This window comes from Cyphomyrmex costatus, unplaced genomic scaffold, assembly GCF_001594065.2.
Source record: "Cyphomyrmex costatus isolate MS0001 unplaced genomic scaffold, Ccosl1.0 scaffold43, whole genome shotgun sequence".
Taxonomy (NCBI): domain Eukaryota; kingdom Metazoa; phylum Arthropoda; class Insecta; order Hymenoptera; family Formicidae; genus Cyphomyrmex; species Cyphomyrmex costatus.
In genome coordinates this window covers 1,807,689-1,937,319 of record NW_017278534.1, presented here as the reverse complement: position 1 = coordinate 1,937,319, position 129,631 = coordinate 1,807,689, and the positions used below count along the sequence as shown (strand labels likewise).

At 37.3% G+C, this 129,631-nt stretch overlaps 11 protein-coding genes across 29 annotated transcripts in view; 5 read left to right on the top strand and 6 right to left on the bottom strand.

Moving 5' to 3' along the window:
* Actbeta (inhibin subunit beta) overlaps positions 1-14,171 on the top strand; it is a 28,663-nt gene extending 14,492 nt beyond the window's left edge. The window contains exons 3-6 of the mRNA XM_018544142.1: positions 10,633-10,853; positions 11,613-11,841; positions 12,579-12,756; positions 13,253-14,171. Coding sequence (XP_018399644.1) covers positions 10,633-10,853; positions 11,613-11,841; positions 12,579-12,756; positions 13,253-13,493 — 869 coding nt within the window. The 3' untranslated portion in view covers positions 13,494-14,171. The remainder of the gene's footprint in view (positions 1-10,632; positions 10,854-11,612; positions 11,842-12,578; positions 12,757-13,252) is intronic.
* An 8,084-nt stretch (positions 14,172-22,255) lies between these two features.
* Positions 22,256-25,499, bottom strand: LOC108777406 (cyclin-dependent kinase-like 4). Its single transcript, XM_018544281.1, has 5 exons — positions 25,332-25,499; positions 24,933-25,127; positions 23,686-23,971; positions 22,970-23,312; positions 22,256-22,664 (listed from the first exon to the last, which is right to left on the bottom strand). Exons 1-5 carry the CDS (start codon positions 25,497-25,499, stop codon positions 22,358-22,360), a joined length of 1,299 nt encoding a protein of 432 aa, XP_018399783.1. The 3' UTR covers positions 22,256-22,357.
* A 4,546-nt stretch (positions 25,500-30,045) lies between these two features.
* On the top strand, positions 30,046-36,941 carry LOC108777367 (zinc finger CCHC domain-containing protein 24). The gene is made up of 4 exons (XM_018544234.1): positions 30,046-30,473; positions 30,821-31,072; positions 35,242-35,406; positions 36,062-36,941. The coding sequence occupies exons 1-4, from the start codon at positions 30,282-30,284 to the stop codon at positions 36,182-36,184; spliced, it is 732 nt and encodes a 243-aa protein (XP_018399736.1). The 5' UTR covers positions 30,046-30,281; the 3' UTR covers positions 36,185-36,941.
* Positions 36,942-37,024: 83 nt separating this feature from the next.
* garz (Sec7 domain-containing protein garz) lies at positions 37,025-45,087 on the bottom strand. The gene is made up of 15 exons (XM_018544141.1): positions 44,965-45,087; positions 44,490-44,688; positions 44,192-44,419; positions 44,016-44,122; positions 43,396-43,936; positions 42,957-43,327; positions 42,696-42,873; positions 42,509-42,624; positions 42,223-42,414; positions 41,815-42,150; positions 41,528-41,736; positions 41,206-41,451; positions 40,634-41,132; positions 38,451-40,562; positions 37,025-38,110 (listed from the first exon to the last, which is right to left on the bottom strand). The coding sequence occupies exons 1-15, from the start codon at positions 45,085-45,087 to the stop codon at positions 38,012-38,014; spliced, it is 5,556 nt and encodes a 1,851-aa protein (XP_018399643.1). The 3' UTR covers positions 37,025-38,011.
* Positions 45,088-46,345: 1,258 nt separating this feature from the next.
* On the top strand, positions 46,346-51,803 carry LOC108777348 (glutaredoxin-C4). Of its 4 annotated transcripts, none has more exons than XM_018544206.1 (3): positions 46,346-46,419; positions 47,901-48,022; positions 51,468-51,803. In XM_018544206.1, the coding sequence occupies exons 2-3, from the start codon at positions 47,924-47,926 to the stop codon at positions 51,663-51,665; spliced, it is 297 nt and encodes a 98-aa protein (XP_018399708.1). In that variant the 5' UTR covers positions 46,346-46,419; positions 47,901-47,923; the 3' UTR covers positions 51,666-51,803. The 4 variants fall into 4 exon arrangements, with proteins under 4 accessions (XP_018399708.1, XP_018399706.1, XP_018399705.1 ...); XM_018544204.1 differs by having other exon boundaries at positions 46,350-46,524; positions 47,882-48,022; XM_018544203.1 differs by having other exon boundaries at positions 46,350-46,524; positions 47,689-48,022.
* A 608-nt stretch (positions 51,804-52,411) lies between these two features.
* On the top strand, positions 52,412-55,219 carry GXIVsPLA2 (phospholipase A2 group XII). Its single transcript, XM_018544258.1, has 3 exons — positions 52,412-52,903; positions 53,967-54,034; positions 54,845-55,219. Exons 1-3 carry the CDS (start codon positions 52,669-52,671, stop codon positions 55,166-55,168), a joined length of 627 nt encoding a protein of 208 aa, XP_018399760.1. The 5' UTR covers positions 52,412-52,668; the 3' UTR covers positions 55,169-55,219.
* Positions 55,220-55,561: 342 nt separating this feature from the next.
* Positions 55,562-56,791, top strand: LOC108777433 (high mobility group protein homolog TDP-1). The gene is made up of 3 exons (XM_018544331.1): positions 55,562-55,760; positions 56,106-56,411; positions 56,711-56,791. The coding sequence occupies exons 1-3, from the start codon at positions 55,702-55,704 to the stop codon at positions 56,718-56,720; spliced, it is 375 nt and encodes a 124-aa protein (XP_018399833.1). The 5' UTR covers positions 55,562-55,701; the 3' UTR covers positions 56,721-56,791.
* A 1,980-nt stretch (positions 56,792-58,771) lies between these two features.
* On the bottom strand, positions 58,772-81,449 carry enok (histone acetyltransferase enoki mushroom). Of its 2 annotated transcripts, none has more exons than XM_018544329.1 (6): positions 81,310-81,449; positions 72,145-72,924; positions 67,278-67,744; positions 65,622-67,114; positions 63,302-63,681; positions 58,772-63,228 (listed from the first exon to the last, which is right to left on the bottom strand). In XM_018544329.1, the coding sequence occupies exons 2-6, from the start codon at positions 72,685-72,687 to the stop codon at positions 58,786-58,788; spliced, it is 7,326 nt and encodes a 2,441-aa protein (XP_018399831.1). In that variant the 5' UTR covers positions 72,688-72,924; positions 81,310-81,449; the 3' UTR covers positions 58,772-58,785. The 2 variants fall into 2 exon arrangements, with proteins under 2 accessions (XP_018399831.1, XP_018399832.1); XM_018544330.1 differs by having other exon boundaries at positions 67,026-67,114.
* Positions 81,450-86,824: 5,375 nt separating this feature from the next.
* Adk2 (Adenosine kinase 2) lies at positions 86,825-90,395 on the bottom strand. 2 transcript variants are annotated; one of them, XM_018544221.1, is made up of 5 exons: positions 90,108-90,395; positions 88,935-89,142; positions 88,169-88,444; positions 87,682-88,090; positions 86,825-87,163 (listed from the first exon to the last, which is right to left on the bottom strand). In XM_018544221.1, exons 1-5 carry the CDS (start codon positions 90,122-90,124, stop codon positions 87,036-87,038), a joined length of 1,038 nt encoding a protein of 345 aa, XP_018399723.1. In that variant the 5' UTR covers positions 90,125-90,395; the 3' UTR covers positions 86,825-87,035. The 2 variants fall into 2 exon arrangements, with proteins under 2 accessions (XP_018399723.1, XP_018399724.1); XM_018544222.1 differs by lacking the exon at positions 90,108-90,395 and adding an exon at positions 89,683-89,851.
* A 2,603-nt stretch (positions 90,396-92,998) lies between these two features.
* Positions 92,999-111,185, bottom strand: lark (RNA-binding protein lark). Of its 14 annotated transcripts, XM_018544328.1 has the most exons (7): positions 106,218-106,417; positions 104,935-105,098; positions 104,277-104,822; positions 104,100-104,169; positions 103,886-103,985; positions 101,142-101,189; positions 100,278-100,399 (listed from the first exon to the last, which is right to left on the bottom strand). In XM_018544328.1, exons 2-7 carry the CDS (start codon positions 105,076-105,078, stop codon positions 100,351-100,353), a joined length of 957 nt encoding a protein of 318 aa, XP_018399830.1. In that variant the 5' UTR covers positions 105,079-105,098; positions 106,218-106,417; the 3' UTR covers positions 100,278-100,350. The 14 variants fall into 14 exon arrangements, 10 of the variants coding, with proteins under 10 accessions (XP_018399828.1, XP_018399827.1, XP_018399822.1 ...); XR_001940823.1 differs by lacking the exons at positions 100,278-100,399; positions 101,142-101,189 and adding exons at positions 92,999-93,373; positions 103,196-103,279 and having other exon boundaries at positions 103,886-104,169; XM_018544326.1 differs by lacking the exon at positions 100,278-100,399 and adding an exon at positions 92,999-93,373 and having other exon boundaries at positions 103,886-104,169.
* Positions 111,186-113,559: 2,374 nt separating this feature from the next.
* Positions 113,560-115,459, bottom strand: tkv (serine/threonine receptor kinase thickveins). Its single transcript, XM_018544210.1, has 3 exons — positions 114,435-115,459; positions 114,030-114,345; positions 113,560-113,935 (listed from the first exon to the last, which is right to left on the bottom strand). Exons 1-3 carry the CDS (start codon positions 115,457-115,459, stop codon positions 113,804-113,806), a joined length of 1,473 nt encoding a protein of 490 aa, XP_018399712.1. The 3' UTR covers positions 113,560-113,803.
* Positions 115,460-129,631: the final 14,172 nt, after the last annotated feature.

Genomic DNA, 129,631 nt, shown 5'->3' with positions numbered 1-129,631 from the left:
TCTCTCTCTCTCTCTCTCTCTCTCTCTCTCTCTCTCTCTCTCTCTCTCTCTCTCTCTCTCGCGATCTATCGCCTCGCATTTCTATCTCTTCTGTCACTTTTTTCTCCTCTCTTTCATCCCTTTTCTTCTCTTTCTTTTTTTCTCTCGTTCTTCGCCTTATCTCTTTCTATCTCTTAGCTTTTCTCATTGTCAATCTCTCTTTCACTTTCTTTTTCTTTCTGCTTCTTCTTCCCCGGTCCCTCCCCCCTTTTCTCTCCTCTCTCTCTCTCTCTCTCTCTCTCTCTCTTTATGGGGAGTATTAGAACCGGGAGTTTGACGGTTCAGGATGGGATGAAACGGTTCGGGATGAGTTGGAGTGGGGCAGGGTCGAACTCATGGACGAACGAGCCGACGGATAGGACGGCTGGCGCCTGTAGTCAGATCGATGCACGTGGCTCCAGCTGGGCGCCGCTCTTCGTATATCTCCTACACCCCCTTTATTCCCTCTTGACTCTCCTCATCCTAGTACACTCTCCGCTTCAGGCTAGAAAAGGGTAGGTTACTTCCTCTTGCTTCCTCTCTCCACCCCCCCCCCTCCACTCCCGCCCTCTCCCCCCTCTCACTCTTTCTTTATCTTTTCCCTTCGTCTGTTTCCCCGATCGCCTCGCGCGTTTTCGCTCTCATGTTTCTTCTTTCTTCCCTTTTCTTCCCCTTTCTTTACTGCTGTCCTCCTCCGTGTACTTCCCTTCCGTCTACACTCTTATTCCTCTCCCGTTTTCTTCTTCCGCCCTCTGCTGCTTTTTCTCTCTACGCGACCTCTCTATTTATCTACCAATTCATCTCTCTCTCCCCCGCTCTATTTCTCTTTCTCTTTCTCTTTTTCTCAGTCCACTCCCACCGCACTCAACCCTCCCCTCCCCCACCCCGCATCCTATCCACCGTCGTATCTTTTTCTTGGCATTGTCTTTAATTTCTTCGATACACGTTCGTCTAATATAGTATCGGGATCTTACGTGTACAATCGCGCAACCCTGTTCGCGTAAAACGCGCAGCGTAATTCATGTTCCATTCCAACTCCTCCACTCTCTCGCATACAGATTCTCTGTGTAGGGTTCCTGACTCTCAAAACTAAATTGCAAATAAATCGGTCGATTTATATCGCTCGTATAAGGTGTCGCTATTAATACCTTACGAGCGCGATAACAATATATATGATACTGCATGATGTAAAAAAAAAAGGACCTTCGCTGTATGTAGTTCCCTTTGACAGCTGCTCCGTTTAAGTCTACAATGCAACTCCGAGAAAATTGAGACGATCGCGTAATTTCAAAACTATAGAGAATGTCTGACCTTGTTCGATCGTTTCCACTCGCTCCTTCTCTACGCGCAGATCAGACAACTCGGTCGCATAGGTCGCAATTCCAGCGTGAACCGCACCGCAGCCACACCCAAAACGACGACGGACATCGTCGATTTTTCTTTTAACGAGGAATGGCGCGCGGTGGAATTGTCGCTCGATCGACGACGGCTTGATCGAGGTGGCGAGACGTCGAATCGCGAGATGATTCGGGGATACGCATTATCGCGTATACGATCGCGCGAATACGTGTCACACGTGCTTTAAACAGCGGGTACACCGCGTAGCTGCGAGCGACCACGTGGCGATAGATCTGGATCAGGGTTACTAACTGGCTATATCTGACCCTCTTATTTGACTGGTCGTATTACGGTCAATCGCCTCAGCCCTATACACGATACGAGTCGAGTATCGCGCTTGTATACGTGGTACTATGTCTGGAACACGTCAGTGACATGTCGCGCTGTAATTAGATTCGCACTGGGCTTAGTCAGGTTGGTCTTCTTATCTGGTTAACAATACCGAACGGTCTTTGCGTGTAGGATGCATGCATTTTAACCGTCCGCGTGCGTGCGTGCGTGCGTGCGTGCGTGTGTACGGGGAGAGGGAGAAAGCACGGTATTATTTTAAAACGTTTTATCGATGGACGTCGTCGTGTGCACCACGCGTTTTCTTCGTCATTGTCCGCGGCAACGCGCAGACATCACAAATTCGATCGAATCCCCTCTTGCTATATATTTCGCTTTCAACAATAATTACCAGACTCGGTAATCACGCAACCGTTTTCGTATTCGGTTACGCAACGTCGGTTAATGCAACATTTTACCGTGCCAGGATAACTTATCTCGTACTACGAGGGTTTAACTTTAACGTGTCCCGGAGAACCGCCCTGAGTATAGGAGAACTCACCGTGAAACCTCACGAACTTCCGGCTTTCCGCCCTAATAATCACTCTCTTACGTGGCACCCTAACTGCGAGAATTTCCTTCCGTTTCCGCATGACTTCACACACTCCCCGCGGAGACCCGCGGAATTATATATCCCGCCTTTAAGGGCGCCCCCGATTTTAAGCGATGCTTAAAAATCGCATTCTCCTCGTCTCTTCATCAATCTCAAGCCGCAATCTCCTCGCTTCCTGTTACAACCCCGTCCCCCTTGTCTTGTTCGTTCTCGTTCTCGGTAACAGTTGTAATCCCCCTTCCGCTCTCCTTCCGCGTATCGCTCTTACCTCGAGCCAAACTTCCACTTCCTACCGCACTGATCTAGTCTAATGCACTTTGCTGGTCCACGCGAATTCGTTTCCTCTGTTCCAACGATCGATCCGATGTTCGTTCCATCGAGCGATCATTTTCAAAGCCTACGGAGTCTGTCCGAAATAATTACCCGATTCGCTCTTCAACTAATCGCAATTAAACTCAATTTAATAATATATTTATCGAACAACGTTCGACTTTAATTATCCATTGTAATTATCAAATTTTTTCTGAATTAAATACCTCATAAGTAAAAATAACAAGATTTTTTTTTAAACTTTTATTCTTTTATAATCCAAACGTTATTGAATTCAATTTGACGGCGTCATTCTCTGAACAACATTCAACTTTAACTATCATTTAATTAATAAATTTTCTTTCAGAGCTAAACATGTCGTATTAAAAATAACAATTCCTTCTAAACTTTCATTCTTTTATAATCCAGAGAGTTGTCGAGGTTGCGAAATTTAAGCCAAGAATCGATTCGAGATCGGCTCACGAGTTTGCAGATAAAACAAAGTACGGGGGACACATTGTGTATTAGAAGTTTTGGAAGCGCTATCTCGGGGGACCATTGTTACATCATTTGTCCTTGCGAAGATTCTCGGTACCAGGATGATGAAAGTACGCGAAAGAAAATTCTTCTCGAAGCCTCGCCGTTATCTCCGACCACCGCGCCGTCGTCTCCGTTTCGCTGTCTGGCTTCAAGTCGCCTCAGCAGTTTTTGCGGGACCGACTCATTTGGGAAACGACGAAGTAGGGTTTGCTCGGCGGTGCTTCTTCATTTATTCATCTAGCCGCGATCCTCGCAACGATGCCGATTCGTACGACAGGATGTGCGATCTCTCCTCTCGTCTCCATGTCTCGATACATCGAGACGGCCGCGAATTGTCTTAGAAATCGCTGCTTTCTCTCGCTATTTTCCCGGCCTTCGAAGCGGGGAATTTCGTGTTTATCCCTCGAGGCTCATCCTATCTCCGACGATCTCTCCGTCCCGACTCCAAGGACGGACCAAAATCTCGTTCGTCGGCGAGTTGTCAGTGACAAACTATGTAAGCTGCCGCTTACATTCGACCGGATCCTCGGATAGTCTTCGTTGCCGCCCTTTCCTCCCAATTTCTCTCCCGCGAAAGAATTATAGTCTCCGACGCTTCGTCGGGGATCTACTCGCGTGTCGACGGCGGAAACAAACCGCCCTTGATATCGCCGCGCGTATCGTCAAAATAGAACCTGAGTAATCGTCTTCGAAAGTCATTGGCTGCTTTCGGCGGTGAAAGCAACTTTGCCATATTATCCTATAATTTTCTGTTGAACGTTTCCTAACGATCCACTAATTTTCTAAGTGCATGTCGTTTTCTTCAACGTATTAAAAATTGTCAAACATATAAATAAACTAAAGGTGAAATTCTTTTAGTGAAATTTTTAACAAGATTAATATAATAAATAATTTTCGTTAAGCGTGACTATTAACGATATCACGCACTTATTATTCTAAAACAGCATAATTTTTTGCATGGAAGGAATAGTTTTGTTAAAGTATTTGAAAAATTATAGCTAGACACACAGAACTAACAATAATTATGGAAGATGTTCAACATGATGGTTAAAATGTCAAAACTTTTTAGCAATATTACTCATCACGTTTGAATTTTTTACGTAATTATTTTGATGATGGTTTAACAAAATTATTTTCAGATCTGTATAGCTAAATTAAATACTTTAGTAAAATCGTTTTTTCCATAAACACTTTGATTCAGTTTTTTTAATTTTGACGTCAAAATCTAGATTTATCTTATTCCTAGTCTAATCCAAGCTAATCTTATCTATAATATCAGCGAAAACCGATCCCCCAATTTAACTGCGGTAATTCATCCTTTCGTAGCCGTACTTGACGAAATGATTCTACCAACTCGGTAGGTACTGTCAGGTCAACGTCGTCGGCAACGTCGCTTTCTTTTCCCAAACGTTTTCCTCATCCTCCGACTTCTCGATCCTCGTTTCCACCATCCCCCCGACTCTCGATCCTTCGCGACGTTTTCTCGATTTCCTTCGGTGCCGTCGCGCCTTTTCCTCGATATCCTATATCGTAGCGCGTTTCAAATGGACAACTTGGCGACGGAGAAACCTTACTTTGCCTTACTGACATACGCGTATGCGAAATTTATTCTTCGCTACCGGGAGAGATCGCGCTAACCCCGATCATACGCGGTCGTGGCCAATGCGAGATGTAAGGAATACGAAGTAGGCAGGGACATGTGTAAAATTTTTTTCCCATTTTGGGTCTAATCATATTATTTAAAGCAGAAGACAATTTAGAATACACGGATTTGCGCGTATAACAAATATATTATATTTAAGCTATAAATTTTTTTTCTCTCTCGCTAACTTATATTTATAGTTAAAGCACAGAGAATTATAATTCCAATGAAAAATTAGACCGATGAAAATAAAGGCAATTAAGAGAAATTTTATAATCGGAAAATATAATATTAGAAATAATAATAATAATATAAACGATGCCCCTACATATATTTGCTGAAGATAAATCGTTTTTGGAAATCAATCGTTTATAAAATCAACAATTATATTATTAATAATAAAGGAAAAGTTTCTTTTTAATGATTTCTTTCTCTTTCTGTGTACATCTCAAACTTTATATTTCTCCCCCCCCCCCACCCCACTTTCCTTATAATCAATCCTGTTTAATTTCCATAAAAAGCATATTTATCACATAGCAGGGGTGGTTTTGGATTGTCTCTTTGTGTGTGCTTGTAAGAGTAGGGAGTGCAGAAAGATGTCGGGACGATATATCAGCGTCTTCAGGACGAATCTAGGACCTACGAATCTAGAACTGTATATCTATGGTATCTAAACTCGGAAAAGCCCTGACCTTTTTTCCCACGTTGCCCGTACCTTCAATGAAAAAGCTTTCTATTAAATTAGAGAACGCGCGGAACCAGGGATTTTTAAGCGACAATTTCGATAGAAAGCGCCGGGAAAATTTCAAAAGTAGGACGCCACGAGTTATCTCGCGGCAGATATTTGACGCAAGGTCACGAGGAGCTTGCCAATCATTGTCGAAGCCAAGTGAGACGCTTAAGGCATTTGCGATTCTAATATGTCAGCTAGATCTGAGAGTCCTTCTTTTTCGAGATATACAATAACGACTCGCTAAAGATCGCGTTATCTCGAAAGTATCATTGCTTCCAAGTGTAATGTCTAATGTAATATCCTTTCAAATGCAACATCTACAATTTACTACATACAACAAAGCTGCGTTGTTTTCGCACACTGTACGCTGTAGATTCACACGTTTACAACACACCCCATTAACCGTCTTGGATCCTCGAAAATTATGGACTTATTTTGTTGCCGGAATGATCGATTAAATCTACATATATATATACAATTATGCAGTTTATTATTATGATCTAAAATTTCCTTTCATATTTTAAATCATTTTGTAATCTCGCAAAGTTTCTTCCGCATTTTCAAATTCCAGTCTTTTTCTTACGCATTTCTTTTTATCGTGAAATTATTCTTAGAGTGTTTCTTGGAAAATTTTGCTCATCGAGGTCGCAATAGGTGTGATATAAGGCTATAACACTCGAACCTTGGCCATGCTAATAGATTGATTCGCTCGATAGCTCACCATTCTGAAGCCACGCACTATACTTGAGCGATATCTTTTATATTGGCTGCGCTCAGCAAAAAAAGCAGCTTTGCGATTGTTGTAAAATCCTTTTATGTGATTGGTCTTGCTCTTATATTATAGTTCGTCATTGGATCTAAATACATAATGAACTAATCATATTAAAAAATTTCATAATAGTTACAAAGTTACTTTTTCTGCTAAAAGCAGTCATTTATTATATTATTAATTTAATTTATTATATCATTAATATATTTTGATAGCAATACAAATTGCAATTCATGCAAATAATTTCCGAAATCACCTGATTTGTAATGATTACACCGAAAATTAATTGATTAGAATCTAAATCGAAAAGCAATCGTTTACAAAAATATTACTAGAAATTGCGAGATAAATGTATATAAATAAATATTTTAATCTCGGTTTCAATCTATCCGAGAAAACGTCGGTTATTGAAGCTGCGGTACTTTTCTGCTGTTCTGGCATTACGCGCGTACAAAAAAGTGCCAGGCGATTGTCGATTTCTCTCGTGTGAATTTTATTCGGAATGATATTCGTCGTAGGGGAAAAAAAGTCTGGTCGTTCCTGTGAGAGAAGAGAGAACCGGGCGCACAGATTCCCGTGGTGGTGTCGCATTGCGGCGCACGGGGGGCAAAAGTACCACCCGATGTACCGACCTCGAAATGTGCGACAGACGACGCACTCGAAACTCGAGCGAGGCCGTTAGAAAATCGAACTACGAAAATGTAGAACACGCGACCCAGGGTAAGAGAGGGAAAGAGAAAAATATAGAGAGAGAAAGAGAGAGAGAAGGCCCAAAGAGAGAGCCCAGTAGGAGATCGTGCGGAAGATCAAAGATACGAGATTCTTTATGCAGAGCTAAAAGTCCAGACACAGTAAATCACATCGAGATGTCGAATCTCAAAGAATAAGTGACTATAAGCGATCTGTTTAATTCAAAATTTCGATGTTTCGTTTAAACCAACAAATATGGCGATTTTGATAAGAATGCATCTGCCCAGAGTAATGCAGATATTCAATTTTTGCGACTTAAACATACACAACACTTGGCTGTCGTAAACGAGAGGAAGATGTAGAGAGACAGAATTGTGGAGAACGAGAAATGAAACCCCACGGCCACACGATTGCTGTAATTTTGTGGAAGCGCGATATAGAGATGATAAATAAACAGTCCTTATGAAACTCACGAAGCTAATTTCTCTCGACCCTAATTCTCATGTAAAGCGTTATGTCTCTCAATCCGGATACAATCGAAGAAAAATGAATGACTTTCGGGATACTCTGTGCGCTAAGAAGGGAAGCCAACGCGTAATTTCGGCGTCTTGCGAGCGATTGTGTGTTACAAGTATTTCACCACTAAAAATCCTTATTACTCTTGTTGTCGATCATGTGCCAAGGACGTAGAGCATTCTGGAGCCGCGTTTTATATCACGCTTTTTCCTCCATATCCGCATATCCGCCTCAATCTCCTCTCGCTAAATCACGAGACAAAAACGTTATCCTGTTCCTCTGTTAAACGCGTTTAATTCATAATGTGAAACATTAACAAATATTAAATCGTGTATCAATGTATTTCTACACTGAAAAAATGTACTATATCTTATTAAATTTTTTTTTAAATATTTGTAAACATTTACTAAATGTTTAATATGTAAACATTTACTAAATGTTAACATATTTGATACAAAAACCATTAATTTGATCTAACCATTATTTTTTTTATTAAGTAAATGTTTATTTACTGTATTTACTTAAAAATATTAAAAAATATATTTAACATTTATAATAAATTTAAAAATATAAAAATATTATGTGAAGAAAAATAATTTTGTTAGATTATCAAAATTATTACACGGGACGCTCAAGAATAATAAGCAATACTGCAAACGGTCTAACAATTTTAAGTGTCCTACATAATTATTTTCACGATCTAAAAAAATTTTCAAATCTGTAAATTTTTACAGCAAAAATCGTTTTTTGTCATAAAATAAGGGGAAATAGACACTCGTATCTCACAATAAGATATTACATTCATATTTTTCATAGAACTAGAACGTGCGTCTATAAAATATTTAATGTTCAGTAAATAAAAAACAAAACAAAACAATTAATTTGATTATCTTATTTTTAAAATAATTAAATTGACAAGATTAAATTGTCCAATTCAAAAAACTTGTATAAATAGATAGAATTTAATTTAACTTAATTTAGAGAAAATATCTTTCTGAATATTCTTGAAATTCAATTATATCGTGCATAGTCATTCGTAGCAATTTTATGATAAAAAAATTACATCGCTCCCGATTCCATCTTCTATAGGAAGATCGGAGTCGAGTATATTCGGGCGTGGTGCTTTCGCGAAGGACGAGAACGTTACGAAATTGTTCCATTGTGTTCTCCCTGAATTTCGCAAAATCGATTGAAACCTTCCTTATCTTCTTTTCTAGAATTATCTGAGATATTATTAGCTTTTATTCACAAATTTTGCCTTTTTAAATATCTGTCATTCCTAAAATAATCCAATCATTAAACGAAAAATTAGATTATTAAACCGAATTAATTTCTCTTACGTCTATGTGTATGTCATTTTTGCATTATTTCGTTTTCCTTCAATTTAATTTAATTCTTAAATCTGTCCTCGCAATGTTATATGCTATTCATGCAATATCTCGTAGTTTATCGTAAAACATTCCAAGATATTCAGATGCATATAATACTGTACATGCATCTAATTGAATCATATTCCAAAGTTAGAAGATTGAAGAATATTCGTCAAAGTCTACAATAGAAAGAAAAATATTACATATGCAATGCATATAATGTTACATATATCGCAAGCAAGGAAAAATTCTCTGCGAGATGTTCGAAATGTTATATGAATAGCAGAGTATCTTCCTGAAGCTTTATCGTAAACGATTATCTCGTGACAAATCATCATGAATTATCCCACGAGACGTCGCAAATTTTCGCGTGACGTTACTGCGGTCATTACAAGTCATTACAATCGCAAAGACAACGAGCGACGATATAATCGCGTGTATATCGGCCGTCGTAGCGCGCGCAGCGACGCGGCTAGTTGACTGCGGAGACGAGGGTGCGGGTGGGTGGTGGCGGCGGTGGAGGTGGTGGCGATAGAGGGTTACGACGAAGGGGTGCGCGGTGAAAGGCAGAAGGCAGACGGGCGGCAGACACCCTGTGCTTATCCCTACCCCGAACCACCCCGGTCCGTGACTCACCAAACCGTTAAAGGATGAAGCCGCCCTGCTTTCACTCTACGCGCGCCACACAGACAGGCGCAAGCAGGTGTATGTGTACATACACCCCCACGACGAAGAGGGAGAAAGAGAGACGAGGAGCGATGCTTTCGAGTGAACGAGCGTTGAACGCAGCACGTGTACGTGTGTGCCGCGCGTTTCTGTGTGTATATGTGTATGCACGTATGTACATACATAAAGGGTGGCCGCGGGAAATGCGAAGCTTAATTACTATGATTAGATTCTTCTAAGCTCAATTTAGGGGTGGACTCTTACTCTTAATTAAAACATGCTAGTTTTTGATTTTGACACAAGGAATTAAGAAGTCGTTCTTTGGTCTCGTCTCGTTCCAAGAGAGGCAGCTTTTGAATCGACGAGGATCGAACAATAGAATATTATAACTATTTGATAGAATAATAATACATAATTGAACAGTAGAATATTAAAGTCGATTTATTAACATTTTAATTCAAAGTTTTGATTACTAGGATACTTGAACAAAATGTACTGATCTGTTAATTTTTTTTTTCGAAAAGATTTCAACAGGGAATCTATCGTTAAATTTAAGGTTGAAGGTTATAAGACACCCTGTATATGAATGAAGTCCGGCGCGTAATTTCTAGTACATCGTAAAGGGAAGAGAGAAAAAAAAAACAAAGTCTGGAAAAATCTATTCATGCGGACGAGACATTTTTATTATGAACACGCCGGAAATTAGCAATTGCACACATTATGTTGCACATGGTGCATATAATTAACGCTTTATTTTCAAGATTTTGTTTTCTCATAAATACTAATTACCTTCTCTGTCTTTACGATTCATACTGTTAAAATTTATTTAAATGAGAATATTCGAGATTTATCAACTTATTGAAAATAATATATAAATAGCAGTATTTTTAATATTTTCCTATCAAACGTTTAGTCTTGTGCTTCTGATTACGCGCGCAACATGGACAACATTTAAAAAATAATCTATTTCTTGAATTAGAAAATTGAATTAGAACATCAAAATAAAGTTATGCAAGTTACGATCATTTAAAGCGAGCGTTTAATTTTACTCAATTTTGTATTTAATCTTCTTAAAAATTAAAATATTTTTTTCTATCACAGGGCACACGTTGAACGGCCAGCCATTGCTGGAATTTCCAATGTCGAGCGGCGAACCGGCATTGGAACCTCTGAGAATCAAAAGGGCCACCTTATGGGCGAGAGTTGAGCTCAAGCATGCCCATCATTATCAGCATCATCGTCACAGTCAGATAAACCAAAGAAATATTACTCTCTGGGTATTCAGAGTGCACTGCGGTAACACAACTCATCTCCGAGGCAAGGTAATTCATTCTCTAATCGATAATTTTTAAATGAGAATATTATTTCATAAAAATGTTTTAAATAATATAAATAAGAAATGAGCACTATAATTGTGTGTGTTGCTGTTTCATCTCATATTAAATACGCGTGTATAGATCTATTTTTTATTCTTCTTTTCTCTCCTTACATGGAAAGACGATTTTGTTTATGTATTTAACAATTTAAATATATGATACACACATTAATCTAAAAATAAACTTGTTGGACCATTAAAATAATTATGTAAGACGTGCAAGCTGACTGCTTGAATGTCAAAATTTTTTATAGCTTTATTCATTATGCTTGAGAGTTTACATATACATCTTGGGGAGGGGGATCCAATAAAATTTTCAGATTTGTATCTATTTAAATTTTCAGATTTTTGCAAAATTATTTTTCTAATACATGTAAATAAAATATTTGCAATATATTGAGCTCAGGTTCGCTCGAAATGACTATCATCCTTACTAAAATCAGTTATCCTTAAATTGTATAAATCTTTAATACACTCTCTTTATCCTTCAACTTTTTTAATCAATCGTAGCCAATAACTAGAAAAAATTTTATATATTTAATAATCAAAACATTTCTTGCAATTCTATTAATTATTTTGAAAAAATAATTAATATAACTTCTTGTTTTTTAAGACACATAAAAGAATCATGTTGCATCTTTACAAAATTATTATACTATATTAGAACAAAGTTCTTTTTTTCTTAAATGAGTGGTTTAATCTACAGGAACTCGGGCAACACCTAGAGATGGTGACATCTCTTGTTGTGAACGTCGGCCAGCTCGGCTGGCAAAAATTCGACGTGACGAAGGTCGTCAGCAGATGGTACACGACGAACTACTCGAAAGATAAACTGACGTTGCTCGTCGACTGCAGCGGGTGCGGCTCGCACGTCCACGTATCGACCTTCGATGGGCATTCGCCGCACGTGATCGAGTCGTCCTTAAATCCGAAAGGTAATTCCCGACAAAAGTCTCAAAAAATTTGACAAATATTCGTAATCGATTCATTTGTCCAACTTAGGAATCAGTAAATTATAATCTATTTTTGTATGATCGGCGTAATTTTTTATATTTTGAATTTTGTTTATAATAAAAAATTTGTGGAAATTTGTTTTTTTAATATAATATTTTATAATATATATATAAGTTTATGTAATATTTTAAGCCGTACAATTTTAAATATTTACTATCTAGCTATTTACAGAAAAACATTACCGATCTCTGATATAATCGATCTATCTATATACATTGAAATACTATTGTGAATATCATCTTGAAAACTAACACGAAAACTTTTATTAATCATTATTATTATATTATTACTACATTAATTTTGTACAGTAATTGATTTCCGTTATATTACAATATACAGGATACTTTCTTCTTTAATAATTTCCAAATTTTGCAAGATGATGAGCAGCTATAAGATTTCAAGTATTTTTTTAATTTGTAAAAAGATAAAAATTTAGTCTTTAATTGATTTTGGACTTTAATTAATTTTATCAGAGATTTGAATTAATTGTTTTTCTTTTCGAAAAGATTAAAGTAGTATATAAGATCGGTTGCGTTGAAAAATATTACTGGTCCAACGTGATCGATCAAATAAAGTTTTACGATAATTACTTATACATAACGTTGTATTTCAATTCTCCTATATGGAAGCATGTTGCAATTAGAGTATTTTCTTTCAGGCGATCACGATCCGGACAGACCGTTTCTAGTCGTGCGTACAGATCCAGCGGCCGCGAAGCGCGTTAGGAGACGAGCGATCGAGTGTAGCGGCGCAATAAAGGGTCAGTGCTGTAAGCAGAGGTTTTACGTCAGCTTTTCTCAGCTTGGGTGGGACGATTGGATTATCGCTCCTCAGGGGTAAGTAAGCCGAACAACATAAAATGATTTCTGTAGTATGATTACTCGCTTATTTAAATTACAACAACGACTAAGCATTCAAATTATTCAGATTTAACAAATATCTGCACTGAAAAAATTACTAAATCGTAATACATATTTCTTTCAGTAGTACTAACTAAACAATTGTTTAGACTTAATACATACAGCCCTAAATAAATGTTTATTCAGTAAAAAAGATAGTTAAATCAAATTAATGCTTTTTGAATCAAATATATATATGTTTACATTTAGTAAATATTTAGTTAAACAAATATTTATTAAAATTTAGTAGATACATTTTCAATGTATAATTATTCGTGTAATGCAAGTAATATATCAGTCCTAATACCAGTATAATAACATATAAATGTTCGATATCGACCGATGTATTTCTCTCTCAAAGAAGACATTCTAGATTGAGAGCTAACGCATGCGAGTATCATTACTGGTACGCTAATACGGATTTCCCTGACAGATACTACGCCAATTACTGCAGAGGAGACTGCGCGGCTGGTCACAGGACGCCGGACACGTTTCTCAATTATTACACCCACGTGATTGAGGAGTACCGGAAGATGGATCGGCTGGCCGGCATGCAACCGTGCTGCGCGCCTCTCAAATTCTCACCCATGTCGCTTATCTACTACGGTCCGGACTCGAACATTATCAAGAGAGACTTGCCGAAGATGGTGGTGGACGAGTGCGGTTGTCCTTAAAAATGCGACAGAGACGAAAGAGCACGGTCGAAAAGGATCGTCGTGCTATGCCTTGTAAAAAAAAAAAGACAAAGAAACGATCGCGGAATCGTAAACGCGAGCTCGGACTCGGTCCGACAAATCGGTTCAGAAACCGTCCGAATTCCGCGAGAATTATCTCGCATTAGAAACGGGAAACCGGTGAACCGAAAGTCGATCGAGCGCTGTGCGAATATTCGAGCGCGCGGCGCTCGAACGGTGGTCCGCGCGAGGGTGGTTTCCTGAAAACACCCGAGGGTAGACCGGTATGCAAAGATAGTCAAAAGAACTAGGTAATTTTGCTAGATTATACGCCACGTCGACGCAATTGCGTTCCGAGCGCGATTCGCGTGGGGTGATAAGGTAAAAAAAAAATTGGCCTTTCTATATATATACAAAATATAGAACGGTCGAGTACGTAGAGTAAACCTTACCGGTTGGTAATTTGTAAAAAAAGAGAGAGAAGAAAAGAGACACGGCGTCTCGATTTCAAAGCGTCGTTTACGCATATAATATATTTATCTATATCTCTCCGGTTTATTTGTACGTGATTATAAAAGGCAGAGAGGAGATACGCGAGAAAGTATTCAGAGAAGGTATTCTTACCCAAGAGCTTAGTCTTTCTTTATTAGCTGCGCGATGAGAATCAGAGAATGAGAGAGAAAGGGAATGAGTGAGTGAGAGAGAATGAGAAAATAATTTAAACAATTGAAAGTAAAAGACGTGACTTTTACAATTATACATATATATATAAGATGTATATATTATATAAATATATATATATATTATGTATACACATTCTCGGACACATACATACACATGACGTGATTCAACCGAAGTATAGAAATATCGCGTACGGGCGCGCGCGCGCATTAAATATAAAGACGAGAAAGACACTCAATCTCTCTAATTGCCTTGTTTTTTATGCAAAACTTATGAAAGTAACGGTTTAAAAAGTAATAAAAATGCTATTTAAAAGTCTAAAAATATACATATATATATATATTATAAATATATAATACACACGTACGCACGCACGCATACGCAGGCATATACACCGACACACCCAACGCATAAGTACACATAAATCCAGTGTGCCGGGGTCGGGGATTGGAAACGAGAGATGGGCGAGATGAAAAGTACTCAAAGTTCAAAAGAAACTAAAGAAACAAATATTATTATTAATTATATTAGTAAGAGAGAGCGCAAGGTTGGCCCTAGGACTATAATTGGTTACCAAGTGTTGCGAGCGTGCGTATATTTCGACGATTTTTACAAGCACCGACAATTCGATAAATTCGCAAAACGCAAAAATATATGACAATATTCGGTGCACGCGATCGAAAAGGGGGGCCGCATACTCGCGCGTCCGATCTCGTGCCGTAATGTTAAGAACATTTTGCAATTCTCTTTAATCTGAATAAAAAAATTAATTGTATTGTTGCTGCTGGGAACCAACTCGCGAAAGTCCACTGGAATGCGTACGCCGAATATTTATTTAATTGAGAGCTCTTTAAATTCTTTGGAGTGGAATCTCACTCTATAGACTAAAAATTAAGCCAGTCGTAGAAATGAGTGGCTCAATTTTCAATCTTTAAGAACCGGGTTGTTCCATTTTCGGATATAAACTATATGGTAATTTATCTACTGGATAATCAAAAGAGTAAAAATGTAAGAGCATAAGAGAATAACAGAGTAAGATATAGTGAGCTGAAAATTTAACGAAAGGTGAAACAATCCAGCCTAAGAGTGAGATTTCACTCTAATTATAACCATTTCTTGTGAAAAAACTAAAAGTTTTAGAGAGTACGCTTCTAATGGCAAAATTGTCGAGAATTAGGAAATGATTTAGAAACTGAAAAAATTACGGGAAGAAAAAGCGAGATTATGCATGATGACCATAATTGTGGGAAAACAATAACGCGACAATAAATGAGGGAAAGATGCCTTGAACATGGAACAACAATATTTGGACGTGGTACACATTTTTTTCCAAAGCAGTTCATTGAATGTATCTCAAGACAAGATGTATCTATGGGATTTATTGTTCCAAAGCGACGCGCGCGATTAAAGAAAAAGAAAAACTTAAAGGTGTAAATGAAATTTTTTTCGTGGGATGTTCGACCCACGCAGCCTTACTGGGCCTTATTAAGGTATCGTCGTACTATTACTAAATTACTATCAAAGTAAAGCTTAAGTAATGAAACAACAACGGCGAATGTGGTGTGAAAAAGCAACGGGTATGAACAGTGCGATAACATAATAGTGTTTATTCGATCGGCGATGTAAAGTAAATTGTGATGGATGAAGAACGGTGTGATTAATGGGTCATAGAAAAATTCGTGATGAGGAAGCGAAAGATGCGAAGGTGCAATCCGCCTGCGAAAGAGTTCGGAAGTAAAAAAATTAGAATCAAGTTGCCGAATTGTCTATTTCCTCGGTACGATTTTGACTGATCCTTTTTTTTTCTTTCAAATTGTCAGAGCGTGGGTATGCAATGGAGTATGCACGTGCGAAAAAGAATTACTTAAAAATTGTGTATGTGTGTTGAGAGAAAAAATTATACACAAAAAGAACGATTTTGCTGAAGTATCTAAAAGTTTAACTAAATACAGATCTGAAAGTAATTTTATTGGAGTATCAAAATAATTCGATATAGCACAGAAGAGTTTGCAGCAACATTACTTTAATGTTGTTAGAATGATCTGTACTATATGGAATTACATAAATATATAAAACCATCGAGCTAGTTGCTAGAATGTCCAAGTGTTACAACATTGTTCATCACGCTTGAGTTTTCTACTTAATTATTTTGATCGATAAAATTGTTTTCATATCTGTATCTAACTAAATTTTTAGATACTTGAGTAAAATCGTTCTTTCGATGGATAAATATGACTAGAGACATTCCGCCGTTCAGCTAGAAAAAATAAGAACTATACTTGCGTCCACGGTACAGTTTACGAATGACTTTAAGCAAGCGTATTTCTAGCACAGTTTAAGGAACATTTCTTCGAATTCCTCTACTTCTTCATCTTCTACTATTATACTACTATTACTTCTTTTTTCTACTTAATTCCTTTTGAAGGAAAAAGCTATAAGTGCGTACAAGTCTCGATAAAGAAAAAAAAAAGCCTTTAACAAGCTCAAGGAGTGCGTTTACGACCATTGTACTGATCGTAATGTATAAAAAGTGAAAAAAAAATAATGACGGTGGTGATAAAAATGATGATAAAAATAATAATGACAACAATAATATTAGTAATAACAGTAATAATAATATTAATGATAATGATGGTGGTAATATTAATAATAATAACGGCAACAACAATGATAATAATAATAATAACAATAATATTAATATTATTAATGATTATAATGGTAATATATAATATTACTACAAATATTACCAATAATAACAAAATAACAACAGCAACAACAATAACAGTACTAATAATACTTATTAATAATTAACAGTTAATGCATAACAAAAATAATAATAAGAAGAACAATAATATATTAATAATGCTAATAATAATAATCATAATAGAGTACCGATAATATAATACTGAAGATATTGATAATATTCATATTAATACTTTAATGACACAAAAGGTAATATTAATAATGATACGCTATAAGGAAAACGGAGCGCAGGCATCAAGGCTGAGGATCGACGAAAGTCTACCCTCCTTAATTTAAGAACAAATTCCAAAGGAAGTGAGAGGTATTCGACGCTTTGAGTCACTGACTACGTTTACACGGGGACCCCCTTAATCGGGGATTTAATAACATCCGTAGTTAGAAACTGACCACAGTCATTCTATTCTTCAGAGGAATAGCTATAATTATTGGTCACAGTTTCATAACTATGAACTTTATTAAACCCCCGATTAAGGGGGTCCGTGTAAACGTATATAGTCATTTTGTGATTGTTGGAGACGCTGATCTCGTCGACCGATCCGATGGGCGACGATACGTCACCTTCTCGACCCAGTGAGCATAAATTTAAACATGAAAAAGAAAATATGAAAAGAAGAAGAAAAAGGAGAAAATCAAATTCATAATTCCTCTCGTATTATCGTTCCTGACTTTATATAGATTGCTTACGTGTTACTTGCGCGAGAATAATAAACGAAAAGTCACTATCTCAGTATTCGAGTAGATTAACTCACTAACTAATTAATTAATTAACTTAAAGAAAAAGGAAAAACGGAAAAAAACGTCTTTTTTATCTCTCTCTTCCAGTAATTATCCGCTAACTTGGAAGGTGCGATGGTCGCCGCTCTGGATGCGTGCGACGCCGCGGAAAATACACACGACGCGATTGACACTCTATTGCACTGACTTCCGCGAGAAGGGAAGGATTTTTGAGGAGTTTCGAGCTTCGAGAAGATGCGACCTGTGCGATTGCGTCCGCTTGGCGGCGGGCGCGGCGGAACGAGACTTCCCGCCACGAGGAATGCCGCGCAAATATCAAGCAGGTATCGCGCGTGTGCTATCACACACTATCGGCTTTGGAAATCCCGATTCTAGACTGACGGAAACGCGTTTTTCGGATGAGCTTTCCCCTCGCAAATCCAATCGACGCTCAAACGACGTAGGGAAAAAAAAAAAATGTTTTACAAGTGTTTGCGAGGAAAGATAATAAACGCGCAATTAGCGAATAAATTCAAGCAAGTGCCCTTGCACTTAAATGCCTTTTAGCGAATTCTCGTCACGGAGCCTGTGTATCGAGTCGCGCACTTTTGCGTTTAGCGAGTAGTAATAGTGAGTTTCGGGAAGTACTGATATTTATTAGCGCGCAGGTGTTCTTAGCGTACACGCGTCATGTTCATCTAACGATACAATTTCGTAGTGCAGGTAAAAGTGCCTTATAACGGTCCTCCACAAATACGAAGCGAATTCGTTACGCGAATTTTCTCCGGCCGCTGACCAACGGAGCGGATTACTTTTGCGAGAGGATCGTCCGGAATTTGCGCAAAATTTGTCTGCGGTTAACAATGGAATAACAAGTCTAAATCGGTTTCCGAAGTCGATCGGAAAGAAGATTTCGCGTGATAGTTAGAAGCGATTTTCAGTACTGGACGAGATGCAAAAGTCGATGGAAAAACGATTGCGCGTGCGTATGTGTATGCGTGTTTGTGTGCGTGTGCGTGATAAAAAAAAAATAGAGAGAGATAGATAGTGAAGGAAAAGGAAAGAGAGAATGCGAGAGAAGTTTATTGTGTGTCCTGCAATATAAATCTAAAAAACGCAGTCGGAAGTTCTACACACACTGTAATATATTATATACTCCGATAAATTACACCAGTATAATAATTTAAAATAATCCTTGCAATTATATGTAATAAGTTTCGAAAATAAGCACTTTATCTTGAAATTTGAAAAATCCAGTAAATTGGGTGAAAATCATTATCTGATCCAAATTGTAGACTCCAAGAAAGTATGAAGGTATAAAAAATTTTTTTTTAATTGCTTCAAACATTCAACAATTCAAGTATGGTTTTGGTTTGGAAAATCTAATCGCAACATATATATATATATATATTATTTAATAAATATACAGCTAGAGACTTGTGATTCTTTAAGATTCGGGTACGCGAAATACTTAATTGTATATAACTTTAGTTTATGAAAAAAGAAGGGAGATAATGGGAGAGGAAAGAGAGAGCGAGCGAGAGAAACGGAGCGAAAGAAGATGCGAAATGTAGTGACGATTATCCCACTAGGATAAATAATGTCGTAAGTGAGTGATACCAAAAGAAAAATCATGTTCTCTCATCTTCTCGAGTTCTCAGTTTCGGCACGGCGTCATTCCGGGAAGAAAAAAAAAAAACAAAAAGAGAGAAACAAAAAAATGTGTGTCGGTGATTTTTTCGCGTTCGGCGAAGATTCCTTCTTTCTTCCCGTCGCATTTGCTGCAGGGTCAACGCGTCCGTTGCGAGATATTAATTATATATTTCAAAGATGGATGCAATTCCGAAATAAAAACCCCTTAAATATGTCAGATGGTTGTAAGTTATTATTTTTTTTTAAGACATTGATTCCTGATTCCTTTCAAATATCCTTCCTTTTTCAATAATAAGTTTTCACTATCCATTTCTTATTTTACGGCGACACACATCTTGTCACACACATGTTTTTTATAACATTTTACGCACTTTCATCGAGTTACGTGCAAAAAATACACGCGCTGGAGATTTTTTAAACGCAGTAAACTGACGAAAAATCGACGTAGAAAGTACCTGCGTTTCGCAGATATACAAATGTATGAGTTAATTTTAAAATTAAAATATATAAAGAAACGTTTTAAGACTCACACAAACTGATGAATAACAGTAGTATTTCCTAAGTCCCCTCTTGCTCTTCCTCTTCTTTCTATTGCTGCTTCCTTTTCATCTTTGATTATTTTTGAATGTTTCACACAATATTACTCCGTGAAATCGGCATCACTAAAGCGCGACTTTTTTATAGCATGTTACTTAAGCATGACGCGTAAGTTATTAATTATCACATCACGAAAAGAGAAAAATGGCAAAACGAAAGGACCGTAAATGCTTACAAGTTTCGTAATTAGCGCAGCAGTTCAAACAATCAAATTCGGAAAGAAAAAGAGTTCCAAAGAACAAAAAATGCCAAATTTGCGCGTTTGATGATATAACGTTTGTTCGTGTTGTTTAAAATTTCCAAAAATTCTTGTGCACTTAATAAGATAAGTATATATTTTGACATTAAAAAGAGAGAAAGCGCGAAGATTCTGAGTATACTAAAAGTGCAAGCAACGCGACGAACAGAGTTTTCACTCGCCAACCACGCCGAAATATCAACTTACGATGAAAAGCTATCGCTAATGTAATATTGCAGGAAGTAATCAATCGCGCAATGCCCGACAGCTAATTATCCGCTGATGTAATTACTGAAAATAGCGTATCAGCTCTATCTCTCAATGCCTATTACGTTCGCGTCTCAATGAGTAATACGACGACACAGCCGCTCCAGACGCCGTTACGCCATTCCGCGCAAACAAAAGTCGGCAACAAAAGTCGGATCTTTGACTATATATCTTTGACTACCAAACGTCCGGAATGGACTACCAAACACCACCAAACGACCACCAAACGAATGGTCATGGTCATTTTTAGATTTGCAATAGTGGGGGGGGCCAACTTCACATAGCCCGAGATCGATGGCGCATAGAAATGTAATAAAGCAAGTCGACCGATAAACTAAGATTTTGAAATAATATAACTTTGCGATTGACCGATTCGCTTACTCCTCGAATCTTGCATATTTTTTTTCAATAAATGCACGCCATTTGAGATATTCCGTTTCTCGAATTATTTGACAGTATTTAAACGCGATGTACCTCACTTTATGCTTCTCGATGCAAACATAAAAATGAATTATAACGAAAATTATGAGGTGCAATAATTATGCAAGATATTGATAAATTGGAATAAAGTAATATTTAATAGAAAAATAATTATCATACCTGGAAGCACAATAATAAAACGGTAATTACTTGTAAGCCATTTTTCCCCCGTTTTGATACTTTCGATCCTCTAATTCGAGCGAAACACTTATTCTTCAATGAAAATAACGTTGTTGATTGCTAAGTTGAATATATAATCCTTAATTAATAAAAGAATCACGTTTCTAGTACTTGTCGAGGAATAATATGAAGCTACGCGCGGAGCGCTTCGTCGCGTTGCTTACCAACTCGAGATTCGCGCACGAATGACAACAAATGATGACGCGTCAACATGGCACGCTGTATGGCGGGAAAACAAGCGCCAACCCTAACCGAATTTCGTTTATTCTTCCTGTCTCCTTCTCCGTCGCTCCAAAATATTCAATCATTTGTGAAAATATCCCGCATATTTTGTTTTAAGAATTATAAATGTATTCGAGAAATAATTGTTAAAATATATGTAAGAATAACCACTTAATAATTTTTATCCGTGTTAAAGTTGGCCCCCCAAAACATAATTTTCTATATCTTTTGAACTAAGGGTGAGCAAACGAAAATTCCAACTGAGCATTCGTGAGCAAACGATGAGCAAACGAATGCATGAAGAAAAAAATCGATTTTTTAATATTGGGGGTCCAGCTTCACACGGGTATAATTTTTATATATTTGTAAAATTAATGAAGTTTAAAGCCTAATCGAGTCTTGAAAACAAGATGTTAATGTTTATTATATTGTGTGAAATTTATATACTGCGTATGTAGTCCCCCCGCGACGCTGATGGATTTTCAGCATTGACGCATACATATTCACTACCGCAGTAATATAAATTTCACACAATATAATAAACATTAACATCTTGTTTTCAAGACTCGATTAGGCTTTACACTTTCCTCGATTTTTAAATCATACGAGTCAATTATTATTATCTTTCATTATATTAATGAAGTTTAACTCAGATATGAATCATTTATCGTATGTGGTAAAATAAATTATGTTAAGGATTAAAATATATACGTATGTGAAATATGTAAATTGTACACGATACCAAAGCATTTTTCCCTGCTCGAAAAAATCTAAACATGAAGATATATGCAGTGCATTCACATGTTTCAGTATATTTGGTTTGAAATAAAAGAAGACCTTCCTATTTTATTATCTTTCTCACAGCGATTAAATCGCATCTTACAAACATACTGTCGACACTTAACATTTACATTTATCCATTTACAGAGATGTAAGATATAAGATAATATGTACACACACGCTCCACGTCTCGCGCATAATGAGATTCTCTGTACAACTTTCTCTCTCATTCCTTTCTCGATATTAATATTGCATTGCAAAAAAGAAACATGCTTTTTATTGAATACGATCATCGATTTTTCACTCCAAGCAGATCAAGCTTTTTCCTCTTGGCGTTCGTTTTCGATGTCAGAGCTGGCAATACACAACCCTTCGATTCAGGAATCAGAAGCCCTTTGTGCTCCAACCGTCGAATATATGTAGTGTTTGGTATTACCGAGACGGGTCCGAAGTAACGCAATTCGCGCGGCCGGTTTATCTGCAGCTTACTCGCGGCATTCGCATTAACACGACGATCTTCTGGCGAATTTTCGCTTTCCGTGGCTTCACATTCCATATTGTTATTTCGCTTCTCTTTGATCAACGTCATCTGCCACCTAAAAAGCGAAAATTGTATTGTATTATTTAAGTTATATTATTATAAAAATATTTAAATTATATTATTAAAATAAACGCAAATTATTTATAACAAAAAAATAAATAGCACAATTTAAATATGAAAAGAATGTATCAAAAAAATTAGACCTTTACAGTTTTATGTACTCTGAAGTTCTTTAGATAGAATTTTTTTAATGAAATTGATAATTCATTTTTCATTATTCATATAAATAAAAGTTACTATTTGTTATATAGTAATAACTATATAAGCTAACCAACGTGTTAAATTAACTGATAAGTCAACCTTCCGATGCTGCTTTGGCAGATCCTGGAAGACGATTCCGTCCTTTTGGTTCCAAGCAAATTTATCGCGGATTCTTTCGCGACAAGTCGTTGTAGCTCGGCAAGAAACCTGTCGATGAAATTATTTTGCGAGAAAAATGAATGCTGCAGCAACGTGAGGCACTTCGGTCTGACAGCAGGATCCGTACGAAGACACTGCGTCAAAAAGTCAACGGCCATCGAGCTCCACGTTGGAAAGAGATTTCGAAGACCCACGGGTCGCGTTAAACCAAGAGTCTCGTCAGCTTTTGCATGCCGGAGTACATGTTTCCCACTACCGTTCGTCGATTGTTTGTAAAGAGGACCTGTTTTTGGTAATGAATTGCTAGATACAATTCACGAAGAGAATTGTTTGGTATTTGTATTATAATTGCATAAGAAAATAATTATGAAAAATTTAAAGATTAACTAAGTCACAGTTTTGCCCAAAAAAACTTGTGCATGAATAATATATTTAAAAATTGTCTATTATTGAAACTGTAAGTCCAACAACAAGATAAAAAATATAAAGATCCGTATCATTTACAAAAATCTCAAAAATAGAAAACGGCTTATTTTATATGTTCTCCAATATTTATATTATTGTAATAATATCTGAGTTATAGGATTTAAAATTAATGAACTATTTTATCAATGGTATTCTAAGAAGATTCACCATCCTTTTCATCTCCAACTCACCGAGGACCTTCGTGATGCGGTGCAATTGGTCGATGTCACTGTCGCCGGGAAAGAGAGGCTGGCCGGAGACCATCTCGGCGTAGATGCACCCAGCCGCCCAGACATCGATCTCTCTACCATATTTGGAATCGCCGACGAGGAGTTCGGGCGCGCGATACCATCTCGTCGCCACGTAATCGGTGCAGGACTCGTTGGTGATATACCGTGCGAAACCGAAGTCGCAAAGCTTAATCACGCCGTTCGGTGATACTAGCACATTCTCAGGCTTTACATCGCGGTGCATGATCTGTCGAAAGAGAAACCTTCTACCTCGTTAAAATTAGACAAAAATTAAAAGAAAACGTTATAATTAAACCTTTGGATAGAGGATATATTAATGAACGCGAAACTTGTTGCAAAAGTATATATAGCTGAAAGTAATCTTTAAATTTCTAAAAGCGGAAGAGTCAAAATAGGATGAACTTTTCGTGGAAAAAGGTCAAGCTAATTATATGATAAGATACAGATTGTACTCTGTTTGTAGAATCCTTATTTAAATTCTAATTACAAACAGGGAAATGCGTAATGTTTTCTGTTAACGCTAGAACTTTCCGAGTCGAGCTCGACTAAATGCGGCAACCATTGCCCTCGTTTGTTACAATGCTATCATTCATTAAGTATCCGACCCCGTCGCGTGTTACTATACATATGCACGGTTTACTGCAACTCGGAATTTAAGCGTCACGGCCGTGAACTTTACGTGAACGGAGGTGGTACTTATTGCCAAAGGTTGCTGATAAACGGAAATACATTGTTATGCGCACAAATACATATTTTGTATCTTTCAAATGCATAAATTAATCAAAACTCAAAGTGAAATACAATCTAAATATTTAGTTACTATACAAGCATTTTTTTCATGTAAACCTTTAAAAAATTAAATTATATGAAGAAATTATAATATAAGTACGTAATATATATATGTCAAAATTTACGAAAAACATTTTATTGTACAGATTGGTTTTTTTAATGCTATAAAAAGTTATAATAAATTGCGATTTTTTGTAAAAGGTATAATTGTACTTCTATTATATTTAAATAGTAATATATATTCTTTTTATAAGATTTATTTATGTAATTTTAAAAATATCTTAAAATAGTGATATGAGACATCAAGGTAGACATAATTAAAGTAATTACAATCATTACAGTGAAAAGATTTTTCTGCAATATAACAATAAGAATATAAATTTATTAACTTTGCTCACTTTATGATTGTGACAGAAGTCCAATCCACGAAGTATTTGGAAAATATATCGTCTTGATTTCTCCCAGTCGAGACCATTTTCACTTTTCTCCAATTCATCGAGTACAGTGTGATCAAGATATTCGAACACAAGATAAAGCCGTTTTCTTCGGCGAAACACCTCGATCATGTTCACCAGATTCTCATGACGTAATTTCTAAACAAATCATGCTGTTTAATACTAAACAATATATTATCTTAAGTAATAAATATAAACGATTCTTAATAAAATATCAAGGAATATAGAGCGTTATATTTATGGGGTAAAAATAATTGAGTAAAGCTTAACGAGCGTAATTCGTTGCATTACACATTAGACTTTAATAATATTATAATAAAAATCTTATTAGTTAATACCGACCTTTAACATCCTTATTTCGCGGAATGCCATTTTTCGAATCTGCACATCTTCTTCCGTCGCTAAGAACTTTTTTATCGCCACTACTTGCCCGGTTTCGCGATGCTTGCATTTCATCACGAGTCCGTAACTTCCCTCGCCCACTATCTCAATATTTTCATATTTCTCCATTTTACTCGCACGATTGACAACGAGAAATTTCACAATTTTTTTTGTTATCAAAAAATCATCAATTTTTTTATATTCACCAAGATTTATACTGAAAGTATATTGATCACTTAATAATAATATTGTATATGAATAATTATTAATTAATCATTTTCGTTGCACAATTATAATTACTTTTAAATAATTTTAAGCTGAATTTATTTTTTATAATTTCTGTTACGTTTTGAAAACGGTTAATTAAATTTTTGGAATCCCCTATCACACATTTGAATCGATTTCTGATTATAATCTATCACTGTAATATCTTTTTACAAGAAATATTCAAAAAATGCTACGAATTCAAGATATACGAACAAACAGATACAATAACGTCACAATCTTGTGTATATTTGATACGATCGAAGGAACCACAATTCTTAATGTTGCTTCGCTCGCCGACGAGCTTGGACTGCTCCGAAAAGCCTCGTGCACGGCCCTCATCGATGATTATCGATCTGCCGGTAATTAGTAAGGGGTAGTCCTCGTTCGATGAAGACACAGGTGAACCGGTTTAAAGGAATAGAGGGTAGACTGTAAAAAAAAGGACACTTCTGCGATGTTAACAATCTTTGTGACACAAAATAAATATCGTCAATTTTAATTAGAATCTTATATGCCTAATACAAATTTTGTAAATTTTACAAATTTCATCTTTATATTTAAATCATAATTGATTGCTGTTCAATGTTAAATTGCAATTTTCTAACAAAGCTGAAAATATATTATTATTACCCAGTGAGAAATGAAAATGGAATCGACATCGATTCCATTATCATTTCTTATTGGATATAGTATTATTAAATTGTGATAATTTAATATTATCAATGTGCTAATTAATATTTATTTATTAATAATATTTATTTATATGTGTCGTACATATAACAATCGTAAATAGCTATATTTGTTTATAAACGAATCATTTTTTAATTTTAATATAATTCTTTGAGAGAAATATAAGAATTATCAGTTATATCAATATTCTAAATGAGAGATAAAAATAGATATAAATGGATTTAAAGACATGAAACAAATTTTAAGATAATATCATAATCAATTATTACGTGTATTCCAAATTGTTTTCAAGAAACATATACCATATAATCTAACTTCGATAACAAAACAGAAACCTCAAACTCCTAGATTTTTTAATAAAGTAGTATAATAATCGAAGCTAAAAATAAAATAAATTAATATAAAACAAAATTAAAATTATAATTATAATTTGTAAATTTTTTAACCGAAATTTTTTAAATAATTAGAAAAATTCTCGAATGTTATTTTAACTGTTGTAACGAGAGTTCACTACAGATTTAGTTATTAAAAACATGCTTAATACTTTGAGATTTTATTATCTAGGCAGTCAAAATACTTTTATTAAGAATAATTGTATTCCACGAGCGAATACAATTATTGCAAATTTAAGAAATCATAATACCTTCAATCCACTTTACCAGCAATAAAAATAGAGTATCACAAGTGTATTCAGACCTCAAAAGTCGGTACTAGGCGCTGTAAGTCTAATGTTGTCAGCACTTTTATTATCTTCACAAATGTTACGCCAGAAAACTAGACGAAAGTTCAACTCAGTAAATAGTAAAACCTTTTTACAACAAATTTGTTATGAGACAGATATTCACATGTATATACATCTCCTGAGATTATGAATTTTAATTATAAAGATAAAAACAAACCCTGATTGTCTATTTCTATATATTTTGAGTGACACAACAGAACGTATTGCCCTGGAATAAAGATTCAATCAACTTTATGTGAAATGTAATATTGGAAAGAATAAAATCATTGAAATGTGAAAGCAAGAATTTCGGACGGTCTCCCTCGGTACGATCGTATCGATAGCAACTCGGGTGATCGTTCAGACGAATGCAACTTCTCTGTTATCGTGTCAAAAAAGATTCGCGTCATAGGGATTTGTTGTCGCAACTCGGTGTAATCGATACACGCGAATAGCAATTGCAGTTTATTTATAGATGAGTTCGGTGACTTTCCTTGGTATCGTGACCAAAGGCATAGTCAACGGTCCTTCAATCGACAAACAAGCAATTCTAACATTAAATAGTAAAAATACCGATGCAATATATATAACGCGTGTTCGTGCATTGTGTAACATATTTATTCTTCCTATATCATAAAACTTTCCTAGACGAGCAATAAAGCATGATTCTGATTGTGCGCATATTATGTAATTATTTACAGTTTATAATATAGTAAAATACATCACTGTCAATTATGTAATTCATAGAACATATTATTACAATGGCTTAAAAATCTTTTTAAATTTGAAATATGTTCGTAATAAAATGATGAAAATGTTGTATAATTGAGATGACACGTAACGTAATAACACGTAACACAATTTTCTTATAATAACTATATAATTAAAGATAATATATTTCTAATACATGTAACTCATAATTACAATTATTAAAAGTATTGTTTATTCATGACTATTATTTCAAATTGTAATGTCAAAAGTGAGAAAATCTAAAAAAAAGATGCACAATAAAAATTGTTGCAAAATACATCGAAAATTCTCCTCTAAGGGAGGGAGGAGTTCATTAATTAATAAATAAAAACCATCTGAAAATGAAATAGTTATTAATAATAATAATAAATAATAATTATGCTCACAGTTAGCATTAATAACATATATATAAGAAATATAAATATAATTTATTAATTTCTTCCTAAAACAAGAAGATAGAATTTTCCGTATATTTTACACAAGTCTATTCTATTAATGCTAAATATTTATTAAAAAATTTTTATTGCGTTTTCTCGCTCCAGACGACAATTTGAGACAATAGTGGTGAGTGAACAGAAGCCTTTAATAATAATCATCCTCTCTTTCTAATATTCTAAAAAGATGCATTGTGTAAATATTTTCTGACAATCGGCACGAAACAATAGGGAACATTGGGGAATATCCCGGAAGTCTGGATATTTAAAGATAACGAGGCATCTAAAAGTAAATGATTCGATGGACGCATCGCGCGTGGACGGGCGCGCCTGTCTATAGCCACGTGGGCCACGACCATGAGAAGTTACGCGGCGCGGATCAATCAAGAGCAGCAAGAAGGAACCCGCTTGAGTCGGAGATCCATTCGAAGGCGCCGTGTCGGTCGAGAGCAAGCACGGAAATAGACGCACCACATGGCGGGGCTCGAGCTCCTCGGCTCTCTCTCCACTCCCTATGTACGTGCATGTCCGTCTTGCCTTTACGCGTTCGCTGCGTACGCATTCGTTTAGTCGCGCGTCTCTTCGCCCAACGCCGGATCCGTCGTCCTCAGTTAATATGACGCGCAGCGAACGCGTCGTACTTGAACAGTGGATGCACTCGTCACGATTGAGGCCAGTCTCAAACCTCATGGCCTCAGCCGATCGCGTGGAAATCGTGTAAAAAAAAAAGAGCTAGTTTTAATTATAAAACAGTGATCTCGAAAAGTATATAATACGTACGAAGACTCCTCTATTATGAAGAAGTTTGTAGAAAGTTGGAGAAGTCTGTGAGGAAGACTGATGCATACAAAAATAGTCATTTTATTTGTTACGCTGATCTTAAAATATATGAGTTGAAAATACTAGATACTTTGAGTAAGTGGTGATTTTGACGCGCGTAATTAAACAGAAAGTAGATATGAGTCATGTAAGTTACACTAACATATGCAATTTCACTATCGTGGCTGATAACATACAAACATATATTTTGGATTTTAAAGATTTAGAACCATTTATGAGCTAAAACTGAGGAAGATCGTTCGCCGCGTTCTCTTATATTGTAGCACCACTAGACGTGATCTCGCGAGAAGATGATTCATTAATAAATTAGAACGTAACTTAATGACTGAGGCTTTACTTTACCGTGTGGACTAATATCAAGATTAGTACAAAAAAATTGGATAAATATATTTAGTGATAAATGCGACGATGTGGAATAATTTATGAATGAACTTCCGTAGCTGCTCGGAGCAAAAAATATCGAATCGAAGATATCGAAGAATTCGAGGACAATGTTCCTATGTGTATGCGTACAAGAATACACATCTCGGTAACATATGCAGAGATAAGACTCATTCAATACGTGCGTAAAAGCGCGTAGAAGCACAATATCCCCGTAAAAGTTAAGCACTCGTTTTGAAGAACCCATTCGGAAGAAGATGGCACTTTTCCGAGAATTGTTACACCGAGAAACCGACTGACGGTGAAGTGACCTAATAAAATTTCATTATGAAATTTTAGAAAGAATAAAGGAGAAATTTGGAGTATTTTCAAAGTTGGCAATGCAATGCAGATTATAGTATTTTCACTTCTTAGATGCCTTCCTCATCGAACATCCGGTTTCATGATGCTATCCTCGAAACATCAATGATTCTGCGTCTCGTAAACAATAATGATATTTTAAGTGAATAATATTTTAGAAAGATTCGTAATGCTAGTTCTAAAGTTAGACGTCATTCGTCCTAATCGTTAGAATTGATTATCCCATAGAATTGATTATAAATTATTAAAAAATATTAAAAACATTGGCATCGAGAATTTTAATATTTTGTTCCTTAATTGTGGAAAATTAATAAGGAGACAGTTCTCGACGAATTAAATGGAAAGAACACCGCTCGGATTCAAGGACAAGGAAATGATAAATGATTACCGAAGAAAATTGTCGTCGAGGGCACGAGACAACGACAACATCCGGAACTGATAAACTTACTGAGCCGATTAGATAAAAATATGGCCGCCTGTCATTCAACACCTGCGGTGCAACGCCTGCAGTTGCAGGACTCAACTCGGATCAGTTACGGTGCGCTCAATGGCATAAGTGCTTCAAGTCAAAAGACTCTTCAGCAATCGACCTACCCGCCTTTACTCAATTGGTTCTACCTGGCTATTACCGAACAAAATCCATCGCAACCATCTGATCAGGTAGCCCACGACCCCTACGACGATTGGGACATTTAAAGATCAGGATTTATCATTGAGTCAATTTCTAACTTATCAAACAAAATCTAGCAAACGAAGAATTTATTTCTAGATTATTTCAAATTTTTAACTTTAAGAAATTGTTGCCTATTAATAAAATCGAGCTTCTTATAGTTTGAAAGATTAATAATAAAAATATTATAGAGAGAGAGAGAGAGAGAGAGAGAGAGAGAGAGAGAGAGAGAGAGAGAGAGAGAGATTCATCAGAAGAAACTAAGCAATTTATTATTTGAGCTTTTTCAAAATAACGAGCTATTTCAAATAAATTGCCGATTGACATTACATTTTAGAGCAAGTTACTTCCTGCGATCTGGAGCAATTTTCCTGGCACAACGTCGCAGACTTATTCACATCAAAACGCGTTGAATCCGTCCGGACCCGTCAGACCCATGAGAGATAGCGGAACGGAAAGTATCGCGGATTTAGCGGTACACTTTAACGAGTTAGCAGTAGGCGACCGGAAACCGGTGAAGAAACCGCCGTCAACGTACCTGTGTCATTTGTGTTTCAAGAAAGGACACTACATCAAGGATTGCCCGCAGGTCAGTAATTTGAATTATTTTTCTAATAACATGTAATATATATATCGGTGACTTTGTAAACTTAATTTTCAATACATATTTATGCATTGGAATTACACAATAATTACATATTTAATTCAGATAAAAATTATCTGAATTAAATATGCGTATCGTATATAGGATAATACGCATCATATATAGGATTAATTCCTTGAATAATTTTGAAATACAATCTCTAGAGATGTTAGATAAAAATATAAACAGATTGCAATCGTGAAATGAAGTTTAAAGTCAAATGCATATAGTAATGATATAGTACTGAAATTAAATGTAATCTTCGTTATATCATATGATACGATTCCAAGATTTCAAGAGGCAATTAATCAATCTATTATCTGATTCATAGAAACCTTCGATCGGTTATTGTAAGTTTCATCAACATCATCCAGCATGACTTAAGTATTTATCTTATCAGATCTTTGTTACAAAAAATATATAAATGAATTATCGAAGGTTTCCATGAATCTTACGTTACCATAGAACATCGATAAAAAATTGGATAGTTGAGTCTCTTCCTTCTGTATCTCAGAAAAATCAAGTAATTAAATTAAATAATAAATATAAAAACAAAGCAAAGATCTCCTCTCTTGTGTTTCTAACTTAATATGACTCGGAAATAAATCTCTATTAAACACAAGACGATTTAAAAGGGGCCATTCTTAAATTTAGTAATATACGTAAACGATACGCATCGATGCAACAATAGCGAGATTCGCGTGGCTCAATTGAGCATTAATTGACACATAACAAACAGTATCTCTGGGAGACATGACGTCATATGGTCAATCATCGCGATATGAGGGTGAGCCAATTAAGTCGCTTCTCCTGATTGTGATGACGTTTTTTAACTTCATTTTTATTTATTTATAATGCAGATAAAAAATAAAAATCATAACGATATTATTAAATGATTTTATATATATGTATAACATGTCTGTTAAAAAAGTTACTGATAGAAAATGATCTAGAAATGAAAAAAGAAATCATAGGCTTCAAATAAGATTATATATATATATATATGTATAATATTGAAATTATTTCGTCAGTTTTAAAAGGTAATACGAAAATTTACTATAGCAAACAACAATATCTCTCTTTGCAGTGCCGTGTTTATAATTACATTATTCAATCACAAGCTCAACCTTTAAATTTAATTACTAATCAACATATTCTGTTTAGAAATTGTAAATATTATCACGAGAAATGGACGAAAAAGCCCCGCTCTACATTGTGTGTGTGTGTGTGTGTGTATGTGTATAAAAAACTTAACTACCGCTAGATAAATTTAATTTGAATCATTTCCTACTATTTCCATAATTATTTACTCTAGATACCGGCATGATATAGAGGCTACGAATACAGTACATAAAATGCGATAGATTTTTATTAACATTTTTCATTTTTGAGAGATTTTAGTAAAAATATACATAATTTTTATTGATGTTAATTATACACCTTTTATTCAAATCATACAGATCGTACAAAAATAGAGAGGACCATATAAACTGAGCAGAAAGAAAAAGACATAGATAGAATCGCAAATAAGGCTGCGTTCGGAAACATCATCCGGGTTCCCCTGTATATCATCTTATCCTTTAGAATAATAGCGTTTTCTCTTGGCTGCACCAGTGTAGGGTGATTGTACCATGCAATTCATCTTTTTTCCTTTTCCCTTCTCCTGGAGAGAAAAGGAAGAAAGATGAACTAGTGCAAAAGTTCAGCTGAGTGTTGCACTGGTGCAGCCAAGAGAAAACGCTATAAGGTAATACACGGGAGCACTCAGGCTACCGAATGTAACTAAAGGCTTGGCACATAGAAAGACATAAGACTTAAGCAGTAAGCGAATTGATAAATCACAGTAGAGTCCGTAAGATCATAACGTAAGCGAATTCAATACTTGTGTTGGATATATTCCTTACTGCTTAAGTTCCAAGTTTTAAGTCTTTTTATGTGCCAATGCTTAGTAAGAAGAGCCCCTCCTCCCTAAAAAAGGACTATATGAGAACATAAACATTTAAGTGCTATACTCTGATTAGCTATTTGTTATTGAACCAATCGCAAGGCTCTAGTAACTTTGGGTCTACGCACAATAAAAAAATATTAGAACAGGAATAAATATTAAGATTTCAACTTATTAGAAACCGTATATTCCGGTGTATCTGATGTGATGAAATGTTAATATTTATTTATTTAATTAATATTTATTTCTATTCCTAATATTTCCTCCATTGTGCGCAGGACTTTTGTCAACTACGAACAAGAATGCAAAACTCTTATCAGTCAGTCTTAGTCAATATAGATGGCATCGTTATCCACACATATATAATTTTTATATTATTATGCCACGTAATAAAAAGAAGAAGGTAAGCTTTAGAACTCGTTTTATTATAAAGTAATTTCTTTTTTTATTTCTTACAATGTTCATATTAATACGAGGTATGTGTTAGATTAGACTAGATTAAGTTATGATAAAAAACTACATTTGTTATATGAATTAAAACTCTTTCCTTTGAATATTTCGTTCTAAAAACTTTAACCTTTTGTAGATTAGCGTTCGGGATTATTTTTTTTTTATTCTGTTAACTTTTTATCTGTTCGCTCAATTTTCATTTTTTTAAATAATCTGATTATCATTGGGAGTCGATCATGTAACTTTTTCCCTAGGTCGGAAACGTGAAAAATGAAGTTTCACGTGAACTCTAGGATTACCTACGATTTTGCGGAATCATGTAATTTTCCCAACCGTAGAAATATGAAATTGTTCACGTGAACCTTTCGGCATGAACAGTAGTGAAAAGGCGCGCGGAAACTTAAGGAATTAATAAATATATTTTGATATTTAAAAAAAGTGTAGTCTGACCATGTTATTCGCCAATAGATTATTATTTCGGGAGATAAATTATTATGTTTTGATATAAAAACTGATTACAAATACCGGCTAGAGCTATAGCGCACTCTATGTATGATATATATATATATATATATATAATCGCTGAAAAGTGGAAGATGAAGTATGAAAATTTTCAAGTGTAATTATGTAATCATGTGATTGACTCCTAACACACACACGCACGTACGCACGCACGCACGCACACACAAAACTCGATAAAATTTTTAATTGTGAAGTACATCATGTATTTATAACATCATGTTTTCAATTTTAATTTACAAGTTAAAGCTTATAAGTGCTATGCAAATAGTTAGAACCACAGAAGTTGGTTAGAACTGACTTTTAAATAACTTATTTTAACTGTTTATGAAATCTTTTATGACGTGCGAGTTTCCTTTATTAGAGATTACTATATAGAGATTACAAATTTTGAAATTTGACATTTTCTATTTACATTCAAACTCAGCCAAAAAATCTCCCGGAGTATAAGAGATAATATCTTTTCGGAAACGCACACTGAGAAAAAAAAGTAGTTGACTCAACTAAATGCGGTGGTCACGGGCTGTCAAGCAAATATTTGTTAATTCAAAGATATGTCCTGTCGAAATAAATAAGTCATGTATTCAATGTACTATTGCGTATTTGACTCAAATACATTAATATTTTGACTAAACAAAATATTTGCTTGACAGCCCGTGACCGTTAATTTAGTTGAATCAACTATTTTTTTTCTCAGTGCATTATTATATACGAGTACCGTAAATGTTTTGCGAATCAGCTTCCTATCTCGGCGTCTTAAACATTTTCTTATTGCTTTGATTTATTGATATTTATTATGTGATAAAATTTATTAAAACAATATTGTCAAACGCGCATTTTCAATCTTGATATTAGCTATAGGTCTGTTTTTATTGTTTGAAATCTCCAAAAATTTTTTATTTGAAATATATTCGAGCATTGAAGAGAAGAAAAACGAAGATGTTACGAGTGCAAAAAAAAGTACAAGCAATGCGGACAGACCTATTAATAACAACCACCGACATGTATAAAGATTTACCGTCCATCCACCGACTTAATTGGAGCTAATATATATACTTATATACCAATATACGCAGTTTTCGACATTGATTCAATCGTCCAGTTGTTACCATATATCGCATATATTCTATATATGTGGAACAGCGAATTAATAATGCAAATAAAAGAATGAATTTCCCAATTAGGAATATGATTTTTACAGGCACGACCAAAGGGCGAGGGCCTAACGCCATATCAGGGCAAGAAGCGGTGCTTTGGCGAGTACAAGTGTCCCAAGTGCAAGCGTAAATGGATGTCGGGCAACAGTTGGGCCAATATGGGCCAGGAATGCATTAAGTGTCACATAAACGTGTATCCTCACAAACAGGTGAGCGAGGAGGAGTCCGCCTCCTTCGTGTCTGCCTTCACCGCCCGCGCATTACAGGTTCTTCCCGTATTCAATCGTTAAATATAAAATTAGTCATGATTCTCCTCGACGAAGTCCCCGGTCAGACTCGCTAAAAGACTTTTGGAACCGTTTCGCTCTCTCGAAATATTGCGCGGCCGAGAGAACGAAATCTCGTGTAAACCAACGCGAAAGCTAATTATAGTCGCATAATCACGCTCGCTGTTTTGCCTCTGCCCGGTGAGCAGAAATACCCGAAGTCACCGGTAATCGTTACGTTACGCGGATCCCGAAAAACGTTCGCGAAACTCTTATTATAATTGAGTATTAGCTATGCCGTGCCGCGAGCGAATGCTTTAAACTTTAAACGATCCCAGATTCACTGTACAATCGCCAAGTCTTGAAAATCGAAATGACAACGGGGTATATCAACAATATTAATGTGGTAAATAAAAAACCAATAATATATTAATATAAGTTAGTTAATAACGTTAATTAAATTAATGATAAAAATGATAAATTATACTGAACTAACAAAACATTTTATGTGAGAAATTGTATTCTAGCAAGATTTCTATTCTTATCTCTCGCGAGAAACGTAGAGCGTGGGTAATAAAATCATTTCTATTATTTTCAGAGGCCGTTGGAAAAACCCGATGGTCTAGACGTGTCCGATCAGAGCAAGGTACATCCTCAACATCTCTGCGAGAAGTGTAAGACATTGGGCTATTATTGCAGACGTAGCACGATGACAACTTAATGAATTCCGTCCAATTTATCTTGCTGATCCAATTAATTGCAAGAAAGGGAGGGTTTAATGATGAACTGACAAAAGAGAGTATTCGATACATTTGAACGCATCGATACGCATCGATGTGAATCTTATATAGATAGAGCGTCCATTTCTGTTTGCGAGATTAAATAGAGGGAGTAAAAGAGAAAATAAAATGATATATTTTTATGTATTTTTACAATTAGAATTTTTTTATCGCATGATTTTTGACGACCAAAGACGTGGCGTTCAATCGCAGCTTTTTATTTATAATATATATTGAACAAATATATTATCTACACAGACATAAAATACATACTTAATAGAATTTTTGATTTTTTAAAAATATTATTTTGATAATCAAGTATTCACGCGAAAAAAACGCGTGTGTTATTCGAGTAAAAAAATGAGGGCATTGTTCTCAGGGATATAATAAAATGTTCTCACCCTAAGAGCTAAGAATAAACAGGCAGGGCAGATCTTCAAGAAAGGGAACTCTAAAGAAAAATAAGGGGAAAAAATGACGGAAGAAAGAAATATTTCAAATAAATGTTCGTAGTATTTAGAGTAATGTCGAGTTACATTAAAATGCAACATTGACACGCAATCCCTGCGCAATCAATATTTCACAATATTGCGCAATAATATATTAATATTTATATTGAAATATCAATGTTACATCTCTATGTCAGTATTATATACAATATTATTGCACACTTTCTTCATATTGTATAATAATAATATATTAAGCACTTAATATCCATATGTATATTAATATTATGTTAGTATTTATATTATATATTAGTACATAACATATCATATCAATAATATTGATCGTGTAGGGACTGCTTTATTTATTGGACATTCTTTGGCTCTGGGGACATGAACATGATGCATATATAAATCTCTTCTTATTCAATACATTATTATTTGCATATGTACAGATTGGTTTACGATACTGAACGAATGAAGAAACATTCGAATTGCGTTAAAAGTATAAGTTATAACGTTATAAATAGCTATGAAACCGATGTAATTTCATAAAGAGTTCAATTTTCGACATTATATAAACGCACATACTTAGCGATTTTTTTTACCTGTCTGTTCGTGAAACACGACTGGCAAGATCTTCCAATTTTATTTACATTTGAAATTGAGCTCACCGAAATCTCAACGGTTTCTTGATTATTGTGTAACGAAATCACTGTCAATTAATTCGACATTCTCTATGAATCGCATTGAACATGTAACGTGTCTAACACATGTATTCATGCAGACATGAGAGAAAAGTTCTCTTACCTGTTGTAGTAGTAGAATTTGTAAATGCTTAAGGAGGATTTGTATGAATCGATATTACGGTCCGCACCGTTCTATGTAAAATTTATGCAATACGCCGATAAAACATCAATGGCAAAGAACTAATCGGTCGTTTTCCGAACTGATTTGGCCTACGCATTTTTGGCTTATTCGCGAAGAAATCCTTTCATCCATAATGAATAAGATTCCAAAATGGAACGAGTGCTACGAGTGGTGCCGAGAACTGTATTGTATTGTTACTAATATTGTTAAGATTATACGATGTACGATAATCTTAGCAATAACGTGTACACATGCGTAATAGTAAATATATTATTTGTATATAATGAGTGCTTTTCAAATATACAAACCAAAGATACAACGATTCCGTGCCTATGTTTATCCTCCTTTGTCTATAATCAATTACTCTTGATACTGTTCTATACGATCAACATGATATATCACGCATTGTAGAAATGTTTCATATATTACAATTTATACATAGGAAATATACAGTGGTCAAGGATTAGTGACGACGAAGAGGAGATCCGCCGCCGGATCTTCGCTAAAATACGCCGCGGAGTTAAACGTCGTCGTTCCCGTGGAATCTACTGTCGTCTGCAAATAAAACATTCGGTTACGTTCCCTCTATCATAACTTTTATCACTTTAGAAGAAGTAGACTATTTGACTTTCTTTTCAACGAGATTCTATCATGGACGTTCATATTGAATTTTTACAATTGCAAGTGCGCTCGCGTAAAGACATTACCAAATATCTTTATATATGTTTCGTTAATAAATCTTTACATATTGATCATTGTGTTATCTTAATGTTATTTGTAAAAGAATCAGATCATTTAATCGAGACAAAGCAAACGCGTTTTTAATTTTAAGAGTCAATCGATTCCGAACGATTGACTCCTCAAGATCCTGCTAAGATACAAGACATCGATTCACCTCAGATGGATCCACGCGGTACGGAGAATTTTCCGTCGTTGGATGCTGATACTGCGCCGACTGCACATGCTGTGTACATTGTTGCTGCATCAGCATTTGTTGCTGTTCATGTTGCTGTTTCCATTCCTCATATTTTCTCATCGCGAGTATCAAATCATGATTCTCGTTTGCCAAACCAACGTTTTGCGTCATATTTTTCGTCAACTTGCTGTGTTCTTCCTCGTTTGACACCACTGATTGTTGCTGTTGCTGCTCCTGTCGTTCGTCCATCTTTTCGATCAAAGAGTTTGCCGGGTAGCAAATGTCAAAGAAACTCTGAGCTGTTGGTTGCACCGCGACTGGACTAGATACGCTGGGTGCTGGTTGACTAACTAGAGTGATTACTTGCTGCGTTTCCTTGCCCTCGGTATTGTACATCAATGTCGATAAGGGCACTGGAACCGGAACGCCGGCAGATTGCACAGAATTTAGAACGTCCAAGGGCTGCGTCACGGTTTTTGCGTCTATGTTATTCTCGTTAGAACACTCGATATCAGGCGAAGAGGGAATATTTTCTGGTTGTGGCGCTATAGATCCCAGAAAAGACAAAGGTTGTTGTTGGCCAACTAAGCTAATAACTTGCGGCTGTGACGATTGCTGCTGTGGCAATTGCGGAGGCGACAGAACCGCAACAGGCGGTTCGGGGAAGAGTGCTGCTTTCAGGTTCGGCAGAAACGCGTCAATTGCTCTCCACGTGGGTGCCCAGAGATTGGAACTCTGAGCCAGAACATTGGCCGATGACATCACCAGCAGCATGTTCTTCAGCGATTCGGGAATCGCTTCAAACAGAAGCTCGCTGTTATCAGCATGCATGTACGCGCGCAAAAGCTCCAACACTGTTAACCAAAGCGGCAGGAAACCAGGTAGAGTTAGTAATGGAGTCAGATGAAGAAGAAATACCTTGGAGAGTAACATTGCGGCTCTGAGTCTTGTTTCATTGACGGAGGGATCGTTGGACGCAATCGGACCCAATAATTGCGCCAACAACGGAAACAATACTTCCTCCAAACATTGCGACCATTCTATTGCGGACAACTGTGTCAAATCCTCCGCCAGCAAGGTTCTTTGAAGACACGAAATTGCTGCCGTACGTACTGGTTGACGAGCGTCGCAACAGAGTCGTGCGATACCTTGCAGTAGCGGTCGCCAGGCTTGCGGCCACAGAGATATACCATCGTCAATACTACCTTCTTCTGCCCACCATCGGAATACCTGTGCGATTTTCGTGTGTAGCGTGACCATCAGATCTAAAAGTTGCACCGGGCTCTGTTGATAACTAGCAGATTCCTCTGCGGAGTTCCACACCCTGTTTCGTTTGCCTGTGCATTGCAGCACCGCCTCAGCAAACGTTCTAACGCAGTTGACGCACAGATCGAAATTGAAAGGCGTTACATGCGCCATGTCACGCACTAGAAAGTTCAGACTTTCGCAGCATTTGACGAACGCCGCCGAATCGTGCGACTGTAGATCGCGTGCTAGAACTATCGTATCAGCAGCTACTGGAAGCGGTGCCTCGGTACCAGTTGGTGATACTAATACCCATTCCGGTACGGGACTGATAGGTCTGGGATCCAAGACAGATGCCCGGGCGTTCGCTGTTTCATCTAGAACCGTGTTGGACCGCTTAGGCGCCAATGCGCCGGCACCCGCGCACTCCAACAAGCTAAATACTACCTTCCAATCTTCTGCACTATGGATGTTTGCGGCGCCCGTTTTCAATAATTCGAACAGACCATAGGCGATTTGTCGAGCCAATGGCGCGGTCGTTGCAGACGGTAAATGGGTCAAAGGTAATAGAGGTGATAGACACGCAAACTCTTCTCCGCGTAAAAGCCTGATAGCTAATCTTAACATGCCCACAGCTACTCGTTCGAGCAAATAAGGATGATTCTCACGCGCCGCCATCGTTAACAAACGATCCAAATGACTCTGGACAACAGACCGGATGCGCGTTACTCTGTCACGATTCTGTATAGTTACTTCTAGCAACAGCTCCAATAAAAATATAGATATATCTTCGTCGTTTGGATTAGCCGACACCAAAGCACCAACAAGAGAATTGAGCGATTCATTCTGCAAATGACGAAGATTGTTAAAAAATATATTAAGGCCGTAGCCCAATAATCCACATATCATCGATTTACCTGAAAGAATTTACTTTCTTCTATAATTTCTTTGAGATAACAATTGGCAATGAACTCCATAGCCTTTTTTCGAGCGGTTGCCTCAGCGGGATGAGGCAAACGTGATGTGTCCATAGCGATGTAGGAATAAAAGGTGGAAAGTATTCCTTGATCACCTGGAGAAGTTTTGGGCGTAGTCGGTTCCCGGAGTAGAGATATTTTGCCAGACGGATCAATGAAGTCTTCAGCCTCTGTAAGATTCTTCGGTAATAATCTTGCCTCGTAAAGCGATTGTAAACAATCGATGATGTTCTTCCAAGATGCTCTCAAAGCATCCCCATGTAAATGTGTGATCTTGAAAAGAGTACGAGCTGCCATTTGGGACTTCATACTTCCACCGAGATGTAAAACTACTTGCTCAGATTTCCCGCCGATTATCAAACCCGTGAACTTGCAGAGACTGACTATAAGCGTATCCAAGTCATTGCACATGCTATGGTAAGCACTAATTGCCGCACAACTGAGAAAAGAGAGAATAAGTTATAGTTAATTAAAGAATAAATTTATAATAGGTAGCAAAAAAATAAACAAACCCAAGAAATGTTTGAGCGACTTTGCGTTGCAACGATCTGTCCGGTGCTTTATCGTAAGCTCGACAAAGAGCACTCACAATGGGAGCCCACGCGTGTTCGGCTAGATCTTTATCGATGAATTCGCCAGAATTGCCTACTTTCAAGTACATACTTTCAGGTCCAGAGCCTCTTCTTAATAAGACCTTCCATAAATAATTTTCTTTCACTAGTCCAGTTTGTTCGGCTGGCATCACGATCTCTTCCCCTCTGCACAAATAACAGATAAACAATATTTAGGATTAGAATAATCGCTAGGTCTAATTTAAATATTTATAGCACTTACTTAATAGAAGTATATATTTCATCGAGCATGTCTTGATCAAAATCATTATCGCCGTTAACCTTCTTCAAATTTCTTTTAAATTGATCAGTAGTCATAGGATTATTTTGTCTTTTTACGTTATAATTATGTTGATCAACATTTAGCATAATAACCGCGTAAGCTAACGTAAAGGCGGCATCAGCCGAAGCAAAAGGTCTACCATTGCTATCCTAAACACAGAAACAATTTGTTATACTATCTACGCGCCTGCGTTATTTTTAAAACGCTACTTGAATATATATACGCACATGCCAATGTTCGGCAAATTTCTCAAGTAGAAGAGATATAAGAGGAGCTTCCCCAGGTAACCTGAACGATTCCAGATAAAGTCGTAAAGCCTGATCAATTCGAGTATTTCTTAAATCAAAATTATGCACAAAATAATTGAGAATGTTCTTGTTTTCTTTCTTGCTGATGTATTCACCGATCGCTTTCTTATCTAAACCAGGATTCTCTCTTAGAAGTTTAGCAATTTTTTCTGGATCCGAGTGACCTGGAGTACCGCCTAGCAAACCGTGCTCCGTAAGTTTCGCGATACCCTCCCGTGGATTCTCGTTAAACTTTTCTGTGCCAACAACCAACCACTGGAAATGACAAAAATAGATTTGATTCATTGTAGTAACTACATTAGAAATAAGTGGATAATAAATACCTACTCGCTTATTCGCTTTTATAGCAAGTAAATCTTCACGCGTGGGCAGATTTGACGACGCCTCATGACGTGATGGTTTGCACAATTCCTTACAGCCTTTACAACGAATCTCCATGCCGATGATCAGCATCATTATGGCGTCCAAGGAAATCAATTGCATGGTATGCATACCAGTGGTCATTGGTAGAGAAACATTCTAAAAGAAAATTTCAAAAGATATAAAAATTCTATATCTAAATCATTTTTTAGGTATTAATTTATGATAATATATATAGGAGGAAAAAATATACTTTAGAAAACATTTTCATAAGTTCCTCGTACAAGTTTGAAGAATAAAGTCCGCAATCGTAATTTAAATATAATTCAGCAGGTAAACCAGGTATTCTCCACAATCTTACTATAGCCTCTGTAAATTATAGTAATAAAATTTATGTTGCCACATATATATTATACAATTGCTATGAAATTAAAACGTACCAAGCGATAATTCTCGTTGCTCGTATGATATTCTATTAGATTCAGAAACAACTATTTCCATTAATTTAATCAAATAATGTTCCAGTTGAAATTTTAGATGTTCTCTTTGTGACTCAAACAGCAAGAATGATACTTGGAGATTTATAGCGAGGATCGACAATCTGTCTGTTCCAATTAGCTAATACATAAATACAATATTCATCGACTATTTCTTTATTAATGAACAACGTTAAGTATAGTTAATTAACTGCTTTCGCTCACCAAGATTAGATTCCTACATAAGTCGTCCTTCGCGAGCGCAAGCAAGGATGAAAAATTAGATAGAGCGTCGGCGGCGATTTCCAACGCTACTTGCAATAAGCTAAGACCTAGATGAGTTATAATTTCATTGTTCTGCTTGTCTAGGGGACTACATAGAGAGATGAGAAATCTGAACAATTCACGAACGCACAACGCGCCATATGGCGCTCGCTGTTGCAATGGAATAAATCGGACACCCTGACTATTCACATACTCCTCGATTTGTTCAGACTCTTTCATTTTAGACGCTCTAGACAGGTTTTCGTCTATTGATAAATCTTCCACACTACCAGTCGGAGATTGTGCTAAATCAATACTTTTTTCTTCGTCACCTACATAATTATTCAAAAAATAAATTAGAAATTAAGAATTAATTTAAAATAGCAACAAGAATAAGTACCTTGATTTTCTGAAATAGATTGCTTAATGGAAGATTCGGATTCATCCGTGATTTTTTGATCAGCCGCATCTTCCCTTTCTACACTCTTACTTTCTGTTAAAGCTGCACCTTCATTCTCCATAATGATATTTTCAGGTGTGCTATTCGCTTCGAGTGTTTCTATTTCACTTTTAATATCTTTATTGCTTTCGTCTTTATCAATCTCCTGTTTTTTATCAGTTTCTTGATTATCTACCGCTTTGATACAGTCATTTCCATCTTTAACATTATTGTCTTTGTTAATATTATTTTTGTTTTCATTTTTCTCATCCTCGTTTTTATCAACACTTCCATGATTCAATGATCCCTGCATGTCAACAATATTGCCAGCTGGTGAGACAGGTGTAGTAGCCAAGTGACCAGTTCGTATTTTATCGACTGAATTTGAAATCGATTCCTTGTCGTCAATGTCATCCGTGGTAGACTTGGATTTTTGCTTCGTATAACTTTTGTGTTTTCTGTTCTTGCCACGAGTATTTTCTATGCTATTAGTTCTCATTTTCTGTCAAAAATTACATTGTCTCATGTATGTTTGTATTTTATATGTACACATTTAATAAATCACATATTATGCAACTTACTTTCATATTTGGCAAAACTCTGGTGTCGTCGACAAATTGAGGTAATTTGGTGAACAAGTGTTGAACCATGTCCTTCAGGCAATGCTCTGCTGTTTTCCTAAGTATTTCTATAAAAATATTTTATTATATACACTCGTAATTTATCACAACAGTAATTTGAAACCAGTACAACTCACCACTAAGACGTGTTTCAAAACATATCCTAAAACAACTCAGCATAATTTCACATACACTTTCATTGGAGAGATGATCACCAGCAGACGATAACATGAGGGCTCTCAGTACTTGCAAAACTCGCATAAGAACTACTCCATCACCAGATGCATCGGCACCTACAAACCTTGCGTGTGTAACAGCATCTGCTATAGCTTCTACGCAAGTTGCTATGGCAGGATGATTAGGATCTAAAAAAAGCAACATATATTTTATAAGATAAAAATAATAATTTCTGTTATCACAATAATTAAAACTAACCAACGAGACCATAAGAAATTATTTTATTAACAGCCGACAATGCTAGACTAGTCACAGGTCCAGTAGTTTCTTCAGATCTTATAATTTCTAGAAAGGGAGTGAGAAAAACTGCAGGTTCTAATTGAGATAAATCTCTGTGTTCATTTAATACTTCCTTCAAGGTATTCAAGCCTTTCATGAGAGTATCCTGATCATCATCCTGAATATTAAATTAAACAATTAGAACATAAATCTCTTCAAGATCTCTCATGACAATTATCTCCATCTGTTATGCCAAATTACAGCTGGAGATGATTGTAATGTGACAAATTTATTTACACATAAATTCGACGTGTCTATTTATACAAATTTGAAGTGTCATCAGACCAATTTCTACAACCTGTTTGATTTGATTAGGAACAATAACAAGTATATATTTCTAATAATAGTCTTAATCGTTGAACAGTCGGTAAATAAATTAAGGAAGATCCTCTACCTGGTGAGAGTGCGACGACCATCGGGCACCTCGTCGCATTGCCGTCACCAGGAGGCCAACCTCGCCCTCGACAACATATAAGCCGCCCCTACAGGGGCCTGGAGGCCTTGCGATTCTACTCATCCTTGCGTGATTCCGTTGCTACGCCATAACAGGATTCCGAAAGATCGTACAACACAGTTGAACAAATTTGATTACTGGACGTTAGCGAAGATCCGTCACGTCGATCGCCGTACAGACAGCCACTTCCCTATTCCCTCCATACGATACGTCCCCACATCATTGCGAACTTCCAATAGTTCCAACGCGATAACCATCGACTTACCGTCAACCGTTGTCGATCCACGAATCTCGCAGTTAAACCGACATTCGATTAATCGATAGCGTGTCACACTGCCAATGTCAAAAGGGTAATTATACAGAATCACTGCCTCACCTCAAAAATCGATCAAATTAGGCTTATTCGACGCATTTTTGCATGAAACGAAAGAATCTGGCTGAAAAAAGTGTCGCTCTGATGTTTTGTCAAGCAAAACATCACATTTTACGTCATTCTAAAGTTACTAGAGAATAAACTTATTTGCTTTATTTAAAAACCATTTTGTCAAGAATTCACAAAAAATATATGTATATATATTTTATATGATAATATTATATATTGATAACAACATACTATATTTCTCCTAAAAAATTACTTCTACTCGATGTCATCTCGATCTTATAATGAAGTAGCGAACCCTAATAAATATTTAATATTACATTTATTTTAATTCAAAATTATATCTACTAATATGTGTGAAAAAAATATTGAGATTTTAACTTGTAGATAAAATTATATTAAATTATATAGGGGCAAAATGAAATATAATAAAATTTTGCTTTAAGCAATTTTGCTGATTCAACTATTTGTCAATTATAAAAGTATCGTTACATATCGTTACGCAATTGTTTGTTTTATACAATGTAAAAATACGCAACAGAAATTTATAATAATATAACGACATACTTAAAAGTTATAGAATAGAGTAGACCTAATAAATGTTTATCTCCACCAATATATATCATTATAACTACAATCTTGGTTTAACTTATCTATACCTTCTTCTAATTTTAAAAATTAAAAAGATAACGAGTAAATTAAAAAGTTATTGGGTGTTTCCATTTGATGACGTAACGTAATAAGTGATCGATTTAGCTGATACAAATATATTCTGTTTTTCTTAATATTCAGAGAATAACAAAGACAGAACACTTATGTCGACTTGTATCACCAATTGGACATAAGTTGATTAGAATTTACTGGCAACCGACCTCATTTTCACAAATGTTTTTTGTAGTTTTTTCGTTCGCGATGTCACTCGTCATGATGTCGTGTGAATGAGACTTAATGATAACGCTAGTAAAACTTAACCTAAATCGCATCAATCAGCTGCAAAACGTGTCTCGTGTCCAGAGGTAGACAGTATTACAATTCATTTCTTTGCCGATTTGTCGATTGGCAACCAATTCCTGTAGTGACATATATTTATTCCCTTAAAGTGACGTTAATCGCAATTAGAGGTAAGGGCGAATCTAAACGGACGAGGTCTTTGATCTCCTGACGTTTGCCATGTATCGTTAACTATACTACCTGCGTTCCAAATCCAAATAGATCAATATTATTATCGAGCTTCTTTTGTACTCATGTGCCTCAGGTGCGTGTTATCTTTTTAGTTATGCACGAATGTAGCACATTTGTCTTATTCGTTTCTCACCGATAGCTATTGTTACACTGACCAAACATTCGACTCTTGAAAGAAATGAAATAGTTTGTAAACGACAATGTTCTCGATTGTACGATTGTATCGAAATTGGCAGAAAATTATAATACGATTAACTACATTGAAATAATTAGTTGGTCAGAGATTTTTATTCTTTCGAGTAAATAATTTAATAAATTGGTCGATTTATAGAAGTCATTTAAATATTCATACGTACAGACATATTCAAATTTATGCCAGAAATATATTCTGTAATTTATTATCGTTATTAAAGTTGGAAATGGTTAAAAAAAAACTTAATTATGCAAATTGTGTGATCGAAGTATGATGCTAATTATATTTTGTCCTAATTAATAGAAGAAAATGTCAATAAAAGAACCCATTAAGTATTCATTCATAATGCGTTCAGCAGAAAAAGCAGCTTTGCATTTGTCATAACATTTTTTAATACGATTGGTTTTAAACATTTACAGTTAGATTAGAAAAGAACTAACAATAAGAGCAAGATTAATGTCATGTTAAAGAATTTTATAACGATTGCAAAACTGTTTTTTCTACTGAACGCATTGAACTCGATCACTGACATTACATTGGATCAGTACATATTATATTAAAAATTGTTTCATATACAATATCTAAATGCAGTGGAATAATTTAATCAATTTTGACATTGAAATATATAATACATGTATATTTTGTATATTAAAAAAATAACGTAGTAGTGTATTTTATTATTATCTAGGTATTTAATCGTTAAAAATATTTACATATATATATTTTTATATTTAATGTTATTAATTTCAAGAAAGTATGTCAGTTATTTTAACATGCAAGTGGCCGAATTTTTATCAGACATTGTTAATCGTAATAATAATGTAGATGCTGCATGAAATCGCGTATATACTACATGATTATCGTAAGAGTAACCAATCGATTTAATCCACGTCCGATATCCATCGGCAAGGTTTGTGTAGAAAGAGATAAATTGTCATCCACAAAGCTCTCGGAACGCAAGTTTCCTCTGTCAGACTCCGGACAATGGACATCGGACATCAGACACGCGATTCGAATCTATTCATAATTGAACTGCGAACGTTAACGCTAACACGTGCGAGACTAAAGCGCCGAGGCATAATCAAGCGTAATGATCTCTTTAGCTCAATAGAATGGGTATAGTTTCCAGTACAAAAAGGACCATCATGCCGTCGACGCGAGACTTCGTCAAAGAATTGATCGCCAAGGACTCGATCGTCATATTCTCCAAGACGTACTGTCCGTACTGTAAAATGGCCAAGGAGGTACTTGTGCTCTGTTTAATATTGTATAAGATTAAAAATACAAAACGATCACGTCACGTGACATGTGGCTATACGCTATATTTAATTTGTCGATTGAGCTTCCGAAATTAAAGAAATGCCTTCTGATATTCTTATCAGAATGTATCTTCGAAAATTGATCAAATTTTATTTTCCCATTCAATTTTCAATCTGACATCTCAGTCGTTTAAGTACAACATTGCAATTTTTCGTAACTCTGTTAAATATTATATACTTATATTCTGTTAAAAATTGCTCTTTTCTTTATTATAGGGGAGAATGCCCTAAATCGGACCGTGTTCCAAATCGGACTTTTTTAATTTAAACAAATTAAGCAGATTTGCTATTTATAATATAAAGTCCTTATAAGACACATGTGACAGCAGTTTGGCAGTATTCTGTCATAACGTTCATAGAATAGACGCAAATATGTATTTTCGACTATCATGCAAAAATTAAAAAAAAAATCCTTGTAAATCATTATTGAAAAGATGTTAAAAATTTGAACGGTAATTGATCTACGATAATTAAAAACAAAAATATCAAGAGTTTTGTGATTACTTTTGCGGTTTATTGTAAAATTTGTTCTAATATAGTTTGAAAGAACCCGTGTCCAAATCGGACCTCTCTTTTGGTGTCCAAATCGAACCTATACAGTACAGTAAATAACTTACAGGCCTCGGCCGATAAGTGTATGTGTGTTACCAGTAAAGCCCGGACGTTCAGAGCTTTGCACGAAGAACCGCTGCATGCGAGTGTGTGTACGTTGATCGTCTCTGGTGCACGCTGCCGAACGTATACGCATACACGTATATGCACCTACTTGCACGTACGGCAGGGATTCTCCACGGGATTGTGCACAAATATTCAAATCCATATAGTGTTATCACACCGAGCCCTAGCTTTCTTAAAATTTTCGATTTTATTTATTACGAAATACTACGTCGTATTGTGTGTGAGTCTCGGATTGACTTACAGGTAAGGTTAAATCCTATAAATAAACATATTTATGTGTCGCATTAAAGTATGTAAACATACCTTATGTTGTGAAAAACGTGTTGCAGGTGAAAATGTTTTTACGATTCGTGACTTTTTTTTGGCTTTTTAGTGAAAAATGGGCCGCGGTTATAAACGAAAAACAGACAAAATAGACACACAAGTGTTTCAGCTTGCTGTTTTGGATATAAAAAATGGAAAATCATTGAGAGAAACAGCGCGTAAGTTCAACATTCCGCGCACAACATTGCTTCGTCATAAACGTGCAAATGATAACATAATTGGCACAGAAACATCATCAACATCATCATTGACGATGAGTGATATACAAATTCGAGGGATAGGCCGTTCAACAGTGAGTTTTGAATAATTTTTTGTTTTTTTTTTACTATTTTCATGTTTTCCTTTTTTTTTTTTTCTATATTTTTCTTTTTTCAGGTGTTCAATGAAGAACAAGAAAAATGTTTGGAAGAATATTTGTTACATTGTTCAGACATATTTTTTGGTATGACTTCTGTAGAGATTCGTTCATTGGCGTATCAATTTGCATGCAAATTGCATGTCGAAATGCCAGAAAATTGGAAAGAGGATCAACTTGCGGGGCGTGAGTGGTTTCTTGGCTTTATGAGACGGCATCCAACCCTTTCATTGAAAATGGCAAAAGCTACAAGCCTAGGTCGAGTGGGTGCATTCAACTGCAACAATGTAAACACATTTTTCACTCTTTTACGAAAAGTATCAAGTGAAATACCGTTTGAAGCACACTCAGTGTGGAATGTTGATGAAACCGATATTACCACCTGTCACACTCCACAGCGTGTTATTAGTTCTCGTGGCATCAAACAAAAAGGTCATGTAGTTTCCGCTGAAAGAGGACAATTAATCACAATGATATTTGCTGTCTCAGCAGAAGGTATCAAAATACCTCCATTCTATGTATTTCCTCGAACCCGATTCCAAGAACATTTTTTAAATGGTGGCCCCACAGGATGCGCTGGCGCCGCAAACCCAAGCGGCTGGACGAATGCTGATATTTTTCTTGATTTTCTGAAACATTTTCAGAAATTTACGCGTGTTTCCATCAAAAACCCACTTTTGTTATTGCTTGACAATCACGAGTCGCATAAGTCGTTCGCAGTGTTGAACTTTTGCAAAACCAATGGAATTCATGTTCTTTTCTTTCCTCCACATTATTCACATCGACTACAACCGCTTGATGTCAGCGTCTTTGGTCCTTTTAAAAAAGTACTCAATGATCAATGTGATAATTGGATGCGAATAAACCCTGGTAGATCACTAACAATTTATGACGTGCCACAAATTACAGCTCGAGCGCTTGAACTTAGTACCATCGAGGAAAACATAAAATCCGGCTTTCAAGCAACAGGCATTTGGCCATTAAATCCTGACATTTTTCAAGAAATTGATTTCCTGCCCAGTTCGGTAACTGATCGGCCTATCGAACATAACGAGAACATAGAAAAAAATTTGAACGAAACACTGCAATCCATTTGTCCAATTCCAAAAACATCTCTACGTAAAAATACCGGTCGGGGTCGAAAACCGGAAAAAACAACTATTTTAACTGATGATGCTGTGATTGAAACTACTACTTTAGAGGAAACGACAAAACAAATGCATCAAAGACAAACAACGCAAACGAGAACAAAAAACACTGATAAGACGAGTAAGCCAGCTAATTCATCGAAGAAAGAAGATTCGCCACAACCTAGTTGCAGTACTGGTGATCGACCGACCAGATCTGGTCCAAGGAACACTAAATCAATAAAATATGTATCATCAGACTCAGATTGATGGAATTTTTTATTGATTTTAATTCTAATAATAAAATTCTGTAAATTGTAAGTTTATATTGTGTTTTCTGAATAAAATTTTTATCTTTGAGTCATAAATTGTGCTCGTTTTTACTCAATATTAATAAAAAATTAATTAAAATATTTTAAAATTCTATCTAAAAATCCATAAAAATAGGAGAGGTCTGATTTGGAACAGGGGATGGTCCGATTTGGAACTCATAGTTCCAAACCGGAAAATGCATTTTTACATTTTCCATTATAGTTTGACACAGGTAAGAGATACGTCAAAATAGTCTAAAGCAAAAATGAAGGTAAATGATCTTTCGAACGGCACCATTGGTTTTATAATCGGACTTAATTTACGCCTTATACAGAACAAAAACTACAAATAGGTCCGATTTAGACCACTCTCCCCTATATTTCTGTTGTGCACTAATTTGCAATTTGCTGAAAAAATCGCGTTTTCTGCACTGCGGTATACAAATTTAATAATTTATTATTTACATTGTTCATATTTATTACTAGTTATAAAAGAGAATTGATAATAAATTATTAGTTTATATTGAAATAATTTATTTATTTTATAATTAGTTTCATCAAATTTTTTTGTGCAGGTGTTTGACTCGTTACAGAAGTCGTACACAGCGATAGAGTTAGACGATAGAGAGGATGCGCAGGAAATACAAGATGTGCTGGGTGAAATAACTGGTGCCAGGACAGTGCCCAGAGTATTCCTCAACGGAGAGTGTTTAGGAGGCGGTACCGACGTAAAGAAATTGTTACAAAGTGGCGAACTTGTAAAAAAATTTTAAATTTCCATTGTCGATGTGTCTTGTGATAAATTTTAAAAATAATTTGTTCGTATAACAAGGAACAAATTATTCTAACAATAAATCATATATACATATCTATATCTATGCTGACTTAAAATAGAAAAGCAGATACCTTTTGAATAAACTTTAACTCCTATTCTGCTTTCATTAATTGCATTTATTATTGGAAATAAATAAAAATAAATATGATTAAAATATTAATTAACTTCATTTTTTAATTTTACTTTATAATTACTTAATCATTTAAATTTGTTTGTAGAAAATAGCTTATAAAATAAAATTATGTTTATTTAATTTAAGTTGAAGGTTTTGAATAAACAAATCAATTAACTTCCAATTTAATTGATTTATTTATTCTGAATAATTCTTACGGCAAAAATTACAGGAAAATTTCTTAATTTGTTATCCTTGATCTCCAACTTCGTTTTCATGAAATAAAAAATTGATTCATTCAATTAATTCATAAAAGCTATATAGTTTACTCGATAAGCTAATTGGTAATTAAAATTAATTGTAGTACGGCTGGAGTCATTTTTAAAAAACTAACTATAATTGACAAATTTAATTTATATATATATATAGAATATCTACATAAAGAAGTAGCTTCAAATTTTAATTTGCGTATTATTTTATTATTTTCGTGGATGGAAAGTTACGCGTCTCATGCATGACATGACAAGGTAAAAAGCAAGCCGTCTTTCGTCAGCTGCTCTTTCTGCACTCTCTGTTTCCTCCTCTTCTGGCAAATCGACGTAATCAATCTTGTCGTAGAAAGGATTTATTAACGCAAGTGAAAAAGAAAACTAAACTAAGGCGAAGTAATTAAATTCAAGTCGATACGGTCGACAACACGGGGCACCACGTGTCCACCTCGATGACGGTGGTGGACACGCACACGCCTGTCTAAAAATATCCGCAGTTCGGTGTGAGAGTCGCTCGATCGTGTCCATCCAGGGCCGATCGGCCGCGAAGTGAGGAAGATATGGATCTGACGCGGTATCGCAAAATCATTGTTTATGTGCTGACATTCCTGGCATACGCTTGGTCCGGTTACGGCGCCGGGTTATTGACGAATCTACGGGACGCCGTGTTGGCGGCGGAGACGGTTTTTCAGGACTTCTTCGCCAACGCCATAACCGTGGCGAAGAAGATCAAGGACATACACGAGGTGTTCGACGCCGCCGTGGAAGAGCACTGCGTCTTCAAATGTCCTGACGGTGCGTAGCAGTGTAAATCCAACGTGCAATATCATCAGCTGTCATCGTCGCTTGGTTATCAGATTATTCTCCAACGGCGTCACGCTATTGGTCGGTTCCCTCGATCGATCCGCGTGAATCTCTGGCCATTTCTGACTTTTAATATTGCACTTTCTACACCCCTTTCCTTTCTCCGTTGGCGGTTGGCCCAGTTTTCGTTCTCTGAAATTCTTCTGACAATGAGATTTTTGTAGCATTTGACTATAAACTTTGATTAATATCCAAATATCCATTTCTACGAATGTATGTTAATTTTTAACCTCAATTTAACTTATTTTTTATCTTTTTTTATAATTCTAAGCATATATGTCACAAAAAAGTAAATGAATCAAGATTGACCAAGATAAATTAATTTATAATACATTGAAATAAATATAAAAGCATTGAGTTTTTATTTTCATTTTCTGATGTAACTTGTTCAAACTTAACCTCATTTTATTAACTTCATGATATAAAAATTTATTTTTTAATTATGATTATATATAATCACTAAATTGATAATTTTATAGTGATTTTAAAAATTACTACAAAACTATGTTTAAAAAGATACAATTTTTATATTATCATAAGGTTAAATAAACCAAAAGTTCTTCAGAAAATGAACAATCGGACCTATAACAAAATCGGTGATTCAATGAATCTTTATGTTATATGTATTACGTCACGCAATAAAACATTAATAATTCTATTTTATAAGAAAAAATATAGATATTGTTTAATTATTTGTCAATTAATTTGTTATAATCGATGATCAAGTTAATTAGAAATTGCCCCATAATTTCGTTAATAAAACAAAACTATTGTTCTTTTTTAACCACCATTTTGTTATGCTTTTCATATCGATCGCAGAGATTATGGACAGTTATGAAGGGAAAAAATTGCGATGAGTAAAGATTAGCTTTCATTTCTTGTGAGCGCACAAATCACAAATGTGAAACGATGTGAAACACGACTGACATGGTGCGTCGTGATTGGACGAGCGGTTGCAATTGGACAAATGACGCATTATTCAAACCGTTTTCAGGATCCACGCCGAAGGCGAACTGGAATCACAAACCGCGGAGTGACGGATGTGGGTCCCTTGGTATCCAGGTTGGTATGTTCCCCCGAGAGGATAGATAAGCGATAAGTGATATACGCAATGTTTCTATATCAAAACTTTTTATCGCATTTTCATGTTTGCTAATTAATTGCACGAGCAAGTGTGCATCGTTATTTATAATTTGATTAATATTTACATTTCTCGATAATTTACTATCTGAGTTGACAATTAAATTTATAACTTTATTCGCGTCTGTAATTTAATGTAATCGACCTTATAATTTAATCTAGTTGAGTTTGTAACTTAATTTGCAATATTACTAGAAGTGTGTACATTTTGCAGTTTCTATTAGCTTGCAACGTTTATAATTATATTAAGTATATCAAAGCAGAGAACAAAAGTCAAGTTGACATTAAAATAACATTAAAGTCACAAAATAATAGCAGCATAATAATATAATAACAGCGATTATAATTTCACACTTAACAATAATGTAACTGTTGCCTGAAACGTGTATTTTGTTACATTTATTTTGTTGAATGTGAATTTATATAGAATAAGATGGTACACAATTTTTCGAATATAATATAATTTCGAACGAAAGAAAATTTGAATCCAGTTTTCAAGATTCAAGTTTGATAAACTGTTTCTACTTGTGTGGAGGGTAATGAAGGGTATATGATATAAACTAAACAAAAAAATCAGACTTAAACTTTGAAGATTGCATTCAAATCTTATTTCATTCAGAATTGTTTAAAATTGTTATACCATTGCATTGATTTTTATTATTGTTAGTTGATGTTGACTAGGCTGTTTTCTGGTCGGGTATGATCGTTACAAATTATTACAAATATTTATAGGTGAACCAGGAATACCTTCCACTCACTGAAATGACGAAATGCTGCGACGCTCACGACATTTGCTACGACACTTGCAATACGGATAAGGAGAAGTGTGATCTAGAATTCAAAAGATGCCTCTACAAATATTGTGACACGTATCAAACTACCGCTACCAGCATCGTTAATACGTGTAAAGCCGCGGCCAAGGCTCTTTTCACAGGAACGATTACACTGGGTTGCAAGAGCTTCCTCGACGCCCAGAAACAAGCCTGTTACTGTCCCGACAAGTGGAGCAAAAATAAGAAACCGAAGAAAGCGGCGCAAGCCGGAGGAGAATTATAACATTGCACATATAATATAATATAAAAATAATAATACTTGTATTTATACAACAAAGCGTATTAAATAGAATAGAAATTTGTAAAAATTTTGGATTTACTAACAAAATCTGTAATTTTTGTAATGCCGTTCTCCTCATAATTTGTAAACCTTAGATTAAACGTAAGAAATGTCGAATTTGGTAAAAAAAATATCAGAAAATTAAGTTTCCTGTTGCAACTAAAATAATTGTTAATGAAAAATTTTGTCAAAATAAAAGTAGAGAATAAGAGATACGTACAATATTAAATTAATTGAACAAATTTGAAAAGATTGAGAATGATTTCCTTTTAGAATATATCAATACAAGTGATACTAAAATCGTGTTTGTCTTTTGAAAAAACAATGGACGGTCTTTCTGATACAAATGTCAATGTGACAATTGTCCCCGGGCAAAATCACCGTGCCGCGACCAGCGTGAATGATAAATAATAAATTATCAAGTACAACACTAACTGTCGAGACATTCGTTGACACTTCCGTAAAGTGAGGCGAAAATGGGAAACGCTAACTCCGCGCAACCTCCCAAGATTCATAAAGACCGGAAAGAGGGCAAGTAAGATAATTTCTTACTTTATGACGAAACTGGTCTCATATAACTCCATATTTTTCGTTCTTGATTTGTCCTTGGAATAGACATGTTCGAGTCACTTATTTACATCTCCTTTAAATTTTTGAAAAAGCATCAAAAGTGAAGAAAAATATCTGCATCATTTTTCAGATTTTGTTTAGTTTTTATAGAAAAAGCGATTTCTTCAACTAATAATTACTTATGTGGACATAAAAGCGCAAGAATTGTTTGCTTTTGATGTCGTAATATAGAATATAGTAGGTGGAACTTATATCGATGAAATCAATGGGACACGCAAAAGCATACTTTGCAGTTTCGCCTTTCACGTAGCGCAGATACCGGAAAAGGTAGACAACCCGCGAACAGAAGCGGTAAAGCCGTCAGTCAAAGTTCACAGAGCCAAAAGGACGGGCACAACGTCCGTCCTCGAGCGACGAATCCTTTCATCATTTTCTTTCTGCGACTTCGTAGCAAAAAACCGAATGAGCATGTCACTGTGATTGCGCGAGCTGCGGGCAAATTGTGGTCCCGGATGACTCCCGAACAGAGAAAGAAATATGTGGATCTTGCCAACGAGGAGAAGAAACGACGTCAGGAGAGGAAACGGAAGAGAAAACGATCGTCCACACATTCGAGGTAATCCGTGGAAAAGAAGTAAGAGTAATGACGTGTAAATCACCATCAACTCTAAAGCCAAGTGAACCATTTAAGATAAAAGTGGACTAAGTTCATAAAATTATAAAAGATTCAAAAAGTTGTAATTATATATCCAAATAATATATCTGATAAGAGGAAGAGGAGGAATGTAATTCGTAAAATCTAAGAGAGAATATATATACATCTCCCAAGAAATCACATAAATTATGGACTTATTTCACTTTTACTCAGAACTCTTCAAATGCAAGCTAGAGATGTGATCGCATTCCTATGTCCAGGATGAAGTAACAAAGCTTGTAAAGGATCTATCTTGCGCAAGGAAGTGATCTTACACGCAATATGTCGTCGTACGTGGCACCTGGAAACAATCAAAGACGCGATTACGTATTTTTGATTTCTTTTTTATTTGTTAGTAGTCTTTTTTTTAGATCTATGTACAATAAATATGTATTTTATACATTATTAATTATCTTATCATTCAATTACTCTAAACTAGGCGATCTGCCGTTTTTCTTTCGTTTTTTTCGTTTCTCTCGTCTGAAAAAATTGAACTCGTAACGTTTCGTACCATAAATATATTATTTTTTTCGTCACGACCGTTCCGCGAAGCGTCGCCCACAACGAGGGAGGGAAATTACGCGATTCAGGGCAATATTTTCGGGGTAACGTGGACAGCACGTGCTTCACGCTACCGTTCTTCTTTCCTTCACTTCGTGAAGGGAAATCAACGAACGCGCACACATGCTTTCTCTCGCGATTTCGATACAAAAAATAATTTCGGCACGAGTCTCGCGACGCTTCGTGGAAGAGCCTGATTGCGTGCTCCGTTATTCTTTCCGAACTAGAGCTACCTTCTCGCGATATTAGATAATAAAAACATACAGAGAGTAATGAATACCGAACGAATGAATGTGACATCATACATGTGACAATTAAAATATAACGCATGAATATGTTTCTTGTGTCAGTCTGTGTGTTTGTTTGTGTGTGAGTGTGTGTTACGTGTCTCTGTTTTGTATGTGTTCAATCATCTGCCACAATAGTAATGATTATTAATGATGATAATAATAATAATGATGATAATAATAATAATAATAATAACAATTGATAAAAATCATGTAAACGATGGCGCTGACGATCGAGATTGACGATTTTACACTGGTGAGACGATGTCGGCGACAATTAAACGACTCTTCCGTAATAATACAATGAAGATTATCATAGCATTACGCGCAGTTACCTTTTCTTCTTTATGATACAGTAAAGTACAAGTGTGCCAACTTAAATAACAATGTTTAACAATTGATAATATCAAACAGAATATTATTCGTAAATATATTTATATATATTTATAATATATATATATATAAATACATAAAACGTAACACTGCTGCGGTTCGCGAAGGAATGCCCTACTAAAATAGGTATCCGCACTTTTTCTTTTACACTCCCCATTTTTCTTTCTTTCAAATTAGAAATGAAAGAGCGATATCTTGGCCGATCGAAATTAATCCGTCCAAGATAACGTCTAATCTCCCTTTCTTTTTTTTTTTTTTCTATTTAAAATGCACAAGTATACGAACTCGTGCCTTCGAAGAATCACCGACCGATAACTATGATTAAATTGTACCTTGTGTGCAATCTTTGTCGACAAGTTAAGAATCAGTTTAATACGAGCCTTCCTCCAGTACGGAGAAGAGCAATGTCCCGCTGTCGGCGAGCGTGGATAAAAAGACGAAAGAGATATATATCAATATCAATTATCCACCTTTATCTTTCTCCTCCTGTTTTTCTGAAATTGAATGTGCAGTTAAAACAGTAATAGGCATATATATTCGCGCAACAATTTCGACTGTACTAGTATGCTAATAATTCGCGAATATAATCTGCTGGATTAAGATAAAGAAAGTAAAATAAGATTGTGTGCTTGACGAACGGATTACCGAACATAGTTCCTGTTTAAAAACATGTCACTGAGTTCTCTTGCGATCTGCCGCACTGTCCATTACGGCTATCGATGTATGCCATTTGTATTCGCCAATCGCAGCGATTGCAGCACCATCATCTTCGGAGGCTCCGTGGAGCACCTGGATCGGAAAAAAGGATTGTCGCAAAGGTGGATCAGTGTGACGAGAAGATTCCAACAAGTCTGATTCGCGGACAGAGTTGGTGAAGGCAGCAAGTGATCGGGGAAATGCAGCCCACGGCGTCAGTCACATGGTAGAAGATCGAAAATGGTCGCCATCGATGGTCGTATCGAAGAGAGCATTAACTTGTCGCGCGAAGAAGTTCGTTCGTCCGTCCAAACATCGAGAGGGATTGATTCGATAGGAGTAGGTGATAATCGCGGTGGCTAGCGCGGCCTCATGGAGCTGTTAAGGGGTTGCATGAGACCACCATTGATGTAGCCGTGGTACGTGGTGTAAACAGCCGCCGGATTCTGTTGGTGCGGATCCTGCGGATACGGTGCCGGTACGTTCACCACGCCGACTGGTAACTGGCTCGCCTGATTCATAAAGCCGCCAAGCTGCGCTGCTTGATTCATATAACCAGTCGCTGGTTGCGCTACCCGGTAACTATACTGAGCGGCTGCCATGAGATTCGTATTGAGGGCAACATTCGGGCTGACGCGACTCGCCGCACTTTGCATTTGTGGGCAGGTGCCGCTTGGATCAAGGGTCTGCCGGTAGAGACTCTCGCTGGGATAAGGCTGTGTGAGTGATGGCATATTGTTCGCGGATGAACGCGAGGTGGATCGGCTAGGCGGTCCGGGCGTGCCAGGAGGCACGGTGTTGACATTGTAACAATAATTTTTTGCGTAGCCCAAAGGTCCAACTTGAGGTGGCGTTGGTAGTTGCCGCGATGTCTGAGGTGGTGTCATAGTATGTGGGATGGGTGGCGGCGGTGTGAGGTTCATCGCTGGTGGCGGCGTGGGCGGTATCATCTCCAGACCATTAGTTAGTTGTTGCAATTTCGCCAGACTGCACGAATTGGTGGTCTGATGACTACCACCGGAAGTAGAAAGTGTCGGCGCCGGGGTATGCGAATGTGGTGGCATCGGGGGGTTTGTTTGTATATAGAAATTCGTGGCGGTGGTACAAGGTGTCGGCGCGCCAGAACGACCGCTGCGATGTTGGATTACAGCGTAGGTATTCTGTGGGAAACCTTGCGAACCCGCTACTGTCATGTAGTTGCCTTGCGAAATTACTGCCATGTTGTGTGAATGCGCAGCATGCGGGGTGTGCGAATGTGGATGTACTGCCGGTGGCACACTCATCGACGACGGCGACTGCTGATACTGTGGCGGCATCGCAACGTGTGCCGTATGTGCCACGGTACTGCTGTGACTGGTCTGCGACGTCGCGACGCTATGTTGAGAGGTCTGAGTGGCATGAGAAGCCGGCGGGGTGGCCCGATGTGATGACCTGCTACTCTGTTGCGTCGACCTGGACCTGTGTGTGGTCTGTGAACCGCTGGCTCGCTTGCTGTGTGATTGAGACTGAGTTTGCTGTTGTTGAGGCTGTGGCGGCTGCTGTTGATGCGTAGATTGTTGTTGCTGTTGCGACTGTGCAGACTGAGATTGACTATGCGCCATACTTTGACTCTGCGCTTGATGTGCCAACGAAAGCTGCATCGGTTGTGGCGTATGTGATTGAGGCAACGGCTGAGGCGTATGGCTTGGCGGCAATGGTTGCGGACTCTGCGTAGGTATACTTTGCGGCGTATGCGATTGTGGCATTGGTTGCGGCGTATGGCTCTGCGGAAGTGGCTGTGGACTCTGAGTTGGGATGCTCTGCGGAGTACGCGGTTGCTGAAGGGATTGCGGGGTATGTGGCTGATGCATCGGATGGATGCTCGGATGATGAGCCGGCGGTGTATGCTGCGGCATTGAACAATCGGCGTACTGCACTTGTTGCGGCATATTCACTGACACGGATGATGTAACAGGCGGCGTAATCTGCATGGAGACTGAGATCGGTACATTCGCAGGCGGTGGAATAGACGGTAAAGCACTAGGAGGTCTCTCCACGCTATTTTGCGATGCAAGATCACTGGCTATGGAAGTGGGCGATTCTAAGCCCAATTGACTCACATCTAGATCGCACTGACTGTAATGCAACGAATGTACAGAATTAGTCGTCGAATCAGGTGTATAGACTCCCATAGATGGCAAATCTGGTTGCGACGGTGGTGTTCTCTTCACTGAGCCCGGATTGTCAAGATGTGGCGTGGTTTTACCGCTTTCAGGCGAATGCTGTTTCAGTTCTTCCGTTTGATTTTGTAACTGCAAAGTTGTATCCTGATGTTCTACAATGGGCAACGTTTTCTCTTGCGGCGTGAGAGGCTCGGCTTCCGATGTCATCGCCGCGTTGACGAGAGCACATGTGTCTTTCTTCTCTGTGGATATAGGTTCCGTTTTCGGTTGCGACAGATCAATCTTGACATCCTTCGGTGTTTCGCTAACAAGCTCCTCTTTAGGAGGGTTATCACGCTCATCCTTCTTCGGCATAATGCTGCTTTCCAATTTCTCGACTTCCTCCTCTTTTGGTGAAATAACTGGTTCAGGTACTGATTTCGATGTCTCCGGATTGCAAACTGGGCGCTTGTCAATCTCGGAGTCCTTATCACATTCATTTAAAGTTTCAGTCTGATCGTCGCCGACCGTTGGTGATAGATCCGCTGCTTCCACCTTCTGCAACGAACTTTCGTCGTTGTCTTTCTCTTGAATCTTGGTATCCGCTTTCTCGTTTTCACACGATTCTTTCGCGGGGTTCTCCGTGCCAGGCGAGGCCAATTGCGTCACTGGTTTAGGCGTTGGTGCGGTTATTTCTTCCTCTTCCCCTTCATCCTCATCGCCGCCCTCATATTCGCCAGAACTCGCAGATACAACTTCTGTTTCCGTAGGAACGGGCAAACCATTGTCCTCCGCGTTCTCCTCACTCTTATTCTCGCTGTTATTGGAGTGCTTCGTGGACGGTGACTCTGGCACAGACGGCTGCTTATTTCGAACGGGAGAGCTCTTCATCGACTCAGGCGGTGGAGATAATGAAGGTGGTGGTATCACAGGACTTTCGGCTCTATTCTTTGTGCTGGGAGATTCAGGCGTGAGTTGCGGCATCTTTAGAGCTTCCGTCGCTTTACTTCTACTCCGCCTAGATAGTGGCAAGTTCTTAATATCCGGCACTTCCTCTTTACCATTACACTGCGTTGCTTCTTCCAGAGCTTTCTTTTCCTTTGCCTGCAACTTGGTTTGTCTGCTGGTAACTTTCAACAAAATATCATCCACTTTGCATTGTTTCTTTGCCGGTTTAGGTGGACTCGACACAGAATCTAATTTAGGAGGTGTTTTTCTAGTATCTACCAAAGTTGCTTTCTGAGATTCTCTTTCTTTTGCTTTATTATCCCTCTCTCTTACTCTATTCTTCTCTTTATCGCGCTCTCGTTCACTTTCTCGTTCTTTCTCTTTTTCCTTTTCTTTTTCTCTCAGAGATTCTCGCGTCCTTTTCCTACTGCTGACTTCCCCTTTCTCTTCCTCAGCCTCAATCTTCTCGGAATGTTTTCGTTTTCTTAAAATTGTGATGATTGATTCAGACGTAAGTGTTTTAGGTGGTCTAACCCGTCTCCTCGACATCGTCATTATTTGCGTAGATTTCGGCGAAGTCGTCACAGTTACATTTCTCGCCGAGCCAAGGGCGCGCGCGTTTCTCGGTGTAGATGTTGCACTCTTAGTGTCAGTTTCCGCTTTAAGAGACTCTTTTCGATTCTCTGTGCTCTCGACATTACGGCTTTCCCTTACGGATTCTTTTGGTTCTTTCGTTGCCTTCATCTCTTTCGTATCTTTAACATCCTTCTCTTCTTTGGATGTATCCTTGTGAGATGCTTCCGTCTTTTGCGAAGCCTTCGATTTTACAGGTGTTGATTTCGAAGGCGTCGATTTCGAAGGAGTTGTTTTCAAAGGTGTTGTTTTTAAAGATGTTGTTTTTAAAGGTGTAGATTTTGAAGGTGTCGATTTCCTTTGGCTTATTCTTCTACCTCGAGATTTCTTCTTTATCTTTACTCTTTGTATCTTCTCGACAACAGCTGGCACAGGTTTAGGCTCAATTGTAGGAGATATTTCCGAACCAGTGTCACCATTCTCCTCTTGATTCTGATACGGATTAGGAATCTGAGTAACTAAAGGTATCCATCTGAGACAGTCGGCGTCCAGTTTGATGCGGAAACTTTTTCGTACTTTCGCCATGTGAGCATCTACCTTGCTCCAATCGACTACCACAGCCACTTTATTAATGTTTACATCTCCTGGCAAATGAACCGACCTTATAAATCCAAGCAATTGCATTGCTGTGGCGATATCGTGCGCTGATACGCCGGTCTCCTTCGTGATATTGCCTAGCTTGATCTCAGTTTCGTTCCGATGCATGTCCAGGTATTCGAGCACTACGCTCTTCCAGAAGGAATGATACGATACTCGACCGAGGTCTGAAAGTGGTTTCTCCGGTGTTCCCGGGAGGCCTTCGACCTTGGATAACAGGTAACTGAATTCTATGAGAAACCTGCCAAAACCTTGTCGTTGATACTGCGGCAGAGTCATAATGCAGGATACGTTGTACCTTTGAGCCGGACAGTGTTTCTCTTTGCTAAAGTAACCTATCAAATGACAGCCGTGTTTGTCATTTTTGGTCATAGCATAAAAGAGAAACGGCTCAACATCGTAGTAGAGAGTCTTGTGATCCAAAAATAACTTCGCCAGTAAACACAGATTTTGACAATATATTTTGTTTACGTTACCATCGATCTGAAATATTAAAATATTCCCTTTAGTTTTATTAATCAAATGAGAAAAGCTATAAAATATCTATCATACATACCTCAAATACGGATAACCCATCGCACCTATAAATTTCGGTGGCAGGTGGATGCCTCCACTGACACTTGTCCATGTGCCTATCCAACACAGCCCGGCTTTTCGTGTACTTCAGACAAAACTCACAAAAGAACAACTTCGGTAATCGCGCATATTCTTGAGGGAATGGACTCGAATACCATGTTTCCACTTCGTACCGACCGAATACTATCGCGGCAGGATTTCGCGGTGCATTACCGGATGCATTCAGCGTGTTAACGCACAATGATTGTTCATTCTCGTCATTGCTAACCGTTAGCCGAGCTCTCTCACGAGCCTCTTTAATGAGATCCACGTCCTTCTGTGTAACTCCTGGGGGTAAGGTTTGCTGTACAACTGGTTCTTCTGTAAAAAGAAAAAAAATGATTACGAGTGTTAACCGAATCCGTTCAGCGACCTGTGCACTTTAATATTATCTTTCTTGGACAATGTTTTCTTTTTTCTTTGCTGTAATCAATTTTATAATCAGTAAATATTTAATCACTAATAATTTCTTTATAACATATCGCTACCTACAACTGCAATAGTTCATTATATGAAAAAAATATAGAAAAAAAAGATGTGTCAATGTAAAAGAAAGCTAACGAACAAATTTGTAAATGAGAAATGTCATGAATAAGACATGATAGTTGAATACATCATATACGCGTATAGTTTGAAAATATTATTTTTTAAGTATGTTGAAGAGTGCGCATTGGTGCTGCACGTTACAAGATAAAATTATGTTGATATTGATATAAGGATGATTTTTTTCTAAATATACAAAGAGTGAAGATAACTTTGCTAATGTTTATTAACTGCGATTTGAATACTAATGATTTGAGTAAATTAGATGTCGAAATAACGGGGTATTAGTCACGTCTTGTTGGAAAAATCGGTTGAGGTCAAACAGATAAAAAGAAAGCAAAATTAATTGAATGGCATAGCATGGTGACAATAGCGATCTAATGTAATGTGACAAAAGAATGCGAATAATTCATTTGCCGTTAATAATGTGAGTAGTTTCCAAAGCAAAGCTGTGGGTTAGATTAGTGGGATGTGTTGGCAGAGTATCAAAGTTGGCTCTTCGACGGCAGGAACTTTCTTGTCTTTTATTTTTTTCGTGAACAGGTAAGGGGGCGGTGGTATATAACAGTGCCTGCTAAGTGTCAGCAGCAGCAGGTAGGCTCCAGTGTGAATGGTACAAGACAGCGGCTGAGTAAAATAAGCCACCCAGTGCCGTATTTTTCTTCAGTGCCTGGAAATTATACCTCGGTTTTTGTACAAGGAGGGGAAGAAAAGAGAACGAATCGATCACGTAGCGTTTGATTGAGCATTGCACAATACGCAGAATGAGTTCCATTTTGCATAAAATGTGCAAGACTGATCACGTGTATGTATTTTTTTTTTAAACAAAATTTTGTAACATCTATGCAAGTTAACTTGCCGAAATTTAATAAGAGGACTTTTGTTCTGCGCGATTGATGTCAGAAATCGTATAAGGTATAATATAAATCGGTCGATTAGTCAAAATAAAGATGAGAGTCCAAATGTTACGACGAGAAATTAAAGTTTTTCTGTAAAAGTGCGAATGTCGTATGTACATGATGTGATACTTTTGCAGATGTGACTATAGTTATATATCCTGTACAAATATCCTGAAAAGTGATAAAATAACTAAATCTAAAATAATAAATACAGGATGAAGGCCTCTACAGGACGTATTCTTCAAAATTGTTTTAGTACTTCTTGATTTGATAGCCATTTCCAAATGTAGCATGGACAAAGGAAAAAAATGCCAGAGCCAAGTAATAATATGATTAACAACATGCAATAACCACAATAATATCCACAGTGTAAAACAAATGAAAATGAATTCTTTATAAATTCTTCTAATATACACTATAGTATCTTCTAATTATTATGTCTATATGTTATCATTGGTTTTACACCATGTAGCAGATTAACATCCTGTCAAGAAACCTGATTGTTCGCGATTTGTTTTTAAAATTAGTCAATATTATGAAATGTAAAATCTTTTTATATAAAATATTTTTTAAATTAAACATCTCTAAACTAGATAATGTTTATAACTGTTTTATATATCGGAACAATCACGTTACCTTGAAAAAAGTTACGGTCATCAAACGCACGGTTATAACACCACACTCATCATAACACCACACCGCCAACACATCCACGTGATCGTGAGCTAGGATTAGATTAGAAGGAAGTCTTTTCATTGCGACTTTTTTTTAGGGTGCATCGAGGTTAGGAATTTGTGAACGGGTGGGGTAGACTCTTACCCTTCCTGATGGAGCAGGGTGTCGCGCGGGGTGTCGTGGTGGTGTTGGTGGTGGTGGCGCTAGTACAGGTTCGTGGATTGGACTTTGGATTGGGATTTGACTTGACAGGATCAAAACCGAGGCCTGAGGATTTCCCAACGGCTGGTACAGGGTGGCGTATCTGTATGTTCGTATCCGAAGTTATTTGTTTCTTTCGTGATTGTTGCTGTTCATGTCTTGATGATGGTGATGATGAATCCGCAGCGCATTTTACAAGTGACGGTGCGTCTCGCATCAGTTTCCTTCTCTCATGCTCGTGTCTTTTACTGTTCACCGCAGTTTTTACCAGACCCGAGGGCGTCATCCTCGGTAATTTCTCGTTAAACGAATTTAGTGCACTCTCGTCGGAAGGTACAAAAATACCGGGTTTTGGTAATCTCGATTTTTCAAAAGTAGCTTCAGTCTTTTTGCGATCTTTGTGTTTACTCGTGCTAGTTGAATCGTCTGATTTGTTTCTCTGTGTTGCTTTCGGAATTTTGTTCGTTTTAGCAGTATCATCCATATTAGGCCTTTTTCTTCGATCTGGAGCATAATTCGGCGCCGGTGCACCAGTCGATCTTGCTCTGCTATTTGCGGATGCTGAAAAAAAGTGACTTAAGCCATCAAAGAGACCTTTCAATTGGCCGCTTCCGGGCTTGATCTTGTTATCCGTGCTCGCAACGCTGATGGCATTGCGTTCGGATTTATCTTTCTTTTTACTATCTGAAGAACTGTTAATGGCTGGCTGTTGTATGTGTAAGCCAAAGGTCGGCGTTTCGCCCACATTGAGCTTAGGTAAAGGCGCACCAAAAGTATTGGTGATATTACTGAAGAAAGGCGAGTCTACGTTTAATTTTGCTGCGGCGGCGGCAAAACCCCACGGCTTGTCCTCGGTAAGTTCACAAGCAAATGGCGCCTTTGTCTTAGGAGAATTAATTCTCCCATCTTGTACGTCATCCGACGAAGAGGAGTCACTGCTCTCGCTCGAGCTATTGCTCTCCTCATCGTCCTCGTCTTCTTCATCGCTACTATTACTACCTTCCGAACTCTCACTGCTATTACCAGCCTCGCTGCTGCTGCTACTGCTGCTGCTACTGCTACTAGATACGCGTAACGTTCCGATTTTCTTCGGGTTCGCGGTACTGCCCCGAGTCGACCTAATATTAACATTTCGCGAGGGCCTAGATTTATCACCGCCCCCCACCCGCTTTAATTTACTGTGCTCAGCATTAAATGCGCTCAATCTAAAGAATTTTTGCTTCTCCTTGGAGATCTTGTCGTTCTTTTCCTCGAGCAGCCTACCCTGGCCTGCGAGTGGGGTGGGGGGTTGTGGTAAAGGAGAGGAAATCATAGGTGGTTGACGAGGGGAGACAACACCCGCATTACCGTCCGAGCTGCTGTCAACCTGAGCCACTATCGTATTGCCTTTCTTGCCTGGATTTGCGTTCGCCAAGCTTTTCCTGGATACCATCGATCTGTAAAGAAATAATCAGTAACATGTATATTAATTCTGCTATATAAAATCGTACTGCTACATAATTAAATTTTTTTATCTTGAAGTCGAAAATATTACTTGTTACAAAACAATGGGAGTGAAAGACAGCATTTTTAAATTAAATACACGTAAAATATACTCACTTTCGATTCTCGCGTAACTTGCTGAGCCTCTTCCTCGCGCTGGTCGGCGCTTCGTCCGCCGAATTTGCATCCTGTGTCTTGCCTCGTTTGCTATCGTCCTTGCTGACAGGCGTGTGCGCTGTTTGACAATGCCGACACTTCCAGGGTGCCTTGACTTTCTTGTCGAGAGCAGGGTCGATGCAAGCGGGATGGTAACACTTGACGCAGCCGGCGCACTTGACAAGATAATTTTGCGATTCCCGTTCTAGCTGACAGCCGGCGCAGGTTGATGAACAGCCGTCGCAGGACCAAGTTATACCTCGATCTACGAGCATCGAAAGCTCCGGTGGCGCGCAAGAATTATGTAGAGCCGCGCCACAGACGCAGCACCTGCTTAGCTTTTCGTTGGCGTTCCGTTTGCTATTGTTGTTGTTACCGGCCATCGTGGCGCCTAAACACTCTCTGCATATCGGCAACGGAGCCGGCAACTACGGGAAATAAACAGAAGTCGATAAATCGATAAGATAAAAATATCCAAATAAAAGTATCCAAGTAATTATAACATTACGTAGCGTACAATATTAGAATTTACAAGATTTATGTTATTTCCAGCTTTGTGCATATATACACGCTTATTATAAAATCGATATTAAACGTTATTGAGAATTTTTTTTTGTCATCTGGAAGAGGAGAAAATCCTATAAAATATAAATTTAAACAGTGAAACTTCCGTAGCCTTCACACGCCAGCTGCATATCAGCCTTCACATATCGGCTCGATACCATCTATCATTACGTATTGCATATACAAAAGACGAGTGAGTCCCGGCGCGGAACATAATTATTCATTTCGGTGGCAGTAACGCAGAAATACTGACTAGACACGACGGTACTCTTATGCATTGGAGGGTGCATCTTATTAAGAGCGTGTTGCGCTAACCATGCAGCATGGTAGCGATAATTTTGAAGAAACACTCGTTCACATACAAATATTCTTTACATTCAAGGAAGTACTCTGTAATATTCTCGCTCTTCAATTCTACACAGTCCTACATTTGAAGCTATTTCTAAGCTTGCAATATAAATTAAAGTTACTCGTATTATACAAGTATATAAATGTGAAATTAAATATACAAATTTAATAATATAATTGCAATAAAATTAGAGAGTAGGTTCAAGAGAATAAATCTAAATAATGCCAACAATATAAATAATGCCAATCACACAGATCATTCAGATATGTATTAAAAATCTATTTGTTAAAATTTATATCTATACATGTGTATACGTTTCGACCCTCGGTTTGGATCCTCATCACAGAACAAATAAGTAGCAAATCGAATTCAAATCTTTAAAAGAAGACAATACTAAACATGGGTTAATAATATAATTAAATTAAAATCATAATATATGTATAGATATTATACATAAAATATAAACAAACAAATCAATATTAAAATGTCTCCTAGCCTCCAAAAATTTAAAGAGATATTTAATCTGTTAATATGTTATAAATTTTGATTTTTCAAAGGATAAGGAAAATTTTTCCATCTCTAAATAAATGAACTCTCTTCGAAAATTCGGTTTCGCGTAATATTTTTTTTTAACATTTGCTCGCTTAAGGAGAGGCAGTAATCTAATGCAAATGCACGCGCAGAGCTGTTGTTTTCTTTAGTCAAGAAGACGGAACGAAATTAGAGAGAAAGTGTATGCGGGCGAACAGCCTCCGTTTCTCGCACCAGCCGCTGCGACCTGTTGCGCGATTGGACGACTCGCTGTATCGGCGCTTACGCATGCATCCGCAAATGCTTCACGCACCAACGTCGCCGGTTAATTTCATTCCGCGTTGAAGTCGCGCGAAACATGCTCCAGGTCATCGCGACTCAGGACAGTATTATCTGTCGTGTGCTATAAACATCGACTCTATGGACACTCAAAGTTTAATCGCGAAACAAAAAAACCAATTTTATCTAAAATCGCGTATCTTTAAATTTAGATAATAGAATCTTCAGGCCGGAGCACAGAATCTTTTATTTCATGGAAAGGGAGGAAATAAATAGGACTTTGATCAATTCATCTTCTTATGCATTATGCGTTATGCAAGACTCTGTATCTTAAAACTGTTTACTTCCAAAATATCTTTCATTCCGTTACTTATCAGATAGACATCCGTTCATGAATCATGAAAGTTTACATACGCTTCTATCTCAATTTAGTTTAATTTTAATCTTGGTTCAACTATTTTTTTTTAACTCTAACAAATTAGAAAAAGAATGAAGAGTAAAGTTAATCTACATTTCGTCAATTCCAGACACTCTAGATAAGCGAATGTTCAAAATACACTTGTAGCGCATAAGACAATTAACTTTCAGCTTGAATCTCTAAGTCATTAAATAAACACGTAGATTTACTAACCACCCCCTCTCCTTCTCGTGATAAAAATACATCTCAGAATATTTCCTCGATGACTTATAACATGAAAAATCGTGACATTCTTGTAAAGTCTAAGGCTCAGTTTCTTCAATGTAAGACTATTTGTGTTAACTTTAATATCAATTCAACTTACTCCTTATCTTTTTTCTAATCCTAGAATTAGAAAAAGATGAAGAGTGTTAATTGAATTAGACAGAATTAAATTACACCAAATTAAAATTAAACTACATTGGTAGAAATGAGCATAATTTTTTGAATTAAAAATTGAATTAAAGTTAATCTTATCAAAATTGATAAAATCGAGTCTAAGTAAACAAAATTCATTGGATCATTAAATATAAACAACTCTCTAAGAGACATTTAAGCCTCTAATCTGTAACTCTTAATGACAATAATATTATATGATGGTTGCACAGGTGTTGTACGTGATAAAAAAGCTGTGCAACAACATAACAATATCATTAATTGTCGTTAACAGTTACAGAACGCAGACCTTAATTTGAACTCAAGTGACGGGTTTTTTTCCCCGTATGGGCTAACGAGGGCTGACGTCGGTGACGAGCGTCGCGATCGACCCGGGCGGCGGTCTCGCCCGCTGCCAGTGTAATTTTCAAAATGGTCGTTCTCGCAAAACAGCGCGCGGCCGGCGATCGATCGCCTCCGCAGTCAGCGATTTGCGGTGTAACGACGAGGCAGCGGGGAAAAAAAAAAGCGCGGGAAATGAATGTCGAGCGACGGCAACGTACGGTGTGCCCATGGTCCGACCCCCGCGCGCCAGGGGTAACCCACCCACCTGATGCACGATGGGGACGTATATTGGCGGGACTCGCGTCGGCGCGCCGCGATTTTTCGCGCTTGAAACGCGGTAGGAGAAAGAAAAGGAGCGCGATTCCGTGGCGGAGGATCAATAAAAGAGAAACGTTATACAAAACGAGTCCGCCGGAAGTCGTCCGAGATAGTCCATCGTCCCGTCCCGGCGCGATCTCGACCTTTCCGCCTTCCCTTCCCACCCGTTCACCAACTATCCTCTCCCTTGCCGCACTGTCGTCCCACTCCAGCGATTGCCAACCGACATTCCCAACATCGCCAGAACGTGGGCACTACGGCGTGACCCGACGCAATACTTTTCCGGCTTTGAATGTTCTCGTTTGCGCGCGAACCGAGCGGCGCGTAACGTAAGCGACGCGGTGGGAAGATCTGTGATTAGATTCGACGAGTACGCCAATGTCATCTAGGTGTATATGCGTCTCAACTTCAGCGATCTGAACAGTTTACTCCGATTATTTGAGGAATTTTCTGTTGATCGCAAAAACAATCTATCACTGGTTTATAAAGCGTACTAGACTTACAATTAGATTAGCTTTAATCTCCGTTCAATTTACTTTTTCTCTTTTTCTTAATCCCAAGAATTAGGAAAAGATAACAGTGAGTTAAAACTGACATTAATCACATATTGGTTTAACCGGGCCTTAGAGATTTAAAACTTACTACTGGAGCACGAAACGTAAAAAATATAAGTCTCGCAAAACCATTAGAGAATTTGATGGTGAATGCTTCCATATTTGCAACAATTTAATCGATAAATTATTCTATATTACATTCCGATTATCTCCATTGCGATAACACCGCTCGGCAATCACAATACGACATCGAGAAAGCTAAATTTACTCGAGTACTTGAGAATATTCCATTTATATTCAAGTTACAAGATCGTAAAAAATATTCGCAAAACTTGCTCTAATATAATATCAAAAATAAAATCATAATCACACAAAACTAAGAATTTAAGTCAATAAAAGTCACTGTCTCCTTCTGGCTGGTATCGTTAATGTGTGTTAAATAAATTCAATCGAAATTAATTCCGACTGAACCTACTCTTTTTATCTAACTTTAGCTTGAACCCTAATTCCAAGAGTTTTAGAAATAGTAGTTATATATTGTAATAGATAATTAATAGTTGAAATAGTTTGTTAGTTTGATTAGACTATACATATATAGAATAGACATGTTGAATAGATTAAGCATTGCAATAATCAAACGCGTGCCTGCTTATAGAAGTACTACATAGAAGACCTTTGTTCCTCTTGCATCTCATTGATAATTTTGTCTTCCGCTGGAATTAAATCACCAATGAGATGCTAGCAAGAGAGATAAAACAGACTCATGTAGTACCTCTCTAAAAATTCTTGTACTTAAAATAAGATTTTAAGGATGCCGAGTGCAAAAATGCAAACAACAGACCTTATATGTTGATGGATTAGACAGAGAAGAATCATCATTCATGCTAAAACTAGATTTCCATCTTCTAACAGACCGTATCGTCAGAGATGTACAATGTATAAAGCTGTAATTCAGCTGACATCTCCGTCGGTAATTTTGGCGAGTCACAAGACGTGTTTTCCACAGAATGACTCATTATCGAATGCACGACTTATAAGCTGGTCGAAGTGACTCACCTTGGGCGCGAGCAGTTCCACGGGCGGCGTACTACAGGAATCATATTTCTTGAAATATGGCAGCCTATCCGAATGCCGAAAGAGCTTGCCTTCCTGAATCACTAGTCCTCGTTCAACGGCTCGCTTGGCGGAAAGTTTGAGAGCGATTCTAAGATCACCTTCGCCATTTTCTTCGACGGTGTGACTCTGCCGAATATATCGTTCAATACTCCTCAGGGTTGAACCTTCGCGATCGCCGAGTTCGCGTACAGCCTTGCCCAGGACCTTACTGATGTCTGCTGATCTGGTGACCGTAAGCTTTTTGGATTGGATAATACCTGGATCCTTGTACGAGGATTGACCTTTGTTGAAGATTTTGAGTACATCGCCGCGCTTCACGGCGATTTCCAAATGCTCGGCGATATCATCCTCGTGAAAATAATGATGCTGGCGTATAGCGTGACATATTCGCTCGACGCTCGGTCGCTGTTTCTGACTGCGGATCTTCCGGATCGCGTCTAGAAACCAGGCTGACCATGTCTCGGGTGTCTCGGACTCGTCCATCGCGTCTCCGTCGGCGGCGCGAACGGCGCGGACGGCGACGACGACGACGTCGTCGACGAAGACGGAGTCACGGCCGATGCTTCCTTCTCCTCTCCTCCTCCCCCTCCTCCTGCCGATAGGCGACGTCGTGGTCAACGACAGATGTTTACATTCTGTTGCAACTCTTTAATTTCTCGGCTTGGATGGTAAGCCCCTCACCGACTCCTCACGTTCTCACCGCAAGTTATTGCGCTGACCCTGAAACAAGAGTACGGTTGAATGGGGTTGCAAAAGTCGTGCGTGGGAGTCTGTCAAGTTTCGACCGCCGGCATTAAACGATTTTTCCGATATATCATGTATCGTAAAATATATCCTTCTGTAACTCATATATAGATATTCTGTAACTCATTAAAAGCCTTCGGGCAACTAACATATACGTCGTGCAAAAAGTTTCTCGAATTACTGGTCACCGTTTACTCTAAAAGATACTTATCCAGAAAGATAAGACGCAGGTAATTAAGTTATATGTAGTGTAATTTTAGTAAATTTTATTTTTAACTAATAATCTACGTAAAGCGGCTGTTTGAACCTCCAACTTAAGAAATGTATACACATATCAATCATACAAAACAACTGCGAATATAAAGATTCATCTTTAAACTAAAAAAAATTTTGGTCCAACGACTGATTGTTAATTAATGTCAAACTTAATGTCTAATTTAATGAATAATTTAATGTCTAATTAAATTATTAATATAATAAATGGTATCGTTCATTAACATAATTAAATATTTATTCTTGCAATAAGTTCTAGTAATTTTATAATCTAAATTATTAATTTATTGGATTTTCATTAATTCAATTAAAATTTATGAAAATTTTATTGTATTTACGTACAGTTTTGATTCAGTATAGAACAGGCAAAAATCCACTTGTTGAATCATATTGATTAATTAGAATACTATAGGTAAATCATTAAAATTCTGTTTTATATAATAATAAAATTCTAATTATACATTGATATTAGAAATATCAAATGATATTGATTATTTCTATTTTTTCAATTAATATTATATTTTTATGTAAAATATAAAATTTTCAAAATTTTTAACTTTTCAATAATTTTAAGTCTTTTATATTAAATATTTGATTTTTTATGACATAAAATATTTGTTTTATCATTTTTTTTCATGCAAATTTATTCGTTTGATTCTTTTAGTGAATAAAAAGTTGGTATTTCTAGTATTATAATAAGTTTTGTTTTAGGTACAATTCTGCATCTTAATTATTATTATCTGCAGTGAGCTTTATGTTAAATTAACACAAAATATTGAGTTTGAAACACGTAAAATGTGTTAAAATTAACACAAATTTTCCAATTATGTAGTAGTTGTCTTTTTTACAAGCGCTTTAAAAGAAAAAATACGTGGCAGTCCATACGTGTTAACAAGAATATTACTCGCTTGTTCAATTAGACTCGCGCTCCATTATCAGAAGTGCGCGTGAAGATCATCATCGCGTGCTCGTGGAACTTGCCAGCATTATGTCGGCTTCGAGATTTATTTAGCGCGTCTTTGTTCGCCGCTAATGCGGCATCATACAGCATGTTCGATTCTACGATCAGGTCGTGCGATTTTCGACTCCGGTCGTAAACGACTGTCCGGTTTCCCCCTGAGCGATGAACTTTCTCCTGCGCGCGCGAAGCTCACACGTGCGTGAGTGCGTGCATACATACGCGGCCACGTACACACGAGCAGGTCGAGGCAAATATTTAAAATCGCCGTGCCCCGACAGCGGGTATTGCGCAACGCGCGAACAGCTCACAAGCGCGCGCCGGTTTATTAAAGTCGGTCGCGTGAAGAATACGCTGAAACGCACGGCGTCGGTGAACCGTCGCGTCGCGGCGAAACCTACGGGGTCGTGACATAACGAAATACAATAGTAAGAATAGAGTAAATATATTGATCCACCTGAGACAACCACCCTTCCACCAAGAATCTGCGAAGATGCAGCGGTGTCTCAGATCTGAGCTTATCACTTTTTCATACGTACAGTATTCGATCGCTTTAAAGCGGAGCTCTCCTTGATAAAAATATCAACAAAGAGATCGTCATTTGCTTCAAATCAATAATAAATAATAAAAATAATACATTGCTAATAATAAATAATAGGTTTATTTTTCATTTAAGATATCTTTATTTTTCGTTTAGCATCCTCTTTATTTCTTATCGTTTATCGAATAAATTCTTTTACCATCTCAGGTTTCATTTCTTTTTTTAAGGGGATCCCTTTAAACTCACATGGCTGCGTTCAGCAGAAAAAGTAGCTTTGCAACTGTTGCAAATTTTTTCATTATAAATTCTTTGTGATGTTTCAAATTATTGTGACATTATTATTTTAGCTTGAGTTTATGATTGTGTTTCAAGATTTTCAAGTCTAACAGTAAACGATGCGTAGTATATATAACTGAAAGATCTATTTAGAATTTACATCTAAAAATATTATTAGACATCAAGATTTAGTTTTGATCGTATATAAAAACTTAAATGATAAAAGGATGATAAACAAGAAGAAATAAACATGACTAAAATGAGAAATAAACTTATTAATTATTGACAATGTTTCTAACATATCCACCTCTTTTTCACAGAACTGATAAATCTTATCGCAGAAATAAATTTTATAAACATATACATTAATCTATTAATTTCTAAACAAATACATATACAATAATATGCATATCTAAATTATTTAGAGATTTATAGATTATCTCTCGTTTTTCATTCTTGCTGTAATTCTCTTATGGTTAAAATTAACTTCGATAGAAGTCATAGCGATTCGAAAAAGGATAAACTTCTCAAGATAAACTTTTGAAGATCTAAGAAAGTACTTCTCATAACCTTGATCCAAAAACGTCGTATCGACAAAATTAGTTGATTGCTGAACTTTCGGGAAAAAAGAAGAAATAGAAAAAAAAGAGGAGGTCGAATGACTCTCGTTAGCTTCGATCTCTGTTATAATTTGCCATGGTTTAAGCGTGAGAAACAATGCACTTGGTGGTCGCGTGGCCTAAATGCTCCCGATAGAGCAACATGCATGTATGTACCTCCGGCGTTTATTTAATGCGCACGGGATACACGAAGTGTAATTCTCAGGTAAGCATAGCGGAAAGTTCGACCGTAGGTCGGCCGAGAGATCCATTGTTCGAGAGGAGACAAAGACCACCCACCGTTTTAATGCAATATCCATATCGCGTATGCATGCTTCGATCGTTGACGGAAATCGCGTTAAAAGATCATGTTCACTTCGCAATTGGATAACAGTCGCACAATCCGGAATTACACACCTTTAAGCTACAGATATACTCCCCTATTTACGTCGTTAGATAAGTGAATTTATAATCTGATTAACCATCCCGCTCAGAGGTTGTTTTTCTAAAATCGTAAATAAAAAGATTAATCGATTGGTAACCGTAAATAGCTAGCTGTATTCAGCAGAAAAAGCATTTCCGCAACTGTTGTAAGATTTTTTAATATCATTTTTAATATACACAAATCCAGTGAAGAGAGTCAAGGAAAAGAATTTTACAATAGTTGCAAAATTGCTTTTTCTGCTGAACGCAGCCAATCTTGTTGACATTGTACTTTCTAAATTTTTTAGAGTATATCTTACTCCAAAAGAAAGAAATCTCATTCTAAAGAAATTAGAGAGAAAGAATAAGAAAAATACAACAACATAATTCATATTTGTTTGATGAGTCAAATTGACGATAAAAATGTTGAATATTCAGGTGTAATTTTTTTATGCGACATCTACAAGAACTCTGATGGAAATTCCCGAAACGTCATGTATCAGATATCGGTTAAATGTCAACGGACGTGAAAGTCTCGACAGAAAATGGTTCCGACACTGCGAGCGTGAAAAGGATTAATTATGCGAGAATTAAATGACAGCTGTGCCACCGATGTAGTCGAGATACGAGTTGACCTAGGCCAGTGATAATAAATACCAGCGGTTTAAGCGCCAACACTCGTCGAGAAAGGCGAAAGAAAGAAAAACGATGAAACCTCCACCAAAACCGGCTTCGTTAGAAACCCTCGCCACTGGAATATACCTCACCACGTGGTGCGTTCTATTCTGAAAAGCGATGTCTATACGATCCTCAGGACCGGGTCCATGGTTTCCCGCCAAATCTTTATCACCTCTGCTTCTGACGACTAGTCCTGGCGACTGTTCTCGTTCGACTGTTCTTGAAACGACAATATAAGGCACATACAATTCACTGCTCCGCAGGACATTTTTTTTAACCTTGAAAAACCGGAAGGTGACCACTTTGAAAAGCGATGAATGATTCTGAAAACTCGTTTCGACACGAAGGAAATATTCTTTAGGAAATTCGTATTGACTCTCTGCTATTGATGCATCATTTTTCCTTTTTCTTTTTTATTTGAGAATTTATAACAACGATCATAAAAGTATGGAATTTTTTCCAATTGTGATTCGAAATAAAAAGAGAGAGGACCTAGAATAAATTTAATTAAATAAAAGAAATTCTATTTTCAAAGTGTACCTTAGTAAATATTTCACGGTAAGAATTTATATGTTTCTAATTCTGCAATCTGTGAGTCGAAATCTTGTCCAGTCTTGAAACGCAATTATGAAACAAAACTAGTGTAATGTCACGCAATGACAGGCAATTTAATGTTATTAATGCTATAAGCATTTTATACGAACATTAAACATTAATATTAAAAGTTGTTCTAATTATTTAAAATTCAATATATGTAGATATCTTACATTGAAAAACTTGCTGTTTTAACAAATATTAGTTAACTCAACTAAATGCAGCAGTCACGGGCTGTCAATTTGAATTCATACAAATAACGTGTTTCAAATTACATGATTTTGTTAATCTAAATATAAAATATATTTAAATTAAATAATCACAACAAATTCAAATTTTATTGAACTTTATTCAACACATTTAATCAAAAGTTAACATTTTTCTCAGCGTATATTGACAGAAAGGCTAACACACAAGAATAGCTTTTTTTCACAAGTCAAATTCATGGGGCACAATGATGAATGAAACTCACGATTTTGAAACACCATATATGTACAACCATGCGCATTTTTTTGTAAATAAATTGCCTCAACCGAATACTCGAGCTATTCAGAAAATTCTATTATGAAACCATACTTAAAGAGAAAAAAAAAGACCAGTTATGCGTTAAAAATGTAAATATATATAGTCATATTATTATCGCCGGAAGAATGACGCGACATGACGCAATTCGGCGGTGCACTCCAAGGCTCCCGTTGCATCGACGTCGATTAGCGCTAACATCCATTATCTCAGTTTCGTCGTTATATTTCAAGATACAGCCTCTACCGAGAGGAAAAAAAAGTAACGAGTCACTGGCTTGCGTTCAACGAAAACGCAACTTTGTTCGAAAATTCTTTGATACGATTTGTCTTGCTCTTAGCTTCTCACTGGAGTTAAACGTGTATCTATAAATCAATCATATAAACCATATTAAAGAATCTCACAACAGTTGCTTTTTTTGCTAAAACGCAATCATTAATACACGTTTCAGCAATATTTACTAATGTCATCACAACGAAGCAAATCTCGTTTATCTCTCTCATGCAGATTGTCGTTGTGTATCACATTGCGCGTATTGGCTTCGGAGATTAAATGATAATATCTGGAAAGGAGAAACTCGGCCGAGAAATTGGAAACCTTTCGAACACAGATCGGTGGAGTATACACAGGTAAAAAAAAAAAGAAACGCACGTCGAGCAACGACGACCGAAAAACGACTTCGCGCGGCGTTCGCTGAAACGTCAATGAAACGCCGCGTGTTTATCGCAGTTTTATCGTGCGGCTTCAATGAGAGATACCATAGTACTCGCATCTTTACTACGTGCCACGGAACTTTTAATGTTCCATTGACGAGCACGGTTCTTTCCACGAGACGTGGGAGGGAAGAGATTTCCTACGAATGGCGACACACTTTCGGAGCAGGTAACTCGCGAAAACTACGCCTGAGTTTCTCGCAAAATGTTGCGAGAGAGCTACGGTGACGTTTCGTTAGGTAAGACGTAGGACCAATCTGAAAATTTGAAGATTGTGATCATCGGAAGTTTGCGCATTGATTTCTGAAATTGTCTTGCGCAATATACCTCAGATTACTCCCAGAAGCAAAGCACAAGTCGTCATAATAACATTAAGATGACATCAAGAGACTACAAATATGATTGCTAAGTCACTTTTTTCAATCCATCACGACTCATTTTAACATCGCTTTGTTGTTTTGTTCAGGCTAATATTGCACTCGTAAGAAACTAAAATTGTCGATTATATTCTCACATACAAAATTTCACTCTGATACATTTGACATCGGAATGCTAATTTATTAGAAAGGGATTTCCGATGTATCGTGTTACAACGACGGACACAAAACTGAGTGTTTTAAAAAAATATATAAATCTAAAGAACAGATACCTGAAACGAGAAGACCTATTCTTTACAATAAAGGATGTATGGTCAAAGTAGAGATTGTAGGGTGCGGGGGAGACAAGAGACGAAAAATTCTACGCAATAGAAAGAGTCTGGTTGCTGAAATTCCGCTTGTACAACTTTTCTAGCGAATCATTTATAATTCCATTGATGACCAGAATTCTAGTTAGAATTCCGCGTAAATCATACGAATAAAAAAGTGATCAGCACACGTCGTAATCGACCAAGTACGAAGCCTTTTTCGGTACGATTTGTCCGGACTCCTTTTTCTCAATAAAACACGCAACTCGGAGGAGGGAAACCTATACGTGCCTTCGATTTCGACGAGAGCCAGTTGTCCGACGGACGTGCGAAAATAATCGCGACGCTTCGTGGCGACGGAAACGCAGCGGGACGGTATGAAAGACGCTTCCAAACCTGTTTGGAGCATCCGGAACCTCGAATGGAAAAATTTTTTCCTGGAACACGAATAGGATCCAGTAGGTAGGCTTTTCATAGATAACTCAAGGATCGATCACTGCATGGGAAATCACGATGAGAGAGAGAGAGAGAGAGAGAGAGAGAGATAGAAAGCGACGGAGGAAGGAGGCCGCGACGCGCATTTCGCTCTCCTCTCCGCCGTCTTTCTCCGCTCGCGCGCGGCTATCTTATTAGGCGAAATGAAATACCGGCTGAACGAACACGTCCGTCTGTTTGTCCGCCGTTCGTCCGGTTAAGACGATGGGGCCGAGGGCGAAGAGAGGCCGCCGGCTGCGCGTGTTTGTCGGGGCCCCTCTCACTCGACTAACGAACGAACGAACGAACAAACGAACGAACGAGCGAGCGAACGGACGAGCGAGCGACGGCGGCCGAAGGTGAGGACGCGGAGAAGAGTGGAGACAGAGAGAGAAAGAGGAAGAGGGAGAGAGAGAGCGAGCCAGCTGCCGTCGCTACCGAGGAGCGGTTTGTCGTCAACGACCCTAACTGCTGCCGCCCGTCGCTCGGCGAAGCGTGCACGCGCGAGAAACGTATGCGTTCTCGCCGTCCCGGCGGAGCAATCGGAGGCGATGCGAAAAGACGGAAAAAAGAGATGTGGCGAGAGACAGAGAGAGAGAGAGACACAGAGACAAAAACGGATGGACGGCTAGATGGACGAACGAATGGACGGATGGGCGAGCGGGTGGATGAGTGAGCGATCGATCGGTTGGTCGGTCGGCTCTGGCGAGACGCAAATTGGCGCGCGATGGAAAATCGCGGGAATGTGAGAAAAACGCGAGCCTGTGGGAATCGCGCGGGTCACCGCGCGACCCGCACCGCCACCGCTGTTAAACGGCACTTCGCCGTCCGACGGGTAGCCATTTTGAGCGACTGTTCTCGTATAGGACGTCCGCGGCGAGTCGTATCCGCGTCGAATGACCCACGCAATCGAGCGGATGACGCGCGGACGACGTCGCGCGCTCGAGACAGCAATGGTCGGAGACGACCACGTCGCCGACGGCCGTCGTCGAGCGTCGCGACGGACTCCCGACGGGCCGAGAGCCATGGAGTTTCGGTCGAGATTTCGATGACGTAGGCAAGATATAAACATGCCTCGACTGAACGTGATCGCGCGGATCGCCGACGGATGTGCGGTATTCACCTGGACGACGTTCGCGCGATGCGCGTCGAGACGGACAAATCGAAGCCCGAGCGACGGGCAGCCATCTTGAGGCCGGAGAGTCGGACGGGTTCCGTTCCGCTCTGTCCGCGAGGCACTCTCGCGCGCTCCCGTCCAGGCATTTTTTCTCGACGCGGTGTCGCCGACGCGCGCGTGTCCTCCTCCGTCGCCTCCTCGCGATCGCCTCGTTCCCCGCGCGATCCCGGCACGGCCCGTGGAAAAAAAAACGTTACGATACCCGCGTATACGAGGGATCCTCGTATACGTCGGAACAAGATGCCGGAACACCTCGATCCTCCGTTTCCTCGTCGTCGTGTCGCGCGCTCTCTCGCGCCGCTAAACCACGCGGACGATCCTCACGCGGCGGCACCGCACCCGCGGCCCCCCGTATGCATCGAACGACGGCGACGACGGCGCGTGGTTTTCTCCACGCACGTAGGTCGGCCGCGCGACGGCCGACGGCCCCAGGCGGGCCAGACGTTACCTGTACGCGACGATCCCATCGATAAATCCAGAGAGCACGAGGCAGTCGCAGGTCCACCGAAGTCTATCGTAACACAGGATACGTAATCACGATCACCAATTATCTCGCGACAACGGCGTCACATTTCACACAAATCAACAAAGGTTACCCACTCGACAAAGATGGCGGTCGCGCGGGGGTTACACACTACGCGCACGCGGTGGGGAGTGCACTGCGCGCACACTGCCGCGCTCCTCCGGCTCGCGACGGCGGAAGCACGAAACACGAAACGCCGTAAGCGGCACGCGTTCCCCTCGGCCAATCCCAATGCGGCGTCTCGCTCGAGACACACACACACCGTACCGATGTTACTCGCGCTCTTGCGGTCCGATCACATGGCGTCACATCGAGATCCGTCCGACTCCGAATGCGTGACGTAGTGCATGCGCGCGCACCCACACATGGAAGCGCGATTGTCCTATGTGCATCGCGAGACGATCGTGTGTTAGATTAATGTGCACTACATACATATGCCGCGGCCGCGAGTAGCGTTCCCGTACGAATCGAGCGCGTTAATAGTCTCGCCGATTGTACGATCTGCGAAATTAGGATACACGGTAGAGTCTCGGCGCTAATCTAACCTTACCCCGCGGACGATTATGCTCCACACCACGTGCCAGAGAGACTGGCAAACTCACGATGACGTAATATCTACTATTCGACACTGAGGAAAAAAAAGGATGTGAGGAGAAGGGGAGAAAAGATTGATGATTATTTTATATAATATGTATGCATCATAGACGAAGCATTGTGTCCGTAAATTGAGGCCGAAAGTTGACACCTTAAAAAGCCCATTGGCTTTTATAGAAGTGATAATAATATCACAAGGACATCATTATTCATAATTTATTTGTCACCTATTCAAGGAATACGTACATCAAGTCAAGAAAAAGTTCAAATGACTTTTTATTTAAATGGCGTCGTGAAAATCAAAATGATAATTTTTTATTAATATAAAATTTAACTCTGTTTATTAAACGTTAAAAATTAAAATAAAGTTATTTTGATTATCAACTTAATTTTGTGTTCCTTGAATATAAGTTTGGTCTTAAATAACAAATGATGTTATGATACGCACCTGAGATGTAAATAAACAGTGAAGTTAGCTGAAAGGAATACACTTTGAGACAAAATGAGAAAATGAATATCAATTTATTTTATATTACAATTACAGGATTGGACATGTATTTGAAACACTTTTATTTAAAACACAGTTTTTACAATAATTTGAAAATTACATATTTTGTATTTAAAATCGAAAGATTGAAATAAAATTTTAATAAGTATAATTTGCAATTCAAATTATTGATTGTCAAATACAAAATATTTTCAACTTTTTGTTATTAATGCTGAAATATAAAATAAAAAACACTTATATACTTCCATGAAATACAACATATAATCATCTTATAAATACCTTTTTTTTTTAAATAAAAATATTTCAAATATATACCCAGTCCTGTTTATATATTTATAAACTTATTTGCTGCCAACTTCACTTCGCACTCTATAAATACAGTAAAAGTATGTAAATGCCCGGTCTATAATATTCTGTTAAATTATTCATGTAAATATTGTAAATAGAATACAAGAGACTATCTGCTTTGTCAATGAGAGCAACTTTGTAACTGTTAAGAGAGATTCTTTAATATATAATTGGCTCATATTGTACTTATTTAGATATTTAGATCCAAGTGTGAGGAACTAACGGCGAAAGCAATCACATCAAAGAATTTTACAACAATTACAAAGCTGCTTTTTCTACTGAACATATAGTAGTTCCGTAAAATATCACGTGGATCAACATAATTCCTTAATACTTTTCTTGATCCACGTGGTATTTTACGAAACTACTATATGTTCAGCAGAAAAAGCAGCTTTGTAATTGTTGTAAAATTCTTTGCACTGTATTTCTCTTATAGCGAAAAAGAATGATGTTAATGCACTCACAAGAATATTTCGCAATATGCGACTCACGATGTCCTTTATCTTTCGAGATCCAAATTTTCGTGCACGTGCAAACGAAAAAACGTGTACTTCTTAAATGTCCGTACAAAAAAGCCGTAGGTCCCGTAGCTAGGTCTAGCCGGTTGAGACGCACTTGACATGCGCCGCACGACTATATATATATAGGTATACATATACAAACACACTATCAGTCAGATGCCATATATGTATATAAAGTAGCGACACTTTTCTCGAACTCACCCCTGCTCGTAGAACAGTTGAACGTGAATGGTTAGATTTATAAATAAGGAGCCAATCGCTCGATGAAAAGGCTGCATTCCGGAAAAGAAGCCATTAAAAAAAAAACTAAAAATTATTTTGTAAACTTTTAGAGCGTTTTTAATTGACAAAACTAATGAACACTCACAAGTCAGGCACGTTAAAACCATTATATACACTTCTCTAATCTGATTGTAAATTCTAATAATCTGATTGTGGGATTCTCAATTGATAAAATGCCCAATGTGTATTTTATCAAATAGCACAATGAAATTAACTCATTTATATATTTTTATTAAATATACATCATTTACGTTGACTTATGTATATGTACAACGATTTTAAAGTGCACTACTGAGTGCGCACTAGCTCTACTAATGAAAAATACATTAGGCCGGAATCAGACTACGCATTGAAGATTCAGATTGAAGTTTTGACCAATCAAAATAATAGGAGTTAAAATTCTTTTATCCTGATTGATCAAATTTCAGTTTTCAATCTTCAATGCGTAGTCTGATTCCCTTAACTGTTAACAAATGACTGTATGTACATATACATGCAATTGTTATGCGTATGCACCACGCGCGAAATACGAATCTGTACGAATCTACGACGCGTGCGTGTAGTACACGTTTATGAGCTCGCATATCGCGCGCGCTGCTTTAACGGGGATACCGAATGATGTCGCATGATGAAAAGCGAGACCTGGTTCGCGCGGCAACGGTCCAGTCCAGCGCCGGTCTGGCACAATGGCCGCCTGTTTCTCGACCTAGGCGACAGACGTGCACCCGATGACCAAACGACTGCGACGTGTCCGACGGGTGCCACGTAGTTGAGGAAACCGGGACAATCGACGCGAACGACGCGAACGAGACGCGACAGGGATATACTCCGAAGTCCGAACTCGTTGGAATAATTGTTTCCTCTTTTTTTTTCTCGGCTGTTATATGCACCCTCCCTGCACTCTTTTCGCATCGTTTAAAATTCAGAAGGCTAATATTAAACCTGTTTTTTTTTTTTTTTTTTTAGCTTTGTGCTCAATTCGCATATTTCCTCCTTTTCTTTCCACGTTGGAGAATAAATGACGAAGAATAATCTGTTAAAACGTAGACCCATTTCATTTGTCGTACGAAAAAAATTTCAATTATGTCAATTGACTAGAATAAAAAAGTCTCTCGAGTTTCCAAGAATTCTCAATCAATACACTTAGAAATTTGTCGTACGCAAATGAATTATTATTAGCCTAACGTTTATTGCCATCGGGGGTAATTTACTGCCAATCACAGCGACTTCTGCGTAGGGAGTTTTTTTTATCATTTTTTTTCTAGTGCTGCGATTAGCTTGTGTACAATTGGCTCGTGTACAAACTGATGTACATTCATTGCCATCAATGCAGAATAAAGCTCGTTTTTTTTTTTAGTAACTTCTTGCACAGATCATCTTTTTCTTTTTTTTTTCATATTGGAGAAAAAAAAGAAAGATTAACTGTGCTAAAAGCTAATGTTCGTTTCTATTAATGCAGTTTAATTTTAATTTTGGTTTAACTCACTTTTCATAAGAATAAAAGAATTAGTAAAGAGCAAGTTATGTGAATTGAGATTAATCTTTCGTTGATGGAATCGAGTCTAAAAAAAGAAACGAACTTTCATCTTTATTTTAATCTTAGTTTAATTTACTTTTTTTAATATTTCTTTCCAAATTTTCTTAGAACTAGAAAAAGAAAAAAGTAAATTAAGTCCAGATCAAAATTAATCTACATCAGTAGAAATTGTCATAAAAGGGACAACTCCAAGTAGAACATAGAAGTCATATAATATCATAAAAATTAATTTCTAAAAAAATAATGTCTTGTGATACAATATTACTATATGACTTAATTACGATTATAATGTTCTACCTGGAAATCTGAAGAAAATGGTAATTTTTGCGAAAATCAAACGAACGAATGAATGAACGAACAAATTTACATTGCTGTAAGGTTTCGGTACAGGAAGTTCCTCTCGTATAAAATACGCGTGGATATATTTATCGTAAATGGAAATCAATAACTTAATTTCAAACGGTCACGTAAAAGCGACAGATCCTTTAGCGTCAACCCAACATTAATCTATAACTTGTACCTCTGTATTTCTTTATTCGTAAAAGAAGTGAGGAGGCACGATTGTTCCAGAACCGACACTAATATCGCGATCGGACCGATCGTCGTAACTCGTTTCACCGAAAAGTGCAATGTATACGACACTGCCGATGCAGCGAGTGTCACGCGCGTTACTTCTGTTTATATGCAAAACGCACAGCATGTCCAATGCAATTTCGTAATGAGATTATTGATTTTTTTTTAAGAACAGTCCCGCCTGCCCCATCTCGTTCTCTCTCTCTTTCTCTCTCTCTCTTCCTTGCCGCTCGATACGTCTCCGTCCCGCTCCAAACTCCGCAGTTCGGCCGCATATCGCACCGTGCACGACGCACGCGTGCAGCGTCTCGCATAATTGAATACCCTACACTCCCGGACGGTATCGCCCGTCCAGCGGCCGCGTACGCGAAGCTAACCGGCAAATTCTCGGTATAATATCTACATACCTTGGTGATTGTATTGATTTTCCCCGACAGTATGTAAATTAGCGTACGGCGATGTAAGTACGCGCGAGGGAGAAATTCTGCGCAGTTCACGTTTCTGGAGGGAACCACGTGAAACGATTTACGTTTCTATCAATGTAGATTAATTTTAATCTTAGTTCGATTGTTACACTTCATCTCTTCCTAATTCTTAAAATCAGAAAACGAAGAATCGACCTGACAATGAGATTAACATATAGCGAATTCGATCACTTACATTATACAAGATTAACACTAAAAGTTGCTATATGAAAATAGCGAAGTTAAATGCAGAAGCGTATAGATTATTTTGAAGGATTTAAATACTTAATATAATGATACTATTATCAGAATATACGTGGGCAGTTGATAAGTCAGCGACTTTAAAAGGATATATATTGAAAAGTAAGTCGAATTAAAGTAAAAAGAAATCGTCGAGCTGTTCACGTACTAAATGTTAAAAAAAATTGATTACATTATTACTGATACAGATTACTTTGTATAAAGCAATCCTTAATGTAAATTAATTCAGTGCGAGTGATCGAATTCACCGTTGATTACATTTGAAACGGACGTTAATTTCGATAGCCCAGTAAAATGATTTAGTCTTATTAATTTAACAAGAATTTATTGATTTCTTTTTCTTTCCCTAAAATTATGCCATCGATCTAATAGGCTTTTAGATTACCAAAATAGATGTTTACTGAATTTTAATAATACAAATATTTTTATAATTTTGCAGCTCGAATTTCACCCGTAATGTAAAGTTCAAAACATACAAAAGATAGGGATAAATTCAAGGTAAAAAAAATTATTAAGGTATCTATTAAGTACACAATTTATGTCTGCTACCACATTGGTGCCAATCAAGACTGGAAGTTCGGCTTTCCTTCGTAAGTACATCCAGACTTCTGCACGATCTGCGTCGCCGCCCAAATTCCGCATTTTATACACGTGTCTATGCTTTTGTCTTGTATAAGTTGTGCTAGAAAACCTGAAACAATTTCGATATAAAAATTAAACAGAAAAATTAAAAATAAAAGAGACTACATAAAAATTAAGCTTTTAATCAGCTTTCTTTTTATGTAGTCTCTCTTTTATTGTCACTACATTTCAATAACATATGAGAGCGAGCGTGGCAAAGCAGATAGCGTACTTGCTATGCTAAAGATCCCGAGTTCGAGTCCCGGTACAATCAAAATATTTTCATACACTCGTATCTCCTCTCGGAAGGAAACGACGACCCACCGAGAGCAGCAGCAGCTTTGCCAAGAACACTTCTCTAACAAAATTTCATTGTTCAAAATCGACGTTAAATTGTAGATCCCATATGAATGTGTACAATCAGCGTGTGCCACATCACAGGCATATGAAAGAAGTCACTACGCTCAGTCACGAGCAATAGGATTAAGAAAAAGAATCTCAATAAAGTTATCATTATTATATGTATCTCAATAAAATTATTATTTCCGCAAATATTTGTTATTATAGCAGCAACAGATCCAAACTCACCACCGACAAAAGCATCCCCGGCGGCATTGGTATCTATAACTTTCTCCTCTGGCAGTTTTATCACGGGATACTCCGTCACAGTGCCATCCTTGGCTACAAGCACCGCATCAGTACCCTGTGTTATCACGACGACCCTTTTCCTCTTATCATTCACCTTCTCCATTTCCGTTATCTTCAGCGCGATCTGTCTTCTGTCCGTCGCGTTAAGATTGTTGATCTTTGCAAACGTGTCAGCTTCCGTCTCGTTCCCGAATAAGATGTCCACGTAGGGAAACGCCGCTAGCATCGGTTTTTGGAAGTATTCGCATAGAAACGGCGCGCTGAGATTCATCATGAACATTTTATCGTTTTCGTAGGCGTGCTTGGCTACCGTTTGTATGGATTCGGGGCTGACCGTCAAGAAAAATCCCTGACACAGAATAACAAATTTTATAATGTTTTACTGATTCATCATTTCGTAGACTTATTAAGAAACCTTTGCGTTTACCGATATGTAAATGTATTTCGCGATATCTATCAGATGTTTGTTTTCTGACTTTTCGATGTGTGACTGTGAAAAGCAATTTGCCGCTGCTAAATTGGCGCATAGAGAGCGTTCTTTCCCCGTAATGAGCACCGCACATGTCCCAGTTGGTTCCTGATCGGTGTACTGATAACGAACGTTTAAGCCATCTGCTGTTGCCTTATCTTCCAGGATCTTGGAATATTTATCTCTGCCAACGCAGCCCATGTATGTGGCGATTTTCGGTTTTTGCAGGAACCACTGTAATACAAACGTCGATTATTTGTAGTGTGACTTTTGCCATTCTATCAACGTAAATCAATTTTAATTTCGATTTAACTGACTTTTTTTAATCTTTTTTTAATTATAAAAATTAGGAAAACATGACGAGAGTAAATTAAATCAAGGTAAAATTGAAATTATCTACATGAATAAGTTTAAGTTTTCCTTCTTTTATCCAAATAAATATGAGGCGTTTTTTTGTTATGCAACCAAAAGCAACCGCGACTAAGGCTATCTTTGTCTTCTGATCCCTGAAAACAAAGATAGCCTTAATCGCGGTCGCTTTTGGTTGGATAACGAAAAAAATACCTTTGGCAATGTTCTCTAAATTTTTTGGAGTGAAAGCTCACAGAGTAAAAATTGACCTAATCTTTTTCAAGAGTTGCTCAATTTTTAATCTTTAAGAATGAGATTTACACTAAAAAGTTTTAGAGAGTGAATAACGATTTTCTGTGTTGATTCTACTTACTTGTGCTACTCTCATAGTATTTTGCACAGATCCACCCGCAGTAAATTCAGCATTATATAAGTTAATTAGCTCCTCATACAAAGGTTTGTGCTTTTCTTCGGCGAGAATGGCGTTGTTGGACTTCAGATTATATTTTTGCAACAAGTTATGATCTACGTATGCTGAAATATCCAACAGGGGATTTCCCATGCCCAGCAGCAATCCTTCTCTAAAATGTTCGATAAAATTTTTCATACAATTTTTATTTAATCTATAACATATGCTCATTTCTGCCAATGTTGTTTAATTTTAATTTCAGTTAAACTAATTCTGTATTTTTTCTGATTCTAAGAGAATTATGTTTATTTCTACAAATATACATATATCTATAATTAACTTTAATCTCGGTTTAATTTATTCAACTTTATCTGTTTCTAATTTTTAAAAACAGAAAAAGATGTAATGTAAATTAAACTAAGATTAAAATTAATCTACATTGGTAGAAATAGGCATTAGAATAAGAGTAAATTGTGTGAACAAAGATTAAAGTTAATCTACATTCATTAGTAGAAACGAGCATGTTTTTTAAAAAAAGCAATCCTAGGTATTTTGCAAAATTTCATAGATAAAACTTAATTTTCTAAAGAAGGACAATGAGAATAATGAGCAATTATTCTCATTATTTATCTTCGAGTCAGCTCGATAAGAGAATCATCGGGCGGGTTGATAAGAAAAGCGATATTATTGAGAAAATAATAAAAACGCATACGGCAATTTCATTCATATTGTAACGCCATTTTGAAGCAGCAGTATCGAATCAACTCTGTGACGAAATCGCGCCGATGAGAATTGACCTTGACGATTACATAACCTGTATCTTTCCTCTTGCCAGACGCGATTAAAATCTCACTACGAATCTGATGTTGTTAATTGTCCGTACAATTTGCATTATTGAAACAAAAATCATAACACATGCATAATTTTTTGCAAACAATCCTTTCTTTTCGACAGCGAACTGATTGTCACCGACGGTCGCCGGGAGTACATACATGTGGCATGTTAACCTTGTCGTGTAATAAATCTCAACTTGTAACCTCCAAAGAAACGGTAGAAACGCGTCTAGTTTGTTCAATAAAAGTTTCACGAGATAGGAAAAAAAATTCAAAATCACGAAAAAATAAATATTCCACTTACCGTAAGTCTTCGGCCATTTCCACAAGATTATAGTTATTGAGAGATTAAGGAAATGTGCACGCTAAGGATAGAATGGTCTGCTACGATCGCAAGGCGCGCCACCGACGCCTTCAGCTCACCGCTGTACCGCTTCTCGTACGTGAAAACGCAAAGTATCCAATGGTATCGGCTGTCCGCAGCCGTTATTGAAGAAGTCGCTCTAACTCGGAATAATTATTATCTCTATGTCGTAGCAGTGATTTACTGAGGGAAGGGATAAAAGAACCATCCAAGAATCGTGTAATGAGATCATACTAAACAAGCCTATGCAAATTCATTGCAATTAAACATTTTTTTTTTTTTAATTCTAGATGTAACATTTGTAAATATGTAAATCGCTTGAATCACTCCATAATCTGAACGACATTCTTTTGTATTCTACATTCGAATTCTAAGGAACATACTAAATCAAGAAAAAGGCGAAATGGTTTCATTATACTATCATGAAAGTCAAAATTATTTTTTATTACAAAATTTGACGTTCGAAGTCGAAGTAATCATTATGATTTTTTGTTGCATCTCATGTTCCTTGAGATGTATTATCTGAATTTATCTCAGGAGAGTGAAATAACTGTCAGTTTTATCAGTAGTGTAACTTTAATCTCGGTTTTCCTCCTGACTTACTCTTCATCTTTTTCCAATTCTTAGAAACTAGAACTAAAAATTAAACTCTTACGAGCTAGAAAAAGATGAAGATCGAGTTAGTTCAACCAAGAATAAAATTAAACATTGATTGACAGAAACAGCCGAGAATAGTATGAGATAAGGTTTAACGATTTTTTATTACTATATGCGATAAGTTTTATCTCAATCATGATTTGTAAAAACGCAAACTGGCAGAAGAGAAATAGAGAAGTTTAAACGTGTAAGATAATTTATTCCAGTGATATGTTGATGTGATTAAATTTTTGTTGACTTTTTTTACGTCGAAATATAAAATGCGTGTAAAAGAAATTAGTCTTATAATGTTCGCAATAGCTTTAACCTGTTAACGAGACAGTCAACGAATTCTGAAGATGAAAGACAAAGATCTTTATTGCTCAATTACACGCTGAATATTCTCGTTAGTCGACTTGGAAAGTTTTGGATGGAGCGACGACATTCTGTAACATATATTTCACACGAGGCTTTACTTACGGCGCTATTTTAACTCTTCGCGATGATCCGTTGGGATTGAATAATACGATAGTAAGCTAGCTTTGTCTTATCTGCGAAATTTTACTTACCATTACGCATTTACATCTAAATATACCTTACATTTATTAACAATAGAATAGCACAAAAGTAAGATTTCTTACTAAATATTGGATTATAATATCAAGAGCGGAAAATTAGGTATATAAATTTTTTTATTTTGTATTATAATTGAAATAGCATATGTATAATTCTTCTACATGTCACTACTTGTACTTGATAGTACCTTGATAGTATCGATAAAAAATATATAAAGTTTTTCGTCAATTAATAAACAAATCTTCAAATATATGATTATAGAGATTCAATTATATATGGTAAGTCGTAAGTATATTTACGATTTTGTAATTGTCTTTCTTTTTGTTTAGGGACACACAAAAATTTTTAAAACATACTTATGATTTATCTTTTATATTATTTATTAGAGTAATAAAAATGAAATGTTCGGTATAGCTTACCAATGTGCACTATTGAATGTAAGTAGCAGTATGTTGAAAGAACGAATCATTTCGTCGCATAAAAAAATGACGATTATGTAATATATAAAAAAAATTTATATTATTTCTCGCTTCTGATCATATCATAATCAAACTTAATTGCATTAAAAGATATAGTGTCTTAAAAACCGTAAATTAATGACAGTAGAATCGCTATAATCTGAATTAAACTTATAATTAATTTTAAATAACAAAAACTCCTGTATAAATCAAATACACACTCGGAGAAAAAAAGGCACTAGGAGTCAAGCGCAGATAACTTTGCGCAAACGCTGATATATATCAAACAAAACTTTTTTTATTAAATTAATTATGCTAATTATTATAATAAAAAAGTTTTGTTTGATATATATCAGTATTTGCGTAAAGTTATCTGCGCTTGACTCCTAGTGTCTGTTTCTCTCTGAGTATTTAAATTAAATTTCTAATAATCTGATGCAACAGTCATGAAAAATGAACTATACGAAAAATATAAAATCGCTTCCGCATGAGAGTTGAGGCAAATACGATCAATATTGCTGCAAATATTATACTATCGTTAGGATTATCTGAAATCGAAAGTGTCTGATATCTCTCGAGATTTTACCCAGTTGACACCAATTAAAAGTAACATCTTTATTATAATTTCGCATTCAACAATCTAACTGTTACGTAACACACATTATGTGTTATACAAGTTGTTATATTTATATTGTTGAGTGTGAAATTATAACATACAGGGTGGCCTCCATAGAAAGGAGTTTCGACACGTTCCCACGGAACACCTTGTAGATATTTTTGTTACTTTTAGGGGCCTATTCTGTGACTCTTAACGATTGTAACTGTAATGTTACAGTGTCGTTACGCTGATTTTGTACATAGTAAAAAAAAAAGCTGTGCAACGATACTGTAATGTTATAATTATTAAGAGTTACAGAATAGGTCTCAAATTTGGTGTCAAATGGGAGGGATCACAGCGCGGGGAAAGTATTCGTTCTTACGATACCTTCATGGTCCCGTCGAGCGGAGACTCGAGAATCCGCTCTAGGACGAGATTCGGCGTGTGTAAGCACATGTCGATCTCACAGTTTTGTCCGGCACACCCTAAAGAAGAAGATTCCTCTCGTAGAGATGGGCTCTCCCTTAAGAAGCGCCGCTTTTCCTAAGAAAGAAAACAGGATTCTCAAAGGCGTTCGGGTGGAACTCGCGGGATGAATTAACGTGTCGTTTTCTCTTTTCTTTACATTACTTTTATTCATTTTCTTTCGCGTGTCGGAACAATATTGAGAGGCTGGATCCGCGTCTTGAATGCGGTAGCACAATCCCGTGTCTCTATTAAAGTATACATCTCTCCTTCGCACTCTCCCCCGCTCTCTCTCTCGACGTAGTATACGAGTGCTGTGATGAACAATTACCTCTCGCTACACCATGTCGCTCCTCCACCAGACCTCTCGCGTCGCTTCTACTTGAAACCCTCTCGTCTCTCGAGCCTGGCACGCTCGCTCCTTCAAGGGTACATCCTTCATGGACGATGTTGGCGTAGAGGGCTATCACGTCCTATATCACACATCATATTACAATACAGCGTGTTACAATCCTGCTGTCGCGTTTCTATCGGTTTTGCGCTTTTTTCCGTTAATGCGGCAACCGACGATGACCGACACGTGTGTGTTCGTTTTCTATCACGCGAGATCAAGGGGTAACTCGTGTCCCGACGACGTGCGTCCGGTTTTTTTTTTCCGTTATACACATGTACACATGTTTTTCTTGCCGACCGTGTCTCTCAAAAATCCGGTATACGGATCCGATCGGCGATTCACGATCTCCACGTGCCTCTAGTGAGAACTCTGCCGAGAGGGACTGGGTACATTTTTTTTTTGTTTAAATCTTTTTAAGCGCCTGTGAGGGTCTGGGCCGGCGCGTGTCCGGAAATGTAGCTCAGCGATCTTAGCTACAGACTGGACTCGGAACTTGTCATCTCGTTGAACTTCTCGGCGGCCAGAGCGTGTGTCCCGAACCGTTTTGCAACTCGGGCTGCGTGACTTTATTAGACGACGTTGACGGCGGCGGCGACGGCGACGACGACGACGACGGCAGCGTCGACTGCGACGAGGGCGGCGACGAAGCTGACGACGACGGCGATGTGACGGCGATGTGACGACGAAGAAGGCGGCGGCGGCGGCGGCGGCGACGAGCCGGAATCTCGCACGTCCACGTATGGGCTACGAGAGCGAAGCTGCCGACCCATCGGGCAGACCTTCGCTATCCGACGACTATCCGGCGGCACCGACATTACCGTAATCCTCGAGGGAGTGTATACTTGCATTACAGCGATACATCGCGTATCGAATATATCCGACGAAGCTCCCCGGTGTGACGGCTCCATGCTTTCCGAGTCTTTTTTCCCGCACGCGTGTGCTATACGCGCGCGACTCGGTATCGCAGATTTTCTTTTTCCCCGCGTACCCGCATCAACGAGCCTCGAGCTTCGTCAAGTACGTCAAGCATACGTATCGCGGGTCGGGGGTTCACACCTAAGTGAGTAGCTAGTTGCAAAAAGGGATAAATATATGCGCCAAAAATATAAAAACAAAAGAAAGGAATAGACTTTAATTTGTAATAAGACTGTCTCAAAACCAGTTATAGGAGAGCGTTATTTGATACTAATATATGTGAACTTAAATATCTTCAATAATCCCTCAGACTTAAAAACCACTGACATGTAATATTGGACAAAGCATAGCATCAAAACCATCTCGACAGATCTAGAAAAAGATGGAACAATGTATGGGTAGAATACACTACTGTTCTTTTTTCCTGAAACAAAATATGATCAATAAGACAATAGTAAAAAGTTTTATGTCCATATATTTACCTTTTTCTTAGGTGCGTCAAGATGAAAGAATAAAGAGATCTCACCACATACTCCGTCCAGTACTATATGTCGATGAAATTAACGTCTCGAGCCAAAGATATATTAATTTTCTTAAGTTTTTAAAAAACAAATAGACTGGACTTTTCGACTAAGCTTTACTGGATGTCTATTGATTCTGAGACATCTTGTATAAGTTTTTGTCGACGATCATGCGCCGAGGTCTCTCGAAGCCAAAGTTAACGAGCGCAGACGCACTTGTTATGCACCGATCAAACTCCTCCAGATTCGAAATAGTATTATACGGACAACAGTTTGCTCACCACATCTCATTGTCAGTATGGAGAGATGATTGAGTAGTATACTTAGTTCTACACGTTCGTGTTCCAAAGTCACTCTGAGAGAGACTCGCTCGGTTATCACCGAGAACATTGCACAATGTTCTCTTAAAGTAACTTTGGGGAGGAGTGATAGTGTATAAGTTACAGATCATGGCCGGTCGCCTTTGTCTTGCTGTTGGTAGTAGGATGGAAAAGCGATCTTCAGTCAAATCCGATTTTGTTGATCTGCTCAACCTCCGAGTCTGCAAGTTTGACTGGCACATAACAATGAGTATTACCATAACATAAAATCGAGTTAAAATATACAAAAAAAAAAAGAGTAATATTTACTCCCTCGTCTATTTCCGTGTCCACTTGGTACAGCTTTAACTTTGGCTTTGATCGGAAATTTATATAAATGAACGATAATCGCACTACTAAAGATGTGAATGCGGCGAAAGGATTGCAAATCTTTCCTCTGTGCTTATGGAATAGGAACAACAGATTAACCGAGAAGAGGAAGAACTCATGAAAGTCGTATCAATTGATACTGTAAATACATATACAATATTTATAATTAGGTAATAAATATATTTGAATGTGTAAACAACTGAGTTTAAGGATAAGAAAATTGTTCTTCTTCTTCTTCTCAGTTCGAGTTTTAATCTACAAATGATACAATCGGTTTCGACAAATAAACTCAGCCTAGTTTGAGAGAGCCAGCTAGAAGAAGGGTTGAATTCTCAATCATAATTTAAGGAGACGTCGTTCGCACGTGTTTTAATATTTATTACAAAATAAAAACTTGCAAAAACACACGTGTGTCACGTACAAAAAATGTACAAAACAAGTACTCCTTTCGTACTGTTACTAACGCGAGAAGGGTACGTAGCAGGCTTATATCGGAATTCGATATTATTTCCCAGTGTCCCCCTTGTTTTAACACATAGAAGGATAATTAGTATTCCACATCCGTGTATGCATGATGAAGCGACTTATTCGCGCTATATGCTAGCTCGTGCGCGACCATCTCATCCGCAGTGCCAATTGTTCTGAAAACATCAGTCATACAAGGAACGATTTCACTTAGTGTTCGACGGATCTCGCTTAATGGCCCTTAATTCTTTAAGACAGTACAGAGATAGAGGAATCAGAGATCAAAGCTGTTATAATCTCTAGATTTCAACTTTCAATGCCATAGGTACATTCAAATAAATTTGTTAACAGCTACAAAATAGTAATTAAAATAATTTCAATCATACGTTCAATTAATATAATCAAAAATAACTTTATCGCTTTAAATATTTAGTAATTATCAAACGGTTGGTTATATTTTTGTTTGGTAATGCTTATTTAAGTATTTAGAAAATTAAAATTATTTTTTATAATATTAACTAAACATTTAATTGAAATTATTTCACTCAACATTTGGTGCCTATTATCAGATTTTTTTTTAAGGGAAAAGATCGTACAATTGCTGTTCCTAATATCTACATTCTACAGCATCAAAACTTGAGCTTTACAGAACTATAACCTTCTGCAATCCCTGCTTTCGACTACTGAGACTGAAACAAGTAATTACAGAAGAGAAAAGAGAGAAGCAGACACATATCGGTAGAGATACGCTTAAAGTATGATCGTCTTTAAAACGAAGGGAATCGACATTGTATCAGTTCGAATAGAGCGCTTAATATTTGATACAAATATAATAGTAGTCCGCGAAATAACAAGTAGATGACACAGATTGTATAAAGATTCTTTGAAGAACTTCATAGAAATCATAAAACTCTCCCTGTACTTTCAAATTGATTTCTTTACTTTAAGATGATCAAGATATAAGGAAATGACAACATTGATGAATTCAAAAGCTCCTTTATTTTGTTGGTTCAAAGCAACACGTGAGATGCATAAAGAAATATTATTTGGACTAGATAAAATGTTATAGAACCGGATAAGCTTTTTATTATAGATAAGCCAACTTGAGACCTAAGTTGTTTTGAATAAGACAAAAATTACAATAATTTAATAAAAGAATTTCGAAAGTGTAAGTAATCAATCTAATAACAAAAAATTTGATTTTCCCAAATTTTATAGGAATTTTATAGATATTCAATTCACACAAAATATGAATATAATACCACTTATAAAATTTTCACTACTTAAAATTATTCTCAATTTTGTCATGAGATTCGTGTGGATATCTAATGATTCCAAAACATCCTATATTTATGTACGAATAAAATTATTTCGTCATCGGGCATGCATCGCGCGACTAATTTAAATTTCCCATTGACGGTCGATTGTTACGAAGAAACCATGAAATCTGGAAATAATCAACGACACGATCAATATACGATTGCCTGCCCAACGAACGCGAAAATATTACACTGTATTGCATCATATGTTGCCTCTCGTTCCTACTTTCCCCACTTTATTGGAACTAAAATGTAGAAAAATAGGTGAGGCTTCGAGAGGAATTCGTTTTAGTATAGAACTGAGAGAAAAAATAATAATCGAGACTGTACACGTGAACGTGAAATAGACCTCGATACATTATGAAGAGACTAATTTCCAATGATATTGACGGTATAATGCAAAAACCAAGATGTCTATTCTAAATATTAATCATATATACAATTACAATCAAATTACATATTTAATTATGGTTGCCTAAAAAATAATTTGATTAAACGTAATTTTGGCTATGTAATTGATGACAAACTCGTCATTTTAATTGCTTCCTGATATACCAAATTATTGGACGGTCCGATCATTAGACTAAATTCCAAATATCGCTCAATATCATTAATTCATGTAGATTGCACTGTATTGCAATTAAAGAAAAATTTAAGAAAATAGAAGTAGTTAGAGTTGCTCGACGGAGGAAACATCGCAGAACTTCTACCTGTGGATCGACAATCAGACTTGTGAAGGGTGGCACAAGGATGGCAGCAAAGATAGACAGAGTAACATGAGCGAACACGTCGCGCGCGTTTTGGAACGAGATTTTGACGGGGAATTTCATTCCTTTTTTTTTTATTTTATTGAGCTAATGCGAGGCAGAAACGCGCGCACGACGCGCAGGAAGCCAGCGAAGGAAGCGCGTGTCCGATCGTACCCGATCAAGATTTTCGTGGTGCGACAAGGGAAGGATTTGGGGTGGTTTCCTGGATGGTTGTTGCTGGCAAAGGGTACACCGCGAGAGAGAGAGAGAAAGAGAAAGCAGTCGGTGTGATATAATTAAAGAAACACGCAGTACACGTCGTTTTTTTCTTGTGAATTTCACAAATACATATTATTACATTTCTCTTATATTCAGTATCATTAGCAATATATCGTGTGGTTATAATTTATCATAATCTTTAAGAAAAAAAAACACGGTCGGTTCTCAGCAAAAAACAAAAAGCGTAGACGGGAGAAAAAAGCTTACAGCAAGTCTCTACGCTTGAACAAAACGAAAGTGCGATTATTACAGACTACAGCTCGTCTTTCTTTTTTACGTCAGAGTTAATCCTACGTTAATAAAAAGATTACGTTACTATACGCTAAGAATAATGTTCCGCCACTTAGGTTTCCATACAGAATCGGCGCATCCTACCGGGTCTAAGTCCAATTATAACTTTTTTTTTTCTTTATATAGCGAAGAAAACAGCGTTATGAAAACAGGTTCTCTGAATGGTCAGACCCGTACGCTACCCCCCTTTGGGGAAATATTTCGGCAAACGCTTATCTTTTCTTCCCTCCTTAAACACGGTCTACGTCTTCTTGTATTTTCAAGAATACGCTAAAATCGCAAGAGAAAAAAGTCCAATTTACATCTCTATAAATTATATATGAAAAAATAATAAAATGCTCCTCAATGTGACGAATTCTATCATTTTGGAAGATGAGGCATGAATCTCAACTTTAATACTTTAAAATCACTTCTAAAATTCAACAGTGATTAGATGAGACTTTTCTCTTTATCTCCGTTTCATAAACCGTGCTACAGTTTTCGTCGATCGACCTACATTGATAAAATCTAAAAGAGAAATTAAAGAGCTTAAAGAGGTGACCAATCGATAAAACAATTTCTAACGCAAGCAAAGCAGCGATACATACCCATCATTCCTAATATAATTAAGTCTTATTATTTTATTTTCCTGCGATGTATCGCGCTCCATGAGAATTTCCTTTTCGTACGTGTATATATATATATATATTCACACATATACACCACACGACGTATTATTTTTAGTAAACAATTTTGTAAAAAAAATGCAAATTAAATTTACAGTTTTTAGCGTATTTGTGAAGGTGTCGCGAGAAGATGCAGGCCGCGCTAAGTGTGTACAAACGCACATGCACAAAGCGATCTTAATTTTTTTTTTAAGGGACCAACCGCGAGTACCGCTCCTAAATCGTACGAATGCTCGCGATAGTGAATCTCGCATCCGTCTGACGCATTGAATAAAATCGGCGAACATCGCTGTTTGGATTCTATCTACTTGTTCAGTCTATCTCTAACGCGCGATGATATCCACGTGCGACGCAGTGTGAGAAATTGACAATCGACAATAGTGGATCACGAGTGTTCAAATGTGTAGAGAATTACAGTGATATCACGCAGTACCTTCGCTAAGCGGTTGTTATCTCGTCTAGCGGTCCCCGCGGAAAGGTGCGTAACGCGGATAACTACGGAATCTATCAATTATTACGCAATGAAGATGGATGTGTCACCGTCACAGAAAACCCGAAAACAATTGGCGGATTCGACCGCTACGAAATACGGCTCCACTGCAAAACTTTCGTTAATCCTACATTTTTCAATTTTTTTAAAACAAGTTTGAAGTCATATCTAAGTCAAATCGCAAGAGTTATAATTGAGCTATGGGTTCAATTCCTAAACGAGTAAGACATTTTGAGAAAGAAAGCTTTCTGTTCGAGGATTGAGAAGTGTCCACAATGAAACCGTATCCCTTTCTTGACACGTCGAAGATACCTGATTTTATACAAATGTATGAGGGAGGGGTGCGAAAGTGGTCACAGTAGACAACAAGAGATACGAAAGGATCGACAAGCCGGGAGTCTCAGGAAAGATTCGTCGGATTGGGAATGATAATTTTCCATAACTTTTTGCATGTCTGTGCTATTTTCGGCTGGCTATATTTCGGTTTTTTTTCCGTCTAAATAGATCGCACTGCGGGTAGAGCACTTGTTTCTCATAGAGCGGGCGGCAGATCTTCACGCGTGCAGTTCGCAAGACGGCCAAGAGTATCTCGGTTCCGAGGCTTCCTGCTAGCGACAGACAGACCCGACGGACCGACGACCGACAGAGACCGATCCGAGCCCGACGCGACGATTTAGTATGGTGCGAACCGGCGCGACGGCGATGGCCCTCGTAATCCCGGTCTGGTAACCAAAATTATGTCACGTCAGTCGACGAGATCGATGATGCGGATCAAAACACGGATAGATATAGATAAATGTTAAAGATAATACATTTGCGTGTATATAAAAAAAAAAAAGAAACAGAAGACAGAAATAGTAGAGTAATAGAGCACGTACGTAGAGTGAAATATCGTAAATAGTAGTAAGAAAGAAAAAAAAAAAAAATAGAAAAAAAAATAAAGAAAGAAAAGGGGAACGGAACAGCTCGGATAATACCTCGTTTTTCTCGCTAAACTTCTTTTTATACTAATTCTTTTGTTTTACGATAATAGGAATATTCGCGCTACTTGCAAAACTTTCTTTATCCGAGCACTCTTCTTTATGAAAGATCGCGTTTTGAAATATCTTATAATTCTGGTTTCCAATGGAACAAACTAGAACATTCCAGAATGTACTTTCGATCATTGCTATTAAATGGTCTACACAAAAATTCCTACTCACTAATCACAATTCAATACGAAATAAAATAATGCGTTTCAAATTAATAATACCAAAAATCTACAGCTCATTTTTATATGCTATAGATTTTCACTCATTTCAGATAAAAATGAATATCTAATAAGTACTCAATTTTAAACAAAAATGTTGCTTGGCACGATCGTGACATAAAGAAGAAGGCGACTTAATACTGTTTCTAAATTTCGCGACATGTGAGGATTTCAATTTGGTAAAATTATGATCCCAGGCACTTCACTCTACTTACCTACGCTCTTCAAACGAATCTCGGCTGAAGTCCTCGTACATGCCTCTACTATAACAGCGGTATAATAAATAATCGAATCTACCAATGAGATCAGATCAACATATACCATATACTGGCTCCCTTGTCCAAGGCTTAACTTTGTGAATTAGTCCCTGTATATACATAGATTCACGTGCAAGATTCGCGTGCCTCGCCTAATATGACTTAGGATCGGGACGGAATGTTTTGTGCCTATTGTTACCTCAAAGTAAAAATCAGGACAAAAACATAGTAGATAGGATATAATACGCAGATCATAGAATAATGAAATTACAGTAAAATTTCCTATTATTCCATTACATACAAACACACACGCGTGCACATATGTGCGCGCGCACGTGTAGGCGTATGTACAAAGGAAAATATTTGATCTTCTGTCAAATGGATTTGACAAACCTTTGATGATGCACGATTAATAATCGTTCGCAGACTCGAGCGCAGAAACGCAATGGAGATGATTAACAACTACAAAAATCTACGACAGCGAAGTGCACACAACTATCTGTACTAATTCGCTATCTGCACAACTCGATCGTGAGAGTGAAGGGCCGGCCAGGAGAATGTAGGATGTAGCTAGTCATATGAGGCAGGCAGCGGTAGACTGGATTTTTAACCCATGCGACTTGTCAATATTACAGCTTCTCGCAAAAAAAACCAACAAGAATATTATCATAAAAAATAAGAGCCATTTGCAGCCCAGGCTGGGATAGTATGGGGTAATGAGGTGGTAACGTGCAACAACAAATTTAAAGTATTTAGAAAAACTGAGAAATTCAATCAATTCTGTTTTCTATTTGAACGTTTTGCGAATGGATTTACATACATGAAAAGCTTTGAACCTCGTGAGTAGAAGTCAACTTCAAGAGCTATGGATACTAATTTTGAAAAGTACATGGACAAACTGACAATTTCTACGCGAAGTTTCGATTCGACCGAATGCAAGATAATTTTTGCGTGTGTTTTTTATACAAAACTTTAAGCATTTAAATTAATGTATTTACTAAAATTGAAATTACTAAAATTGAAAATTCAATTAAAATTTTATCTAATTTATCTAATTTTATATAAACTTACAGTAATTGATTATTTAACAAAATGGGAAAAATTATTATACAAACTAACAAGTAAAAAGCAATTTGCATAGTCAACAAGAAATTCAATCTTACATTACAACTTCAAAATATATACCGCATAAGGAAAAAAATATACTTTTACCGATAGTACAAAAAAGAAGAGAGAAAGAAAAATATCCTATTCTCAAGATTCGCTCAATTTTAAACTGTCATTGATATAACATTTTATTAAATTTGTTACGTCAGTATTTTTCACCATTGAAGAGATAATACATACGATATTTAGTTAATGGAAAAAAAAAATACTTGTACATTACAAATTTAATTTAATTAGATTCAATCGAATCGATGTTACAAGTTTATGTTCGTAAGTTTGTGAAACTTGGAAAGATTACGGAAGATACCGATATAAACTTACTGATCCAAATCGTCTGGAGAGCTGGTTTCTACTTACGACACGTTTCAAAGACAATCGATTCGATGCGTCATTCCAAAATCGCGCCAGCCCTGTTTTTCTTTCTTTTCTCTATCTACAGCGTACGAGTTTTGTTTAAAATTGCAGAGCGCATCCTGGCTCGCGGTAGTGCGATCAAGAAATTCTAATTCGCATTCCTTAGGTACGCTTCTTCATCCCAGGCCTCCGCGCCACTCCCGGCTGAGTGATGTACGTAATAGGGAGCGCTTGAAACACAAAGGATTCAGTGAGAGACATACAGGCCAATTTCGCAGTTAATGCCATGGATCAAGAGAGTCTATGAACTAGGACATCCCTAGAAGAGCAGTCGACATGTTCAAGGAACAATCAGTCGAGACCCGGAAAAAAATTCAAACACCATGGGACGCAGACGACGTAGGCGGCTGCTATTGTATTTCTGACGCGGGTTGTTGCAGCGACAAGAACGAGGCGTGACTACTCGCTAACAAAATGAGTCAAAGACTTACTCTTGTACGACTTGAACGCTGACCCGGGACTGTCTCTCTAGGGTTGCCCGCGTTCATGGACAAAGATGGTACGCCTGAGGTGCACTGAAATTTAGAATGTACAGAAACGTCCAAGCGTCATATAATTAACATTTCACTACGACGGAGTCTGCACTCATGTGGGCATCGGGTCGACACTGGTACGTGTGTGTGTAAAAGTATTAAAAGTCTTAAAATCTCAAGTACGAGAAAGTAATATTTGCATAGACGATAACGATCATGCGTTGTGCCGCGCGATAACAATTGTCAGAGAGAAGGAGTTCCGTTTAATACGACGATAGAAAAGTAAGAAGAGACAGAAGGAAGAGATAAAAAGAGTGGCAGTACACTTAACAAAAAACGTCGATAAGGACGACAGAGGTTTATAATGAAGTAGACATGAAGTGAACATTGTAAGACTCGCGATCGCTTGTCCATAACTTAACATTCGCTTATTTGTGGGAATAAAACAAAAAAATAAGGACATATATACTGTAAGGAGATACAAGCTGAAATCTATATGATAACAGAAAGAAAAATGTGCAACAGAGACTAGAAAAAATGTCGACGAATCACCGAAACCCCAATTCGCATGAGCTGTTAATCCAGCCTGGAACGTTCACAATGTTAAGTCGGACGAATGGGCAGTCGGTACGCCGGGTACCTACTCACCTGAACCGGCCGTTGTTGCCACTTGGAGGGGGTGATCGGCGGCTGAACATTCCGTACTCGTTTCCACGGGAGAAGCCAGTGTCACGCATGGATCCCATACCTAGAGGAGGCATAGGAGGCATTGGGTCTCGTCTTGGTGGTAGAGGTGGCATTGTCATTGGTGGAAAGTCTAGCCCGCACATGGTAGAACCCATGTCACTGGGCCCTGTCATACCCGTAAACCGCCTCTCGTAGAGATCCCTGGTGTCCTCGAAGCCGCGCCTGTCGTAGTAGCTTTCATAATCCTATTAGAGACAGAAAAGAATTAATACATGATTTCTCATACGCAATCACTGCTATCTATCGATGATTCAAATGTTTACACACATTCACATGATAAAAGCAAACTTACCCCAAAGCGGCCACCACCCATGAGCCGGTCCCGTAGGAACGGTGGTGGCGGCGGTGGAGGATATGGATCGCGTCCAAACATTCGGTCCCTGTATCCGTTTCTATCTGGTCCACCTCCCATCCCGCCCTTGGGACATTCCTTCGACCAGTGACCGCCTCGTCCGCATCGGTAGCATTGTTCCGGATCCCCCATGCCTGGCCTCTGTCGTACTCGACTAGTAGATATCTGGACCTTCATCGGTTGTCCATCGACGATCTGTCCATTCAGCTCCTTGATAGCATCGTTCACGTCGCCAGTTGCCTCCAGATGTACGAAACCATAGTTTCTCACGATATCGCATTCAACGACGGTGCCATACTTGGCGAACAGTTCGCGAACCTGCGGCGCCTTAGTGTTATCTGTAAGATTGCCCACGAAAATCTTCGTCGTGGGAGTGTTGGGTCCCTTGCGACTCTTTGCAGCTTCACATTTTATCGGCTGACCATGAACCATGTGTCCATTCAAATTTTGTATCGCATTTCGACCCGCTTCTTCGTTTTCCATATGCTGTGTAAATAAAATATGTCACTCTGTATTATCAATTATTTATCCTGATAATCGTATCATCACCTGATCGTAATGATTCAAGTACACTGATTAAACTGATACAAACACTTACCACGAAGCCATAATTCTTTACCACGTCGCATTCCACGACTTTTCCATACTTCTCGAACAGTGGCTTTATGTCCGCGTTCGAGGTCTTATCGGCTAAATTACCAATGAAGATTTTAAACGTGCCAACGCTGCTAAAACCCGGCATTTTGCGGCTCGTACAAGAACCTAATGTCACAAATATGTATATGTAAGAACAAAAATACATCTTTTTATTTCTTTCCATGCAGCTTAATATTTTTATAACTATAATTAGGCTTAAAATTATGTTGCATTTTTATTTTCCTTTTTATACATTTAACAGAATGTTCAAACCAAAACTCAAAATTTGTTTACGATGACATCAATGTAAAATAATTAACTATTAGGCTTAATAAATTGCATTACTTCGAAGATAACAATTTTTCGCGATAAGAATTTTAAATACATATAAAGTACAATATCAAATATTTATCTGCACCATTGTGTTCTTGATACATCTCTAGCGACGCTAATCCATTTAGCGTACTCATCCCCGCCATTTCATTCCGCCATAGAACTCGACCGGGAGTTTAGATACCCGCGCCGCATAGCGTTGCGTCGCTAAAGTGAGGCAATGGAAGCCGGATAATACCGGCGGATGTGGATTTCGATGCTACGAATCTGATCCTCGTACAATAGATATTTACAAACATCCGCGAAGAAAAATACATCATTTCTAACCAACTTCTACGTCAACTTCAACACAAATCACGCCAGAACTGGGGGCTGTGTGCGGAAATATCACCCAGATTTCCCCGAGTATTATTATCTTATTCTTGTTGTTCGTTCAATGTTAAATAAGGATAAGACGATACACAGGTGATATTTTTGAATGCAACCTGGGTGATCTTGACGGTTATTTAATTTCAAGGTTACCCAAAACGTTAAGACCAGTTTAATCGTTATTTCTCAAAATAGCAGCACGTTCTACAATGTTCGTAATATTGGAGCAACCGTCTCTTTCAACCGATCGCGCAATCTCGCGAGACCGGTGCCTTTCCCGGCGGTCGCTCGAAAGAAAGGAAATCAGAATGACGCGATTGTTTGACTTCGATTTCAACGCCTTTCCTCCATCTTGCTCACGATCCCCCGACTTAATTTACACGTAGCCCACGCGCGCGCGACATTCCCACGGTTTCGACGCACATGCCCTGTGACTTCGGAGAATTTAAGCTCATTCACAGCTACGTTGTAAAAGGACGTTGTCGTGGGAAACGCGACGACAGAAAGATCACGACGGTCTCTCGTCGACGCGAAAGTACGTACCTGCGTCGAATGCTCTTCACGATATCGTATCTGCGTACGAACGATATTTCACGGAAAGAATCCGCGTGGAGCTCACAACACAATTGGATCGTACGCGACTCGTCAGATATGACGGAACCCAAGAATCGAACAATGCTGATTCACGCACTGTGAAACGACAAGCTCCAAGACTGTCCAAGACGCCGCGCACACCAGCGAAATGCAACGGTAGTAATGGCGTCCCGCCGCTTGCCGCGTCGTCCGTCTGAACTCGGCACTAGTGCGTTCCAGAACCTATCGCGCGCTCGCCGGCGACGCGAAGATAGGCGTAAACGGAGTGGAGCGAGCCAATAGCGAGCGGCACCGGTCGACGTAGGACGAAGCCGTACGAGCCAATAGCGAGCGATGCCGGTCGAGCGCGGGAGAATTCCAACTGCACGAATCAATTTAATCAGAAGCATCGAGCTACATTTGCGATCCTTGTATACGGAGCAGGAAGAGCGCATACATCCCGCTTCCCGCGATTCCCTACGCGTTACCTTCTTCCGTTGACCGATTTATTCGATCTCTCTAATATTGTGAGATTGTAAAAATTTTAATAATAAATCTAAATCTGTGTGTGTTGTAAAAAGTACAATAAGTACAATGCGACTTCTATGATGATAAAACGTGTTATAAAGTTTTAACAAGAAATTTTTTTTTCAGACTTTCATGTTATGCAAAACAACAAAAAAATTTACTTTGCTTATGGAAGACCCCTATTGCTGACGGAAGAATTAAAATTCATGTTGCAGGGTTAATTAACAAAGCGGCGAGTTGTCCGTTCCTTCTGTTACCTTACTGGAAAATCAATAATCGAGTGAATGACTCATCGTGTTTTTTTGGCTGGCTTCATGAAAATTCGACATTAAGGAGGCGAATAAAGCGCACCGTCATAATCTGACGTTATTTCTAAAAATACTGCGCGAAAGTATTATCGTTGAATACACCGAACACTGCATGTAATCCTATAAACATGTATCAAATTGAATGAATCATAATAAAACATTTCATTATAATTTAATAAGTATTTCATAATAATAAGTTCTCAATATTTTTGTGTGGTGACACAAAAAACTAGGAGTAGTATTTCTAAAAATACCGCGTCCAAAAATTATTGTAATCGAATGCATCGAAAGTTACACAGTAAAAATAATACGTCGAATTTAACATAACTGCATGTCCCAAACAGTCCACTCAAATTTTTGGGTTAATTTAACACAAGATGAACATGTTAGAAGGTTGCACAAATATTATGTCAGAGAATAAATACAAAAAAGTTAATATCGATACAGTTAGTAAACAACCGTAGGAAGCATTTCTTTTTAAACAACATAATCACATTATGTTAAATTAACACTCGATATATTAAAAAATTCAACACAAACTGTTAACACAGACAGTGAGTGGACCGTTTTCAACATAAATACGCAAATTTTTTTTACAGTGTACATATAACGCTGTAAATATTTATACAAATTGGATAAATAATAAATTTTTATTTTTGTATAGAATTTGATGTTACTTTTGTTATAAAAATCAAATTTTATTTATAACGCTACAAACGTATACTGTAATGTTACATTAAATATTATAGATTTCCTAATATTTTCGTAAAATTAGAAATAATAGAATATTATTTATATATGTAATTTTGACGTATAAGAAGCCATGCTTAGAAAAACACGATAAATTCATTATTCCTAAACACCTACGTTCTCAAAACCTTATCTATATTTAATTTCCAGTTTTCTTTTCGGGGTCCTTATTGATCGAGATATAAAGAAATATCGTTCTCTCATTTCTCTCATCTGTCGGATTGTACTTATTATATTTACTTTTTACAACAACACATACAGATTTAGATTTATTATTCAAATTTTTACAATCACAATATTAATAGTGCTTCTTTAAAGCTCATGTCACGATATGCATTGGCAAATTGGAAGATCAGAATTTAACTAGTTAGAACAAAACAAATTAAAATTTAAATTATGACTGGTCGAATTCTAATGGGATTTCTACAATAAGCCATTACTTAAGCTTTAAGTTTTATGAAACTAGCCAATTATAGTCGATCATTCTTCTCATATTCGATTGTAATTAGTTAATTGCTTACAGCTTAAAACTTAAAGCTCAGATAATGGCTTACAATAGAAAAAAAGCCTATAATCTCTAATTCACAATACTCATTTTCAATGCTAGTGACATGAGCTTAAATACTCCAATTGTCAGCAAAGAGTTAAGACTCCCATTTAAACTGTTAAGAAAATTGAAATATTTAAACAAACTCGAATTTCCGAGCAATGTCATTGATGGTCAGCCAAAAATCGCGGATTACACGAAACTTACCGCAAAACAATGCGTAATAATTGGAATCTTGCCTAAATCTCGTGTATTACCAAGTATTATTAACTTCGAGAAAACATAAGGCTACTGAAATTAATAAAGGCTGCGGCACATGATCCATATTTTCCTGTAAGATTAATTACATTTTAATGGATCACTAAAAATTCTGTGTTGTGTGGTAAAATTCTAATAATATATTAAAACGTAAGCGATCTGGTATAGGAAAAAATATATCATGTACCACTGGCTTAACGGAGAGACGATACAATGCATCGTTTGTAAAGACTGCAGTCGTGCTGGAATTCAAGGATCGTCTGACATGAGTAGCGTCTCGACCGTGAGGTCGCGAACGATACGAGGCGCGAACCGACGATGGAAAATTACCGCAATGGATCAAGAACAAGCGTTCCAAGAGAGACAAGGATAGAACTCGTGGGGCGCGAGAAAGGCGTCGTCCCGCCTGTCGATAACTATGTCCGTTCTTTTTCGAAGAAAGTTCTATAAGCCGGTGGTATATATATATATATATATAGCTTGAAATAAAATAAAAATTTCAAAAGTAAGCAAATTTATTGAAATATTTACAACTTTATTATAGTCAATATTTAGTAAATTTGCTTATTTTTATAATTTTTATCTCATTTTGAAACACATAATGAGCGGATTTAAACTGCTGCATACTGAGAGTGTATCTTAAAATGAGATGAAAATTATAAAAACGAGTAAATTCTAAATGACGACCAATAAAATTATAAATATTTTTCAGTGTGAATTCGCTCTTTACAATTTTCTTACTTTTATTACTTTCATCTCGTTTCAAAATATAGTTTGTTTCCAACTTATATGTATATATATATACATATGTATACTGCAACAGTTCAGAAGTTTCTTTGAAAAATAAAAAAACTTTAAAGAGCCATTTATAATTAGAATAATATAAAGTTGGAATCATAAGAAATCTACCAATCACAGTCAAATGTAAGAATAACTATGATTGGTCAATTTTTTTACAGCTTACTACATAATATTATTCCAATTGTAAAAGCTATGGCACAAAAAACTTAAGCAGCAAACTAAAACATAATAAAAAGCAATAAGAACAGAGAGTAAGAAATTTCATGAAGAAATTCAACTAGAATTCTAGTATACACGATTTCTAATAGGTTGAAACCTGTTTTTTCCTGTACTTTTCATTGTGTTTACTCTTAAACACGTGTTTACGGTGTTAAAACTAAATCCAAATTTTTGGAAAAAGTTGTAACCAATCAACGTTTTTCTGTAAAAACTACATATTAATTATCTACACATTCCTAGATCCAAGAATTTGAGGTAGTAGGCAGGGCTTTAGGCCTGATTGCACCAACGTTACTTTGACTATAAGCGAAGCTTAAAATTCTTCTCTTTCTCTTCTCAAAGCTGACAGAAAGAGAGAGAGTTTTAAGTCTCGTTTAAAGTTAAAAAATGTTGGTGCAATCAGGCCTTATTTCTTTATTATACATTTTTCCGTGTGTGTGTGTGTGTGTGTGTGTGTGTGTGTGTCTGTGTGTGTGTGTGTGTGTGTGTGTGTGTGTGTCTGTGTGTGTGTGTGTGTGTGTGTGTGTGTGTGTCTGTGTGTGTGTGTGTGTGTGTGTGTGTGTGTGTCTGTGTGTGTGTGTGTGTGTGTGTGTGTGTGTGTCTGTGTGTGTGTGTGTGTGTGTGTGTGTGTGTGTCTGTGTGTGTGTGTGTGTGTGTGTGTGTGTGTGTCTGTGTGTGTGTGTGTGTGTGTGTGTGTGTGTGTGTGTGTGTGTGTGTGTGTGTGTGTGTCATGGGATTTAATCTCATCGCGATGTCAAGAGATATAAATCGCCTGATCGCGAACTGAAGTTCGAATTGTCAACGCCGCGAAAAAAATAATGTAAAAGAAAAACAAATAAGGGAAGGCACGTCGACCCTCCCTGTGTCGCATACAAATGACGCGACGCACTTGATGCGAGATGTGGCGAGATGCATTATTTGCGCGTCACGAAATATCGACAGGATGAGTTTACACAGATCAAACACACCGGTGACATCGTATTTGCTTGCCCGATCGATAAATCGCGGGAAAAAAGAGAATAGCGTGTAATCGCAAATTGAATAGGGATACATGCATCGCGATGCTGCAGAGTAAACGCTCTCCCAACACGCCTCCTCGTGACAATGGAAGCGCAGCGATCGAAGCCCCGAAGGCACGCTACATGTATTTACGCAGCGTCTTCGAGGCTCTGAATCTGAGAATCGTGCCCGCCGCGAGAAAAACAACCACGATGTCAGCGGACGCACATCTCGCGACGAACGTCTCCGATGGATTGCGACCGAATGCTGGCGAGAAACCGTACCAGAAGATCCGGGAGACCGGCTAAACGGCGCCGGATAGTCGCACCAAGCGGAACGCCGCAACGAACTCGACGTGACGTTGTATCGAACTGCTCCAATGTGTTCCGTATTTGTTCGTTTGCACGTGATCACGACAATTTCAGCAAGATGAGATAAATTGTTTCGGTACTTACCAAGTCAGTAAGTAGTCTGTAAAACTACGCGATAGAACAGGATGCGAAACGACACGATTTCCTGAGATAAAAGATGGCGAAACGGAAGTATGCGGCGACGCGAGTGGCAAGAAGAACGTTGCGGCTGGCGTCTCTTCCTGTCACTGTTGCCAACTTAAGTTTCCCCCCCAAGGAAACCAACTTAAGAAGCCAACTTAACCTAGAGTCCTAACCTAACCTAATCTGACACCAAATCACTTCGTCGTACGATGACTCTGCAACCAATCAAAAAAATCGTATCATCAATGCGAAGCAAAATCCTGCTTTCTGATTGGTTGCAGATTCGTCGTACGACGAAAATCGGATGCAGGGTGAATCCAGCAATAGTCTGTTCGTGGAAGACCTGTGCAAAAAGTGCAAGCAATGCGAACAGATTTAATGGAGCTGAGTTTTTTAAAATCTTATGTTACCGATGGAGGTATATTTAAAACAGTTGAAGAACGGATAGGACTGGAATATACACACACTGGAATAGCGAGGAATGTAGAAGAAAAATATATATTAATACATTTTCTAATAAAATTGTATTAGAAATTGTATTAGTAAAAAAATTCTGATTGTCTCAGATATTATAATGACGATTATCACCTCACATATATTGCGACAAGTACAGTTGTTTTTAATTTCTGTGTTTGAATTTCCAGTACAATCTGCGTTACATTTTAGTCTTTTGAACATTATTTAATTGCATCTTTAAAGGGAAGCCGTTTTTACTAGAGATTATTCTTTTTATAGAAACAATACTTAAACAATCTAAATTTAATAGTCTAGCTGTTTTGAGAAAGCTTATTATAGGGATATAAGAAAATAGTTGCCGTTGATTCATATATTTTTTAAAAGTGAAAATGGTAACGAAGTTACAATAAATTTCTTTGCATTGCATTTTGTGTCTTTCACATTTGCAATCTTTTCAAATATAATTATATACATTTTTAATCAAATACTATATTTAATATATAGAATATAAAAGTAAAAAAAAATAAACTTATACATATAAAGAAAATAAAGGCTTTCCCAGTGAGAAATGACAATGGAATCAAATGATATCAATTCGATGTCGATTTCATTATCATTTCTCACTGGATTATATTTTTTGACAAAAAAGGATATAGAAAAAAAAATGAATATTTAATTTTTAGAAATATAAATTTCATTGCTCAATTAACTAACAATCATCTACAATTTTCTTTTTGTTTAATTACATACAGAATTTCATACATAACAATTTTATAGATAACTGATAAGGAAAAACGTTTGAAAATAAAAGAGGAAGAAAAAGAAAACATATTTTTACAATTTGCATAAAAAAATTAATGAATATGATTAATAATTCACATTTTTGATCATTATATATATATGTAGTAAATGTTACATAAGTCGAAGGAATATGCGAGATTACATATTGTCTTCTAAAATAACATTACACATCATTATGTACTGTTATTGCACTATGTAATTGTTAACTTTTTCACAATTTCCTCTTTTCCAATTACTTTCACTGTACAAAAGCATAAAAATTCGGAGAGTACATCGGCAGCGTAATGAAAACATCTTGGGATGATTAATAATCGATTATATATATATACCCAAAATAGTATTTCGAATAATGTATTCCATTTGTACAAGTTAGAAATATAAATTACAAATTTTAAAAATAATAAATATAAGCTTGCGCATAATAATTTGCAATTGTCGATTAAAACTCTTTTGCGTTATATAATGTAACAATGTCAACCTTAATATTTAATTAGTTCACAAGGTTGCGCGCAATAATTATAAATTGTAATCGTACATAAATTAATCTATGTATGTTACAACGCGCGAATTTTTGTTTTTTTTACGCAAATTTTATATGCGCAACGCATATATTGTGAAACTAATCTTCAATAATAAATATATTCTGAGGTACTTGAAAGAGAAATCTCTCTCGTCATGTGTGACATAGGCCGCAAAGTAGTATTAGCTTAGTTTATATGATCTCGTTAGGCACGTTACACATACTTTCAAATTCCGAACACAAAAAGAGTGACGCGATGTAAACGCGAAATGTATGTTATGCGAAAAATTTGTATTGTGACATTGAATATTTGATACTTTCACATGCTGAATTTGTTTTACATTACTATCGTATAAGGTCAAAACAGTATAAATTACGACTATTCTTTATTATGATAAAAATAGCCTTTGCAATATCTTAATGAGATAGGATATTACATATTTAAGAAGTTTTAATATGGCGGCGCGGCGTATCGAAATTGTTTCTTCAATTTTGATAAATATCAAAGAAATTATACACAAAATATTTTAAATTTTTCGCGCTTATTTTTTTACTTTAAAATTTATATTTTCAGCGTAAAAATGATTTTTCTTTAAAGATAAAGAAATCGGATTATATACGGATACCTTTCTATATATACAATATATATATGTACATAATATATACATGTCACTTCTTCTACAATCGATCAAGTCGTTCATTCCTTGCTCATTCATACTCTCTTTCTTTCTTCGTATCTTACATTTATAAACTTTAATTGTCAGTCTTCAGGCTGCAGTCTGTCAACAATTCTATTGTCACTAAGGGCATATGTACAGGAGTAGGAAGTTTGTTTAACTAGAAGAAGAGTCAGTTTTTCATAGTCACGTCAAGCACTACACGATTTTAATGCTGACGTTATCAATGTGTAATTTCGACAGTGTCTTTTTAACGCGAAGAGCAGTTAAGCGAACTGGTGGATTTGGATGCCAGCATTCCGACATTATTTTGCTTAATGCATATAGGACCTGCGAAAAAAAGAGCGATTCGTTATAAAATTTCCATAAAACCTAGGACAGTTAAATCGGAAATTTGCTTTTTTCAGAAAAGTGTTATTCTTACCGAATCGTTATCCCATCTCGTTGGAATAACTGGACGCAATCGTTTCACACAGACTACTAAACGCATGTCCTCGAAATCTGGATCGTTTGATACGACATCGTGATAAGGCAATGCATAAGGCTCCACTATAGAATTCTTACCACCTGTGATACATCTCCTGCATGCTTCCCAAAATACGAGGCCGACAGAATACATATCTGCCATTTTGAACGCATCAAAGGATGATGTATTCAGAGTCTCATCTAACACTTCTGGTGCCATATAACGTCGAGTACCCACTCGAGTATTTGGCGCGATGTCAATCTCTCCGCTCTCGCTAAAAAAAAAAAGATAAATTTCTCAATTGCATTCTAAAAAAATTACTAATGATAGAAGATACAGCTTTAAGTTTAAATGCCTACGTACCTGATGTAGCGAACAGCTAACCCAAAGTCAGCTATGGCACATTCTCCGTTTCTTTTAACTAAAATGTTTCTGCTCTTAATATCTCTGTGAGCAATTGCGGGTTTCCCTTGCGTGCCAAAGATCTCCGTGTGCAAGTGGGCGATACCAGACGCGATCGACGAGCAGATCGCTAGTAAAGCTTGATGATCTAGTACAGTTGTTTGCAAGTAATCGTGCAATGAACCTCTTTCGTGATAATCCGTGATCAACAACATCTGAGTCCAAGAGCCAGTTCCTTTAATGTCGGCAGCAATAAAGCCGAGGATATTATCATGTCTCATGAGAACAGTTTGATAGATTTCCGTTTCTCGGAACCAAGACGCCTCCTCTAATGTGAAAAAGACCTTCACCGCTACTTTTTCACCGCCTCGCCATCTAGCAAGCCATACCTCGCCGTAACGTCCCTTTCCCACGCACTGCGACATGGCTAATTGTTTCGCGATCGTCTGTTGTACTAAGAGTGGCAATCCTGAGCCTGATCCGCTACTCTGATCTATAAAGTCCTTAAGTGTTCCTTGTGATGGCACTAAGCACGGATCTCGCTCTTTCTTCCGATATTTAAGATACACGACTCCTATCGTTATCGAAGCTATGACGAAAATCGCTGATAGTGTTACTATTAGGATGATTAGCGGCGCTCCCGATGCTATGATTATAGAATTGGTATCCGCGGTAGGACGAGACTTGTAAGTAATATCGGGAAAGTGTTCTTTGTTGCATAAATTCGTATGGTTGCAGCACTTTATGCTCTTCTCTCGTAAGTGAGGAACTTGATTTCCCTTGCATTGCATGAACCCTCCCTCGGCAGGTGGCAAGCAACCAAATGACCATTCGGGAACGTACTCTGCCTGCTCGGGATCCCACACTTCCTCCACTGCGCTGAAACACTGGCCTCCAGGTCGTAAGTCGCAAGTTCCATTTTGCCTGTCGTCCGGGCAATGTCCATCGCAATAGCAAAAAGTGCCCAACACTGTAAGAAGGAACATCGATAGTATTAGGCATCGTATGAATGAATCAATAGTGTATACTTAAAGAAAACATATAAGATTCTAATAATAATCTTATCCATCGTTCAAACATTTTATTTTTGGATCACGCGATTCCTCTGAGATTAATACTTGTTTATAAGCAAGCCAAAGAGTAGCAGATGTGTTGCTATGAAATTACGTGAACGATGTATTGCGCGAGATGCTGAATAACTTAATGATAATTAATATAAAGAGAGGCGAAACTAGGCGTGGAGTTGAGCGAATTCGAGAGGCTGTTTGACAAGTCATGAGATGTGTCGTGTAGGCGAACGACCGTCGTTGCGTCCCACGGAGAGGCGTACACCACCACAAAGAGAAAGGAGTGGTAGGTGCGTCCTGACTCGGAAATCGGGGATATCTTTCATAAGCATCTCCGCATGTAAATTGACATAAACTACCGAGGACCGATAATTCTCGCCGTTAAATTTTGTGCACGTACAAAAGCGCGATCAGCACACAAGTATGATAAAATATATGTTAATAGATCATCGTGTTAATGGATCATGAGTAAAAGAAAATAAGATAACAAATAAAAATAGGGAAATTAGTATAGAAAATAGTCATGGTTGTGGCATTAAAACGCATCAAAATTTAAGATGTAAACATAAAGAATATAATCAGCACCTATACTAAAAAAAAAGGTATTATATTAAAAGCGTCATTTTAATAATAATTTTGTTAATAATTTAATAACACACAACTATAATAATAATAAAACAAATATGTCATGTTCTTGTTTCAATAAAATTTTGTTTCATTAATATTGTTATCGAATTAACAAGATTATTTTCAATTAAAATAACGTTATTGATCATATCATTTTTTTTTTCAGTGTATGAATCTTTCTAATATCGTGAAAAAAATAATTCTTTTCAGCCATCGGTAATTCTTATTGAAAATATTTCTATAATTGTTCATCAATACTTGATCGCTTACAATCCAAAAGTCTGTTTATCAAATCTCAATTATGATTTGTAGTGACGTAAAGCATTCAGAATTAGATATGACTCCGAAATGAATCCGACAGACCGCGAAACCGGAGGAGTTTGCCACGAGAGCATCCGCCTCCGTCACGGTGGCCGATAACGGCAAATTCGATGCAAACACGGTGTCACGTTTCTAACGAGTATGCAAGTGACGGGACGACCGTCGCGGGACGCAAAAGGAGAAAGAGGAAGAAAGCCTGGGACGCGCGCGTGGAGGCTGCGCTTATCTACCGCCGCGAAATTACTCTCTCGCGTGTCTATTTTACGGTGACCGCTCTATTTATAACCCACGAATATCTTGGATGACGGATTCGATTCTTCGCGCACACTTTCTCTTCTTTCCTTCTCTCTTCAAGGGTGACATCAAAATCTTTTAATCCTACTGGTCTATCCACCTCTATTTGATCCAAAATATCAATTTATGTATATTCCTACTAATATTTTATTTAAAAATTGTTTACTTTTACTTTCCAGAGCTTTTTAATATTGATCTAAACGGTATAATCGTACAGTGAATTTTAGTATTAATTAAATAAAAGTACATTGAGAAGGACTACGAGCCAAAGACAATAGATTTAATGTTCGTAAATAAAAGTTAACAACATAAACATAGTTAAATACAGACGTTTCAGATGATCTAATCGGAGTCGAAACGTCTGTATTTAACTATGTTTATATTGTCATTTTAACTTTTATTTACGAACATTAAGTCTATTTTCCTTGGCTTGTAGCTCTTCTCAACATACTTTTATTTAATTTATATTATTTGAACCATTTTATATTATATATTTTTTAGTACTAATCTGGAATAATTTAATTTCAAATTAGTCAATGAATCTGACGTTAAAGTATCGAGGATATTTGGATAAAGCGAAACGTGAAACCGAAACAGCGCAATAATCTATTAAATGCCTTTTCTCTTTAGATCTAAAATCCTTCTAAGAAATCTACGTTGGGTCGAATTACATGATAATCTCAGTTTGACTTAGCGGAATTCGACCTGCTAAGTTTCAGGAACCGTGACCGTGCCTTTTAATAGGGATAAGCATAAACAAGAGGTATAAACGTGAAAGCAACGAACTCTCGACGGCCGCGATTCGCTTATCCTTGCATATCTGGAAACGAAACGTAAATAGCTTCGCTGAAAGTATTTTTCCACATCAACAACGTTCTGTCAACGCACACGATCGTCGCACGGATACTATCGCCATTATGGCTGATAATTAATGACCATAGTAGTATGTGGGAACACGCAAGATCTGAAAAAGGAATCGCCTAAGTGACACTTATATTGTGATATCGATCTCGGCCTTATCCAGACGGAAGCAGTGGCGGATTTAGAACTCCAGAAGCCTTACATAGCATTTAGTATGATGACAACTTTCTCAAGAAATCTATTTAATAAGTCATAATTATACCTAACTATTTCTGGTTGAACTTGTCTAATAGTTTTCTCTTTATATATATAAAATTTAGCAAAAAATTTTACTGCATCTGCTACTTATTTTGTTATATTTTACTAATTTCGAAAAATAAGCACATTGAAAAAATTTGTTGAAATGAACGAACCAGCATATTGACCAGAATTCTAGTCATTATAATTGAACACTTAATTATCTTGACTAGAATTCTGACAGACTTATATCCAATTTTTTCATTTCTAGATATCTCCTGGATAAAGTTAACCGCAATTTATCTGGAATTCTAATTAATTCAACCAAACTCTTTTTCTATAGAGCATTTACAAAAATTAAAGAACTACCAGGGGACTTAAAGACTGTATGAAGACCGATTGTCTTGTATTGAAGTCTCAAAACCGCAAACTGATTACTATAATTTGACCAATCAATCTTAAAATCCTTCGTCAGCAATGTGTAATTTTACAACCTGAATCTTCAAAATCCTTCAGTCAGCAACCTGGGTCTTTAAACTTTAGTGTAGATCTGTTCTGGATTTCAAATAAAATTTTGAAAAATTATCGCATACTTGTGAAAACTTCAACAACGTTTTTATTATCGTAGAAATCGGCATGTATTTTATTTAGACAGATTTAAATTTATCAGAGGAATTCACGATAAAAAAATCTGTGTCTTCAAAGTCCCTCACTGTGGGCGGAGTTAATCCATTTTATTCTGGTTGGTTGAATTATAATCTTCAATACGTAGTCTGATGCGGGCTTTAAGTTCGTCATACTACGCATTGCGGAAATGGACCAGATCCGGATTGCGTGTCATGGATAGTATAATAGAGAATCACCTATTCTGTGATTGACAATTTCAATCCTCGTCTACTTCAGTCTAATTGGCTGGTCAATGATTCAAGCAGTTCGCAATCAGAATCCAATTCGCATCTATAATGCGTATAATAGTGGGCGGCCAATCGATGATCTTAATTTTAATCCATTTTGTTCCGCTTAAATAAATTCTGATTTCCAATTTGTAATCCTCAACCACGATCTCTAGAGGTCGACGATTTACAAATTGTAGGATTGAAAATTCATTTAATTGGTACAAAATGGATGAAAATTAAGACCATCTGACTGATCGAATTCTAATCTTTAATTCGTAATTCTTAATCTCCAATGCGTAGTTTGATAGGAACTCGACAATCAGGTCCCCAAACGAGTGCTTATCAGTTCGACCACCACTGGCGAGAAAAGCTATAATGAACTGTTTAGAAAACTCGTAAACACGCGAGTGTGTGTACGAGCTCGCGCGATCAGCCGAGAGGCGGTAACGCGCATATCTGCTTTCATGCAGCTTTCGCGACGCAATCGGCACCCGTAATCGCACGAAGGTTTCAATGAATCGCGCGAGGCGACGTGCCAGCTAGTTGCGGACTTTATCAGCGTGGCAAAGAGCAGTATCAGCGATAGCCCCGCGCGTCTATGAATCGCGCCGAATCGCCAAGTTCGCCAGCGACTCTAGAAACGTGACGCAGCTATTTCGAAATCTTTTTTTTTAATTAATAACGTTGAGTGTAATGTCGTAATATTACAAGCTATAATAGGAAGATGTCAAAGGTAATCGAATCGGTGGGGGGGGGGAATAACCGATAAGGAGACGGACGTTGTTAAAGACAGGCATTAAGGTGATTGCAACTTATCGGAGATAAACGAAATTGGTTACCAATTTAAGTGAAAAAACAGTTGAGTAAATATTGAATGTAGACTGACTTTGTGAGAGGTGATTTTGGTTTGTATGATCACGAGAGGACATTGATTCCATGTCAAGTAAAAAAATCATTCCGTTATATTCTTTCGTTATCACTTTATCAATATTTAAAATCAGGCAATAAAAGGTACGCGATTATGGAGAGATCTGCGTGTTTCCGCCGGAACAGAGATATTTAAATACACTGAGAAAAATTTCTGGTTGCGAATTAACGAACCAAAACGTTAATCATATCAATAAAATATTTAATTATCTCTTAATTAGAATTATAACAGATTCAACCAGAAAAATGTTATTTGTCCATTTTCAAGAATTTTAGAATTTCAATCAGTGCAACCGAACTTCTTTTCAAAGCATCGTCAATAAAATGATTTTACTTGTCAATAAAGAAAAAGTTCTTTGATCTTTGATCTTATCTTTATAATTCCATAATATTTATCTCATATTATTTATTATCGCGATGTGACTTTTAACTTTAATTATTCGCGCACCGGCTGAATCGAATGATCTCATCGAAGCAAACTCTGCACTGTTAAAAGAATCTGATTGTTAACTGGAATTCTGAAATAAATATCAAAATTTTTCGATTGATTATTATAATTTTAGTTATTATAATTCTAGTTAAAATAATCAGAATTCTGATTGATATATAATGAGAATTTTCTGGTTCATCCATTTTCAACTATAAGGAATGTTTCTCATGCCCGTTTCAATGCAGATTAATTTTAATCTCGATTTAAAATTTACTCTTCATTTCTTTCTAATTCTTAGAACTAAAGAGACAGAAAGTAAGTTAAACCGAGATTAAAACTGATCTCCATTTGTAAAAACGAATATTAATGCGGTACAATTAATTGACGTTGAAAAGGACGACATTTCAGAGAGGCGTTGTGCTATCGCAACGAAATAGCATTCGCGCTGGAAACGTGCATAGGAAACTTAATACCCACGTCGCGCTGCAAATAATATCGTCGAGAAAAGCAGCGGGAACTCACGGACGGATTTGCGCGCGTATACGCGTAATCGTGATACTCCGCGATCATAATTTTCGTGGAAGGACAATCAGCGTGTATGTAATTCTATTCGTGCGGCGTGATTGCGAGCTGGAAATCCCCAGTCGATGGAAGAGAGAACGTGATCATCTCCGGCGCGAGTCGCAGCATCCACGGTTGTCAAACGAAATCTTTCAACGAGCTTCAATTTTCGACACTACAGGTTTATAGGATTACTATAATTAGTTATTAGCTGCGTTCAAATAAAACAGCTTTGCAACTGTCGTCAATTCTTTAATGTGATTGATATTGCCCTTAATCCCTCACTGGGTTTAAGTATATAAATCAATCATATTAAAAAATTGTACAACAATTACTGAACGCAACCATTGAATCGAGAATTAAGTTAAAACAGCTATTTCCTTGTTTCTATCAACATAGATTACATTTATTCGCGTTGCTTAAAATCTCGAAACATTTTTTTCGCTTAAAACAAGGTAAATGCACTGAAAAAAATTACTGACTGAAAATGGACGAAACAGAATTTCCGATTAAATTTATTATTATAGAATTATAATTGAGATAAGAATTTGTTGATACAATATTTCTGGTAAAATTTTCTAGAATTCTTACTTTTACCAAAATAATTATATCGATTAGAATTCGAGTTATCTCAACTAGAATTTTAATAAAATTGAATTAAATCAGAAATTTTTCTCATTTTGAATGTACTTTAATTTTGTATATATATTTAATGTGACCAAACGCAACCAAATTTCGGCAGGTAGTACCTAGTTGGTGAAAATGCAAATTAGAAGAAAAAAAAATTGTGAGAAACGAAATCCATTAAACCTCGGTTAGCCTTTAAGTAATCCGTTTGTCGGAACGACCCATAAATACTGTCTATACATCAATTCGCTTTTTTCATAGCCGCGCATAAAGATGTTTTCGCGCGTCTACAGAGCCTCGAACTCTGGACCTACCGAACACGGAGCTTTTTATTCCAGAGAGAGACTTAAATTATCGGGAATCTCATTAATCATTCTTTTCACCGAGAACTACTACTTTGTTATTCAGATCAAGCGTGCGTACGCGCGTTTTTTGCTTACTTATTTATCACATTTTTTTTGTCGTATTTTGACAGATACACGTTCTCTTAAATCTTGGGGTTTACAAATCTCTATCTGATAAACGGTCGATACGTTTCCGGCATCGCACTTGAAAAAGAGTTCGTTGCATTGCGAGCGAGAAGTCACATGTGTGTGTGTTACGAAACAGCGTATTTTTATATCCCGGATACGGCTCGCGCGCTCGCATTGAGAAAGGCCGCCTTTTATTCGCCTTATTCATCACGTATACGCACGATGTACACGCGCGATGTCCTTGCGGGGTCTCGCGGAAAAATATCGTACGTCATACGTCATACACGACGTAAGAAAGAGAAAAAGAGAGAGAGAGAGAGAGAGAGAGCGCGCGCGCAGTGAGAGGAGAAAGGCAAAGTGGATCGGAACCGACCCGTGTTTTCAGTGCAAAATTACTGCAGACTCCGGCAAGGGAAAAGGAAAGGGACGAGTGTCATGTCACGCTGAAACGACGGTTATAATCCTTTGATGTATTTCGAGCCCTATGCACGCTCGCTGAGGCAACATAAACAATTTCTCCGTTTCCTACGGACAGACAAATGCCGTCCCGGCATCTTCGCGCCGCATTTAGCGCTGAAAATGCTCGATTGCGCTGCTGCGATTATTAATGTCCGTTTCTACCAGATCTAGATTAACTTTAACCTCGGTTCAACTTACTCTTCATCCTTTTCTCGTGCTTAGAAGAATCATACTGAGAAAAGTGTTTGATTGAAAACGGACGAACCAGAAGATTCCGATTCATCCATTTTCAACCAGAATTCTATCCTAATCAGACGTTTTCCTCAATGTCAAAAAAGATGGAGAGTTAGTTGGATCAAGATTAAAAAATCAAACTATATTGATAAAAACAGCCATAAATATGATGATCGTAGTTAGACGTCCGAGATATAGCAATAATTTACAAAACTTGTTTTAAATTAGGTGTTTTTTTTTTTGGAAAGCGCAAAAGATACACTCGGTATACAGAGAGAATTTTTTCTTAGAGTTTACTCTGAAAATAGTCGTGGAAGAACATTGTACTTTGAAAACAATAATAAACAAGAAGAAGGAAGCCAATAACGGTCAAAGCTGGATCACAGTGCTCTTATTATAATTGGGTGAATTTTATATACTGCGTATGTAGTCCCCCCAATAATCGCGACGCTGATAGTTTTTCAGCATTGACGCATACATATTTACTACCGCAGTAATATCACTTAGTTAAATTGACAAGCAATCTAACAATTTTTGATGCTTATAGCATCTTATTGGATCTTAATATTTTGAAAAATTTTATGTAAATTTTTTATTCACTAATAAAACTACAATAAAATATAAAATAAGTTTTTGATTATATAACAACATTACTATTTTCAGGGTTAAAAGAAAATTCTTTCCATGTAATTTCAATAATGACGGTAATATTGTAGAAATTATTTATCGCCATATTATTCTACTATTGTCTTTAAAATAATTTTTTTTCTAATGTATTGGGTTCATAGGTGGCTCAAGCCGTAATCACACTAGCGATTGCACGATTGTGATTGACAATTAAAGATTACTTTTCAACCAATCAGAGCAAAGTAGTCACTGATTTCTTTGCTCTAACTGGTTGAAAAGTAATCCTTAATTGTCAATCACAATCGTACAATCGCTAGTATGATTACGGCTTCAGCCACCTATGATCCCATTACATTAGAAAAAAAATTATTACTTTTCAACCAGTTAGAGCAAAGCAATCAGTAACTGCTTTGTTCTGATTGGTTGAAAAGTAATTTTCAAGTGTCAATCACAATCGCACAATTGCTAGTGTGATTACGACTTTAGGGCGACTCCGATCAAACTTCGATTAACTTATCAAGCTTATACTCAATTTGTTAAAGTGGAGAAAATAAGTGAGATGTTATCTTTCATATTGTTTCATATATGAAAAGGATTCGATTAGGGACAACGAATTATGTATAATTATAAATTTTGCAATTGTGCTAGTTGATCACCGATTAAGTTAATTGGTGTTTCATCACAGTCACTCTTAACGCATGAATGAATCTGATTACATACATCGAGACATGTATCAGGATACGTTCAGGACACATGTTTCTCATTTCAATACTGCGTTGTAACGTTGATTATTCGAAAAATAGCAACATCGTAAAAAGTTTTGAAACTTCTGACGAAACTAACCGACTTTTAAAGTCATACGTAAATATCTTCTGATCACCACATACATGATTTTATATTTACTAAACTCGACTATTGATTATTATTGACTAAATCAGTTCCAATCAAAATGATCAAACTAGAGATTGAAATTGAATTAGAATTCAACCACAATCAAAATAAAGCTCACGAAACTTGAGATTACTTTTTTTCTGATTGATTAAATTCAATCCAATCCGCATCTCAACCTGATTAGGGCTTAAAATCCAGTTGTTCAATCAACGTAAGATTAACTTTAATTTTGGTTTAACTTATTGTTTACTACAATAATTTTTAGAATAGTAAATTGAATCGAGATTAAAACCAATCAATAACAGGTATAACCGGGTCTAAAAGCGCCATAAAAAAGGATACTATTTCAAAATAGAAGATAATACTTCGTAGTTAGAGACATACCATATTTAATGTTTGACAAATAACTACAATAATATTATTATCAATAACCAATGGGATTTTTCTTCTCAAATAACTCACAATCGTAATACATAAATATTCGCACTGAGAAAGATTAAAAAATTTATTTATAGTATATGTTCATTTCATTGAAATAAATCCTTATTTAAATACAGCAAAAATAAAAAATTGTATGTAGTAAATACATTTTTTTTTTTTTATAGAATTATGATACATATTTTACAAAAATATATATTTAATTACGCACAATTTTTTTACAATCAATAAATATCGAAGAAAATGTCACATATACATATAATATCTACCAGTCAATATTTCGACTTTTTTTCAGTGTGAACGAGAAGTTTCAAATGTGTTACCGGTACGTAACTAAATCTAGGAATTTTAAACTGTATGCCCTCCATGTCGCAAATGATATGTCGAAATCGATAACACATACAGAGGAAAGCGACTTTCAACGACATTTCTATAACAAAGTCCTATCTGCAGCGAATGATTCAAATTTTCTTTCGTCATGAAGCAGGGTCGCTGCGCAGATTAAGAAAAGAAGGTATTAAAAAAAGCAACGGTCACACGGTCGCATTGCGTTTCAAAGAGTTAAAGTCTGGTGTCGTCGCTGCGGCGATGTCATCTCCCGCCGATACAAAATCGCGCAGCAAGATCGGTCGGTCCAGCATCGGGATCTGGACCCTATGGCAGAACGCTCAAAGAGGGAAGCTCGTCAGAGAGCGAAGAAAAGGGGGAAAGAAGAAAAGGGGGAAAGAAGAAAAGTGGAAAAGACGTCTCGCAGGAGAACGGCACTCTCGTCTGCTCTCGTCGAGCCGACGAGAGACGGCACGAATTCTCAGCATCGCTGGTATTTCAGTCTCTAACGTCGGGAACACAGCTAACCTCTCATCTCCGTCTCCCTCTCCGTTTCTCTATTCGTCTCTCTCGTTCCCGTCCCGACGCACAGACATAAAAAAGTACAGCCGCGTGCTATGTTGAACGATGCAGAAATTCCACCCGAGAAAACGTATCAGTGGGAGAACGTTCGATTTAATTGCGAGGAAAAAAAAAATGGTAACGCTATTGAGCGTCATAAAAAGAAAAAAACAATTAGAGGCCTATTCGCGTTGCTTGAAGTTCCTATAAAAATGTTTGTACTTAAAATGAGATAAATATATATTTAGGCATTTTAAAGAGAGAGAAAACGAAGATGCTGAGTGCAAAAGGTGCAAGTAGACCTATTGCTGTCACAAAACAGCCGGAATAAACTATGTATGCTTTCGAACGCATTTTTAGACCGGCGTATAAAAATGCGTTCTAATAATTTGCCCTTTAAATACCACATTTGCTCTTTACTGGCCTATCTTCTTTTTATTATTATGTATGCTTTTCTTTTAGAAGACACTCGACACAAACGTTGTTCTTCTTGACATTCAACGAACGATAAAGATAGAACGATGACTGTATCGAGTGTATCCTCTAAAAAGAAAGCATACTATAATACTTTGTATTGTAGTTTGAAACATATACGAGTGTACTTGACAAGTGAGTAACGACAATAAAATGGAATTGAGAAAAATATACGGTGCACAGAATTATGAGGGTCGCGGAACCAAGAAGTGTCACACGAAGTACGAAGGAATTGTCGATCGTTGTCGAGTCGACGGCGTTTCCTCGTATCTAGGGGTGTTTCCTCGAAGGTACTAAAAAGAGTGCGATACAATCGAGGGATTTGAGGGCGCGTCGAATGACGATTCTTCACGGTGATGCCAAGTATGTTGGTCAGTCTCGTGGTGTTTCTCGGCCGTCACTTTGAGCGGATTTTGTAACTCTCTCTCTTATTGTTAGACCCGGTTCTGTCAATCAACTTTAATTTCGGTTCAATTTATTCTTTATCCTTTCCTCTTAATCCTTAGAATGAAAAAAGCAATAAGTTAAACAGAGATTAAATAAGATCTTACATTAGAGCCTTATATCGATTTCTATCAGTGTAGATTAACTTTAATATATTTCGATTCAATTTTAATTCTTACCTTTTCCTAATTCTAAGAATTAGAAAATTTATTATCTTTTTACTTTAATTTTAATTCTTAAAATTAGAAAAACAATAAGTTAGAGAGAGATTAAAGTTAATCTTACGTCGGTGGAGCGTTACGTCCACTAGATTATCTTCAATTTCATTCAACTAAACCCTTATCTTTTTCCAATTCTAAAAATTAGAAAAAGATGAAGAACAAGCCGAACCAAAATTATCATAAAGTCAATCTACATTGGTAGAAACGGGCATGAATGACAATAAAGATACCATTACATTGTCGCAGGTTGTGTACATGATAAAAAAAAGCTGTACAACGACAATGTAACGATATCGCTACTATCGTTAAGAATTACAGAACGGGGGCCTAAAGGAGAAAGAGAGAGTGAAAGAGAGACGGAGGACTCGCGAATGTGCGGACAAACGCGCGGCTCGAGAGACGGCGCGGAGAAAAAGGCGAAGAAAGAGAGAAGAGAACGGCGATCGGGTTAAAACATCTGTGCGGCAGAAGGCGAACGGCGCGGGGACCAGGGCGATCGTTTCGCGCGTCGTCGCGGCCAGTCCGCATCCGATCGATTCTCTATCGCGCGCGGCCCGGCAGCGACGGGACGCGCGACGTTCTCCGCGGCCACTTCGCCTTGCTTCGCCTTCTCCGCTCTGCCCGTCGTCGGCAGGCAGCATCTCCCGTCACACAGAGAGACACGCACGCATATATACATGATACCAACACGTATATGCATACACGCGCGCAGCAGAAACGCCGAACGTACGCACGCATGTTACAATGCGGATCGAGCGTAGCACGTCACATACGGGGCGCGTTGTACTCACCGTCGAGGTATCTCGCGGCGAGCACTGCTAGGCCGAGCCACAGACCATATTTACATCCGCCCGAGTTAGCGGAGAGCGCAGCCATTTTCTACACTCGGGAGCACATACTTCACTGTGACGTAGAGCGCTCCGCGTCAAGCCGCAAGGCGCAGGCCGACTCGCTTCGGCCGTCTTCGCCGATAATCGGTGGGGGACGCATCGCCAGTGGTGGGACGACGCTTCGTGCGCTGTCGACATCGCCGACGGAGAGCGACGGTCGACGCCGCGAGAGCGAGCGGGATGACGTTATCAGGGGAGGGGGGGTGATCGAGGCTCAGGTCTGTGCTAAGGTACCACTTCGCCTCGCTGTCGAGACTTTTATCTGATCATGCGGCGCGATAAAACCGTGAGACGCAATGACGAAGTGACGAGAGGTCTTTGGTATTAAGTCGGATTACGCGATTCTTCTCGCGTTGCGAACGCTACGATGCAGAATGATTTTAAATGGTTTTAACTCAAAACCGATGTCTCGATTTTGTCGCGAAAAAGTATGACTTTCTTGTTAATAATGGACAGCTTTGGATACGAAACTTAATGCTGCAATTATTCTTTTCCTTACGCGCGGACAAAATTAATAATTTTATATAAATATATATATATATATATAATTACGGAACTAATCTCTCAAATCGTATCGTTATTATAAATTTGCTTCGAAAATTAATAAACAAAGATATTTGCAGCAAAATCTCGAATGTTTGTTTATTATCCTAATAATGTTAAAAGATGGCCTTCTTCGAATCAGTTAGTCGTAGATAATTGTCATGCCATTAGATCACAGTTTCGTGAGTCACTATATATGATCGCAGATTGCTATACTGATTGCAAGAAAAATGTTTGGTATTTTTGTAACTATGTATACTGCAGTTGCATGGTAAATTATGATCATAAGCTCCATTTTTATAATTATTGCTGTTATGATATTAATAATGTTTATATTTATTTAGTGAAGAATATATAGTTTGTATCAAATAAGTGTAAGATTTAAAAAGGGACAAAAATTGATCCTTCTTTTTAAGTCATTTCACGGTACTTAAATGATGCATATTTAAGTGATATGTCAATAATCAAAACCGTGTAATATATGACAACCGTATCAAAGCGATTATCCTCGCTGAATATATTTTAGAAAATCGTATACCTAAGGCTTATTTTTCTAAAGATTATCTGTCTAATAGAACCTGTTCGAGAAACTTGACCAGCTCTTCGAATTTTTCCCGACGACCACTTGATTTGAAAGAATTTGCGCATGTCGGGATTGCCGAGTACGGGCCTGGCGTCGTCGTCGTTGTCGTCAGCGGGGAAGTGCGCGACGGCGCCCTGCGGGCGCCATAGTGCCGCGAACGGCGGCGGCCACGACGGCGCAGAGACCCGGAGATCTTTTTCCGTCTTTCTCTCTCTTTCCCTCTTTCGGACGGATCGCGATACTTTGCTTCTTCTTCGACGCGGCTCCTCGGAAAGGCGCGAATGTCTATGCGTGGCGCGTCACCGCGGAATCTAGAACCCGGCTAGAATCTAGAATCTTTTTCTCCGCGATCCGCAGGATAAGGGCATACGCGAGACCACACGTTTCTCGTTTTCTTTCTTTTTTCTTAGGGGGCTTAGCGGTATTTACATACTCCCATGCGTACCGTTGCAATAAAACTTGTACCTGTTTCCGCTAATTTTTTAATTTTAATCTCAGTTTGATTTACTTTTTATCTCTTTTTAATTTTTGAAATTAAAATTCTTTAAATTAGGAAAAGATCAAAGTAAGTTAAACCAAGATTGAAGTTATTAATATTTGCAGAAACGAGCATAAAAGGTTTTTAAGTTTATCTAATTTTAAAAATAAGAAAGGAGATAAAGAAATAAATTGATCGATATTAAAGTTAATCAACGTAGGTAGAAACAGGCACCCAAAATTTGAAGCTTAAACTTTAAATGATTACACAAATATTTTCAGTGTGTTGAAAACCCATGGTATCCAAAAAATGTAAGGCAGTAAGAACGTAAGCTGTAGGCGAATCGGCCAATTATAGTACATAGGATAAAATAATATAAAATAGTAAATCAAAAAAGTGTTAATTTGTTTACTGCTCACTACTTTTACGTTTCTCTATACGTGCCATTAGCTTTATGCGTATAACGCAGTACATGTTATTAGCACCACGAAGTGCAGGTTATCGAGCTTGTAATGTTTATATCGATAAAGCAAGTTTCTCGCGAGAAGCGACGAGTGAGGAAGCTGGCCTTGATATGAAAAATTATGCTCCGTGGAGCGTAGCGTATATAACGCTCTTCTCACTTCGAAGAAACGGAGCCTCTTCGTGCGGTTGTAGTTCTCACACT

What these genes read in the sequence shown, in the direction of transcription:
- tkv (XM_018544210.1), bottom strand. Translation starts at nt 115,459, where the DNA reads ATGTTCCTTCTTACAGTGTTGGGCACTTTTTGCTATTGCGATGGACAT. An exon ending in TTAGCTGTTCGCTACATCAG is followed by an intron (nt 114,346 to 114,434) that starts GTACGTAGGCAT and finishes TTTTTTTTTTAG; the next exon opens with CGAGAGCGGAGAGATTGACA. An exon ending in CGAGATGGGATAACGATTCG is followed by an intron (nt 113,936 to 114,029) that starts GTAAGAATAACA and finishes TTTTTTTCGCAG; the next exon opens with GTCCTATATGCATTAAGCAA.
- LOC108777367 (XM_018544234.1), top strand. Translation starts at nt 30,282, where the DNA reads ATGGCCGCCTGTCATTCAACACCTGCGGTGCAACGCCTGCAGTTGCAG. An exon ending in CATCGCAACCATCTGATCAG is followed by an intron (nt 30,474 to 30,820) that starts GTAGCCCACGAC and finishes ATTACATTTTAG; the next exon opens with AGCAAGTTACTTCCTGCGAT. An exon ending in ACGTGTATCCTCACAAACAG is followed by an intron (nt 35,407 to 36,061) that starts GTGAGCGAGGAG and finishes TATTATTTTCAG; the next exon opens with AGGCCGTTGGAAAAACCCGA.
- garz (XM_018544141.1), bottom strand. Translation starts at nt 45,087, where the DNA reads ATGAGTAGAATCGCAAGGCCTCCAGGCCCCTGTAGGGGCGGCTTATAT. An exon ending in GGTCGTCGCACTCTCACCAG is followed by an intron (nt 44,689 to 44,964) that starts GTAGAGGATCTT and finishes TTTAATATTCAG; the next exon opens with GATGATGATCAGGATACTCT. An exon ending in GTCGCTCAAACATTTCTTGG is followed by an intron (nt 41,133 to 41,205) that starts GTTTGTTTATTT and finishes CTCTTTTCTCAG; the next exon opens with TTGTGCGGCAATTAGTGCTT.
- LOC108777406 (XM_018544281.1), bottom strand. Translation starts at nt 25,499, where the DNA reads ATGGAGAAATATGAAAATATTGAGATAGTGGGCGAGGGAAGTTACGGA. An exon ending in GCGAAATAAGGATGTTAAAG is followed by an intron (nt 25,128 to 25,331) that starts GTCGGTATTAAC and finishes TGATTTGTTTAG; the next exon opens with AAATTACGTCATGAGAATCT. An exon ending in CCGCATCACGAAGGTCCTCG is followed by an intron (nt 23,313 to 23,685) that starts GTGAGTTGGAGA and finishes TACCAAAAACAG; the next exon opens with GTCCTCTTTACAAACAATCG.
- lark (XM_018544320.1), bottom strand. Translation starts at nt 105,078, where the DNA reads ATGCCGGGTTTTAGCAGCGTTGGCACGTTTAAAATCTTCATTGGTAAT. An exon ending in TAAAGAATTATGGCTTCGTG is followed by an intron (nt 104,823 to 104,934) that starts GTAAGTGTTTGT and finishes TTATTTACACAG; the next exon opens with CATATGGAAAACGAAGAAGC. An exon ending in GATTCGTTTGAAGAGCGTAG is followed by an intron (nt 96,061 to 101,141) that starts GTAAGTAGAGTG and finishes TGATGTTTTCAG; the next exon opens with AACAATTGGCACTGCGGATG.
- LOC108777433 (XM_018544331.1), top strand. Translation starts at nt 55,702, where the DNA reads ATGGGAAACGCTAACTCCGCGCAACCTCCCAAGATTCATAAAGACCGG. An exon ending in AAAGACCGGAAAGAGGGCAA is followed by an intron (nt 55,761 to 56,105) that starts GTAAGATAATTT and finishes CCTTTCACGTAG; the next exon opens with CGCAGATACCGGAAAAGGTA.
- enok (XM_018544329.1), bottom strand. Translation starts at nt 72,687, where the DNA reads ATGGACGAGTCCGAGACACCCGAGACATGGTCAGCCTGGTTTCTAGAC. An exon ending in TGGAACTGCTCGCGCCCAAG is followed by an intron (nt 67,745 to 72,144) that starts GTGAGTCACTTC and finishes TATTTCCCGTAG; the next exon opens with TTGCCGGCTCCGTTGCCGAT. An exon ending in ATGGGTTATCCGTATTTGAG is followed by an intron (nt 63,229 to 63,301) that starts GTATGTATGATA and finishes TTAATATTTCAG; the next exon opens with ATCGATGGTAACGTAAACAA.
- LOC108777348 (XM_018544204.1), top strand. Translation starts at nt 47,891, where the DNA reads ATGGGTATAGTTTCCAGTACAAAAAGGACCATCATGCCGTCGACGCGA. An exon ending in ACTGTAAAATGGCCAAGGAG is followed by an intron (nt 48,023 to 51,467) that starts GTACTTGTGCTC and finishes TTTTTTGTGCAG; the next exon opens with GTGTTTGACTCGTTACAGAA.
- Adk2 (XM_018544221.1), bottom strand. An exon ending in ATACTATGAGAGTAGCACAA is followed by an intron (nt 88,445 to 88,934) that starts GTAAGTAGAATC and finishes TTTGTATTACAG; the next exon opens with TGGTTCCTGCAAAAACCGAA. An exon ending in CGAAATACATTTACATATCG is followed by an intron (nt 88,091 to 88,168) that starts GTAAACGCAAAG and finishes ATTCTGTGTCAG; the next exon opens with GGATTTTTCTTGACGGTCAG.
- GXIVsPLA2 (XM_018544258.1), top strand. Translation starts at nt 52,669, where the DNA reads ATGGATCTGACGCGGTATCGCAAAATCATTGTTTATGTGCTGACATTC. An exon ending in CGTCTTCAAATGTCCTGACG is followed by an intron (nt 52,904 to 53,966) that starts GTGCGTAGCAGT and finishes AACCGTTTTCAG; the next exon opens with GATCCACGCCGAAGGCGAAC. An exon ending in GTGGGTCCCTTGGTATCCAG is followed by an intron (nt 54,035 to 54,844) that starts GTTGGTATGTTC and finishes AAATATTTATAG; the next exon opens with GTGAACCAGGAATACCTTCC.